At 42.0% G+C, this 144,179-nt stretch overlaps 2 protein-coding genes across 2 annotated transcripts; both read left to right on the forward strand.

The window, feature by feature from the left end:
- Positions 1-10,020: 10,020 nt before the first annotated feature.
- Positions 10,021-13,871, forward strand: LOC116496593 (probable phospholipid-transporting ATPase VA). Its single transcript, XM_032199836.1, has 2 exons — positions 10,021-10,469; positions 13,652-13,871. Exons 1-2 carry the CDS (start codon positions 10,021-10,023, stop codon positions 13,869-13,871), a joined length of 669 nt encoding a protein of 222 aa, XP_032055727.1.
- A 38,065-nt stretch (positions 13,872-51,936) lies between these two features.
- On the forward strand, positions 51,937-120,835 carry ATP10A (ATPase phospholipid transporting 10A (putative)). The gene is made up of 21 exons (XM_032199953.1): positions 51,937-51,953; positions 52,481-52,685; positions 72,597-72,682; positions 78,300-78,406; positions 78,507-78,638; positions 80,878-81,011; positions 82,221-82,473; positions 91,754-91,971; positions 93,371-93,565; positions 95,048-95,609; positions 101,631-101,734; positions 101,892-102,018; positions 104,213-104,397; positions 105,750-106,071; positions 107,764-107,840; positions 111,606-111,731; positions 116,538-116,738; positions 118,924-119,004; positions 119,095-119,199; positions 119,522-119,709; positions 119,979-120,835. Exons 1-21 carry the CDS (start codon positions 51,937-51,939, stop codon positions 120,676-120,678), a joined length of 4,125 nt encoding a protein of 1,374 aa, XP_032055844.1. The 3' UTR covers positions 120,679-120,835.
- The last annotated feature ends 23,344 nt before the right edge of the window (positions 120,836-144,179 follow it).

The raw sequence follows: 144,179 nt of genomic DNA on the forward strand, positions 1-144,179 counted from the left end.
TTAGGCAGAGAACAAAGAAGTGTGGCAGGATTTGAACTAGTTTGTTCAGCAAAAGGCAGATGATAAAAAATATAATAATCCTTAAACCCCCAGATACTCAGATTGTGTTATTATTTCAGAATCTTGGTTCTCATATAAAAACTACACAAGGAATTTAGTCCTCATTGCCTGAAAATGTGAGTCCCAACACTTCAAATACCAGATGGTAAATAAAAAAGACCCAAATGTACTATTTTTCTTCTGCACATTAGAGGGGCCTAGGGAACAACAAAAAAAAAAATCATTATTTTTATATGCCTTGCATTAGAAGTCTGATACAAAAATGTTCATATCTAGGTAATAGGGAGATAATTTTCTGAGGACAGGCAGGAGGCAGCAGAAAGTGTGTAGAGAATGTTACAGTAAAGATCAGTCTACAGAGAATAAATGGTGTTGAGGTGAAATACACAATCTTGGGTATGTTTGAGAGGAGTGATACAGGGCAAAGTCGGATGACGAGCGAAGAAGGAAGCAGAAAGAGAGGCAAGGCCATAGCATGGGTGTAGGAGATGTTCACATTGACCTCTGGAGTGGAGAAAGCCAAATTTATATTAGGAGTGCTGTATGTGGTGAGTTGATGTCGATAGATGTGCTCTGGTAAAGTGTTCATACTCTGGTTACAGGTTAGACTGGGAAAACTCCACTTCTGCTAAAATAGCTTGTTGCAGCCTTCTTGAGAAACAACAACAACAACAAAAGTCATCCTGCTAAAAGAGCACTTTTGCTGATGCATCTTAATCTACACTAGGGGTTTCTGCTGGCACAGCTATGCTGGTTGCAGATCACACTTCATCACTCTCCTGATGGATGTACATACCTTGCACCAGTTTGTCATGATGATCCGGCCAAGGTCTGTGCTGTGAGAGCCAGAGGACCAGGCAAGGAGGGTCAGAGAGCAGAAGAGTGGGGAGGTTTTCATGTTGTAGCCAGGCAGAGAGTGAGTAATAGCGGAAAGAAAATCAACGTATTAGGAATAAACAGTGTTCACCACAGTTTACTGGCCGCACTTTTAATTCCAGCCATATAAACTTGGAGATTTGTCTGTTTAAAAAAAGAGGTTTCTGCTTTTCCTGTCTTTTCTTGTTGTTGTTGTTGAGAGAGGATTAAAAGATACATCCTTTTTTAATATGAAGATACATTAGTTTGTAAAATTGAAAGATGGTCTGTGTTTGTCAGATTCATGGATCTTTAAACATCATGGGCTGGTGCTTCACTTTATGTAAAAATTGCTTTATTTTGATCATAACATTGTGTTGCCATCGCAGTTCTCCTCCACCCTTTAAATTTATTATGCTGGCTGCTCTTCAGATTTCTTCTAACTGCTATCATTACTATACACTGTACTGTATCTCTATGCGCTATGCAGAGATAAATACAGTGTGTGTGTGTGTTTGTGTATGCACTGACCATATGGATGCATACAATGTGTGCATGTACATGTATGTGTGCCTATAAAGCATACAAATGGTAGATGCTGTACAGTATACAACCTATTTATGGTCACTCTCCTTCATGCATGGAAAATTTGTGTTACCCGACAATATAAAAACACGGACAACAAAAACACGGACAATAAAATAAGAAACATAGACTTGTTTAAATTAAGGTCAGCAGGGCATGTGAGGGGAGATTGGAGTAAGGAAAGAAACATGGACCAGTAGCACTGCTGACAGAGCACAAGTAGTGGTTTCCTGAGCCCATGGATGTACCCTTAATGAGGAGATAGCTGGAAATTTCATCTTCTGGACAACAGAAGGAAAAAAAAAACACACAGTTTTTCCACCACTGGCAGTTACTTATATATCAGAAGAACAGCAGCTTTCACTTTCAAGTTTTTTAAACCCAGGAGAAGCTCAAAAAAAAGAACCTTCCTCTCTCATTTTATTTTACATTCTTTGATGTATGAGCTTCTATTTATTGCATTAGTTAATGCTGAATTAGAAATCAGCTTACAGGGCACGGCATTCAGCTGCTTCTGTGACAAACATTCCTCACTGGAACCTGGTTGTATCTGATGCTTACATACAGTCCAGTGCCATATAGCTTTGACTGGCTACCATTTGCTACACAATAGAGAGGCCTAGAGCACAGTAAGATAAATCACTATATGTAGGTAATACCAATTTCACTGTTGCACCAGGAAAGAAAAAAAAAAAAAAAAAAAAAAAAAAAAAAAGTACCCCTGAGTCCTTAAAAACTGTTTAAAAGTGTCATTGAGAAATTCTAGGTAGTTCATGAGATCTCTTTAACTTCAGCAAAAGCCAATCCCGGTCTACTTAACATTGCAGAAACAGTTGGTTAGATACTGTAATTAAAAGCAGGATTCCAATGGAGCTCATTAGCTTTAGGAGGCCAAAAGTAGGACTAATTTCTTATGGTCAGTTGCACATAATAAAAACACAGGCAATAAATATGACATATGGTGTTTTAAATGTATTTGGTCTTTTAGCAGTGAGTGCTCTGAATTTTTAAGGGAATAGCAAACAGCTGTATGGTTGGACTTCGCATCCAGCACTGATTTTGGGCAGAGTATTAAAAGCAAAACTACACAGGGGTGCGTGTTGCCATTTCACAAGAAATTTCTACCTTGCTTTTTATTATTTTCTAGATACTCTGGATTGGTCCCAGACCATTTATTTTCCAGGAGTTTTTTGCAGGATGAACACTACAAAAATCCTGAATTTGAGAGTCTCTCTGCTAATAGGAGCAGACTCTGCAAGAAGCCTGATGAGCTGCCGAGCAGCTGGAAGGGCTGCAGCTACCAGGCAGCAGTGCCGAGGAGCTGGGGCTACCAACCCGAGGACACCGCTTGCCTCCAGGGCGAGTGGAAGAACAGAGTGCCCAGGGGAAATCTCCCCACAAGCAGCACCACGGGTTTTGCAACAAACCCAGCCCACACCACAAAGGCTGCTGCCTTACATTTGACAGAAGTCCTTCAAACCATTAGGTTTCAGACACAGCAGTCAGGCTCGATGAACCAGAATTTTTTCTGATCAATTCTACTTACAGATGAGTTCCCCAAAGGCAGGAAAGTCACCCTTTGCCTCTGCTGCTATTGAGTTTTATATTTTTTTTTTTCTTTTCTTTTCAAATCTTGTTTTTTACAGTCCATTTGCACCATTTTCTGCTAAGTCTGGCCCTTCTGAGTCAGCGCTGGGGCAGGAGACAATAAATCAGTGCTGTCCTGGACGTGCAGCAGCCGGAAAACTGCGCTAGCCTTCCCAGCAGGAAAAGGAACCTGCAGCCACCTCTCTGCTCTGTGTGCCCAGCGTATCTCAACTGAATGGGAGCCTTGTCTGCACCCTGCAGAGTCACAAAATCCAGAGGGGAATCTCTGTGTACAGTGAGTAGTCAGAAGACAAACTATGTGCTTGTGTTGGTTTGCACAACTTTCTCTTCAAGCAGTCCCGAGTAACAAACACACAGCAGAGGAGCCCCCAACTTCCCTTTGTTAACCCTCAGTGAAAGCATCACTTCCCTCAGAAAAAAACTGCCTCTCAAAAGCCATTCAGGCAGCTCTAATTGGCTTTAATTTTAGGAGAAGTTTTTAAGAAAACTCGGTATAGCATAAAGGAACTGGGATGGGTTGTTAAGTATCTCTTGATTTGAAAAGACACCCGATTTGGTATTCAGGAACAATATCCTGCCTTTTCTTTTTAGAGAGCTGTGAAACTGAGGTTTTGACTCCATGCATACAGGAAATCCTATGGCAGCTTCTGTAAGAGCAGGATCATTGCCAAGCCCCTGCTTGGTGTTAAAAAGTACCAGGATCAAACAAACAAACAAACAAACAAACAAAACAAAACAAAACAAAACAAAAACTCATAGAATTGCTCTCAAATCAGAGCATTTTCAAACACATAAGCTTAATTTATATCTTTTTACATTCTCCTATTTATTTCCTGCTTTGGGGAGTCACACTGTCAAGCTTTTTCCAGTCACAGTTTCTTTCCTCGCTGAGCTAAGATCCTTGTAAGATCCCATTATACAAGGATATGCACTTTTAAGAGCAGCTACAAATATTGAGAGACTTGCCATAAAATAGCAAGAGTTGGCATTGCTGTAGTCAGGATATTAACTTTTGTGTCCTCCCAAACTGCACTTTCTATAAATAGCATGCCTGCTTTTACTCCTCCTGCAGTTAATTACAAAGATTTTCCTGCATTTCTGCCTCTGCTGCGTCCCTGGGAATTGGTGGTATGTTAGCTGGTGGACTGAAGCAATGGATGTGGCCACCTTTGACATAAAACTACTGTAAAAAAAAAAAAAAGTTTTTCTGTAAGTGGGAAGGTTAAGATGGCAAGTGGTAGCTTCTGCTTTCCCACTGCAGAAGGGGACAGCTTGTGTCCCCAGTGAGAATTCACTACTATTCACTACCAACTCACCACTGAGAATTACATTTTGTTGGCAGGTGTGCCAGGCCACAGGATCATGACATGGCTGCAGTTTCTCATTCACACTTCTCTGTTGCATGTGCCCCATCTGGTTCAGTCTCATCCTTTGTGGTGTTCTGTGCTCCGGACTTGCTTAGGCAAGGCTTTAAGGGGGAGATTCACCTCGTCCAGCTTTGATTACCTACCAGGGAGATACCTTCCTCTTAATGACTTCTACAGTCAGTGGAAGATGATAAGTGCTTTTGAGCATGGGCTTCACCTGACCTGCTTACCTACTGACCCACTTTAGGATGTTCTTGGTGCCCTAGAAGTGCCAGCCTCTCCCCACTAACCATGATGAGACCTCAGCTCAGGTCCACGTAGCATTGCACTTCCTAAGGGCAGTAATGTTGTACCATTACACAAGTGCATTCCAGCAGGCACAAGGTCCTACGCTGCAACACTGAACATCTCTTGTTCCTTCACACATGGAGCCTGCGCACCGTGGGACCTAAATCTGCCCCCTCCAGGAGCGCAAAAACAAGGTACCGGATTTGGATACTGCCTGTGGTCCATACGTACGGATGCCTTTGGATACTGCCTGTGGTCCATATGTACAGACGCCTCCGTGTGTGCACGCACGTCTGTGTGTATCTATCCACATATGATGATGCCAGTATCTACGAAAGATGCCAGTTCGGCTGTTGCCTCTCCCCTTCCAATTTTGGCATTTTTAGCAGGCTGTTCACACTAAAAACCTCTTGCCTTCTTTCGTGCAAGCCTGTCCCCTTTATGGAGAGCCAGATGGGATATGTCTCACCTGCAAAGGGTATAACAGATTTTGTCTGATGCGTGGTACCATGTCTTTACAGCTATTTTTATAGCTCTGCAAGTCCCAGATTCTTACTGAGGCCTCTGGGTGCTTCCATAATATTAAGCATATTAATATTAAAATGAGTCCTTTGGAACAAAGGTGATACTTTATGAGAACCAGGGGTAATTTGATAGATGTTTCTGGCAATATCCAACATGAGAAATCTTTATTTTAGGATTATATAAATATTACAAAAGTGGCATAGTAAATTAGAAAATGTGTTAAAATTAGATTTGCTTCACCTCCTGACAATAAGAAGCAGTTAATTTTTAAAACAGAATAATGATAACTCCAAGCATTCCAAAATCATGACAAGTCAAATCATGAGCTTTTATATCAGTAATATAGCCAGGATCCTTTCTCCTTGCCTACAAAAGCTTCATCTTTAGAGATCAGGTGTATGCCATTTTCATATTCTTCTGTGTAACCACCAGGCCAAAGGCATTTTTTGGTCAATGATCTTCACATACCCACGTAACTCCAAAACCATAGAAAACACTTTAAATATCATCAGAGTTGATGACCCTGAGAAGATGAGAAAGATAGATATCCTACCTCTACAAAACCAGCCTGCTCACGTAATGAGCATTCAATAATAATTTTAAGCTAGAGGGTGTGTGGCATCTAAAAGGCCAAGGTAACACCTGAAGACTCAGCTCTTAATGGCCTAGGCTATCAAAGATGAGCTCATTACGCATATTATCAGCATAATTGATGCTTCTAACCTCTCTCTTTTCAGCTTGAGTCCTTGATGAGAAAAAAACTGTACAGTTGAAGAAGAAAGTCAGCAACAGGAAAAGCTCTGGGGAGAGCATGAAATTCAAAGATACTGGGCATTGGAGGCTGGACTGTGGTTAACAGCAGAAGAAATCAGAGAGCAGACACCCAGCAAAACACAGAGAGGTTTGGCCAGTGGGATGGAGGATGGCCAGAAGGAGGCATGAAGAGCACTGCACAGAAGGGAGACATCTACGAATGGCAGGATTGGTGGTATCAGAGCACAGAGTAATCCTCTGACACTTCCCAGCTTTAGTGTTTTCATTCAGTTAACCCCCAAAAGAGCAAAGGGTCTATATTTTGGTTCAGGTTATCCAGCAGATCTAGTCCTTGGCACTTGGCTCCTCCAGCTTTTCCAGTCACATTGTGTTTCTAGATGGTAAAACCTTGTAAGGACCATGCACAATCCGAACTGAGTTAAAGCCAACCTTCTTCTGCCTCCTTTCCTCCACAAGACCCCATAAGAAGGAAATGCACACGTATCCTAACTACCAACAACATACTTGCCATTTTGCAACTCAAAAGCTAAGGCCAGACTTCTGTACGTGCGTTTTGCATAGCTCGAAAGTTAAGTTTGCAGCCTGCCTCATATATGCAACCTCATCTACCTGGACTGGTGTGGGCAGGGAGCACTAGGATATGAGTTCCAACACAAATATTTATGATTCTCAAACCTTACAAACAAAGTTTTACTTAGAAAGGGAAAGGAGAGGCTGAAATCTTGGGAGTGTCTATATTGCCATTGTCTTTGGCTAGCAAACACTGCATAATATAGGCATCTTAAGCCTAGCCCTTTTTTTATTAATCATGGATTACAGGTCCTTAGGTTTTAATATAAATTTACAGGACTTTGGATTCATTGTGTGACTGAGGGGTTGTTATATTCAATGGTAAGAAATTCACTGCCTAGTGGTATTCTAGCTTGCCTATATTAATAATTAAAACAAACAAACAGTCCTGCCACCGACCCCACCACCACCACCACCAAAAAGTTTACCAGCAACAAAGAGTCCTAGATAATGAGAACAGCAGTTTTTCAGCTCTTGACCAGTGGGGTATTGCATACCTTCTACACTTTTTTTTTTTTTTTTCTTTTCATGGTGAAGTTTTTCAAGGGTGGCCCTTGACTCTGACATGTTCAAATAAAATCTCTTTAAACTGTTTTGAAATTAAGGTCCTCAGAGGTTCCCACCCAATCATTCCATTACCATATCTATTTGTGAAACTCAGCTATGAGACTTGGTGATTGCATAAAAACTTTTAGCTTCTGCTTAATATATTAACACTAAGTTTGTTTTTTCTTGCTCCTTTACTTGCAGGAGAAAGCTTGTTAATGTGAACTCTGAATGCTCAAAACACAGCACAAGCAAAACAGTTTTGGAAATACAGACCACCAACTTACAGACTTTCTCTCAGTTGTGGGGTTCTGCCTGACAAATGTGGAATATCTGGTGTTGAAGGATCAGCCAGTATCACTTAGCCTAAGTACAATTCATCCCTGGGTTAGGCTTTCCAAGCTTGCCATCACACAGGCATTTTCCCTAAACAAACAGCTTAAGGGTCATACAAACACGAATCATTTCTTGGAGCTGAGCATTGCGATTGAAAGTTTAATATTACCACATACACAATCCTTAATTCACTTTCAGTTACTGTTTGCTGAATATGCAGTACAAAACCTCATCTACGCACCTTTTTTATATGGGATCAGAGCATGAACTTACCTATTTCTCAGTGGCTCAGCTCAGCAAGCAAGTGCTTTTCAGTATTTGAAATGTCTGCTTGTTTTAGCATCTCTGCTAGCATTTATAATAATTTTTATTTTTTTTTTTTTTTTTTTTTTTTTTTTTTTTTTTTTCTAATAGAGAGATTGGACCACATTTTTAGGAAAGCTCTATTACAGATTTTCGACTACTCAGAAGCCACACATAGAGTAAGGCCTCTAGAAAGGGCCAGCCTGCATGTAGGACCCCAGGTGAACACCTGGGAGATGATCCAGACATTTTTGAAGTTGATGGAGATAGGAATTAATTCCTAGGGTGGTTTTTGTCTTCTCATTGTAGTTCAGATTCCTAAAGGCACTGTTTCCCAGCAGGCTGAGCCCTTTCAGAAAATGCTGCAACTCTCCAGTAGCTCAGGGTTGATCATGGTGGATGTCACTAGCAGCACCTACAGGGAGCCAACGCTGAGACCATCCCTGCTAGGTCCCATGTGTCTCCAGACAAACATCTGCAGGCACAAATGCTGGGTATCAGGGCTATGGTGGGAGACAGCATGGCCACTCCAGCATTTCTGAGATATGGTAAAAAGACTTTTGTTAATTCCTGATCACCCATGGAGTTAACCCCATGTATATGCAAGTTGGGAACTGGTTAACCAAGGAAAAAAAATTACACATATTTATTTATTTATTTATTTATTATTATTATTTCTCTCCTTTTTCCGTGCAGGATAATATTTTTGTACATTCCCTTTACCAACAAAGCAACAGACTTCAGAAACCCAGGCCAATCCTCCCTTTTCCCCTTGCACAAACCAAACCTGTTGGCATTTCCATGTTCCAAGGGCTGGGAAACCCAGGAAACCCCTGCTGGGTCTGCAGTAGCCCCAGAGCAGATAGCAGGATTGGTTAAGTACTCTGCTTTAGCATTGGGTGTGTGGGTTCACCCAGTACTAATATCAGGCTGTGTACTGTGGTGTGATATTAAATCCCACCCTGAGGGGATGCTGCAATGCCTCACATCATGTCCAGTGGAGATAATCATAGAATCATAAAGGTTGGAAAAGCCTTCCAAGATCATCTGGTCCAACCACTCCCCTGCCACCACTGTCACCCACTAACCCATGTCCCCAAGCACCACGTCCAACCTCTCCTTGAACACCCCCAGGGACGGTGACTCCACCACCTCCCTGGGCAACCCGTCCCAGTGCCTGACTGCTCCTTCTGAGCAGAAATGTCTCCTCATTGCCAGCCTGAACCTCCCCTGGCACAACTTGAGGCCATTCCCTCTAGCTCTATGACTAGTTATCCCCAGCTCCACACATCTTCCTTTCAGGTAGCTGTAGAGAGCAATGAGGTCTCCCCTGAGCCTCCAGACTAAACAACCCCAGTTCATTTTTCCCACAGTATTTTGGGGCCCTGCCACGTGTCTTCAGGGCGATACCGTGGCGCTGGAGCAGGGAGCTGTGGGCTCACTCACTGATGGCGCCTGCCCGCGGTGCTCGCGGCCTGGGACGAGCACTTGAGTGGAAATATTTTTTCTTTCTCTCAACCCACACCTCCCCGCCGTGTCACGGAAAGTCGAAGGCGGCAGATAACGTGGCATCCGCCGCCTTGCACCCAGGGCTGTGTGTGTGTGTGTGTGTGAGTGCTGGGGGGGGCTCCGCTTCCCCGGGCAAGCGGCAGCCCCGGGGCGAGGCGTGGCGGCTCCCCCGGGGCCGTGTGGCCGCGGAAGCGCCGCTCTCGCTCCGAGCTCCCCCGTGGCGTGGGCGCCGGGGTCCTCCCCACCGCCACCACCAGCAGCACCCCCGGGTCCTTCCCCGGCTCCCTCCCCGTCCTCTAGCTGCTTGGGGGCGTACAGAAGCGGCCCCACCATGCCGAAGGGTGTCCCCCGCCCCCCCACCTCTCCCCGCCCCAGTGCCCCGGGCCGGCTCCGGCGTTGTGCCGGGGCGAGGCCCGCGGGAGGAGGGCTCGGCTCGCCGCCTGCCCACGTCCCCTCCCCGGCCGAGGAGGGGAGGAGGAGGAGGAGAAAGCGAGCGAGGGCCAAGCGGAGCAGTTGGGAGAGGGTTTGCAAGAGCCCTCCTCCCTCCCCCCCGGAGGGGAAGAGGAAAGCGAGAGCCGTGGCGAGCGGCTGAGGATGATAACTTAGGGCGGCGGGGCGGGCGGCTGTGCCTCGGGGAGGGGAGCTGCCCGCGCTGCCCCCGGCGTTTTTTTTTGGAGCCCGGAGGGAGGCAGAGATGTCCCAGGGCGCTGCAGGAGGCGAGGGAGCGCCCCAGGTGCGGCCGGAGGGGAAGGAGAGGCAGAGGAAGAGGAGGCGGCGGCGGAGGAGGAAGGAGAGCCAGACGCGGCTGGTGCGCTCCAACTTGCTGCTGCTGCCCGAGGCCGAGGCGGAGAAGCCCAAGAGGACCTCGCTGGCCAGCAACCGCCTCAAGACCACCAAGTACACGGCCCTCTCCTTCCTGCCCAAGAACCTCTTCGAGCAGTTCCACCGCCTGGCCAACGTCTACTTCGTCTTCATCGCGCTGCTCAACTTCGCGCCGGCCGTCAACGCCTTCCAGCCGGAGCTGGCCCTGGCCCCCGTGCTCTTCATCCTGGCGGTCACGGCCATCAAGGACCTGTGGGAGGACTACAGCCGCTACCTCTCCGACAAGGAGATCAACCACATGGAGTGCCTGGTGTACAGCAGGTCAGGCTGGGCGCCGGGGATGGGGAGCGCTGCAGGCGGGCTGCTGGGTGCATGGGACGTGGGCTAGGGGATGTGTGGGCACATGGCAGCGAGGACATCTGCCCCCGAGGGGTTTCGTGTCCACACCGAGCGCAAAGAAGCTCTCGGTTGTCCTTGGAGTTGGCATCTCCCGTCTCTTTCCTCAGAGCTGCAGGTGTGCCTAAAGCCCGGTACCTTTGGATGAGAGCGGATTCACTCTGATCAGTGGGACCTCCACAGCACGTTATAGATCTATGAGTAAGCGACAGTTAAGTGTAGGTCCACGTAACTGGACCTACAGTAGTTACTAAGTAGTGTTTTAAGTTTTAGAGGAGGGACCGTGCATCACAGAGGGACAGCAGCGTCGCAAGTGTTGCTCGATCCACAAGCCCTTGTGCGAATACTTCCCAGTGTGAGCGGCCAGTTACACTGGTGTGTAGTTTCAGGCGTTCATTTGGTTTAAGTACTGTGAGACACCCTTGAAGTAATCTACTAATAAATCTTTGCTGTGCTGGGGGTAGAGGCCGGAGGCTTCTGCGTTTGAGCTAGGAGTGTGAGGTTTCGTGTCATGAATTGGTGAGCCTGACCTGTGTCCGCATTTCTGGAGAATGCGAGGCTGTCCCTTCACTGAACGTGTACTTCTGAGTGAATCGTCCCAAGTGTCATCATTCCCCGAGACCTTGCCATCTCCCAAAGGTTGTGGTTGGAGCGCTAGATCATTTATATCCTTCAGACTTTTCTCGTTGTTTTTAATGATCTGAGTGCCAGGTTTAGACCACGTCCTTGTTATCCACAAGTCAGACTGAAATGTCTTTTACATTAACATTCATGTGTAAAAAAATCCATCTTTAGAAAACTTTAGTTTTGTTTTCCTCTCCGTGCTAGGTAGGCACCTCATAGCAGCTCAGGCCAAGATTTTTTGGGGGATTGCGAGAAGAACATAGTTTCCAAGAGTGTAGGTTTCGTTTCTCATTCTGATGTGTAGATCTAACAGAATAGAAACACGTGCCAAGAAGCTTTAGCTCCTATTCCACAAGCTGTCTGGGAGGGGTCCTCTGGGCTGACGTAAGCATGAAGGCAGGGAACAGCTCTCCTATTTCAAGAAAGGCGTGTGAAAAAAAATAAAATGCTAAAAAGAACTCGGAATAGCCTGCAGTTTCAACATGCAGTGGGCTCAGTTTGTTATTTTACAAACTCATATCACACAAGAAATCTCACCCTGGGATATTCCCCTGCCACTAGACATGCATGCCTGGGAACACAAATAAAACAGGCTTCTTTCTATAAACTAAAATGAATATAACCCAGCCACATCACGTACGTGGGCATTGCTAGCCCAGGGCTCTGCCCAGTGCCTTGCTTGCTTGTAGCCATCCTTAACTCTGCGAATGCTTCTGGAGTTGAAGGAAATGAGTGGCAGGAGGGCCAGTAAGGGACTATGCTTGCACAAAAATAAAATAGTACTAACGTGGATGGCCCCCACCAAATAAAACCAGGTTAGAAATAAGCTGCTGTGTCTCCGAGGTTGAAAAGCAAGAAGTACCTGTTGCAGAAACTGTTCAAGATACTAATGAATACCAGTACTGGAATGTTAATTCCGGAAAGTTTATCCCCCTGCAATTTTCCATACCCCTCTCTGCTGCTGAAAAGGTGGATGCGATGATGAGAAAAGGTGTCCCTTTGGTCTTGGTATCACTTGTACCATTTTGGGTGTCCCAGCTAAGTGCGTTGCCCTTTGTAGTGCTTATATTGTGCCAGAGTAAAATTGAGAATTGTTTCTTTTGCTGCAGAAGTCGGATTACTTTTGAGTGGCGCTTGTATGGATTAATTTGGGAATAGTTTGAGTAGTCTCTGCACTTGCAAGAAAGGTGCATTTGGGCCTGAGCCCTGCAGGGCAGTGAGTGTGGAAGCTGAGGAACTCTGACAGCTGTTCAAATAGAGCTTTCTGGCTAGGAGCGGGGATGGGAGATGCTTCCTTACAGCTGTCTGCAGAAGCCTAGTTCCTGATAGCAGCTTGACTATTTCTACCCTTAGGCAGTCCTTAGGAAAAGCTTCACTCCTGCAATTGAAAAGGAAAAACAAAACAGGTAGTTACAATGATTTGTTTATATGCCTTTATTTACACACTTTTTCTTCTTTTTCTGTCCTTAATTTCAACATCACAAAATCACTTTTTAAAATGTCCTCCAGCCCCAGTGGGTGAGATGGGACGAGAAACTTGCTGGTTTTGCAGATACAAACAAAGATTCTTGGTAACGTGCGTGACGTCTGGAGCTGAAGTGGGAAACAGGAACCAAGGTTGAGCGGTATCAAGGTATCAAGGTCGTGGAAGTTGCTGGGCGTGGGTTCAGAAAAGCTGCTTTCTCCAAAAGGTGTCGTGCTAGGAGAAGCACAAGGAATTGGACGTGACTGTTACTTTGTTTCCTCAGACTCTTTGTTTCTGGAAAAATGCTGAGGTATAGGTGCCACGTGAAGAAGCAATATGTGACAGCTTTTCTCTCCACATCCGTTTCATGCTGATCACTTTATCAGTTCTGCTACCTTTTGACCGAGCCAGACTGATTGTCTCTTCCTTGTGGTGACAGTGGAACTGACCTCGATGCAGATGCTGCCCTCAGTACGGGTGCTTCTGTAAGTAGGGCAGGTTGATGGACACAGCTGCAGTCCCCTGCGGCTACCAGGGAGCAGAGACCCTTCTCTTGCTGCCCATAGATCTGTAAGACGGGATGTGTGTGAGTGCCAGGTTGGTCCTCCACGCTGTCCTGGCCCCCCCGTTCCAGCCACCCACCCACCCCACTGAGAGAACCACTTCAAACACCACCAGCAGCGCTCAAACACGGCCAACAGCAAGTGACAAGCTGCAATCAGCAGCTTGAAACAGGGCCTTTTGCAGAGAAAAGCCCTCAGTCTTGGGTAATGTTTAGCAGCTACGTGAAGTTTCGTGTCAGATCACGTATGTTCTGCCGTGTGTCCTCTATGCCAGCTCGCTAGGAAGAGGCTCCAGCAGCACGAGGGCAGCACCCACGGCCAGGTTCCCTGGAACAGCCCACACGGTCTGGTGGTGTCAGTAATCTGAACTCGGGGGTTGAAATGCTGCTCTCCTGCTGCGCTGGCTGCTTAACAGCTGGTGTGCAGGCGAGGCCTCCTTCCTCCCGCCGTCCCAGCGGCGTGGACTCAGATGACCCGTTCGCGTACAACCACTGCCGAATCAATGAGTCAGTGGCTCAGAGTTGGCAAAACTTATCAGACGATAGAACAGCAAAGGATGATGCAACCTCAAGTAAAAAGCCGGAGATGCAGCTTGCTTTTGCAGGAGGAGGAGACAGCTTTCATGTAGAAATTCTGGATGTTTCGGAGAGTCCCTCAAAAGCTGCTGCTTTCTAGAGTCGGCTGGCGGACAGGGAAAAGACCCAGTTCTTCAAATAAATTGAAAGAAGCTGTTGATTTTGAACTGGTAGCATATGTCATGGAATGAAACACTGGAGAACTGCACGCTTGAGCTGCTGCGTGATGGATTTTGCAGGTGCGCCTGTTAGAGCATGCAGGTTTGATAGGCAAAGAGGGAAGGTTTCTTAGCCAAGAGGAGGCAATAGGGCCTCTCCCTGGAAGCCTTTCAAGGCACCTGTCCTGTTGAGACGACAGAGGACACTCTTTAGGAGGACAGTTGCACAGGTCACCTAGAATTTAGATTCAGTGCAGGTGCTCAGGCTAAAAAGGCTGGATCCCAGAAGAGTGCAGAAACTCTTGCGTAGTTGGTTTAAATGGAGGGAAGTTACAAAGGCATTAGAGCACAGAGCAGAATATTGTTTTGCGTGCATGACCGTTGCAACTCGGTGATCACCTTAGTTATCATCTCTTTGTTCCTCTTCCTCATTTCCATGACCCAGGGATGGAGGTCGATGACTGGAGATGACAAATTTGCAACCTTGCAGTGAAATCTTTGGTTTGTTACATTTCTAGGTTATTATCTTGATCTTGGAGGACAAAAGGGTGTTTTTTTCTTTGCAGTTGCATGTAAATGCTCACTCCAGATAATTCCAGGATGCGCACATTACTGCTGCTCTTAACTATTTGGTAGAACTAAATTTGTCACTGGAGCCAAAGTGTTAAAACTCTTCTAAGCAGGGGCTTTGCTTTGGGTGTGCTGTTACAAAGTATGGTATATATTTGCATGGTATGTAAATAGGAGATGAACAGTGATAACTACAATCACAACAAATAATGGCGCTCATCCAGCAGGGAATTACATTTTGTTACTGACTAAGTGCTGTGTTGGTGAAATAATCTCTTCTAACGTTTTTGTGGGAGCCTTATGTTCAAAACCGAAGGGCTTTGCTTTTTAAATCTACTCTCTAATTCTTGCTGTGTCCATTGAAGAGTATTGTGAAAGACTGTAATGGTGTCTGCATACTGATCAGAGAGTGATAACTGCTTCTTCTGTCAACCTGTGACTTAGAAAATCCATGACAAATTGGAATTTATGACCTGGCATTTGTCTCCCCCGAGGTGTGGAAAATGTTTAATGGGGCACTGAGGCAGCTATCAAAGCAAGCTGGTTTACATTAAATGTTAATTTCCTTCTGCAGAACTCAAGAGGAGGAGAAAAGAGAGCCTGATGTGGGCAACTTGTTTCACACAATTTCCAAAATATGCTTCCTTCTTCCTCCCCTCTGTCAGCCCGCCAGTGAAAGCAATTCCAGCCCAAGGGAAAAAAGATAGAGCTGTGTCACCGAAGCCTCACAAGGGCACTGCTGGTGCCACTCGTGGCCTCTGAAGCAACCACACGAGGACTCGATGTGCAGCCGCTCCAGTTCTTGGGTCTCACACATTTTCCTGGCAACGCCAGCCTCTGGGGGGGTGGGTTGTGATCATCTCCCACACTACCCGAATAGACCAGAGTAGCTTCGTGTCCCGGGTACTGCAGGCAGGGTCTGACATTTCTCTCCAGAAGAAATACACTTGTCTCATCCCCTCCAGAAAGCAAATGTCACTAGATGTGATTCAGAAGGAAACTACCTGGGATTACTCAGTTTCCTCTGTGAGTGAGCTTCATGCACAGAAAGCTGAAAGCAGAAAGTAGTGGTCTGAATCTGTGTCAGAGAAGCCAGTGTTCCCTCCTCCACTTTTGGAGAGGTGCTGCGCTGTTCGTCTCACTGTGCCTTTGTCCTCAGCTTCGCTTTGGGCCAGGCTGGCAGTGAGTAAACTCCCTGAGAGACGTAGCAGAGGCTTTTCTGTTAGACGAATGAAGTACTTTGATTGTGCAGTGGAGTTTCTTCTGTTAGCAAGGGCAGCCTGTGCCAGTTTGCCGAGACGCAGCCAGCTGTGGTGCACAGGAGAACCCCCGTGCCCATCTCACTCTGTGTATGCGGTTTATTTGCCGTTCAGCGTAGGGCACATTTTCCAGATGCCTGAGTTTCACTACTTGAAAAGGCGAATGCTTGCTTCTTATTAATAAGCTCTTCAGTTTGCAGAGGATGTCCTGAGAGCAGTTGCAGGCTGTTTCACACGCTTCTGGCTAACTGCCAGAGAAGACAATGGTAATCTTGACTGAAAGACCCAGCGATGCCCCCAGATTAATTTGTGCAGAACCATGCCATGCTCTGTAGACACACCATAGCTCACGTGAAGCAGGCTGCAGCCCACACGTACAGGTGGCCACCTTGTGTGCAGATCTGCTTGCTGTCATGTATCGTGTCAGCTTGAGGTGGTGCCTACTGCTAGAGGTGGCTGGAAGAAGATTTTGTCGAAGTGTCTTTCCAAAGAGACTGTATGAGGCAAAAACTGAGGCCCCTTGGTTTGCTCAGCCCCGAGCAGAGCAGGCTGAGGGGAGGCTTCATGGCGGCCTGCAGCTCCCTCACGAGGGGAGCAAAGGGGCAGGCGCTGAGCTCTGCTCTCTGGGGACAGCGACAGGACCCGAGGGGACGGCATGGAGCTGGGACAGGGGAGGGTCAGGCTGGGGGTTAGGGAAAGGTGCTGCACCCAGAGGGGGGTCGGGCACTGGGACAGGCTGCCCAGGGCAGTGGGCACGGCACCAAGCCTGACAGAGTTCAAGTGTTTGGACACTGCTCTCAGACACAGGGTCTGATTTTTGGGTGGTCCTTTGTGGAGCCAAGAGTTGGGCTGAACGATCCTTGTGGGCCCCTTCCAGCTCGGGATATTCTGTGATTTTACTATGGGAGTGTCAGGGGACTGACTGACGTTGGCTGATAAGGAAGATGAAAAGAGAGGAAGGACGAGGCCCCGTGCCGCTGGGCAGCCCCATCCAGGCTTATGCAGCCCTGCCAGGTGGGCGGGCAGGCTGTCGGCCTTGACACAGCAGCAGGTGCCGTCTGGGTGCCATGCCTCATAGCCCAGCACTCTGCGCACTTGCGGTGTCATTGCTGTGCCCGAGAGCAGCCCTTTTGCTGGAGCTGTCGTGTATACGCAGAGTGAGGGCACTGCAGCTGGCCGGCCAAATGCACGGCCTCAGGCTTGTGCCCGGTTTTCAGGCTTTACGCTGTGCAGGTGCGGTTTTAGCAACCACATGTATTGAGAGCAATAAAGCCCACGAAAAGCAGAACGCTTTGTTTCACTTCGCACAGCTGCAGAGGCGAACCCGTTTCCACAGCTCGCCCTCGGCCTCGGCGATTGTGCTCGGGAGCTGGCACCGGCACAACTATGCTGGCGGCCGGTCGTGCCTGTACCTAGAAGAGATCCGCAGCAGAAACACGACGTGAGCCCTGCTGCAGTACGCCCTGCCTGACCCTGGCCCTCAGGGACACGGGGAGGGGAAGGATGGCAGCCAGAGTCCATGCACAGGGCAAGGGAGAGAGAATTTCAGTGAGTGGCACGATGACAAAGCGAGGAGCCAACGTGGAGCTCACACACTGCCCTCTTCCTGGTACCTCACGTAGATCCAGGCAGCCGCTTCCTCTGGTGTATGTCAAGCACAGACACTGACCCACACCCAAAAGGCAGCCGCAACGCAGAGGTGTGAAAGACACAGCTCGTAGCTCTTCCTGAGGTACCGCTTGTGGTGTCGTGGAGGAGAGGGGAGGCAGAAAGAGCGTGAGAGTGACATCCTGTACCGGGAGCTTGAGTAGGCTTAATACGAAGCTCAGCCCAGGCTGCATACAGACACAAGATACGTCTTTGAACTGGAAGATTTGATAAAGCCAGACTCAGATTTAGTTAGAGGAAGAGGACCCGCACATTTCTGAATGAGCTGGTTTAATCTTTGCTGCATGTCCAGGAAGTGGGAATGAGGGGGTTTCAAACTAAGAGTTTTCAGTGCGTGCAGGATGTCAGCTGAGAGGAACAGCTTGCTTTCTTTTCACCGTTTCTAGGATACAGCTACACAGCAAACGGCGAGCTACCCGGCGAGTGCTGTGCTCTGCCCTGGGGACTGCGGAGGCTTGCGAGCTGGCACACTGTCTAGTCCTGTGCTCCAACAGGGGCAATGTTTCATTCTCTCCAGAGTATTACGGGTGAAAATCTCAGCTGTGGTCAGCCTACATCCTTAAGGCCATGGTGTATGGTGCGAGGACAGTCTTGCACAGGCAAGGCATGCATTTTCTTCACTCAGAGGGTGGTGATACCCTGGCACAGGCTGCCCAGAGAAGCTGTGGATGCCCCATCCCTGGAGGTGCTCAAGGCCAGGCTGGATGGGGCCCTGGCAAACCTGATCTAGTGAGTGGCATCCCTGCCTATGGCAGGGGGATTGGAACTAGATGATCTTTAAGGTCCCTTCCAACCCAAGCCATTCTATGATTCTATGATTTTAGGGGGTGGGAAACATCTGCCATCTCTATTTAATTACAATTTTATTCATTTCTGACCACAATTTCTCTGGAGTGGTGTGCCAAGTAGGCCAGTCTCTCCCATGCAGGAACCAACATTTGCATCATCCTCAGTTATTTTATAAGCCCAGACTCTGCTGGAGATTTATTATAATAGGCATAGAGGTCACTTGTTTTATGTTCTGGTTGTCTGGAAATACTGACCTACTTCAAGAAAGAATTTAAATGTTTGACTGACAGCTGCACTCCAGTTTGGATATGTCTCTGCTGCCATTATAGTAACCAGAAAGTGTAAAGGCTATTGCAGAATATTTGGTATTTCTGTAGTTTTGGCTGGCTTTAGTTGTGTTCTTTAGAAGAGACAGTCCATCACAAAGTAACAGCATTTGTAATCACAGCTCTTTATCTTTGTATTCTGCCTTGTGCTTGCTAGACTTCTCCTGGACCATGCAGCCATACACCTACATGCTTGCCCTCTGTGCATTCGCCTTCTCGCCTCCCCTTGGCAGGTTCCCATGAATAACAACCTGGACGTGCCTATTTTGGCTATGTTAGCTGATTTTGTTTGTTCACCAACAAGTGCTTGGACAAGTTGTGAAATCTCCCGAAATACTGAGGCCAACATGCAGAGTGCTGAAGAGTAGTCACCTAAATGCAGCAGTGAGCATGCTTGGGATCTCACAAAGTGCAGGCACGGAGTAAGGTACCTCAGAGGGGATGCCAGTGGACAAATTTTAGCAGGCTTATTTAGCAGCCAAACCTTTACAAATGCAGGAGATTCAATAAATGCATTAGAAAGAGATACCTGTTTGGGGCAAAAGTAAATTATAAGAAATCCAATATAATCCCCCTAAGTCTGATGTTGCAAGTGTGGTGCATTCTTTTTGTGGATGCTCCCACTTACATTTGGGGTTTAGATGTTTTCTGCAGTTTCTTTTTTGTCCCTTTTCAAATTCCTGTGTTCCCACTGTCAGCTTCCCCTTGCTGTACACCTGCAGAGCTGTGAAGGAGAAGTGTGGTCTTACACAGCTTACTGAACAAATAGATTTATTATTTTTATTGAGTGCATTTGGATCTTCCTTCTTTGGCTGTCCCATGTTCAGATTTTATCAGAAGTGCTTGGAATCCCTGTCCTCCTGATAGACGGGTTGATTCCTGTTTTACCTCTTCTGCATATGCCAGTAATTGGCTTCCACTGATGGTAGCTGTCAGGAAACCTTCTCACGTGCTAGTTAGGTGCTCTCTGACCTGGCAGGGGCATTTCCTGAAGCAGTCTGTCAGGTTCTTGCCAGGACAAGAGGAGAGGTTTATTTCAGCTTAGAGTTAGGTGTCCGATCTGACCAAGTCATCTAAACTTCTGCCACAACCAGAGGAGAGCATTAAGCACTTCAGGGCAGGGTGAGGAAATCCTTCCAGCTTGTTGGAGACACTTTCCGTAGCAGAGTTTGAATCAGGAGGTCCGTACCTCTCTAGTGATGACACAGGTGAAGCCTGACTAGATGGCCTGCTGAATTTGGGCAAGGTGAATCCCATTTGTAAACTCAGAGAGGATAGATTAGAATTCCTGTCAATGCTCCATACGGTTTGGGGGCTGTAGAAGAAATGCCTGCCCTACTGCTTGTATTTCATAATTTATTTAAGACTTCCGTACTGAGAGTTGTAGACACAAGTATGTTCACCTGTCAGGTGAAGGCAATAACTCAGTACCTACCCTTTATCTCCTGACACATTTTGCCTTCAGCATTAGCCATTAACATGTTGTTCATACTTGAGAGTTATGTTTATATAGTTTATATAGTTTATCTCAACGCTGAGAAACAATGTAAGAGATGAGTTGCGACCAATAAATAATTTTCCCATTTGACTAACTGAAGACATTTGCATTTCTGAGGCGTTTTTCAGGCAGCCCACGTAATGTGAGGAATCTTGGTATTTTGGGATGCGATTTGCTCTTTAACCTCAGATGCAGCTTTTGGGGGGGAGTGTTGAAACAGAAGGTAGGAGGTTCCTACTTAGGCTTTCTGCTGTTTGTCTGGATGCACCTAAATGCAAAGTCAACTAAAATGTCTTTTCAAGCTGATGCAGAGGGCGTGTGTTTGACATACATGTGGCTGTTACAAGAGGCATCACTGTCAGGTATCTCGCAAATACCACATATGGCTGTTATTTGGCTTATGCTTGATGTCTGGCAGGATGAGATGTTAAAATCTGCTAGGGATAATGCTGAGTGGTGAGGGACAGTATCAGAGGGATCAGTGGTGAAAGTTCCCTGCTAATTCTGAGTATCACCAACCTACCCTTGGTTGTCAGTTTCTGTGGTGCAGTTGCAGTGCCTGTCCCTAAGCACATGCAGACACACCGTATAGCCATACAAAAGGTGCAGCACCAGAAGAAGTCAAGCCACTGTTTGCTGTACTGAAAGTCCTAAGTTCTGTTCACTTGATTGCAGTATTTGACGTCTGCTCTTCCCGTTCATTCAGGTTTAAATGTCTGTCTCCTATCAGGTTTTTCTTACATATGTCTCTCATTCATTTCCAGTGCAGTTCCTTCCCCCCTCTGCTTTTGGTGAGAGCATCAGGGTTATGTGTGGGAGCTCCTATTTCTGTCAGACCCTGTGGGAGCTTTCCAAAATGCATGTTCAACAGAAATCTGCGCCAGGGCTGAGCTGACTATCAGTCTAGTGGTGCTGCTGTCTAATCTGCAGCACCATTTTCCAGGAGCCCAATTTGAAGTCTGTCACAGCCCTTGCCACGGACTGAGCAATCCATGATACCCCCTCAATTTGGGGACTGCCAGAGTAGACTCCATTTTTTAAGTCCTACTGCACTGTGTAATAAGCTTGATGTATTAACAGCAAAATAGCTGCTGGAAAAATACGTGTGTACCTGTAAGGCCAGCTGCCACAGAGCCTTGTGGTGTAGGATCTTCAGCCTGACGGGGTAGCACTATGCATAGGGCTCACAAACCTAGCGCTGAAATGTAGTCATGATGAAAAGTCAACAACCAGCGGGCTTTGTGTATTTGTCAAGTGTTCAGTAGTTGAATCGGTTTTTATTTTTCTCTAGTTAATAAGCCAAGTAGAAGCTACCAGTTATTTTCAATCTATCAGTTATTTTACAAAACTGGCTAAGAATCTGTCTGATCACTACCAATCCCACTGAAAATAAAACTCATGAAAAAAAATAAGTCCAAAAAGGTGATTCCTTTTCATACATAAGTACTGAATATAAGAGTGAAGAATCTACCATGATAAAGACAGCAATAGTGTCTCCTAAGCTCATACAGCGTCTCTACCTTTTAAAGCTTATGTTCAGCATTTCAGTGTAAGATTTCTCTCAAATTCCCCATGGTTATTCTAAATTCAATCCTCCTTGGAATGCAGGGAGCAAAAGAGAAGGAGGAGAGTTTCTGAGTTTATTTTCAGTGGCATTTGGTTTGGCTTGGAGGATTTTTATAATGCTTATTTTGTCATGGCATATTAATTCATGTCCTTCCTCTGCTGCTCCTAAGTTGGAAGCTTTCCATTTTACATCTGGCAGGCTTGTCCCCAGTTGTTTAACCTTTATGCTTTATCACTGGCAGTAGCTGTTCTGTGCAGCCAATCCAGCCTTTTAGTCATAATAACATTCCCTTAAGCTCTCCTATCTAGCAGCTTCTGGGAAATATTTTTGTTTTGTTTTGTTTGTTTTTATTTATTTATTTATTTTAACCACCACTTTTACAGAAAGTATGCCTGCGTTGGTAGTGCTGCACCCTGCCAAAAAGTCTTAAGAAAAAATGCGGTCTGTATTCTTTACTTTTCACCCCTGAAAGAAGGTTTAGATCTACAGCGACATCCACACAAGTGGCTAAGGCCAACGGTGCATTGCCCAGATAGCCAAGCAGCATTCAGATTAAACTCAGACCCTACGGCTGATCATTTGAGAGCAGTGTTCTTCCTTTTCAGTTACTAGGTATACAACCAGACGTCCAGCACTTCCGTGAGACATCTCCTCCTACGCGTCTTGCACTTTTCTGACCTGTTTTTGTTAACTGACCAGTTCTAACTTGACACGGCAGCTTGTTTCCTTGAGGTCGCACACGGTATGGAGATGCTGCCAGCACGAGGCAGGGTCCCCAGTCAGCGTTTTCCCTCTAACTTTTTTTCAGGTGCCACACACCAGTACATATTTACGTTGGGAGCTTTAAGGTATGCAGTTCACAGTGGGAAAATATGAGCCGTGTATTTAGAAAACTTAGTCTGTTCATCTTTTTGGCCATGTACAAATCAAATAATATGCAAAGCTTGGAAAAAAGAGGATTTGCTTTGTTTTCAGGTTGATTTCCTAGGCAACTGCTTACCTGAGTGCCAGTCCTTCAAACTCACAGCTGTAAAAAGTGTGTAAAAGTGTGTGAAAAAGTGTCTTTATACTGCACACATTCAATATGAAGCAGGTCTGTCCCAGCAGGTATGTCCAAATACCTCCAGATCACCATGCAGAGGTAGGTGCTCGCTGCTCTGGAAGCAAGGTGGGCCCTTGCTGCTGTGCTACCTCTTAGCAGCGCTTACTTGCTCGAACACAGCAAGTTCACGACAAAGTTTTCTGTTTGGGGATGGGGCGCAGCTGGTAGGCTATGGGGCCCTGCACCCTGCTCCATTTTGTACACTGCAAGTGTAAAAAATACTTAGACTGAAACAAGCCCATGCACATTTTCAATAGACAGAGATACAAATTGCATAGCTTTATTTTCAGGGGTCATTTCAGTGTAAGTGTGACCAAGTGGCAGGTAAACCCTAATTCTTGTTACTGGCAGTTAACACAGCACTGTTTCCTGTGTGATTTTGGCTGAGGAAATAATTTATTAATTTGTAAAAAAAAATAGAATCCTGGTAAAAGGTTGTTGTTGCTGGTTTTTTTGAAAAACCTGTGTATAATGGCATAGGTGTGATTTACCGTGTCAGCACAGATCAGATTAGCAGAAGATTCATAATCCGCAGTTGAAAAGCAACCTAAACAAGACGGATATAAGCTTGACGGATATAAGCTTGGATATAAGCTTAAGAGATTCAGCAGATGTTAACAAGGATGACTGCATATTGTTATCCTTCTACCTTATTTCTGTCACCTGAATCCATTTTTACAGAGAACTTCAGTGAACTCAAAGAGCTGCTTTTGAATGCTTAAGAAGAAATCACAACAAGGTTTGCAAAGCTTCAAGAAAAGAGCGTGTGCTGCAGCAGCTTAGGCAGCTCATGTTCCAGAGTAATGTTTACCCTGCTTGAAGTCAGCAGGAGAACTCTCTTTGAGCCATGATTTTTCCCCTGGCTTTCTAAAATAAGATCATTATGGCAAGTCAGACACAGCAGAATCAGAATTTTGCAAGAACATTTAAATCCAATTTTATAAAAAAAAAAGGCTAAGTGGTAATAGAAAGCAAGTGTAAATAAAAACTGCTAATGACCGTAAGCGGTTATTAAAATATTTGTAAATAGTCATAAATAATTTTTGTAGAATTATGTAGTATAATATTATAAATACTAAATAACACTAAATTGTTTTTTAAAGACTTTTCAGACCCAAACTTCTGGTTTTAATGTTCCTAGCAAGAGCTGGGCTGTAAGCATCTAGCAGTAGTGTTGGGAGGGATCGTCTGGGAGGGAACAGGAAGAAAGTTAACTAGCAAAGGGACAGGCCGTGTGCTTGCTTTAAAGGCCTAAAAAGTGAAAATTAAAATACCTCCAAAAAGCTCCACTGTCTTCTCACATGGCACATATCTCCTCACAGTGAAGCGGCCTGCCTACTTCTGGACAAAACTCCCTGGGCCTCAGAAACCCAGCTGGCTGGGGACCTTCCCTTACTCAACCTGATGTCCACAGGGTGAGGTACTGGGACTCCCTACTTAATCTTCTGACTTTCATACTCGATGTGTGCCCACGTCTGTCCCTGTAGCAAGCTTTATCCATGTCAGTTTGTGTGGAGAGCTCAGAAGGACATTTATGCCGCCATTTATGGGTCTCATTTATGAGGCGTGTGTTGGCACTGAAGCAGGCCGCTGTGTGTCCATGGGCAGAGCACAGCGTTATCCAGATCCTCTCAGAGCCACTCAGCAGGGTTTGTTAGTCTGTGTGAGGCACATGGTGCTCCCAGACGAGAATATAGGACTTTCGTCCTGATGTCTGTACAGGACTTGGCTCAGATATCTCCGATTTCAGGCTTATTTTGCACCTTAGAGGTCTCTGTGAATCTGGTTTTCATACGTATCCTGGTCATGAAAAAATGGTGAGGTTAAATTGTCCACAGTTGTAGGTAGCACCATAAAACATTGAGTCTTTGAACTGGGAAAGTATTAAAAAGACGACTGGCAGTTTAATAGGTCTTAAAACCTCTGTGAGTGGACTCAGTCTTGTTTCTCTGTAAGTATGCAGAGGGCATTTTGTAAACAGTCGATTTGCTTTACAACGGGTTAGAAATACAAGGAGAAAGAAAACTGGAGACGAAAAAGGATTAAGGCATCCGTCTAAGGTCACTCAGGAAACTGCTAGAAAATACAAGGAAATAATCCAAACCTAATTATTTTCCTTTCTCAGAGCCAAGATGACAGTTCTGCTCTCTTGTCAAGAGAAGGTGTGAGTTCACACCTACCAAGTTAGCAGCTTGTATGCTGGGACCGTTGTCTGTTTCGTGTAGCTGTGCAGATATCAAGAAACCTCCAAAAACTTGACCACCTAGTGGGTAACCATTACAAAAGCAGGGGTAGGTCTTTGTCCACAGGCCTCTGAAGACTCCAGAAGCTGATGGCCAAAATAATCACAGTATTTCCATGGCACTGAAAGCGGGCAACACGCGGTAGCCGAGAAAGTTGAAATCCAGTCTTTTTACCTGGAATGACCTGGAGTTATGCTCCGGCCAGCTCCAACATTTGGTGCTACTTTTTACATTCCCAAGAGAAGTGCTTTACTTCTGAAGTTGTGCTGTGAGCTCTGCAGGCACGGAGATGGCTGGTGGCTGACAAAGCCCAGCCTGCTAGGAGAGGTAAGAACAGAGCCAGGCTTCATGGATCAGTAGCACTGGCTTTGTCTCCTTCTGTTTGAAGATATTAAAATAACACTTCAGTGGTTTTTTGGGTTTTTTAAAAGACATTTGCCTTAACTGTTCTCTGATGCCCATAATAATTTTAGATGCTGGGAAGTAAATATTTTTGTTCTACCAATGTGTTTTTTTTCCCACTTGGCACATATTGGTGTTTGGAGGTTTTATGTTTTGTTTTGGTTATTTTTCTACAGTGTTTAGGTTGAAGTAGAAATTAGTTTTGCTACCAACACCTTGCAGATATACATGCATAAAATACTTGAACTTGCCAAAACAAGTTATTTTTGCACCGGCATTCTTGAGGCTTTTTTTTTTTTTTCTGCTCACATGTTTTCAAAAAAGAGTGCTTCTTACCAGCTGCTGTGAACAAAACATTGTTTCTGCAAGATCTACAAAATGATGGCATTTTAGTTAGTGCTAGTCAGTTATGGGGGAGACATTTAGAGAAAAATGGAGAAAATTTGATTATTTGAAGGACTTCTTGGATAACACCAATGTTAAGATAAATTAAAAAGTAGGACAAAAGGCAAATGTGGTTCTGACCTCTAATGCCAGAAAAATGAACTGTTAGTGCTTAGAGCCTGGGCCTTGAAATTACCCCCAGGAGGAGACCGGGGCTCTGTGATGGTTTTGATTTACATCCAGCCATCAGTTTCTCTTTATGACGGACAGTTTTCTATATTGTGACAGGCTATAATTTTGCTTCACTAGCACATGAGCTCTTCCTGCAGCAAGATCACCTCTGAGGGAAAGCCACCTGTCCCAAGGCAAGCCATTTTCTTCACAACCCAGGGCTATAGGGGTATCAGGGACTGAAGATGGCTTCAGTATCCATCCTGTTCATCCAGAGCACTGCTAAATACCCTTATGCTTGAGCTGTGCCCACCTCCTCCCCACCTTACTTATTTATTTATTTGTTTGTTTGTTTTCCTGTTTGGTCTTGCTTCTTTTTTTTTTTTTTTTTTGAATTACTGAAAGGCCTTCAGGCATTTTGGGAAAGAGGATAGCACTGAATTTTAACCACAGTTACTGGGACTCGGGAGATCTCCACTGGGGTCTTGGATGAGGTCGTGAGCAAGTTACGTTATCCTTTTGTGCTACAAAGTGCCTATCAAATAGGAATGGCGTGATTTATTTCACAGGGGTTTTGAGGTTTGAACTGGGACATTTCAAAGAGGTCTTTGTTATGATTTAATTTCCCCTGAAACAATTGGAGTACAGCATCTTGATTTTCTTATGTCAGGGATTTTCAAAGGAGCTAGTTTATGTGGAAAAGCTTGGTGGTTTTTGGTTTTGTTTTTTGGGGTTTTTGTGTTAAACTGATTTCAAAATCGGTTTAAATGGAGTGAAAGACAAGTTAGGAAAAAAACCTGCAGTCCCAGCGATAAGAAATCTGTATTTACTATCCATAAGGACTCGATCAGTCCCAACACTACAGTGGTAAATGGCTTAGAATTACTTGTCCCATCATTCTCAGGGAAACTCTGAACTTGAAAAAAGATTTTAAACAAGCAGTGTGAAGTGCCCCCAGAAGAGACGGGCGTGTTTGGAGGTGCCATGTGCAGAAATAACCACTTTCAGAAATGCCTCTTCTGAAAAAATGTTCCTGCACGATGACCATTGCCAGTTGGTAGACGTGGAAGAATCGGGAAGGAAAGAAACAACGCAGGACAAAAATGTACAAATTGCAGGTAGAAAGAGAGAATATTCCAACTTCTCCATTGTGTTCCTTAGCTACAAATAATCAAATAATCCTGTGAAATATTTGTTCCAAAGGTCGAATTAAAAAAGGCTTCAAAGCAGAAAAAAAGAAAAAAAAAAAGGTAGTAATGAAACTGTCTCTAGCAGGTTTATTCTGAAAATATTTCAGAATGTGAGAAACCTCACTCAGACAGCAGTCTCGTGGGGTTTTACTATAGGTAATGAGCTCTGCAAACGTCGAGATGTTAGGATCTCATCTGCCATCACAGTAAAACAGAGGTGTGTGTCCTTGGAAAACTTGTTTGGAGGAGAAACTGCGGAGTGAGGGGAGCATTAGGCCCAGGTCTGCGCTCCCCGACCTTCTGTAGGACCGGCCTGTGCAGCAGGGTAAGGGACTTCAACATGAGCACCCCATCAGAGGGAAAACTGGGATCCCAGAAGGGGCAAGAGCAAGGCAATAATTATATTCAGTATCTACCAGCCAAACTTTATTTAAGCTGCTGAAGTTGCCTGGTTTTCTCTGAAGCCATCTAGAGCAGCATGAGTTTTGTCCTGCTTCACTTCAGCATTTTGGATGTCGGGCATGCGGTTCCACCTCTCTCTGCAGAGCCTGGGCAGGACTGCCATCTCCAGCGAGCTGTTTGTCCCAGACATCCTCTGTGAAGGATGTTCTCTCTGAAGAACCACCCAGCGCAAGTCCCTTCTCTCCTTTCCCATTTGCAGAAGGCAAGGAGCCCAGGCGAGGTCCCTCACTTCTGGGCAGCTGACATCAGGTGAAATGAAAACAGCTTATCAGGAGGGTATGGGTGGGTGTGTTGGCAGACTCTGTTAAGACTTTTAGCTTAAATGTTACAGAGTTTTAGAGGACATCAGAGCTTTTGAGCCAGTTTTAGTTACTGCTCTTCAGTTGCTTCTCACAAGCCAAGGACAGGCGGCCTCCAAAGCAGCTCTCACAGCACCAAATCCCGTGCTCCGCTGTAGGCCTATTTTATCAAAACTCCCATGATTTTGTCAGTGCATGCACTGGTTTTTCTAAAAATTGTCATGCTTCATTTGTCAGCAGAGGGATTTTTTTTCTGACAAGTGTGACTGAAGTTAGGAAACCTCGCAGCAAGCCAGAAGCCAAGAACTAGGCTTTCCCAGCCCCTGCGAGCTCAATGCCACAGCAGCCCTCTAATGTCACCGTAGTTTCCAGCCCATGGTGCCCTCCTGCCTCCGTCGCCTGCCTCCTTTCCAACCAACATGACACACGGCTGGGGGCATACCAAGTCCTCTTGGATCCACTGCCAGAACAAAGACATCATCCTTCAGAAAAAGGGCTTGGGAGATCTTCTTCCGTGTTCCCTGCATGGTACTTGGTTATTCTTAAATAAAGTGGGGCACCAAAATGCTACTTTTGGACATCCATAATTAAGAAATTGAAATGTATAAAGAGCTCTGACATCTTTCTGGGAAAGACTTTGATGCTGCTGCAGGAAGCATTCCCCTATCAAATATTCAGGCATTTTAAACACTCTTTCATTTTCAGCCCCATTGAGATCTCTACAAAATGGAATCCTCCATGAAATGGGGGAATATCTGAAAATGTTAGGTATTTTTAAGTGTCAGCCCATTGTTTATCCCGTCTTCTGTACCTCTACAATCATTTTGTAAACACTAGGCTGTTCTGAGAAATACAGATGTTCTGCTTTTCCCTTCGATATATGGAGGGGATTTCCCCTATATAAGGAGGGGAAAGAGACATTGCTAAGGGTTAGAGCTGATAGGAGTATGTTGTTTTGTGAAGAAATACAGAAATGGAAATTTTACATCCAGTATGAATTTTTCTAGATCCTGTTGGTGGTAGTGACACACCTTCTTGAACCTATCCAAGCTTGCATTTTTTTTTTCCATTTGTTTTGTTCTTCACTAGCTGAAAGAAAAAAAAAAAAAAAAAAAAACAAGAAAAAAAAAAAAAAACAGAAAAATGAGACAGAGGAACAAGATTTTAACTTTGTCAAATTCTGCTGAAATTTAAAAAATAAATAAATAAATAAAGGTGAGGAAATGGAGGAGATCTTTCCTGCCAGGCATGTAGAATAGCTTTGGGCTATAGCAGTCCAGGTATGGGGGCAAATGCTAGGACACGGGAGTGTTGGAGTGTTACCTTCCCTGACTCTGACAGTCTGCCTGTGTGGACATTTTCTCCTGAAATGCACCCAGCGGTAGTTTTCCACCTGCATTTACAAATCCGAGGAGATGCGGGTGGGTGTACCTGTAGGTTCTGTGAAAGGTAAAAACAAGCTTATTGTGAGTAGGCTTAAAAGTGCTGCATCTGTACCTCACTAGAAAGTGCTTGCGTGTAAAAAATAAGCTGAACCTCAAAGATCTCTGCTGTCAATTATGCGAAGTGAAATGGTAAATTTAGTGAAGTGTTTGGGACTGAAGCCTCACACTCTGAAGGCTCTGAGACATCTCCTTATTTGAACCTATCCAGTTGAGCTCTTCTGATCCATCTCAGCTAAGTTGCTGCCTCAGCACCGTTTTGTGCTATTTTGGAAGGTTACAAACATACCAAGTGGACAAAATGTAATTTAGTGCACTTTCCTTTAAAAACGTGCTCAATCATTCTGTTATCACACTTTCTGCTGTCTCCCCCTTGTTTACTTCTAGGCCACGCAATGATGAACAAAAGCAATTTGGGGTATTTCTTCAGGGAGAGAAGACATAAATTTATTCTATAAATACAAACCGAGTAGATTTGTAGGAAGAGCTGAGTTGCATGTGTTCTTTAAGGAGGGCTGTACAGTAGGTAGATAATGCCTCAAATAAAGGGATCCTTGCTCATCTTTTCTGAATGGAACAGAGAGCCTCTTTCCTCCAAAGAATATTTAGCTTCTTTCTCTTGGGAAAACAAACAACAACAAAAAAAAGGTGCCAAACAAACAGAAAATGGAAGTGTTCCAGCTATCTGTAAAAGTTTTGTTTTCACACTGTGCTTCAATCTCATTATAGCTTTTGAGGAATAACAGTGATAGGCAGACATTCCTCAGATGGGAAGTGATTAGGGTGTGAATCGCTGTAGAGAAAGCACTATTTCCAGTAATAACACGGCAGGTGTTTTGAAAGAAGGCTTCTCTAACCTTTCAGACTACAGAGGCATCCCAGTAATTTTAAGAATCACAACCTACAAATGCCTAATTTCACTTCTGCATTCCTAATTAAGAGGGCAAATAAAGGTGCAAGGAAGCAGATTTTTAAAAGATGTTCTGCAAATTAACAGCCTCCCCTTTCTAATTTGTCACTAGGAAGAGGAAGGGCATTCACATGGAGTTTCAGGACATCTGTGCTTGGGCACAGTGCTGCTAGGCTAGCATTGATGGACACTCCAGGTACAATAACTTGTGGTTTGGTCAAAGACAAATAACTTTAAAGGTGTTGAACCATGGAAAATAGATTAGAGTTAATGGCATGAAAATGATTGTTGTCTGATAATTGTGTTGTCTTTATGGCACAGGAAGCAAACACTTTAAGCAATTTCTTTGTGCATTAAGTTGGTGTTTGGTGCGGAAAGTCTTGTCTGATAGATTGAATTGAATCTGAATGGAAACCACCGCATCCCTCATATCCCTTTTGACATCTTCCCTGTGCTACGGTGGAGAATTTGCATGTTATTTTCCATCTGATCTTTGTTTAGATCCAGTTCTGAGCCAGTGAAACTTGTCTTCCTCACCTTATCACCTTTCTCAGAAAGCTGTGCCCTGAGTGGCTGTGAACAAGTTTTGATCAAATAACTTCCCAACCCTTCTCTTTGCTAATTTATTTAATTGACCCATGGTACAAAACCCCAGTATTATCCTTCTTTTTCAGGATACATCACAAACTCAAGATTCGGTTAGATTTTCCTCCTACGCAGTTTTACATTATCTATTCAGCTTGCCAAGCAAAGACCTTTAGTTAAATGTTAATCCTTGATAACCCAAATGATGAATAGCACTGAAAGGATCTGGGGTCTTCTCCCACTTTGAATCAACAGCACAAGTCCCATTACTTGTAATGGATGCAAAATTAGTCTCTTTGCATGGTAAAAATGGAAGAATCAGAGGGAATGTGGACTGTTGAAGAAAATAAAACTAACCAATGTCATATTTTCAGGGCACAGATCACACGTTGCTTTATTACTTTAGCCCGGTATTCTGTTTTTCACTGCTCGCTGAGGACTACATTTCGCCTTCAGTTTTCCTGCAAGTCAGCTACTGATATGGGGAGAAATCCACAGTGTCAGACATCGTGTGAGATATTATGCACACTGAGACTCAAACCCGCTCCCATCGATCCCAGCAGAGGAGCCTAGGGGTTACTTCAGAGCCTTTTGCTGGCAGAAATCTGATTGTATCAGAGCCCTGTTCCAGAGCACACGGAAATAACTGCAAAAAAGCTCAGCGACTTCAGTGAGTTTGGGAGAAAGCACTGGGACTTTCCTGAAAGGAAAAAAATGGCAAATATTTCTCATTGTAAGTCTCTTTAAAGCAGACTGCTTTGTTCTCAAAAATCTCTTTTAAGGAGCTGTTAGAGACGAAAAAACACGTGTAAGTTGATTAGTTTGATGTCTAGGATATTTTTTTCCTGCTTATTCTTTTTAGATGATGAGGAAAAAAAAAAGATATTTTCTTACAAGCTTACCCCAGATTGATCACAGATAAATTAAAGAGCTTTGATGTGGCCAGCAAAGCATACTTACTGATCTAATAACAAATGCAAGTGTTCTTGGAAAAAAACTTCTCGGGCGTATACTTGAAATTTGGTGTTTGTTTTTCTCCCCTTTTTTTGAATAATAAAAAAAAATTAAACCCATTTATTTTCTTTCGGGAATGTTTCCTCAAGCTGATTGTTCTGCTTCGGTTTAAGCATACACAGTGTGGCAGAAAGGATAAACAAGTGGAGCTTTGTACTTGGTCCAGACCAAGAGACCCTATGTTTGAAATCCTTGTCACAAACAGCTGAGAGCTTAACCTGACGTAGGTTTCTGGTGTTTGGCTTTTGCTGCTTGTGAGATTTGGGCTCCTAGGCCTGTTCACTCTTCTGTCTGCCAACGTTAGGAAGGAATATACAGAGATTAGGATATTCTCTTCTTTGTCATAAAGTTAAAGGGCGAGATATCAACTCCCCATTCCTCTGGTGGTCGATAGATCCTTCTTTAGATGGGGAGCTGTGAATTACGATGATGCCCAGGGCTCAGTTCCTGTGGCCTCTCTTATCTGACCGTATGGCAGCATGCTTTCGGATGGCCAGATGCTTCTCCGACATCAAACTGAGGGCACTTGCTTAGGAACGACAAAGGTGCCAGGGCTCACTGTGTCAGTGCACAGGTCTGCACAGAGTTCACTGGGGTCTCAGTGTCTTTGTTTTCACCAACTCTTTCCCTTACTGAGGAGCTGAGATGGGTCTGGTTTGGTTGCCCTGCCCCAGCTCACCTCATGGCCTGGCCTGAAGGTAGCTGCGCTGTTGCTCCAGCCGCTGCTACAAGGAGGATGCCCAAGTTGAGCTTTCTGTGATCCTTAGAAGCCACATTCTTTCCAGCCTTAGTTTTTCATGGCCAGTTTTATACCTACCTGATCTTATCCAAGGGTTTCCCTCCTGATTTTATTACCATTCTCTCCCCATCATGTTTGCTCGCATGGAAGCATTGGAGCCACTCTCTGGGCTTTCTTTCAGAGGCCAAGAAAACCAAGCAGAGCTAGACGGAAAGGAATTTTTCTTTGATTTACCTTGAGATCATTTTAAAAGCTGGAAGTGGAAACAAAAGCTTTTTAATGAACACAAAATGTTCTTTTATTGCCAAAATTTGATCTCTGAAAAGCTTGAAGGTATTCTTCATTCTGGACGAAAACACTTTTTTAAGTTCTAAAGTCATTAGGGAATAGCAGTTTGAAACAAAGTTGTTTTAAAACAGCAAAACAGCAAGCTTCTGAAAATGCTTTCGCTGCCCTTGACACACCGGCTGTTCGGAGCCCTGGGCTTTAGAAGGAAAAGCCCTCTCTAATTTTCAATTTCTTATAAATTATCTGTTTGTTGTTTTTTTTTTTGAAGATGCCAACCCCTTGTTTCCAGTGGTAGGTTCTGTATGGATACACTTGCTCTTGTTTATAGTTTGTTCCAGTGGTTATTTTTGTTGGGGAAATTTCTTTGAGTAAGTGTGTGCTGTGCCTAGCTGTTAAGTTAACAACGGGCGGTTCTGTTGAAAACTGGAAGCCGAAGGGTAGGGTTTTTTTTGTTCTTTTGGTGTTTTTTTTTTTTTTTTAATCCCCTGAAGCTATCTGGTAGATTTCTGTCATGGCTGACTCCAGAGCTTCTAATGAAAAACAGAGCAGAACAAAGTTGTTGGGAGACACATAAACCTAATATTAGTTTGGAAGGAGTAAATATTTATCCAGGGAGAAGGAGATGACTTATTTAAAGACTGACCTAATTTATTATTTAGGAAAACCACCTTTCTGTATCCACCCTGCAGCCAAGAATTGTCCTTCTTTTTTCCTGGGGATTATTATAGTTTAAGAAATGAACCGCACAACCCAGAATATACTGGCAGGGGCTGCCTCCCAGAATGGAACTACTCATTAAACTCATTTATCCTCCTAACAGATCATTGTGAAGGTATTGCAGCGCATTAGGAGCAAAGCTGGATGGCTGAAAGGTCACAGCTCTCAGAGACGGCAGCTCTAGTGGGAGGCACCCCGGTCAGGTTTGGGTTTATACCAGCAATTTCACAGGAGGCTTGTCCATGACAGACACCTTCACTCAGCAGTTCCGTTCAATGCCTTGTTTTTAAGCTACTTGCCAAGCATGCCCCCAGAAAAACAAGTCTTGGAAAGTGTGAAGGGGTCAGGGAGGTTGTTTTTGTTTTCCCCATTTCATCCTTGATTAAGGGAAAATACTGGAGGAGGCAGGAGATTAGAAACATAGCAGAGTTTCTTAGTCGAGGGTGATCTTTTCGTGTGCGTCCTGTCCAGTCTAGTAATGGTAAGGACATTTCGTGTTTGCTGATAGTGTCTAATAGTTACGGTCCTAGCTTAGTGGGCAGTGGACAGGCCACCACAATTATTGTCAGCTGCGGTGCTTACTCAGCTGAGAGGACTTGAAGATGCTTAGAGAAAGAGCAGAAGCATCCTCTCTGAAACAGAGCCGGGGACAGCAAGCAGTGTGGTTACACATCCTGTGCTAGCAGCAGCTGAGCACTGCAGATGCGGTTACCCCCAGGACCCTCTTCCACCTCCTCAGTTGCTCAGCTTAACTGCTGCCTCACTTCCTAGCTCACTTCAGTCAAAATGATCCAGATTAGCCTCAACATTTGTAAGATGGGGATTCAAGGCTGTGTTGTTGTGGGTTATTTTTGGTGGTAGTGGGTTTTGTTCTGTTTTGTTTTGTTTTAACTGACCTGACCTAAAAAGCAGCCACACCAGCAGTTGTGCCAGCAATCGGAGCCATCAGTCAACTATTACAGGAAAGCACTGGTGAGTAGTCTGTGGTGAGCTAGAGACAGTAACCATTCCCCTTGGCCCAGCAGTACTGAGAACAGGAGAAGCTGTTGCAATACCTTCCTAGAACACGGCCAGGAAATCACAAAGTACCACCGCCTGTGCTGGGTCACTGCTTGGGGTGAGCCAGGAGGTTATCAAGCCTTTCCCACACTGGAGTGGGAATAAAATACGGGTACAACGTTCTGATAACATGGGTGGGTGTAGTGCTGCTTGGGTTTCCAGGAGTCCCATAGTCTGTGTTGGTGTAAATGCTGCCCCGATGTAAAACACTTGGTGGGCTTTCCTTCCTCTGCTTCTGTCTGTGCCCCTTTGTGCCACACTAAATATGCTTTCCCTCTTTCACATAACAGCTTGCAGTATTTGTAAGTTCATCGCGTCTCTGCAGATCTGAATGCACTGTACAACCTAGTTATTTTTATATTTCCTCATAAAGCCCTTTCCATGTTTTTGTTCTCTGAACTCTGCCCAGATTCTCATCCCTTTCGTTCCACTGCTGAGGTCCCTGGCAGTGTTTCAAGCTGCAGAGCGGTAAGAGGAGTAGAAGTCCCTGACAGATGATGGGATCATCTCTGTGTTTGTCTACAAGTTGTGCTGACCCTCAACTGTTGCCTTTCAAGATAGCATTGCCATCCAAACCCACTACTAGCATGAGCAGGACATGTGCTTCGGTGTGTTCTCAGGTCCTAATCTCTGTGTCATCTAGACCTGTGTCTTGACCAGAGGATATCACAGCCTTCTTCCACCCACACTCTACAACCCCGTGCTTATGTGTTGTGTTCAGTAGCTTGCTTCATTTCTTTTTGTTACACATAATTTCCATTGGGTGTTCAGAAGGGGAGCTCCGCAGTGCTGCTGACAGTGATCAGAAGTTTTGTATTTAACCTAAGTACCTCGTGTCTCTTCCACAAGCACCCAAGTAAGAACCTCTCTCTGAAATAAAGAGCTGTCTTACAAACTGACTTGAGTACAGGCTCCTGCTAATAAAAAAACATCTTTTTTTTTTTTTTCTAATATAGCTGTGCCTTTGTAATAAAGCAGGTATGAAATAACTTACCTCGGTAGGTCCTGTTCTGTATGTACGTGGTGTGCCTGGTTTGCCGTCGTGCATCCAACTGCCTACAGATCATTAGCTTTGATGGTGACTGAAACTGGAGTTAATCAAGCGCTCCTCTGGGACTACCTCTCACTGCTCCTTACGCTGTCATTTTATTATTAACTTATGTCAACAGCCCTTCAAGTAATTTATAAGCCGTATTGCACCGCTTTTTGCACCTGATACCATTAAAAGTAACACTTCCAAAAACCTTTCATGGTCAGACTCTTGCATACTCTCTTTTTTCTCATACTTACAAGGTTTTGGAAAGGTAATTGCATTTAGATTTACGTCCCTAAAGGTGTTTTTCTGTAACTGTTTATAGTCAGACAGGCCAGCCAAAAATCCACAGTTGTGATCGGTGGGAATTTTGGCACGTAGCTCTTTGAGAGGCATGTGATTTGTTGTCGTTGTTGTTCATTCTGGAGCTTAATATGAAAATGCAGATTTTGAAACTAATATTACCCAACTCTTTTTCAAACTTATGGAAAAAAAATAAAAATGTGAGAGTTTGAAGTATAGCTGTGTAGTCCCCTGTTACAGTGGGGACAAAACCCAGGCTCACATCTCGTCATTGTCACTTCAGTTAAGAAACCACTGTAATAGCCCGCATCTTTCCATAAACTGCAGAGTTTCTCATAAACTATTTTTTGAAATATTTTTAATACAAAATTGGCTAAATACTGTCCAATAATAACGCAATATGATCAGTACTTTTATTTACAGAGCTATTCCTCCCTGCAAAGACATATACAGTGGCCTTCATACATGGTTTACTTTAGGCACAGAGTTGAATGAGGCACATTAGCAGTTAAAATAGTGCTGGTCCCCAGAGAGCTATGTCTTTGCTCATTTTTCCACTAAGCTATTTTAGAAAAGTATAAAAGCGTATGATTCGACTTGAAGAAAGGAGTGCATGTCTTTATATAAAAGGGAACCATAGGTTATAACTAAGGGAACAGAAAATTCACCTCCATAGGTTGTAGGCATAATTACTGGACCTTAGATCTGACTGGTTTCTTAGGTTTGCTTAGTCATTGATTAATGCCGGAGAAACACGTTTCTCTAATTTCTATATTATGCTTCCCACAGCTAGACCTAGAATAATTTAGTGATACAGATGGTATTGTGACTTCTGCTGAAGTACTGGCATGCTGTCCGTCCAGAGCCCTCAAGAGAAGTTTCCACTGAAAGCTGGGTGACAGCTGAACCAGGGAAACTTGGGGAGAATATGAAAAACCACTACCTATTTCTGCATAGTTCTTAAAAGTACAATTGTAATTTCAAAATGCTTTATTTCAGTGTTTTATGACCTGGCAATTTTTATTGTTTTCTTAATACATCATACTTTTTTTTTTTTTCCCTGTTAGAAAATAAAGAGTCCTCTTTGTTCTTTTTCTCTGGGTTTCAAAGGAAGGTGCCACTGAACCTGTGCCAAACACAACTTACTTTGGCTTAGACTGACTGGTTGGCTCTAACCAGTAGCTCATCACTACCTTGACACTTCGCATCTGTGTCAAGCTGTAGCTGGAGGACTGTTGGACTTTGGCTAAGCCTATTGAAGTTTCAGTGCCAGGATTGCCTGACAACCACACCCGTATCTAAAACCTGTATTTCATTCTGAAGCTGTACTGTGTGTGCTAGCTCGAATAAATAATGCCTCGGTACAGATGGGTTTTGAAGTCTAATCTCAATTTCCACACCTTGAAATGTCATGCAGTGTTCTGTTGGGGAAATGCTGAGTCCAGCCTGAGTCCTGAGCATCTGAATCCAGTTTGATACTGGAGAGCTTTAGTGGTAGCCATCAGCAGATGGGGCTCCACTGGCCTCAGTGTTAAAGTTTAAGGTTGTTAAAGAGCATGTAGAGTGCTCAGTTTGATGCAAGATCAAATCGTTTGAGGGCAGAAATAAGAAATGTTTTGTTCTGAGGGCAGAGAACAACTTTCCATTTGATAACTTACTTCCAGTACCAGTTATTTTACTTAAATCTGTTCCTCTCATTCATTGGTATGTTTGGTTGTTAGAAGTTACTGAATTTGACTGTAGTAGCCACTTTGTTTTCCTTAAAAAGTCATGTACCTTCCAAGTACCTTATTTCCCTCACATATCAGTTTTCCTTCATATTTAATACTTTATTCTTTTTTTTTTTTTTTTTTTTTTTTTCTGAAATCCTGTTAGTTAGCATCATCTTGGTTTTGAGGAGACAGAAAAATTCATAGAATCAGAGAACAGATTAAAAAAAATAAAGTGTTGCAGTTTGCCTTATGCAAGTTTATTCCTACTTATGTGAAGTTTCTGAGTTTTGTGGTCATGAGTGGAGGAGGATATGTAAGGTTTATTGCTGATTTTAATATCAGTCAGTATAGGATCGGCTCTGTGCATTGTTCATGCAGGTGCTCCCATGTTTCAGGTTACCATAAAGGTAGATAAGGTAAGATCCAACAGTGATTTCTTTGATATGACTCTGCCTTCACTTCATGTATTGGCATTTCTATTAGATGTCCTGCCATAAAACTATTTGGATTAATAGTGAAATTCAGATCTTATGAAATACTGGGAAAATGGCTTTGTATAATGCCGATATATTATTCCTAGGATTTGCAAAGGCATTTTCTGAAGCAGCAAGGCCTCCAAAAGCTTAGTAACTAAAGAGAGGCCTGCAAAAGGATGGAGCCTGACTCCCATCAGAATGGGAACAAGCATCTCTCCGCCTGTAGTTGTTTCCTTTATAGGTGTGTTTAGTGGAGGGGAGTCCTGGGTTCTGTTTCCTAACCCTGTTTTCAACTCTTGAGGCCTGTTTTTCTCTCTTCATAGGTTTGTGAATCACTAATGCTGAAAACAACAAGCTCAGCACTTTTTCTGCATTTTGTTGTGTTTGGCAGCTGTCCTGGACCTTCATTTGGTTTCTCCCAGTGCAAGAAATAGTGTTCTAGGCCATCTAAAAGAAAACCAGAGGAACTGAAAACAGTCAGGACAAGGAGTTGTCATCTTCTGTTCTTTCAGTAACTGAGTCAGAAAAGTTTGATAGTTCTGTGCATGTTAAACTGTAATCCAGCCCTTGGTGTATATTAAACACATTAATTTATTTCCGAACCCTGGTCTTCAAAGACCATTGTGGCCTGCAAACTGGTGGGGTCCCAAAACTAGTGTGGCAGAGCCAGAAGGCAGAGCTGCACAGTGCTGCTCTGTTTTGCAACCCTAGCAGTAAAGTTTGGGAGTGCACAGCAAAGGTACAGTCATAGAGAGAGTAGCCTTTTATTACTAGCCAGCCTTTGTTTCTCCCCATTTTCAAATTGCTGACTGAGTCTCTCCAAAAAACAGAACTTTTGCTCTCTTGCATAAGTTAAATAAAGTTTTCCCTGACAACCTTTGTTCTATGTTTTGAAATTGCCATGAGCTCCTTTTCTCTGTCTGCTTTTTGGCTTCTTTACAGGCTTTTTTCCATGTATTCCGCACACATTCCTCTTTGTATGCATGCCTCTTGTGTATGTCTTCTCATCAGTCTGTCCCCATCCAGCACACTCTCCTGCTGTCCGTCTTCATCAGTGTCTAAAACATACTTGCAAAATCAGGATTCTTCTAGAAGAATGTAAGTCCAGCCTGAAGGAAATCTTACTGGTATCAAGACAGTAAGAAAGAAGATAGTTGTTCCTTGTTACTTGTCAAAAACGAACATACTGACTGGTAAATGCTTAAGGTTAGAAGCCATTTTTTAGTCTGAATTCAAAATTAATTGCATTATAACTAAGCTGTGGTTTGATTCCGTGAGTGCCTTTCCTTAAAGTAGTCCCACTGCATGGCACCAAGCAGTGTGTACTGCAGGAGTCTCGTCTGGTGCTGCCTTAGGCTATGGCAAATAAATCATGTTACAAACCAGGTCATGGTCTTCTCCAGCAGGTTGCCAGCTGTGACGGAGTAGTGCATAGACAATAGCATTGGTTTCAGAAACCTGTTCACTAGAGGCTTCTCTGAGAATGCCACTCTTTCCCCAATTCATTTGACAGTCTTCAGAGATTAAATATCACTAATAGTCCATAGTGAACTGTATGCTAGAAATGGATGTGTATGTGACAGACACTTTATCCGTTGCGGAACACAGCAAAGTTTCCATTTATTTTGAGAATTTATCAGTTTGAATTTCTTGAAGGCATGCTCTGTAGTCAGAGGAAGAACTTGCGACTGCGAAGATCAGGTTACTGTTTCTGCTTTGTCCTGGTTTTTAAAAAGATGAAGGAAAATGATGCTTTGTACATAAAGTTTTCAAACAAAGTTTGGGGCCAGTAGCAATATTTTTTTTCCAACTTAAACAAAAAATGATTGAAGATGCTTTCGTGTGCTCCATAAAACATTCTGCTTATTTTTGTGCAGAATAAATGGATATGAATTTAAAAATGTTAAGGAAACATATTTGTTTGGATTACATTCAAAAACATTTTTAAAAATCTTTTGTTTAACCCTGAAGAATTTACACATCCTTCTGACACCACTCTCTTGCAGTAATACCACGTTGCAAATAGCAGAGTAGGTCAGGGCTATCTAGAGGTTGCAGTGGTATGGCTTTTGTCTCTGTAGACAGATGAAGCTGAAAGCCACCATCACACTGAGTGACCTGCTGCGTGTTGGAAGGCCTCTGGACTGAATTTGTCACCTGATGACACGAGCAACTCTTGACATTTTTACAGAAGAAATGGACTGTTATGAAGAATCAGAAAAGCATTTTCAGAATTGGTAGTATACCTTTACAAAGCAGCTTGGTCAAAATTCATGCCTGCAGATGAAACAGGGTTTTCTGTAGATGAATCAGACAAGCCTCTTTTGAAGGGAAATAGCAACCATAAGTTTCAGTTTTACAAATTCTACAAGCTCAGGTGTCTTTCTGATGGAGAATTCCCTTTAGTTAACTTCATAGGTATGGAAGTAAACGCAATCCACTCAGTGGCTGGAAAAATGTTTTATCTGTACGAGTCATAAAAGAAGACGTAAAATAACTCATGAGGTGCCAAGAAGAAAGATCACCATTTACAGGGGTGTTGCAAAACCTAGAGAAGGAGGAAGAAGTTGCTTTGGAGTCAACTTAGCTTTCAACTGGTTGGAGCAAAGAGGAGCCGCTGGGTTCAAAGGCACTACTTACTGAGGTTAGAGGAGGAAAGCGGTGGTAGCAGTACTGGTGTGGACAGGGCAGGGGCAAGATGGAAATGAGCATTTGGTAAGAGCTTGGCATTAGAAAGAGGAAGAAAGGCACACGCTTCAGATGTGGTGCGGAGAGAGTGTGAAAAATAACCCTCAATTACGAGTTTGAGTACTGGAGATGAAAATGATGACATGCAAAGGACATGCAAACATTCAGCTAGTGTTTGAAGACATTTGAAGACCTACGTACTCTATAAAAAACTGATTCACATTTTTTAAACCTTTTTAAATTTCTTACAAACTTGTGGAGAAAGGGCTTGGGGTAAAAAATACTCTTCTTAGGTCTGCAAGCTTTACCTGCAGGAGTATATGGGTTTAGTTTGGAACAGTACATTGAGAGATCAGAATGAAATTTGAGTTTAAAACTGATTTCCATGATTTTTCTAATTTAGCTTCTGCCTAGAGGTAGTGACACACGCTTTTTGGTCTTAGTACACTCTAGGCTGCAGAGTGCTGCTTTTTTCTGCAGACAACCAGGGTGGTCTGCCACCTGCTAAGGTGTTTCAGATCTCACAGGTTCTTTAGGCAATTTGTTCTCCCTCTGTGATTCAAACTCTTCCAATAAATAGTCCCTTTGTAATTGGCTCTTCTAAGCTCAGTTCCTGGGATTGTCAAAAGTGGAGCTGCTTGCAGCCAGTCGCTTTCTTCTTTTGGCTGCAAAGACCTTGAAATTTATTTTTTCCTATGGTATTGAATTTCAGTGTTTTATCTTTCAATGTTTTCAATTTTCAATGTTTTATTTTTCCCCTCAAAGGGAGTTATGAATGCAAACTACAGAAAAATTTGCTTTCTGGATTTTGGCCAGAAAGAATGCTTTTCCAACTGAATTTAGACATACATATAGGTACCTTGCTAAATTGGGGCCAAGATTTGTAGCCTCTTTTGTGGAGTTCAGTGAATAATAAGTGGAAATCATGCACGCAGATTTTTTTTCTAATTCTGAGAATAATATTTTCAAGCAAATTTTTAGTAATTAACAAGAAAGATTGCACTTGAAGAAGCATCCCTTTTGTGTAAAAAGAATCAAAACACACTATTCATTCCCCTCACTACAAGAAGGACATCGAGGTGCTCGAAAGAGTCCAGAGAAGGGCAACGAAGCTGGTGAGGGGTCTGGAGAACAAGTCTTACAAGGAACGGCTGAGGGAGCTGGGATTGTTCAGCCTGGAGAAGAGGAGGCTCAGGGGCAACCTTATCACTCTTTATAAGTACCTTAAAGGAGGCTGTAGTGAGGTGGGGGTTTTCTATTCTCCCCCGTGCCTGGTGACAGGACAAGGGGGAATGGGCTAAAGTTGCGCCAGGGGAGTTTTAGGTTGGATGTTAGGAAGAACTTCTTTACTGAGAGGGTTGTGAGGCATTGGAATGGGCTGCCCAGGGAAGTGGTGGAGTCACCATCCCTGGAAGTCTTCAAAAGACGTTTAGATGTAGAGCTTAGGGAAATGGTTTAGTGGGGACTGTTAGCGTTAGGTCAGAGGTTGGACTCGATGATCTTGAGGTCTCTTCCAACCTAGACAATTCTGTGATTCCTACGAGGTGGCCTGCTTACGTTTGAAAGAAGTAAAATACAAGGCTTCAAAATGAATTCAAAAGGAATTTCCATGAACCAGTGTTCATGAATGATCCTATTTCTTCATAATAGTGCAATACTGAAGAAAGGTTTATTTTATATTTGTAAGTCCATGTTTTTGTTCGAATGTGTACAAATACATACCAAAATTCTCTTGAAAACGTTCAGTCGACTGAAAACTGCCCCAATGATTTTTAGAAAGTGTGGATGATTATAATGGAAATATATACTTTGTTGTGAAAACACATTGTCTACTAAACTGTTGGAAACAGGCTATCAAAATTTATATTGATAGCAAGTCATTCTATATAAATTGCCCTTTCTACTGATGATAGTTCAGTAGTTGTGGAGAAGCAGCAAAGATGACTTGCTTCCCTGCAGAGCTGTGTAATTACAAGGTCTCTGAATATCCGTGTTAACAGGTTGAGATGTACTGTGTGTGTTACGGGGCTCTACCTCGTGATTCCATTGTACTGTCTATAATTTATAGTAAATCAATGGGACAGAAGGAGAATTCATTTATCTCCGTGAAAATAAAAGCATTACTCTAGCTTAGAATTTCATATTCAAATGTATTCAGTGACTGGCTCCGGTAAGTTTTGAATATTAATAGATGGTGACCGATATCTTTAACTTAGGGAAGCAACAGATTGTGTGAAAACATGGGCTCTCAGTATAGCCAAACTGACGATGAAAACACTAAATGAATTCTCATCCTAATTTTTTTGTGTGTGGGTACCAACAATAGTCAAGTTGTATCTGAACTAGTTGAATGTTATTAATGGCATCTTACATTTCCTCAGTAAGTAGACTTTTGCATTTTGTGGTTTTCACTTCTTCAGTGTGGATCTCTATTACTTATTTTCACCGAGAATTTTGAATTTAAAATTTGCATCCATAGACATACTTGTTTTGACTCAAACCTTCAAAGATTTGTATCTCCACATAAGATTTGCATAGAGTTAGGTCTTCTAGTTCTTCTCTGATGGGAGTTAGGAACATTTTTATACTCTGTGAATGTCTGTAGAAGCAAAACAGTACTGTAAAAAGATTGATAGGCCTGAATTCAAACTGCATCAGAACCTAAAGCATCACAATTTGAGGCTTTTGCACTCCCTGCTTTCAGGCTGAGGCAGGATTAAACCCAGCGTATGTAACTCAGTCATGTAACATTGAGAAGTCCTCCGATGTCCCAGTTTGGATGTAGCCTTATTGATCTTCATTTAGAAAGCATTCTTGGGAAACACCTTGTGACTATGTTATAGCAGAATTTTAGAGATTTTCAGACTTCTATTTGTTATGAGAGCAATAAGGTAATTCAGGCACCTCAGTAGTGCAGTACAGCTTGAGGCTGTTTGCTTTTCCTTGTGTTAGTATTCTTGTCCTGTTGGGGCAAGTGGTCATCCCGAAAGGCAGAGACCACATAACCTGTGAGAGCAGCTAAATATAGAGAAACTGGTACATGTAATGTAGGATAAGTCATTAAGTTTAAAACTTTAGCTGTGCTTCTCAGATCAGCCTGAAGTGCTAGTTTTAGTTAAGGCCTATCGTCCTGCCAGCAACACAGAAGAATGAGGATTCCTCTGAGTTGTAATTCTTTCTACTGCTCCTTCACTCCCGGGGATATGGTAATGCTGGAAATAGATCTTCATGCTTCAGATCTGGGGCTCCCCAGGGATTTACACTGATATTGCCTCTCACAAAGCAACATTGTAGGTGTAAATTTAAGTTATCAGGCGTTTCTTCCACTTTGGCTACACACTGATGAAAGCAAGGCAACAACCTCCAGCTTTTCAGCATCTGGTTTAGTGACGTCTCTTCTGAGAAGGCTCCTTGCTCTCGTGTTTAAGAAACTACATGGAGAAATATCAACAAAGAAGAGTTAATAATAGTAAGTACTAAAATCGGCTTTGAATAAAAAGATCTTTATGTTCATATTTCAGGTCCTTAGCTGACCCTTCTGTTCCTCCAGATCAGGAAAAATCTTCCAAGAACACATTTATTCCAAAATTGTTGCCCTCATTTCAGCATACTTCCTTGAGTACACCTCCTCTGACAGAGAGGAAGGTAATTCCTTAGTAACTCTATATAAAGTTCATAAGAATTGAGGAGTACAATGAAACATACTTCAAATGTCCTTGCAAACCCACATATTACATAGTTTCACATCTCAGTTTCAGAGTAGAAAGAACTGTTAACATGTTACACAAAGATATAGCAGCCAACTTTGTTTTCTTCTTCAAGATTCTTCCAATAATACTACAGACAACATGTATTTTCCACTTTTTATAATTATGAGTTCTTTGAAGAGTTAACTTTTGTGTGGCACTTCAAGTAGAATAGTCTTGTGTGTGGACTAAATCTAGTTTGTGGAACTGCAGCCAGAAGAAATTTAGAGGCAGCAACATGAAGAGCATCACCTCAGTTTTTCTGAAATAAATATTTTTAATATTATAGATAAATATTTTTCAGAGAGTAAATAGGATATATTTTTCAGATAGTAAATATTTTACTGATAATTAAATATTTTTCCTATCCTCAACCTGAAATTTCGATTGTCCAAATGAGAAGAGATGAGAACATCCAGATGTGATGAATGTCATGGATAGACATCAGCCAGACAAGAAGAGAAATGGAAGGAAAATGTAAAATGTCCTAATTTTTTGAGGAGGAACTGGAGAAGAACAAAGACTTGCACTTCAGTCTGAGATATTAATTTTGCTGTGAAATACAAAAGTGTTGAATATCAACATTGTTTTCAACAATTCTCTTGCTAACTTAAAATAGTATCTGAATTATGTTAACTTGTGGGGTGCTTTTGTGCAGTGATTAGATAACGTGAGCTTTAAAGGAGGTGTGTTTGTATGTCATAGTTATGTGGAGAAAAATAGTCTTCCAAACTGAATATCAACAACTCCATCAGGTCTGTGCACGTAATTAACAGGAAATGCCTTTCCCAATAAAAATTCTTTCAGCTCTTACATGAGCAGTTTAGCTGAAAGAACTGGAATGATTTTTCACATGAAAACTCTTGCGGTTAAGAAGCACCTTTCTTTAGCAGTTCTTTACAGATGACTTTGTGTGTATATGTAGTGAACATAGTAATGCATTTTTGTGAGCTGGGTCATGTAGCCCTGAGATAGAGTCAGGCAGGTGTGTAGAACCAGGGGAATGAGAAGGGGAAAAAAAATCGATTGAAGTGTCTGAATCTGTTAAAGAATCGATTTCCCTCATTAACTGCAGAGCCATACTAAATTTGCCTTTTAAGGTGTATCATTAAGGCATGAAGCTGTCCCTTGGACTGGCCAACCAATTACCCTGGCCTAAATTCAGTGGGAGAACACCCAAACATAGGATTCAGTCCAACAAATTTATGTACATAGCATGCACCTGAATTTTAGACACTCAGACGGTTCTCCTAAGTGTCCTTATGTTATTAATTATCAGTGTAGAGGACAAAAATTGCAAAATCGCAAAAAGTTGGCACCTAAGATCTCCCTTGGAAGGGTTCCCATTTCAATTGTTTAGGAAGCAAGCACAGATGGAGGTAGGCATCATGAGGTATCTCTAATTTGAATGGCTCCCCTTCAGGCAGGGAATCGTTTCTCCTTCCATGTTTGCACAGCACTGAGCTCAGTTGAATCTTTTTGCTGTTACTTGGAGCACTACTGTAGAGTAAATATTCGATCTTAATATCTGTGATAAGCAGTTAGCAGTCTTCTCTCCCAGTATATCTGCTTATTGGAACAATGATACAAGTTTGTTAGCATTTTTGGCAGGAAACATAGAAGTGTTGGAAGTTATGCCACTTATTAAAAATAGGATACTAGACGTTTCTCCAAAATAGTCTTGAGAATTTTAAAACCAAGTTCTGGAAGACAGCTTCTTCTTTCTCCAGTTTTGTTGCATGGTCTGCCTTTATGTTTCATGTTGTTATCGAAACAACAAGTTTCTTGGCTGAAAGATTAGTTATTCCGGTTAGCAAATGTTTCATTATAGTTAACAATAGTGAGGTTTATTTCAACAAGAGGTATAATGGAGATAACACTGCCAAGAGAAGTTCAGTGATTACTTCCACATTATAAACCTGAAACACTGAAGTTTCATGGGTACATTTTTTTTAATAACAAATTTGACTTGTAACAGAAAAATGAACAGAAAAATCAGTTTTCAGAAAGTGTGAATTTACTAAAAGGCACCTTTATGCCTTGTTATTGCTCTGCAAGCATATTTGCTTCTAGCAGCTCTAAGATGCATTTGAACTTGATAATCCAAAAAAAATGGGTATTTGAAGTCCATGAAAACAAGGAAACTTTTTGGTGCTCTTAAAACAATGCGAGTATTAAGGGATCTATACCGAAACAACAGTCGTGGATAATTTTTTTTTCCTCCAACATTTCTCAAGAACACTCTCTCTTAATGTCTTGTCTGATTAATATCAGATTCGGAGCCTCTTCATGATTTATTTTCATAGAAACAGATGTTATCGTTTGTGGTGGAATGAAGACATATTCTGGGCATTATGTAACCTGCTTTGGCATTAACTTATGCTACATGTTTTTCCTTCATTCTGCCACAACATTGTAATTGTACCCAAATGGTGCTCTACGTGTTTCCATAGATACTTAGCATGTTCAGGCTTTGTGTAATGTATGCCTCGGTCTTGTAGGTAGCCCTTGTTTTTTAAACCCCGGGCTCTGCAATACCTGTAGTTTTCAAATTGTAGTTGGTGCTGGTTGTAACAGCAGGGTTTTTCTGTGTATTTCAGTGTTGTCCACCAACTCTGCTTTTGAAGACTGGGATGCTGCAGTGCTTGGCTCCTGCCAGTTGTCCTCAAGTTTTTTAGCTAGTTTGTTCCTAGCCAGGAGACCTGTCACGGCACTTGTAGCCAACTGACTTGAATAGGTTTGAAGTCGCTGAGGACAGAGATGTACCAGATGCTTTCTTTAGTTCTCCCCCACTCTCTTTTCTGCCTCCAAAGATGGAAGGGGAGGACTTGGCTGGCATCACGAACAGCTCCAAAGTATGCCTTGTACACGGCTCTTTGACCTGCCTTTTGTGGAGAGATCTCCCACACAATTAATTTATTGCTGTGTTTCTTTTAAAGCCTACTGGTTCAATGGCCAGCTTCAGCTGGCAGGGAAGGCAAAGGAGCCAGATTTCTTTTGAAGTGCAGACAATAGTTACTTCAAAAGCAGGTCAGCGGATGGGCTTGGGCCAGGAAACAACATTTCATTTGGATGCTTTGAAAGGCTTAAAAACTTGTAAGCTGCAGTCTCAACCTGTGTAGGGAGAAGCAGTACACTGGGTGTACACAGACGGAACACCCCAAAGGATAAAGAAGCAAATCCTCTGTCTTCTCCTAAATGTCTTTGACAAGCTCTGCTGAAGTTCATAGAGGAGCTTATGTTGGGACTAAGATGGGGCAGAGCTACAGATTCCCAAACCACTCACTTGAAGCAAACCTACATCGGCCATTCCCACTCATTAACTGTAATTTTTGTCAGTGGGGAAGGGTAGGAAGCAAGAAACAATTCCCTTTTAGTTCCATCTTCTTGATTTAAGGTGTAAAATTTCTAGTGTAGAGGAGGCCTTGTACCAAAAGAACGGATTGTGGCTGCATGGCTTTCACATTTCATAACAAGTCTTGCTTGTGATATTTTCATCAGACTTTGTTTGAAAAGGGATTGAGAGAGAGAAAGAGACCAGGGAAGATTCCTGCTAAATTTTATGCATGCGGAGCTTTGTTATCTACATTTAAGTATGCTCAATTTGAATAATGTCTTATCACACTGAAACAGTTAAAACTTGTTCAGAAAAGGGAAACAGTTATTTCGTAATCTTCAAGCAGAGACAATTTACAGTCTTCAGCCTTTTGTAGGTATAAACTGATATTTATGTGGCCAGAACCATAAAATTAGTGGCATGATCTTTATCAGCATGTACTAAGAACAAGAAAAGAAGAGGGAAGGGTATTGGTTAACAGGAAAACAAAACTAATTTCTGAGTTTCTGTTTTTATTTATTTATTTGAATATAAATTTTAGAGACAAAAAAATAGTATTTTTGGTTTGGTTTTGGTTTTGCTACTGACCAATGCCATTCTCAGATTTTACACAAATTCTGCTTCAAAGCATAGTGTGGGCCGAGTATATGCAGTAGGTAGACTAATGCAAGTTTTTAGATAGCAGCTAGAATTACTTTCACTATCTTTACACACGTAAAAGGAAGTTGCAAACTTCCCTGTGTGTTTGAAAGTGAGTGTGCTGGAGTAATTGCACGCTGTTGCAAAGAGCATTAACCTCTGGAGGAGTTTGCCTCCTGCCAGCACCAGGTTTGCTGTTGGCAAACAGTTGATGTCCACACGGCTGAGCCAGCTGATCTGTTAGCCATCCATCTTCAGTTTTCAGTCCATGCCTACCTGCAAAGACGTGCTTAGAAAAGTGAAAGCCCTGGCAAGTTCTGTTTTAGGTTGTGGCAGAGAGGAGAAGGAAGGTTTATGTTACTAAGAGCGTACAACCACAACTTACAGGTCTGTTCTTTGCCTGCAGACGTGTTGATCAAGATTAGGTGGTTTTAAAGAGGCCGGACATCTCTGGTATGTGAGCCCCACACAGCACCTGACCTAGCTGTCTGAAATTGGGCAGAGCTGTCTGAAATTAATAGTTCATCATCAGCTTGTTACAGGCACTATAACATACCTGCAGGCTTGTTACACGTGGGGGCAGGTGGTGGCACTTGAGCTGTGGCTACTGGCTTCTGGCCTGGACACGCACAGCAGGCCTTCCTGTGGGGTACGAGGGGCTGGCCTCACGAATTCGGGTGCTGTCTTCCAGCCCTCTTCTGCTAGAACCCCTTGAGCACTTCCACATCACATACCAGGAGACGACATTCACAAAGCCAAAAGCTTTTGTGGAAGAGTTCCTTGCAGGCAGTGCCTGAAGTGCTGGGACTCTGGAGGACGGGCACTGACCACACCATAGCTAAAGACTCAGGACTAAGCCAGAGGAAATGGCAGGGTCCTGAAGAAATAGGCCCAGGTGTCTGTGCTTTAAACACTAATTTATCAGCTGTCTAACTATAAATGGAAAGACAGCAAAGTTTGCTGGTTTAGGACATTAAAGACCAGAGAGACAGGAGGGCCTTTCAGAAGCAGCTACCAGGTAAATGGACAGACAGGACTTTGCCAGGAAAAATCGTGCTCACTGCTGGATGAGTAACAAGTACCCACATTACTGCGTTTCACTGATGTCCTGCTGTAAGAGTGCGTAGTGTCTGTTCTGATTTCTCTTCTGGGCTTGGTCTCCATGACATAAGTGCCTGCAGGCACAAGGAGCGGGTCTTGGTGATCTCCATTACAGCCCTGTGCTATAAACTGCTGATGTCCTCTAAGCCTGGCCATGGCTGTGAAGAGCTCAGCTAAAGCATCTGCCTAGCTGTTATATTTGCTTTGAAGGAGAGAACTATAGCAAACCATTTGAAAACAATACTGAACACGTAAAAATGCACATATGCCTCCACATGGAGAGTGTGTTTAGTTCAGGTTTTTTATCACAACAGGCTGATGCTAAGTAAATCATTAGAGACACGGAAAGGGTCCCTTCGGAATAATGTCTGGAGGATACACTGAGGCAAAACTGCTCAAATCTCTGAACTTCAAATAAAATTTAAATCAAGCATTCCTGTGTGCCACACCTTACAAACACAAAGAAGGGCGTAAATTTTAAAGGCAGGCTTTCTCTTAAAAGACGCGTGGCATTTCTAACTCTATATCATATAACTTCTGGAACTTACCAGTACAATATAACAGCAAGAATAAACATTTAGCAGGTAGTGTAAGGCTTGAATGATAAAGTCCTGTCTCTGCTAGAGTCAATGGGAAAATGGTAACTGTATTAACAGGGTCACTTGGTGTGTTTGTACTGCTTAGAGGTATGAAAGCTGTTCTTAAGCGTGCTGGAGCATCTGCTCAGAAGAACAGGACAAGCACACTAAAGGAGTGCTCCAAAAGGCCTGAAGTCTGTCTCGTGCACCTAGTATCAAACCTCCAGGTCTGAAGGCTGTACTAAATACTTGCAGTGACAATTCATGTGTTGCAGTGGGACAATTACGGTTAGGGACTGGGTTAAAGCAGCCATGGCTGAGGAGGATTAGAAAGTCATTTTCTTTGTGGGCTGGCAGTTCATCCACTGCAGGCCCCTGTTAGCTGAGAGCTGCATCAAGTCCAGTAATGGGACAAATTATTCTAATGCTGCTGGTGAAGGGGGCTCTACCCCACAGTTCCAGTGCATGTGCAGGAGGTCTTATATTCATTTATTGATGCCACACAGGTGGGAGATGAAGAAATGCCAAAATAGCCATGCTTTTCAAGCAAGTTAAATAAAAAAATGCAGTCCTTATAGCATAGTATGGGACTCCTTGCTATTTGTAGCCTGATCATACGTCTGCACTGCAACTCTGTACGTGCATCTGAACATCACCCAGTCACACAGTTAAATTGAAAAGGATCAAGGCCGTGAGTGAAGTGATTTGGAGTTTCAGGGTGCAGAGCTGACAAGCTCTTCAGATCTGTGACGTGATGACTTGCACTGTGTTACAGCATGCTGGGTTTCAAAGCAATTCGTACTCCTTAGCAGGAAAAATTAAATGTTGCCTTCACCCTGAGTGTGAAGGGAGTGGGTGATATCTGCAGCTTACCTGCCCTTGTGAGACTATCATGTTTTACACTTTGCTCTTATTAATCATTTTCAGGCTTTATCAAAATAGAAAGCAGAGCCGTTGTTTACATTCCTCTCTGTAAAGTGGATGTTAGGAAAAGGCAGTGAAATTCTGGGAGATAAAGCTTAATATGACTCATACTTCATTGTGCTATCTTTCATGTTATCATTCAGGGTTTAGGCTAAAGAAGTGAATAAAAGCAAACTAAGTTTCTAATTCCTGTAACCCCGATGAAAGCGTGACAAGGATGGCAAGGATGACTAGGTTGGGCATGGCATCACTAACAGTAACTCCAAAGTGACATCATTAGCAGGAGTTCCATATTTCCTCCTGTTCACAAGTCAATTCACATTACTACTGCAAGTAATGTATTTTTAAATGATATATTTTAAAGAACGTAAAACAACAGCCCCCATCATAATCCCCTGGCTCCAGTGTCAGCGGGAGAGGGCCAGCACTGACAGCAGTGCCACTGCCTGCACCGTGCAAGGCGGTGTGCTCTGACAGCTTGGGAAAGTGTCAGAACAGCAGCTTCCTGTTTTCAGGAGGTATTGTACTATGTTAACATCAGGGCTGTTTTGAGATGCATTTCTTTCAAAAACGCAGCAGAAGAAAGCAATTTACACAAATGCCAAGAAAGCATGCGAGCCTGGCTGTTACAGAACTAAAAACCTGAGTTTTAACTCGAATTAACCAAGCAATCAGCTGTGTCCTTTTCCTCTTGCTCTCAAGAAAAAGTTAAAAAATGAAAAAAAGCAAACTAATACGACCTATAAAAGTAGACAGGTTTAGTGACTGTGTCTAAATGCACATCGCATGGATCAGTGTTTCAGGTGGGTAAGTTTTTGAAAGAACAAAGAAATTACAACCCAAATAAAAGTTTCAGAGAAGCTAAGCAGAAATTGGCTATGTAACAGATGGCACTATGGCTAATATGCACAAATATTTAAAAGGAAGAGTCCTTTAAAAGGACAGTGTCCTTTCCCTGTACAGCAGGTAGGACTGTGTTTTTTTCCATGATGTGTCCTTGTAATTCTAGATGTAGTGACAAATATTGGAATTTTCTTTCATTAACAGACTTTAGTCTCTTTGATCCAAATATCACATGGTACTTGGGGCTTTAAAGAGCATCTGGTTTTCTTAGAGGACTTGGGAATCCTGACCTGGGGCTGAATTGGTGACAAGACACCTCCTGGCAGCCTTCACAAACTTTTGCTGGCATAACTTGAGAGTACCTGAGGACCTTCCAAAGGCACCGTATTCCTGTTACAAATGAAACTGGATTGTATGTGAGGCATTCTAGTCTACACATATTTTTTTAATGTATGTTCTATAAATGTCTTTTTTTTTTTTTTTCCAGGAATGAGAAGAAATATATAAGCAGATACTGGAAAGAAGTGCAAGTTGGAGACTTTGTTCAGCTTCGCTGTAATGAAATTATACCTGCTGATATCTTGCTGCTCTCTTCAAGTGATCCTGATGGGCTGTGCCATATAGAAACTGCTAACCTGGATGGTGAAACTAACTTAAAACAAAGACAGGTGGTGAGGAGGTTCTTAGAGCTGGTAAGTCACCCTTCTTGGCTCTCACTTAAGATAAGAATTTGTTTCAGGTAAGTTAATTGTTCACCAATCTACTTCACACCAGCTAAATCTGCTTGTTGGAGGAGTGCTAATGAGTTGCTGTTATGGTTGTCATTAGAGGACCAGCACTTGCCAGCAGCTGACCTCATAATAGTATCAGAAGTTTTACCATATTTTTTTTCCCTGAATTTGAATAGGAATTATTTGGGGCAATTGTGTGCGGTTGGAAAATGTTGGGGGGTTTTGCTGGCTTCTATTGTGGCTTGATTTTCGAAAACATTTTAACCACCCAATGAGAAGATACTCAAATATAAACAAACTACTTTTCCTGCCTGCAGACCAGATCAGTTTCAGTTAAGAATTTTGCCTAAAACTCTGTGCTGCAGAATCTCTCTCCAGCTCTGAAAGCGTGTAAGATTTAAAGGGGCAGGATGCATGCCTTCTGGAGGTGTGTGTGCTGAAAATCTGTTTTATTGCTCTCTCACGGTACTTATCTCTGCCCAGCAGCACTGTTTTAAAACAAAACAAAATGCAGGAGTTCAGTTGCTGTCAGCAGAATTAGCGGAAATTACCTGAAGGAAATTACTTGATTTAACAATCTTACTGAAATAGTATTTATTTGTATGCTCTCCATTCCCACCTCCTGCAAAACTAACCCCAGTTTCCTGTATTTCGCTGTGAAAAATATAATTATCTTATAGAACTCAGCTACATCTTTTTCCATCGTAATTCTCATGCGAGAGATTTTGCAAACAATGGGAGCTTCTGCCCTTACCACTGTCATCAAAAGTTAACTACAGAAGCCTATGGCTGTACTGATGTGTATCAGCATTAATGAAATTGTAGCCCAATCAATAGGATAAAAATCAGTGTGCCTTCCAAATAACAGTTTATGATAGACAGAGCCTTTCTGTGAATAGCTTGGAAAAATGTGAGATAAAGACTTGTTTAACTGTAAGTGAATTCCACGTAGAATTTCAACATCACATGTAAGCTACCACCATGACGAGAAGCTTAATAAGCTACAGGCCAAATGTTTCAAAAACTCTGATTGTTCCAAAGAAGCTAATTAAATTGCTTCTTAAAAGTCCTATCCTGTTCCCACTGAGAGGAAATGTCTCCCAGTGGGTGGAGCTCCAGGGAGGTACTCAGATGATGTGTCCCAGTTCTCTGCTAACGGAGACGTCCTAAATGACCTCAGGCACATTATGTAGGACAAAAGCTATAGATGGCATGTAGGCTACTGAATACAGGGATGCTTTCATTATCATGCGTACAGTTGGAAGATAAGGGCATGGCCCAGCTCTCTCTCAAAAGAAAACCAAGGAAGGTACCAGCTGCCCCATTCATCTGCAGCAGATGGCTGGATTTTCATGATCCAAGACCTTCTGACACACAGCAGAAGGTGTTGGTAAATACAGTGAAAGAAAATGATGTATACAAGTACAGAGCATCACAAGAGGATGCCCGGAAGAATCCCTTTTACTTCATTAAGATCCACGGCCTCCCTGACAGCAGCCAGGGTTCAGCACCTGGAGTGTGATTCCTGGGGGGTACCTGTCAACCTTACAAACCCCTGCTCTGGAAGCTGTGACCCCTTAATGTGTGCCTGAGCCATGAGCTGTGAAGTCAATCTGTCACTACCTAGCAAACATAACGTGCATTAGTACATCTTCATTAATGGTCTGAATGAAGGAATCAAGTGCACCCTCAGTAAATCTGCAGATAACACAAAACTGGGGGCAGTGGCAAATTCACTGGAGTGTCATGCCACCATCCAAAGAGATCTCAGCAGCCTGGAGAAACGGGCTGACAGGAACCTCATGAAGGTCAGCAAAGGGAAGTGCAAAGTCTGACAGCCAGGAGGAACAATCCCAGCACCAGTACAGGCTGGAGGCCACCCAGCTGGAAGCCAGCTCTGCAGAGCAGGCCCCAGGGGTCCCTGGGGGTCCTGGTGCCCAAGCTAAACATGCACAGTGATGCTCCCTCACAGCAAAGGTGGCCTGCAGCCTCCTGGGCTTCACGAGGAAGAGTTAGCACCCACAGGTGGAAGGAGATGATCCTTCCCCTGTACTCTGCTGTGATGGGCCAGCTCTGGGTTCTGTACAACAGATGAAGACATCATGGATCAATTCCAGGTGATTAAGATAGAGTGGAGCATCTCTCATAAAGGGAAAGGCTTAGTAAAACTGGGACTGTTCAGCCTGGAGAAGAGGAGTCTCGGGGGGAACTCATCTGTAAATACCTGAAGCAAAGGTATGAAGTGAGCCAGACTCATTTCAGTTGTGCTGAGTGCCAGGACCAGAGGCCCTGGGAACAAACTGGCCCCCAGGAGGCTCCCTCTGAGCACCAGGCAGCACTTCTGTGTTGCGCAGGTGAGGAGCCCTGGCACAGGCTGCCCAGAGAGGCTGTGGGGTCTCCTCCTTGGGGATCTGCTCTGGGTGGCCCTGCTTGAGCAGAGGGTTGGACCAGATGGCAACCAGAGTTCCCTTCCAACCTCAGCTACTCTGTGATTTGGTGATTCTGTAGTACAGCTTTAGTAGGAAAACTGGGAAGGGACTATCCCTGCAATCTCATGTTTGTCATACTTGCTGAGGTTTAAGTTGCTGATCTAAACCAGGCAGCTGAAATCTGGATTTTGTACAGTTCGGTGAGACTTCTAACCTTTAGACTGTATGTGTGAGTGGCAGCGTGATTTCCTCCTCAAACAGGTTAAAGTTTATCAGAGATGGAATTGAGCCTCCTTGGGGAAGAAGGCTGGGAGTACCCACCAGCCACACAGCTAGGTTTATCTGCCAAGCAGCAGAGTCAAGGTATACGTGGCATGGCTTACTCAGCCATCCTTTATTCAATGGCACCTGAGCAGGCATTCTGAGGAAATCAGTTAACTTGTAGGTAGGTGTAGTCAGCTTTGTAGACACCTAACACTGTTTCCAGCCCATCCTCCTGTAGTTCCATGTATCATAAGATGATTATGGAACTTTTCCATCCCAGAAGTATGTTCCCAAATACATGGATAAGTTATTTCTTAAAATAAATTTTAGATCACAGAATGCCTACCTAGGGTAGCAGTAGTGTCCATAGTAATTTGTCAGGGGTTAAACTAGCATCAGTGACAGAAAGCTCATTCATTTCAGTGAAAGAAGGACTGGAAAAAGTATCCAAGTATCTCAAGTATTGAAAGAGAGCTTGTAAGAAAACCACACGTGACTAACACCCCTCTCCTAAAATAGCTGAGCAAGCAGGAAATATCCAAGCCCAGGTTCCTGTGTCAATTAACTTGCAGGCAAAGTGCGCACCTGCAAGTTCTGAGTCCTCAGTGGCTGCAGCATCACAGAGCCTCTCTGTAACAGTGCCGTGTAAGTCATCCAGAAGAATACTTGCCATCCTCATTAAAGTCGTGGCTAAAACCTGTCTGAGCACACTGTTAATTCATGCACCAGTGTTACATTCCTCGCCTGATACTAGTAGTGGTGGGCTCTTACTGGTTCTTGAAGGTGTTGCCCTACTGAGAGTCATGCAGTGAGATACAGGATGCTGCTTGGGAAATGTTGGATGAATATGAGGCCCACAGCCACGTGGCATGGAATAGCAACATGATAGCAATGATTTGGAGTGAAGCTCAGTTCCCATCTGGGTATGTCTGAGTCACCACAACTGGAGAGGGCTTATTGTTAGATCTCATAAAGGACTTTGGAAGACCAACTTTTTCTTGTACCAAATGCTGACCATCCTTTTACCAAACCTCAGCAAAGCTCCTTCCTAAATCTTTACTATGACCTGCATCCCAAGCTACTCACGTGTTGGATGAGAATGCTTCTTTATATTTTTTTATTAACATTTGACACAACAGAATAACTTGGTTATGCTTGTAGCTCTTTGGTTCTGTCTCATTCTACAGCCTTGTTGTTCAAGCAGGAAAACAAACAAATAGATTATGTAGTCCTGACCCTCTCTTTCCCACACTGCTAAAGTCGTCCCCCACCCTCCTTACAGAATGACATGCCTGGTCATGTGGCTTATCATGGGACAAGAAACAAAGATTTTTTGGAAGCTTCTTCCTAAAATATCAGCTGCCCATAGCAGTCTTTGAATAATGCCTCTGTACCAGTATCTCAAACCTTTAAAAGAAGCTGTGTTACAAAGCTTGGCATTGCTGCGTTTCTTATATGAACTAACTGATGGCTTCTGAGCACGTGCCTGTGAAGTAGGTCAGTAAAGGATAGCTATTTCTATACCCACAGCTCTACTGGGCATGGGAAAGGAGTGGGGGCAGAGGCAGGAATAGTTGTTTTAAGCCACTTTTATGGCTTCCTACTTCTGTCGCTGCCCTGTGCCCACCCATGCAATTTACAGTCCCACAGGTCTACTGCAGGCTGTTTTCCAGCCAGCTCCATTATCCGTATGGGCTCGCTGAAGTGTGGTGTGCTCTGAGCAGTCCTCCTGCAGCCACAGCAGGCTCTCCAGTCCCCCGTTTGAGAAGACAGAAAGCCCAGAGCTGTCACGTTGGGCAGCAATGTCCTCTAGAGCAGCCACTGTTCAGCCAGGATGGTCTGAAGTGTTGCTTTGTGTCCCATTTCAGCATCAACAGCATATAAGGTCTGTAGTCACAGTGTAACAGGTCTTACTGTTTCCCTCTTCCAAACCTTTATTCAAAAAAAGCACCATTCTGATCTCTTTTTGGCCTGACCCTTGATGCAGCAATAAGCACTTACAGAAGCAGTTGTGTATCCTTGCCTCCAGTGTTTTGCAGACATTATTACGCTCTAAACATATGCTCAGAAGATCCAAGATCAGCATTTGTGGGCTTGGATCAGACCTCTCCACTTGTGAATTCCAAGAAACTGTTTTCTTTTACAGTGCAAGTGACCAGAAATACCACTTATTTTAGTGCTGCTTTGATTCGTCTGAGTAATTTATAGTACACCGGGAACATATTGCTTGTTAGCTTTGTGTTTGTTAACGAATGTGATCTGTCTGACACAAAACTGTGCTTTCTGTACACGATTCTGCATCCTATCAATAGGCAAGCTGTGAAAAGCTGTCGATATATTCATTCCTCAGTGGCTTCTATGTCTGACAATTCCAGTTAGAGGGTGTACGTCGTTGGACACTCAAGACAGTCAGTCTTGCAAGTAACGAAATTATGCAGTGAGTAGGTTAGAAATGGGAGATTTTTCATTTTTTCATCCAAGATTTTATATACTTCGGTCTTGTTACCCAGATACTATAGTGACAGGGTGCGTTAGAAATGTTTAAAATAGTCAGAAATGGATTTCTGTACGCTCTGCCTTTCAAGTCAAAAGGATAGGAGACTGTCATCACACCCAAGCACAGATCACTTCTGTGTGTGCAGCGTGACACTGGAGAAAGTACTTCACTGAATCCCCCTGTGGCTGATCTAATGGTGTCAGCCACGGCCAGTAAGCATCTCTTGGAAAAAAACAAGTGTTTCTTGGTATTGCACCAGTTTCCATCTAATTTCTAACCCACCCTTGCTGCTGTCTAGTCACAGCAGCCATTTCTGGCGCACTGGATCTAATAGGAGACACATTATGAAAGAAGAATCAATGTGTTTTCTGTATGACTCTCCGGGTTGCTTTGCCACCACACCCTGCATAATTGCGTGTGGAATGTTTTACATGCATGTGAAACATTTTGTCAGCCGCTCTTCACGGAGTGGATAAGCAGATACAGCTTTGGCTGCAAAAGCTCAAAACTCCCTTTCAGGTCTCATAAACTTGATTTAGGATATTTTGATAGTATGAATCTAGACTCATGAAAAACATTTACATTTTCTCGCTGCCTTGTAGTACGAAACAAACAAAATACTCCACTGTTTTCACTCAGTATGCCTTTCAACAAAGTCCACAAAGACTCACTGTGGATCCTGGAGCAGCTTATGGTTTATTAACCACTGGCCATGTCCTGGATGTTTATGTGGAAAGCTTCAGGTCAGCTGAAAGCTAGGTTAAATCTAGCAGCTGCCATCCCATTTGAGAAGGCACATGTATCCCCCAAAGAGCTGCTGGGAGTAGGTGATAGATTTGTTTTCTCTCTTTTTCTCGTAAGAGTAGACCTTTGTTCAAAACAGACTTGTACTAGCATGATTAAACAGGTTTAGATAGGCCTTGCAAATGACTTTGTGGCTGCTTATTTATTTTGTCTAAAAAGCACATTTGATTATGGTGTCTGCCTGTTTGGAGGGTTAATTTGCATGCAGACTAGCACCAAAATAACTCATCAGGCTGATTTACTTGCAAGTCAGTATGTGAACCCTTCTGGAATATGTATAAACTCAGAGCCTATGCTTACTGCAAGCACATTTGCTCTTTTATCCTGGCCTGGAAGCTGGGCTGCATTTACAGCTCTAGCTTTCATCCAGCCCTACCTGCTGCTGCACAGTGGAGGAAGCATCCTGGATACAGCTGGACGTAGAGAAGCAGTCCCACAGCTCCCTGTTCCAAGCATTAGGTCATTTATATGCCTCTTTCTTTCCCTGTAAGCTGGAGGCAGAAACTGGTCCAGAAGAGAAGATGAGACTGCTTTCTAGAAGGGCTGCACTCTAAGCTTGGCAGTATAGGCATTTGTAGGCTGCACTATCAATGAGATACTTTGAGAAGGGCAACTCATGCTTCTTGCACAAAAACAGCTTGCAGGGCAGCCCGGTGTCTCAGTGTGGATGTTCCTTGTGCATTCAAGCTCTCTTTCTTTCAAACTTTACCCTAGAAAATAAAAGAAAAAAATGAAAGAGGGGAAGGGAAGGGAAGGGAAGGGAAGGGAAGGGAAGGGAAGGGAAGGGAAGGGAAGGGAAGGGAAGGGAAGGGAAGGGAAGGGAAGGGAAGGGAAGGGAAGGGAAGGGAAGGGAAGGGAAGGGAAGGGAAGGGAAGGGAAGGGAAGGGAAGGGAAGGGAAGGGAAGGGAAGGGAAGGGAAGGGAAGGGAAGGGAAGGGAAGGGAAGGGAAGGGAAGGGAAGGGAAGGGAAGGGAAGGGAAGGGAAGGGAAGGGAAGGGAGCAATTTCTGAGTTTTGATTTAGACTAAAAGAAGTTAAGATTTCTCACGTAGCCATCTGTGTTAGTTAAGCTAAGCCAGTCTGCAAGAACAGGTGAAGTTAACACAGCAGCCTTCCCAGACAAACTAGTTTTCAACTTGCTGATACAAGCTCATTGCCTCAAAGATTCTGATTGAATCTTCTAAATCAACACAAGAATGGGCATAGTTATATCCTCCTTGTCACAACTTGTCCCAGTAATAAACTCGCACTGTCATCACAGAATCATAGAATCACAGAATGGTTTGGGTTGGAAGGGACCTTAAAGATCATCTAATTTCAACACCCTGCCGTGAGCAGAGACACCTCCCACCAGACCAGGTTGCCCAAAGCCCCATCCAGCCTGGCCTTGAACACTTCCAGGGATGGGGCAGCCACAGCTTCTCTGGGCAATCTGTTCCAGCACCTTACCACCCTGTGAATAAAGAATTTCTTCCCAGTGTCTGATCTAAACCTACATTTTTTAAGTTTAAAGCCATTACCTCTTGTCCTATCACTATACTCTCTGTCAAAGAGTCCCTCCCCAGCTTTCTTATAGGCTCACTTTAGGTACTGGAAGGCCTCTAAAAGGTCTCCCTGGGGCCTTCTCTTCTCCAAGCTGAACTACCCCAGCTCCCTCAGCCTGTCTTCATAGGAGAGGTGCTCAAGCCCTTTGACCATCCTTGTGGCCCTCCTCTGGACTCACTCTTAACAGCTCCATGTCCATGTTTTGCTGGGGCTCCAGAGCTGAATGCAGTGCTCCAAGTGGGGTGTCACAAGAAAAAAGTAGAGAAGGGCAATCCCATCCTTCACCCTGCTAACCACGCTTCTTTTGATGCATCCCAGGATACGGTTGGCTTTCTAAGCTGCAAGCACAAATTGCTGGCTCATATTCAGCCTTTTCTCCACCAGAACTTGCAAGTCCTTCTCTGTAGTCTCCATCCAGTTGTCGTCCAGCCTGTATTTGTGCTTGGTATTGCCTTGGGCCAGGTGCAGGACCTTGCACTTGGCCTTGTTGAACCTCATGACATTCGCACAGGCCCACCTCTCAAGCCTGTCCAGGTCCCTCTGGATGGCAGCCCTTCCCTCCAGTTTGTTGACCACACCACACAGCTTGGTGTCATCAGCAAACGTGCTGAGGGTGCACTCAATCCTACTGTGCATTGTCACTGATAAAGACATTAAATAATACCAGTCCCAGTACAGACCCTTGAAGGACACAACTCATCGCCGGTCTCCACCAGGACATTGAGCCATTGACCACAACTCTGCAAATGTCACCATCCAGCCAATTCCTTATCCACTGAGTGGTCCCACTTAGGTAAGTGGGAACAGTACTCTGTTATAATCACTTAAATGAGGACTAATCAGCATACTCAGTCACATTTAGACTGCAAGTACTTTTAAAGGGTAGAATCAGGCCACAAGAACAGTGAATGTATTTCTAGCATCTTTTGGGGATTATCCCTTGTGCCTTGCTTTATTTGTGGTATTTTGGAAAGGTTTACAAGTTCAGGAAAAGTGACTTGAAAATTCCAGATATACACATGTTAAAACAGAAGATTAGTGCTCTGTCCCACACACATTGCCAAAATTAGATTTCCCTCGGGGAAAAAAAAAAGAGTTTTTGAAAAAATAACTAAGCAAACAAAATAAAATAATGTGGTTGTTTTTTTGTTGTTTTTTTTTTTTTTTTCCTATGCACTACCCATATATTAAATTAAAAGCTATTTGCTTACATTTTAGCTGAGGGTTCTAGTGAAACTAACCTTGTAAGAAGACCTGTGTTTGTCAGTGCAAAACACTTGCATGTCAAACCCCGTGAAGACCTTTTTTAGAGGTCACACTCTGAACGTTCAGTACATTTCTTTGATGGAGGTTGAATCACTCTGAAAAACACTACATCTATACTGTTGTATCTTTTTTTGGATAGCACCACGTTCAGAGATGACTTGTGTAGAAACCATGAACATCACTAGTTAAAGAGGAAGCGACTACCATCTCTCCAACAAAGAAAACAGGCATATAACAGCTGCTTGCAGAATGTCCTGTTGCAGAGCAGGATCCGAGTCAGTGCTTTGGCAAACTCTTGTGCTCTCCAAGAGTCCTAGAGGACTGCTGAGCACAGTTTTTCACTCTACTACTGGCCGTGACATTTAGTCAGCAGCCTCACACTGGGAGGTGAGGGCAAAGGATGCAAATAAAAAACTAAAGAATGATGGTTCACTTCCTGCTCAGCCAGTTTCGATCAAGGTTGCCATCTCTTTCTGGTTTCCATCGTGCAGGTGTCCAGGCCACAAGTTCGATTGTCAAGAAAGATTAATCAGAGGGACAAAGAATTTGAGTAAATGTGAGACAAAATTTTCGATATCTCGATCTAAGCATTGGGGGTGAAAGGTAGGGTAAAGATCCTGATTCGGAAAGGTGCTGAGTAGTTGATTTTTACCACTGATGTTAGCTGTTCATGCTTTTGTGTTCACATATGGGTTAAAGGGGCTGGAGTGGTGAATCTAAGTTTGAATGCCCTGGCTGCGAGGGACCTCCCATCCCCAGGGTAAGACTTCCTGCACCGGTGGAACAGTGGTGAAGCTGCATAAGGAACTGTGTTATGTCAGTGCTTGTGCTGCAACTGATCTCTAGAGAGGCGGAAGATTTAATTCTCTGTATGGCTAGTCCAGCATCTCCTCATTCTGCTGTTTCTCTGAAAAAAAAATATTAAAAAAGAAAGGAATATTTCAGGTCTGTAGAGAACAAAATGCTGCTTCCTTTGTAGAGAGAAGTAAGCATTTATATGTAAAGCAATTTAAGAAGAGGTTTTCCCATTAAAGTCATCTTTTTGTATTGGTTTGTCATGACCTTTGTGATCTCCTGGCATAATTCAGTTTTACTAATCAAAAATTCAAACTGTTTATTCCTTCACCATACATTGGCCTCTCAGCTGGGAATGGGACATACCTGGAAACTGTTCTCAGAAATTAGATTTTGTAATATAATGCTGAGAAGTTCTGATTTTAGGGCCAGGATCTTTGAACTGAAAGCACATCTTAATACGCTTGTCTCTCACTATCCCAGCTGCGGTATCAAAAGCAGGAGGGTTGATGGTATTATGCCATGAGTACCTGCAGCAAGGATGGTACGGTGTCACGTTCCTTTGGAAGCACTGAGGTGGGGAAAGGGTCTGCTTTTCTGCCACAAAAGGCAGAGGAACATAATGAGGAAGTCCTGCCCTTATCTCAGCATCTGGGAAGTAAGCCTAATCCCACTTCTCTTTTCTCCACCTGCTACCCTCCAAGTCTACCTTCAGTTTTAGTACTGATAAGGCCACAGAGAGCTGTAGAAATTTGCATTAAAATGTTATTTACATGGGAAGTGGCTGGCTGTATGTCTCAGAACTGTTATTTCAAGAAATTCATGACAATTTCCATTCATTGGTTATACTCAGGCTCATATTTTCAGGGTCTGTTATGATTCTGTGGTGGTCATTCACTTTTTATATGTGTATATGCCTGTGAGAAAGCTACAAATGTCTTATGGTTTCATGACTTAAGATGATACTGTTCTCTGTAAAGAACTATAGTGCTTATACTTCCATTTGGTTTTGAATTAAAAGCCTCAGGAGTGCATGGAGATTTATGGACAGCAGCCTAATTCAGTGTTGTTAATGACACAGTAACAGACTGGTTTATATCAAAGCAGGGAGCACTTACCCTTTTGGCGTCTAGGAGGAAGAGATTTTGGTGTTTACCCTACAGTGTGGTTAGAAAGCAAATATAAGTTTTCATGAGCTTTACCAGCCTTTACTTAACTTTAACAAACTTCTTTGCTTCTTATATTTTTGCCCTGACTTGATTAAGCAGCAGATTCAAAACTTTGTCTCAGGTGGCTAAGCATACTCATATAACAGTGTGACCTGTATGGCCAAGATCACAGGGATATGACTTACAGAGTGTTGAAGTGCAACAGGAAGGGATAAAAATGGCTTTGTCCTTCTATTAACTATGTAGAGGTGGGTCGTGTCAGCTATTAAGCAACAAAAAGGCATATGGAGTTAGTGGAGTTAATTTGTGCATGCCAGAGCATGAGGACTTGAACTGTAATACCCATCTGATAAATGTTTGTCCCCCTCAGATTGTTTCCCAGCTCTTCTGTCCTGTTTTGTAGCTGTCAAGGCCATCATGAGTTTCTTTTCATAAAGCCTGTGCAATCAGGTGGTATGTAAAAAAAAAATCACACCTTGAATTCTTTGAGTTTGACCTTCACTTCTGGAGTCTTTAGTGTATTGATTGAAAAGGAATTTGATCAATGGCATGGATAATAGATGAGAACAGATGGACCAGGCAGCAAAGCTCTTGCCCAAAGTGCTCTCAATGCCATGCTTGCTTTGGGAGCATTATGAGGGCAAGCAAGGGATGATGGCTGTGGTTACAAGACACAATTCCAAGCGCAGACTGTATGCCAGTGTCCAGCCTGGGGACATGCTACTTGGGTATATAACCTCACGCTAGAGACACTCAGAGAAAGGCTGACAAAACTGTAGCAGTGCTGATATGAATGCTGCTCTGTAATACTTGGAATTAAACGTCTGTTTTCATTAGGATTGCTTTTTTCCCTCCATGCTCTCATCTGACTGGTAAGGACTGGAATCTCTCTGGTACATGGGAGGTTGCTGTATGCTACAGATTTCCCCTCAAATCTTTTTTAAACGTAATGTGTATAGCTCCTTTTGTCATGGTTTTCTGTCTTAAGGGTGAGACAGACACATCAGGCCTTGGTGCATGGGACAGGATTCAGACACTGCAGCCTTTCCTGTTGGGTTTTTCTGCTCATAAGGAAAAGCTTTCATTACCAGCCACGCTCAGTCTCCTATGACTATGACTCCTATGGACTCTGGTGATCTTTTTTTATTTGTGAAGTGATGTAAGAGAGATGCTTGGCACTTCCCTCTTCTTGTTTAAGGGTCTTAGTCCTTCCTACTCCCGTTTCTGCTGGCAGAACTTCATCCCACAAGAAGCTGGACTGGCCAACTGCCCAGCGTGAGAGCACGAGTAGGCCAAGGTATAATTGGAAGCTGACCTGAGCTGTGTGGTGTTCCTAAAGGAAAATGACCGTTCAATGCTTCTGCCACTAATCAAGTGAAATTTCTTCCAGCACTTATGAAACGCAGCAGAAAGATTGCTGGAAATATCTCCAGAAAGGGGAAAGTCCCGGTGAGTGGGGAGTGTGCCACAGTCTGTGGAAACGGAGAGAAGAAGCCTCCGGAGGAGCAATGCAGGTTGTGTGCAGAGTTTTGTAAGCCCTTAAGAGGCTTGGTCTGTGGTTGAGTTTAAGGGCTGAGCTAATGCTGAGGTTGGTTCATCCAAACTACGAACCCATTCATTTACTTCAGTGGCTGGTTTTTGAGACAGCCAGATACCGCTTTCTTAACTGTCCAGGTCTGGATCCATCCTTCAACCATGACATACTCTGTTTCCTTACTTCTCCCCAGCACTGCTGTGTTCACTGAACTGATTCATTCACATCACTGTAATTTTCAGTGCACTGCTTGCCGTCATCCTCAGAGATACTGGAACTTGCATGTTTGTATTTTCAGCATTAACATTTCTTTTGGTACTGTTGTCTCATGACTGCCTAAAAGCAGCTTCTTCAGCTGTCTGTCGTAGAATTACTGAGGTCCTCATAGGCTTTACCGACAACACATTTCTCTTCCCACAGGTTGACTGTTGTGCTGTTCCCTCATACTGTTTTCTACAAAAGGGAAAACTTTTACTTAGTTCAGTGGGAGGAAGATCAGCCCCCTAACGTGTAGTTGGCTTGCTCAGCTGTTCCGATGTTTCTAAATACTGGACATCTCTGTTCCATTTAAACAAACAGTACTGAAAAAAATCCAATTATAGTAGTAGTTGTCAGTGTGGAAAACAAAGCTATTAAATTCTGATGTACAGCTGGATCTGTTTAGTTCCTAAATAGCATAGATCAGACTGTTTCTTCCTTTTCTTGTGAATTAGTGGCACAAATAAATTCTGCCAGAGACTAATGCAGTTTAGACATGAAAACGTTTCACTGTTTCAGTGTATAAACAGTCTGCATGCTTTGGATACATAAAATCAATATGTAATTCCGGTTGCACATTAATAAAAGGTCAGATTAATTTTATGGGGTAAATGCGGGGTACTGCTATATAAAGCAATAATAGGATGGACCAATGCATTAGGGGGATACGTTCTTATTGCACTTCAGAGCTTTTAAACTGGAAATCTGTTTTTTGGCTGAGGCAGATTTCTGTCTATTAAATATTTCCTCTGAGTTGCGCCCATGACTCCATTTCTCCCCTTTTGTTTCCTCCAGACATACGCGCCAAAACAAATCCCAGAGCCCTTATCCAGCAATTGTACTGCAAGGAGAAGTCTGGATAAGATCCCCACCATAGCCAATAAACAGAATATGATAAATCGGGTAAATGTCGCTGTCATCCAAGGGCATCCTGGTGTGCTCATGCTGTCCTACTGGAAGGAAGAACTGCGCATCAAACTCCGGTTTCTGCAGCAGCAAAGTAGGGCAGAGGAATAAAGGAAAACATTTAATAACTATGCATTATTAATACCACTAGCAGGCCATTAAATCACCCATACAACACACATTTAATGAAGGGGAATATGTTGTTTGAACACTGTGTAATTGTCGAACTAACTCATTTGGCAGAGCAGTGTGTTTTGCGTCCTGAACTGACAGTTTCGTGAGGTGCCAGCAGAGCAAGGTTGGCATTTCACTGTAGAGATTGAGAATGATCTCAGAGCCCTGAAGTCATGTTGGAGAGAGCTAAATTCGGTTGCCTTTTTTGTGACAGATCCCTATAGTTACTTGATTTGCCTACCTATTGGTTTCCCACTCTGTAGAAGAGGTCTTGTAACATCATCTTCCCCTCAACATTTTGCCTTGGTAGAATAAAAGCTTTCCATAGGGTGGTATATCAGCAGTCACCAGATATGTAAGGGACAGTGGTTTGTTTTAAGGAAAATTTTAAAGAAAACACCTTTCCTTTAGCTCTTTCCATTATGTTTTCCACTCCTTTGTACCTTTGTGTTTCCCCAAGAGACACAGCCCTATTATTGTGGACCTATGTTATTGTTTTAAATGGAACTCCTTATCAGGTTTAATAGGTTTCAGCAGAGCATTGTTAAAGCCTACACAAAACCCTTTACATCTGCAATTTAAATGAACTTTAATTTGAAATTCAGCTTTGAAGGAACCATTATTTAGCAGATTTTTGCAATCTGACTAAGTTTGCTTGCATATGGAAAACAGGCCTTCCCATTGCTATATTTAGAGTAGGAATGAATTTCCCATATTTTTAAGAAATTGGAAGGACTAAGATGTATAGGTAGGGTACTCAACATTTTCCTAGCAAGAAGACTTGTGAAGAAATGAAATACATTCTGTGGAATCCCTGAGTACATAAAATACCTAATATAAGTATCACTGAGTGTCCTTTTGACAAGTTTCAACCTTTCAGAAATACTTATGAGTTCCTAAAATGTCAGCACTTTTTTAGAGGAAGGCAGTGAACTAAGGCTACTTTGGCAAAGTCAAAATGTGAAGTCAGGTATTTGAGGAAAGTCAGTTTCTTCTTATTGAATTAAATTCCCTTTTTTTCTCTTTCTTTTTTTTTTTTTTCTCTATTTTTTTCCACAATTTTTTTTTTTTTTTTTTCCATTTTGATATGCCATAATACAGCAGAAGAGCTAAGCAAGAAGTGGTCTTCACTCAAGTGATGTATCTTGTCCATCATTTCATTCTGCAGAAACCTTCAGGTTTTCTGTTTTTAAAATGATATTGCCAAGAAAGAATTCTTACTTCTGCTGCGAAGTGGATAATATTTAGTCACCAAAAGCTTCTGAATACAGGATATATGCAACCACAATATGGGGATATGCACGAATGTTTCTGTGCATTTGTGGCTGACAAAATAATGTATTTCTTCTTGATTTCTGTATTTCTGAAACTCTGAAACCATATGGGAATAAAAGATTGAAGTTATTGTAATTTACCTGCATAAAAAGAATTGTGTTGTATCATGATAGTCACAGCAACAGTTTACTGGGTCCAAGACCATGGATGAGGCATGCCACCAGTTTCATCTCCTCATTCTCTGTGTCCAGACCTGTATTCATTTAGTTTTTCAGACAGCATTTAACAGCCATCCATCTGTTCCCTACGTTCTCTAGAGTAAAGGCATACAGACACATTTTTCTGTTTTCTTTTTCAAGTAACTTGCATACTCTTGGTACGCAGGTAGTATTAAAGCTTGGACCCCTGCTGGAGAGTGACAATGTTGTCATACCATGACGGTGATGTGAAATTTGAACCCAGCAGGAGGAACAGCATCAGTCTTTTCAGAAAACAAAACCAGCAGAAAACTAAATTGGAGCCCATACAAATGATGCTTACATCTGTGTTTGCTGTATCAAAGAAGCAGGAGGAGTACCTAACATTTGGAAAAGAATGAAGTTACTCATTTTTTCAGTCTGCAAATGCTCAGATAGTGTGAATAGGATGGGTAGAGAGTTAGTTATACACTGGTCCCATTTCTTGAAAAGAAAGGGAAGCAAGGGTTCAGGTCCCTTTTTAGCTTCATGGAAGACAAATCTGCATTTCTTGGCTCCTAAATACCATCCGTCTCTCATACTGTAGCTCTTTCACAGTTTCTAAGAGAATTTAAGGTTGATTGGACAGGAGGGAATATGATTGCGTGCAACCCTTGAGCATTAATGCAGGAGTAAAAACTTTTGAGTTCTGGTTGTTGTTTCTTTTTTCTTTAGAGTATTTGCATGTGCTTGACTTTGCTCAGGCTTTGATGTACATGGTGCTCATACAGGCTTTTTTCAAGGTTGGCACTCACGGAGATTAGTATAAACATTTCTGGCCCTTCTTTCAGACTTCTTGGTTCTCCAGTGACCTTCATGTATCCTTTCAAGCACAATTTTCTATGATGTCTTAACAACAACCAGATTGTGCACTGAATTAAAGCCTACTTAGTAGTAAGAACTGTGCCTTAAGGGTAAGCAAGCTATTTTGCCTTACTCATGGTTTACAGGGACTCATCCTTAGAATTAGTGATGGCAATTAGAATTTATATTCTAGCAAAAGGAGAACAAGTTGTTTAAGAGAATAGTCTGACTGACATGAACATAATTTAGCCCTGGCCTTAGTTTTGTGAAATACTCTGGGAAACTTAATTGCAGTCAGCCTGTATCTCCCAGGTTTGTATGAATCAGAAAATCAGTTGTTCAAACCCACAGTGCACAACACACAAACTTGGAAGACATGCAGAGGAACCATAGGACAGATGTACATACTATGCAATATGTTTGCTACAAAAGGAAAAAAACCACCTTCAGCTGCTTTTTGTGAGTGACCCAGTCTTGCTGACGACTACTGGGAGACCCTGAGAACACCAAATACATCATTTTTTTCAGGAAACTAGGCGCTGAAAAAACTCAATTGAGATTGCAGTCTGGCTGAGCACGGAGCTTTGCATCCTCTCAAGGCTGGTGCAGCTTTAATACCCAGTTGCAGTTTGCAGTTCTCTAAGTGGGAAGTAAAACACTTGAAAACCTGTTACATGAGATAACTGCTGCACAAAGATCTGCAGAAGGGCTATTTTCAACCATATATTGACCTTATATTCTTTATCTTAACAGTGACACAGTAATTCACTGTAAGAGAAAAAATAACGGTAATGGGGGAGAAGTTAATATTTTTTTTTTCACCTAGAAAACAGCACAAATCATGATTCATGCACTTCAAAAGCAATACTTTTGCATTAACTTACTTCTAGCTGTAGCTTCCCTAGCTGTTAATACAGTAGAACATCATCACAGTTCATGTTTTATTTGTTGCTGAAGTGTGGGTATCAGCATAAAAAGGAACAGAACTTTGATCATGGTGAAATCTTATGTTAACATTGTGCTTCCTTATAGCCAGTGAAAGCAGTTGCACACAGGCAGCGTTTAACATATTTGTTCATTCATTTACCAGAAACATTTTCATTTCAAAACACTGTCATTAGCTATAAGATACAATGTATCTACACTTCCATTTCATAGGAAAGAGATGGAGATGCAGCTATTTGATTTATTAATAAGCCAAAGAAGCTTTTGCAATAAATCAGAATTTAGCAGCTTTGTTCCCTTATGTAAAATACTATTCTAATTAGATTTTCTCCCCTCCCAGATATTATCTGGTTAAAGACCATAATCACATATTTCAAGATAATTGTAAGAGTATTCAAGTACACAGACGGTTAGATTTAATGATACAAGACTTTTAGTTCCAAAACTGAATCAGAAATGCAAAGAATCCAACAAACAGGAGAAAGAGCATGTTCAGTCGTAGTGGTGAGGAAGTCAGGTAGGTTTGGTAATCTCTGATCTTGATACATTTTTGTGTTTGGTTTGGTTTAGTTTGGCTTGTTTTTGTTTTTGTTTTTTAGAGTTGTTGGCTTTGCTGGCAGGAATTCACAGCAGCAAGGAAGTTTGGTTGCTGTACCAATTAATGCATCCATATGGCACTGAAACCATGCTCTCTTTGCTGAGTTCTGCAACCAAAGAAAACCATTTAGTTATGCTGGTTTTGTTAGGTGTCTCCAGGATTCTCTCAGAGGCGTTCATCAAAGACACTAAGATTTCTTTCTTTTCTTTTACGAGGACCACTAAATGAAAATTTGCACTGAACTGAATAACACTCTTCACAATGTGTATATTGTAACCAAAAGACAAAAACGTTTCTCTTTCCAGCCAATATTTTCCCTCCAATTTGCAAATGCAATTTAATCTACTGTGGTGACTCTTCTTTACCACAATACTTAGGCAGCCAGAGAGTTTATTATTGAAACACCTCGAGCACTATTTATAGGTTATTTTTCCCGTACCTTTTTTTTTTTTTTTTTCTGCAAAGGAGTATACCAAGACATAAAAGAAAAGAAGGTGGTGTTCTGGGGCAGCAGAGCAGGCATTACAAAGACAGCACAGGCATTCCCAGCACAACGTGCTTCTGCATGAACTTCACCCTCTGCAAGAAGCTGACCTGAAGCCTGCTGCTGGCTGCTGCTGGCTGGTGGCATGGTGTTGATAAGGAAGAGGAATAAGGGTCAAGGGGGGTGAATGTGCAGCTTTACAGCATCTGCCCCGTTCTGCAGCCTAATCAAGGCTTAGCTGCCTCCACAGGACTGGGTACTTCTGAGCATTCCCAGCATCAAGCTTCAGTTACCTAGAGAAAATTAAGGCTAACCAGGAGAAATATCTAATGAGCTTAAATACTGACAGTATTTGGTGTGAAGATCATCTGGACTTCTTGCAAAGGCTCAGGTGTTTGACTGCTGACTTTGATGTAATTTAGGGAGTCTGATTCTCAGCATAGGAGTCTTATTCTTTGCTCAAAGCTGGCCTTTGGTTTTGCTGCTTATTTTTTTCCTGTTTACAATCTGAATTCTGCATATAAAAGTGATTCTTCCCTGCAGTGGGCTGTAACTGTCTCAAAGTGACAGCCCATCTTCACAATTCTTACATCTCTTCTTTCTCAAATGTACAGTAAAGGTTTCCAAAAGTGTCAGGTGTAGGAGGTTTGAATTGTCTCCTATGTACTATAAGACTGTCTTTCTTCCAAGCGTAATTGGCAGAAATTCCACACCACCTCCCTTTAAGGAGGACCATTGATGGTAATCCTGACATATCTTCTAGTCACTTTTACCTCTTATTTTAAATGTAGTTTCTTGCACATCTTCTGAGTGGATCCAATTTAAAAATGTATATTAATAATAATAAATTGAGACTCCTGTGTGTTTCAGAGAAGCTGGCAATAAGACTGTCCTTTGGTTACTGATTTTCAGGCAGCTATTCCCATGAAGTAGTCTAAAAGGTGGTGGTTGGGGTCTACAGATGCTCAGCAAAAAAAAAAAAAATAAAATTATAAAACATAACATTTTCAATATGATCACTGTTGAAAGTTCAATAATATGATGATTCATAACTGGTTCTTTCATTCAAAGAGTGTGCAAAGCAGTTTCTAATGGTTGTCCTTACTGATGGAGACAAACAGCTGTCTCAGCAGCACCAGAACTGGGCATCTGTCATTTCACTGCGTAGTTTGTTTAGTCTGGAAAAGAAGGAAGAATCTTGATTTTTATTTAACAAAATCAAGTAATTATGCTGTGATAAGATGTTTTTCCTCAGGCACAACAAGGTGGTGCCTGCAGGTAAACATATCTGCAGTCAGCAAAATTACTGGCTTCAGACTAATGTGGTAGAGAACCAAGAAGAGTTTTTAAGTGTTAATTAGGAAAAAGTTATTCTGCTATATGTTTCTAATTTACTGTAATAGTTTAATTTATCTTTGTTCTTATAAAGCATTTGAGAAATCTAGCTAATATTTCAAAACCTCACGTTAGCTTTTTCAGAATGGACAATGTATGGACTTACATTGTCCTAGATTTTCGGTAGCTTCATTGAACGTGGTGTATAGTGATACTTTTGAGTATTCTCAGCCTTCCCAGGTAAATTTGCTTTTTCCAGTCCAGATCAAATTCATTTGACTTCTGGGTTTGGCTTCTTGTATCTAACGGCTTTAAAAACTCATATTCTTTCACTTGCAGAACAAAAAAGTCATCTTTGTAAGGGAGATTTTACAAGGTACCTACAGAAATCTGGCGCCTGGGTCTCTTTGATTTTCAGTGCCAGTGGTCAGTGTCATTCAACTGATTGCCTTTGAAAAAATGGACTTTAGTATATTATGAAAGCTATTTAAGAAAGTGATTCTGACTGTAATTTGCAAATCTTTGCACTAAGTACTTAGTATTTTTATTTTTCCAGGACTCAGAATTTGACCCGTTGAAGTTCACCAGTGTCATTGAATGCGAGAATCCAAACAACGACTTAAGTAGGTTTCGAGGTTACATGTGAGTATTTCATATAATATCCTTCAGTATACACTCCCTTCCTCTGACATGGAATTAAGCACATGCTGTTTCTGTTTGGGCTGTGTTATATAAGCTGTGCCATCATCATGCTAAATATCTAGGGATGCATATGCAGCTCTTGTAGAGGATCCTGTCCTATAATGGAGGTGAGAGCCTTACATTTCCATTCCTTAGGATGAATGTGTTTTCTAGCTTTGATCAGTTTAAACTCCAGTACTGAATGCACAAAGCAGTGCAGTTATGGACACTCTTCGTCCTTTCCCTCACTCCGAGGATCAGAAAAGCCCATCTGGAAATGGGAGGAAATAGAAAACCAGTCCAAGAGAGCCAACAAACAAGCACAATCTGTTATACTCTGTTTTTATGAAGATGTGTCTGTTTGATGTTTCTTTTAATGTAAGTGTCATTGAAGAAAATCAGAAGGCAAAACTGATATTTCTCCAGCTATGGCAGTATTCCTTTACTCTCATTCAGACAAAATAAAACAATTATCTCATACAATGGGCGTGCTTGTTCATTACCATGCAGAATCACGTACGACCGCTTGACTTAATTCTAAACAAACAGAACTGCATTAAGTGGGTGCTCATCTCTGGCCAATTAGGCCTACTCAGAAACAAATGTGAAATGTTTAAGTATGTACAGAACACTTTGCTTCTAATGTAGCCAGGATTGTAGTGTGTGGGCATGCCGACAGTAGTGGTGACTTAGGAGGTGCACTCTTGCGTGACTTATTTTTCTGCAGTCTGTAACCTCATGCAGCATGAGAGACCAGGATACTTAATTTCTTTGTCTAAATTTTAATGAAAAGAGCTAAACAGATGCTAATTCTGTTTAGAATACCATAATTTATTATCCGTATGGATTAGGAGTTATGAGCAGTATTGAATTGCGTAAATAGCACAAAGATTGAAAATTACTGGGGCTTGGGGAGTTTTTTATAGTGATGCTATTTACCAGCTCGGTTACTACTCTCAGATGTCACAGATTGTGTAGGATGTACTGTCAACTGGTGTAAATCAGGATGGCTTTTTCGAAACTACATCAAGTTGTAGTGTGGGAAAATGTGTTCCTTTATTTAACACCACAAAGCCCTACAGTTCATTTAAAGATAAAAGTTTTGTATTAGACATTACTGTGTGAGGGTGTGCAACTGTCTACATTAATAGAGAGCCTGCTGTACTGCAGAAATGACATTTCCAGATATAGAAATGGAAAGTTTGGCAACTTTTCTAGCATACTTCATGTGTGTGAATCTTAGTCCGCAAAATATTCAGCATAGAATCACAGAACGGTTGTGGCTGGAAGGCAGCTTTAAAGATCATCTGGTACAACTCCCCTGCCATGGGAAGGGACATTTTAAACTAGATCAGAGTTGAATGCTGTAGAAGATACGTATACATGTGTCTTTCATTATGTATTTATTTATGTACTCCATGTGAAAAATGTCCGTAGCACGTAAGTTACAAAACCAAATTATGTAGCAGATAATACTGTAGTATGTTCTGGAAAGCTATTTCACAAATGATGTGGATGTATTTTGACTCAGCAAAAATCAAGACATCAGTTGTGAACCTGGCAGGAAGCATCAGGTCTCATTTTCTAGTTCTCTTCAGCTATGCCGCAAGAGATTTACGACTAAAGGGCCATAGGGCATTTGAAGAGTGGGGGCGGCCATTGACAAATAATATCTCGGTCTCCCAATTCATCAAGGGAGAGAGCCTTTTTTCCACCTCTTTTCAGATTTTCTTCATTAGTATCATGAAATCGAGAGTATATTTCACATCACATGTTAGCAAGATGAATAGTAATTAGCACATCTCAATTGAAACATGTCATTACTGTGTCAAAATCTTAACTCTTGTTCAAAATCTTACCAGTAGTCAGTGCTTGAAAGACAGATTCAGATAACTCCAAGCAGATAATATCTTAACTGCAAAGAAATGCTACTTAGGTATTTATATAGGGATGCTATGAACTTAGTAAGTTTTCATTTTTGAAGAAGTCTATGTTTTTCTATTTAAAATATGAACACCTTTGGTTCCAAGGTCTATGCTGACAGATCTTTAGGGGAATAGAAATATTTGAGTGTGTGCATGTTATATACATGTAAAATGTCCCCACCGTTAACCTAACTGTGATCACTGTAGGTAACCAACATAGCACAGACAGCTCAGGATGAAATGAGATAAGATAAACCAACAATAGTATAAACCTGCATTGAACATGCTCTTTATGTGCGAGATAGACAGGGAGGTTGCCTGTCTGAAGTGCTTGCTGTAATACTGTTCTGCTGTTTCTTCACCCTCAGAAACATATTTCTTCTTTCTTGTTTCTTCTATAAGTCTTGTGGGTAAAAAGAATAGAGAAAAACCTTACATGCCCTCTGACTGTGTGCATCTAGCCAGAGTATGTACAGTATGCATGGCAGGGATTCAAAAATCCTGTTTCAGGTTACAAAAAATAACAAAATTGGCTTTAAAATCTTGTTTCTAGCTTTTTGTATGTATGTGTGCAAGGGAGAAAGAGAAGTAGTCTTCCGTCTTCTCGGCTTTTCTCTGAAAGGTAAAAGTTTTATCATTAGAAGAGTGATATCAGAAAAGTTGATTGGGAAGTTCCAAAATGGGTGTAGGAAGGAACAACAACAACAACAGTAATAATAATAATATATGAATGCATGTGTGCATTTCTATTTCAAAGGTTCTCCTGAGTTTACAAAAACAAAATAATATAAAATCACATAATCACATTGCAATTTTTTAAGGAAAAAAGGTTTGGCATCATTGTCTCTCTGATATACTGTAGTGACTCAGAATTTCCCAAATGAAACTGGAGTACGTTTCATCAGTGTTGAATCGGGAAGGTTCTGATCGAGTATGGCGACATTTAAGTATTTTCTTTGGGATTCTCAAGTGCTGGGAAGCAATGACAGCTCCACCATTTGCTTTTTAAGAAATTTGAGTGAAAGAAAATACTGCCTTTTGGATTTGGCATTGATACGTCGCCTTGCTGCTTAACACTGGCAAACAAGGAAAAGCATGACAGAAGGCTGAAATGAGCGCTTGTCGTACTTGTGTTGGAGTTACTGTATTAAGGCATATATGCAGGCAACCCGGTGGTCTTGACACCTACATGTTATCTTCAGATACTGCACCGTTGCTGTGGAGCAGGATCAGATGTGGTATAAGCTAAATGACAACAAAATCTAATAGCGTAGAAAAAGTACACAAGTAATTGTTGCCATGAACAATATGCCTATTGCAGTCCACTATTACTGCCAAGTGTAAAGAACTGATGAAAGCTGTAGGATCATAAGCCATTACTTTCTAACTAGGTTTATCTTTTAAAAGTCCATTTTTTAACAGGAATCGTAACTGTGGTTTGGAGACTTCATAGAAAATCCAAGCTAACATTCATTTATGAGGAAGGAAGGCTAATGTACAATTCAGTCTGAAAAAGCTGGCAGAACAGCAGAACCCTGGAAATAGCATAATTTCTACAGTATGGATTCATTAAAAAACTATTTCCCATAGTGTAAGCCCAATTAAATGTGGGTAATTCTCCAGCGGCAATCAGTGTTTACACTAATTGACACCTGCTGTTGGGCAGCTCCCAGTTTTGGAAGCACCACTGGCAAAAGGAGAGGCAGTGAGTGACAGAGGGTTGCTGAACAAAACCTCTTCTCTTATACATGAGGCTCACAGGGTGGACTGAGCAGGGGAAGTTTTCTCCTCATGAAAAATAAATACATAAATAGATAGATAGATAGATAGATAGATAGATAGATAGATAGATAGATAAAGCCTGCTGCAGCTACCTCAGCTCTCAGATCCACCTCTTTTTCACCATTTCCCTAGCAGTGAACAGCTAAGCATACCTGTTGAAACACCCATGCTTTTAAATTAATTTCTTGTGCTCTTAGAAGCAGGGAGTGGGTATAATATGTTATACTGAAATAAAAAGGACTATGCATGTGTCTCTATATATATATATATACATATGTATTTATATTATTTATGGATGTGTTCCATTCATTCAGAGCACTGACTAGAGGCTACTTAGCATAACCAGTTCCTTAATCTGCAAGCAGTCCTACTAGTCTGGGAAAGGCTACAAAGGATTCAACATTGTGAGCCTTTTTTTTTTCTTGTAGATCTCAGGGGATTTGATATAGGTCTTCAGGCCTGAGATCCTAGAAGCATTTCCTGAAGTTAGAGTTTTCATTTTCATTTAGAAAAATAAAAAATTCTAATGAGAAAAGCATGAAGATACAACCCAGGTATGAAGGCTTAGAAAATAGAAAGCAAATAAAAAGAACTCCTTTTTTTGTGTGTGTGTGTGTGTGAAAGTCACAATTTTAAGCCAATTTTTAGATTTCAGGGGACACAGGATTTTAAATGCTTAAATCTAGGTATCCATCATTTCACGTTATAACAGCACAGTGTAAATTTTAGCATTGCGCATTGCAATTTACCAAGATTCCTATTGCACTCCCAGCTTTTACTAATTTCTCATTGCAATTGTTTTTTTAGAACTTGTAAGTATGATGGTTTTGATGCTTTGCAAGTGAAGGCAGAACATGGACACATTTCAGATTGCTTTAATGTGCTCTGAGGCATTAGGATACTGCAGTCTGTTAAATTAAATTTTACTCATGCAGACAAGGTCTGAAAGGATTATTTGATTTTTCTTTTTTTTTTTAACCTAATAAAACATTGTGATGCTATGTTTTAATTGTTGTTACTATTGTTGTAATTTCACTTGTGACAGTTAATTCTCATAAGGCTGTTTTCTGTAGTTCTCTGACAACTGAAATTTAAGTTACTCCATCCATACATAGCAGAAGTTGCAGTGGAAATGTAACTTTCTGATTTTCACATGTGCACATCAACAGGAATCATCAGGGCGCATGCCCTCTTCTTTCTTAGACAGTGAGACACTTCTGAAAAGAATCTGTCTTGTTCTCACTGATGAGCACATGGATATGTTTTCCTTTCTTTATCACTGAACTGACATGTATTATTCCTGGCACATCTTCCTTAGTGTCACTGCTTCTGAAGCACTGCCTTTTCCCAATTTCCCAATATTTCGTTTTGGGATTTCTTTGATAAAAACATGTGAATACCATATAAATGTTACTGACTACACAACTACTCTTAGATGGATTGGTTTTACTATTACTGAACATTCACAACTGTGCACGGGCAATCTGTACAAGCACAGAAGGTTCAATGTATTTTCAAAACATTAGATTGCCTACACACGTGGTGTAGATTTGGCCTTCGTATTGCTAGTGAACGTATGTCCGGTACATTTCTATATCCCATTTGTATATCCCACAGCCTAGCCAGAGCAACTAGTACTACTCCAGCTGGGCTGCTGCATGTCTGGGATTCCTGGGTAGGTATTCTCAGTTTTCAAAGTCTGTCAGAGGATCTTCCCAGGAGGAAGATATAAGGAAATATTTCACAGTCAGGGTGACAAAACTTCTTAAAATTTGAAGATGCTTCCTGGGCTTATATTACAAAGTAGTGTGATTTAACAAGCCTAATGTTTTGATATGTTCTGCTTTGTTCTCTTTTTAAATTTTCTGCAGAATACATAAAAATGGAAAAAAAGATGGACTGTTCAAAGAAAATCTTTTGTTACGTGGATGCACTATTAGAAATACAGAAGAAGTTGCAGGAATTGTAATCTACGCAGGTAAAAGTTGTTTCTCGGTCTGACTATGCATACTGTCTCTCCATAGTTTCCTTGAAACACTAACAGAAATCCCTATTACATAATGCAATTGCTTTTGCAGGGCATGAGACCAAAGCTTTATTAAATAATAATGGACCCCGTTACAAGCGCAGTAAGCTTGAAAGACAGATGAATGCTGATGTCCTTTGGTGTATCCTCATACTTTTAATCATGTGTCTGTTTTCTGCCATTGGTAAGTACTCTTTAAAAATAGAAACTTAAGTGTCAGACTCACTTGGGATTCATGTACTTAGCTGTACCAAAAACGTGTATATGCCAGAGCATGAAATCTGTATAGCTGCCTCCATACTATCCAATTTTGGTTGTGTTTCCTTGAAATCAAGATGTATTGATACACAGTCCCATTAGTTTCCTAGTATCGATCAAATATATGCTCTTAGTACCAGAGATCTGAATGCGTAGATTCTACCACCTCCAAAAATGTCAAGTCAAAAAGAAGCCACTTTATAAGCAGTGCCCTCAGAATTACAGGTGGTAGAGCATAACATGCCATTAATCAGTCAACAAAGTAATTTATGAGCAGAGAATAAACATAATTAGCACAGTTCTATTCCCCAGTACTGTTTATTAAATCAAGGGCACAGCGTACAACATTTATGCACTGTCCCTAAGGCAGCAGCTTTAAACCCAAAGAAATACATAAAAGTCTAAATCTGCATAAATCCAATTAGAAAACCCTCTAGACTTCCTGGAGTGTTTAAGGAAATGCTGAGGTTCAGGTTAATACTCTGCAGGCTGTTTTTCTGTTCACTTGTGAGAAAGAATTGAGTTTTACATTTGGCACTCAAAATGATTGTTAATATATTGCATATGAATTCCATATCCTTCATGTTTGTGTGTTCTCTAATGTTTGTGTGTGAGTCATGCTGCAGAAACACCAGAATGTTTCCTAACAACCACCGTGGAGTTTAATAACAATCCTTTGCCTTTTTAATAAGTCTCAGTGTGCCTTTTTCCAGGTATTGTTAAATACTGCTTAAAGATGAGTTTTTCCAGCTGTGAATCAGTCAGGGTATTTGTTTCCATTGAGTTCAAGACACTCGTGTGTAGCATCTCAGCATGGGGGAGAAGTGCTGCAGTGGGCTTAATTGCAGGGAGTCCCTGCCTGCAGCTGTCCCCTCTGCCACTGCAGCAGAGGCGATGTCCCCAGAGCAGTGGCAGCAGGCTGTGTGCCACCGTGGCTTCACTACAGCTGTGACTCCTGGGCTGCATGAATGCAAATGGGAGGAGGTGGCACACGGTAGGTGACACGCGTGGCATCATCTGCTCTGGCACATCTGCTCCGAGGACAGAAACCACCAGCAGAGGGCCAAAGCAAACCGCTGGAGGTGGTAGTAGCCACATAAAGCTGGGAAGAGGTTTGCTCAAGTGCTTCAAAACCAGAGGTGCCTGGTGCTTCAGGCGCGCAAAGCTGCGTTCTGTAAGAGTCAGGCAACTTCTGTGCCTCCTGTCAAGACAGTGTAAGTGGAGGAAATCTGAATCAGGATATTTATAAAACAAGTCTTGATGTAGGTCATTCTAAGTGTGGGAGTTCAATTTTTGCTCTGAAGAATAAAAATATAGACATCAGTCCGATGATATGCTCGTATTGGTAGCACAAGGACAAAACAGTTTTCTTACTTGGCTTAAGTATTGTTTTTATTTTTCAAGAGTTCAATGCTGTTTTATTGTATCAAGATGTAAAGGAAAGTGTAAAACCTAGTAAAATGTGCCTTTCAAAAGATTACTTTTAAAGTAGGCCCTTGTCCTCTTCTGCTGATTTTTGACATGCTGTGAAGACAATTTGAAGGCATATTATGGTGGGGGAATTATACTTTGGTTTTAACCCTAAAACATCAGGCAAACCACTTTAGATCTCTTGGGGGTCTTCCAGAAGATACTGGCTGCAAATCCTAGCACTCTACTTAAAAGGCAACTTTCTATCTTTAACAAGAATGTGCTTTTCCCAAAATAATCATATCCTTATCTTTATGTAGTTACCAGCATGATAGATAAAAAAAGGCTTTTGGCAAGACTCTAAATTTCTTCTGTTCTTAGTTCCTCAGCTTCACTGCTGTTGGCTCTGCTGCTAGTCAAAGCTTAAACTAATAATTTAGACTAGCCAGATTGCTTTTTTTGGATAAAGTTACAGTAAGTGACTCTTAAATGCCATCCTTAATGCCAAACAAATACCTTTCCAAAATCTGAAACCCCTGTAAAAAATAATAATAATAAAATAATAATAACAATAACAATAACAATAATAATAATAATAATAATATCTTTGGGACCACTTTCAAGACAGAGAGAGTAGCTGAAAACAAGTATCAATTTCCTATGTAACTCATCTCACTCATCTCTAAGGACAAATTTGTATCATAAACCTTTTTTCTTTGAGTTATGGATCTTTCTCTCTTTCAACTCTTCTACAGGTCATGGCCTATGGGTATGGCAATATGGTGAGAAGAAGAAACCAGTTTTTGATGTTCCAGGGCCTGATGGCAAATACTTGTCTCCTGTTTTAGCTTCCGTGTATTTATTTCTGACAGCGATCATAGTTTTTCAGGTATCTGAGTTGTATATAACGTCACCTGTGTTCATTCTGTAATAAAGGTATAAATGTGCAGTGTGTGTAGTACCCTTTCTACAACTAAGGCATGTGAGAAGCTAATCAAGTACTAAAATTAATACTAAACATGTAGTCACTTTAAATTTTATCCACAGGGAATGTGATAATATATAACCAGAAATCTAAACCAAAGAAAGATACGGTCTACTCCGTGGTAAAAAGATGAGAACTTTTCTTAAAAATAAACAAACCAAACACTGTCAAACACTGTCATACAAACTGATAAGCTGTCAGAACTGCACACTGGTCTTCAAGAAGGAAACCATCTGAAATCCAACCTTCCGCAAAAGACTCAGGTCTATTTGATTCTATTTTATTAAAAAAAGTAGGAAGAGAGAGGATGCAATGGATCCTCCTGGGATAAAACAAGCTTTATGCTTCACATCCACCCACTGTGGAACAACACATCAGAGGTTCAGGATGCCACTTTGGGTACACTGTCCTGGTATGAACATAGGTTGCATACTTCTTTAGCCACTTTCAAAAACCGTGCTTCTTAACAACTTCATATCAGCTGAATAAATATCTGGAGGGAAAACTCAAGTACAAGATAGGTATTTCATGGATCTTTGACAATCTTTAGTAAACAGCTGATAATCTTCTCTAGAGACGCTTCTCACATCTCTTTCTTCAGCAGCTAAAGAATGTGTTCTTCATTCAGATGACCTGCAGTGCAAAAGCCATGGCCAAAGTGATTGTTCCTGTGGAAAGCTTTACAATTCTCATTTTGATTCTCTTACTGCTGCAAAGTGAATTTGTAAACAGTCTATTATTTATGCAGAATAAAATTATTCTGTTTTTTAAATATAAAATATCACATTTACAGGACTCTGACCATGCTGTTTTATTTTATTTTGTTTTGTTTTCCTGGTTAGTTTCAGGCTCAACTTAAAAGTCCCAAAAATATTTGCTATAATAATAATAATAATGTATTTACATAATAATGTATTTCAGATCTGCAATTCATTGTAGGTTTTCTTAATCTAGCTCTATAAATATACTTTTTTCAAACGTGTTAATAAATTTACAGTAGATGTTTAAAGTACATAGTCTCTTCGTGTTCTGTCCACTGCCAAATTAGATTTTATTAATTTAGAGTATCCTTGCTTGTCTCCTCCTAATTCACTTTCTTTTTGTGTATTCCAGGTTATGATTCCAATTTCTTTATATGTGTCCATTGAAATAGTTAAAATCTGCCAAGTATACTTTATTCATCAAGATAAAGATTTATACGATGAGGAAACAGACACTCAGCTGCAGTGCCGAGCTTTAAATATCACAGAAGACTTAGGTCAGGTGCAGTTTATCTTTTCAGACAAGACTGGGACGCTTACAGAAAACAAGATGGTTTTCCGAAGATGCACTGTTTCTGGAATAGAGTATTCCCATGATGATAATGGTGAGCTCACGATCTTGTTTTCTATCTAACTGCCGTACTTTGGTGCAATCTGAAGTAGATTAAAAAGTTGCTGTAATCTTAAATCAAAGAGAAAAATAAAAGAAATTGCATGCATCTTCTCGGCAGACTCCATAATAGCTGTTTTCAAGTTATTATAATTTGATGGCTGTGTTCAGCTAGCAATGACAATCTTATCAAAACGTTCTGTAACATCCACAGTACGGCATCGAGGCAGTTAGGGCTTCCAGCTTTAGCTCCTGATTTAGTAAAGCACTTGAGCGCATGGCTAATTTAAGCAAATTGAATAGTGCTGACGATACACAACAGTTTGCTTGAATATACTATGTAAAATACCAGCTTTAAGCACACAGCCAGATTAATGTCTGATTGAATACCTGGAATGAGGTTATCCTTGTGTGCTGAGAACAGAACATAAACAAAGCTTCTGCTTTTCATATTCACAGGAAACATAATCTCATCTAATAGCATATTTTATGTTACCTTTATCAGATTCTTTTCAGTGCTCCTTCATGACAGGTGTCTGTGTTAAAATACCTCCAGTGCTATGGGAACATTGCACTTGAGAGAATGTGCACAAGTATCAGACCTTTGAAACGTTAAAAATCTGTTCTTTGTCACAAGGGAAGGTGAGGGTGGTCATCCCTGTGTCTTCTCATCACCCTCTTAAAATAACAAAGTGAATTCCTGTTGTTGTTTTGTTTTGTTTTGTTTTGTTTTTAAGCTGTTTTCCTCTAACGTTTATTGTTTGTTATGTAACAAATCTTAACTCTTCCAATCAAACTCCATCTGTGTACCAAGCAATATCAATACCTACAGTTTTGCATTTCTAATTGCAAAAATTAAGTTTCTTAATATGCAGAACATTTTAAAATCACTGATCAGAAAGTTTTCTTGAAGGCCATTAGGGAAGTTAAGCGTACAAAAAGTACCTAGAATAAGAGAAATAATCAAATAGACTGGAAAATCTAAAACATGCTTTAAAAAGTTCAGAATATTCCAAGGTAGTAAAAGATGTTTTGAAGCTTTGGATTATACAAGGATTGTTCTTTTTTTTTCTCTAGTACTGACACCTTATATTTAAGGCATTCAAAAAAAAAGGGGGGGGGGGGGTAGTATTATTACCCCAGTGTCACAGAAATAAGAACTGAAATAGGGAGAGGCTATCATTTCTTATCTCTGTACTGTAGGTAAGAAAGAAAGAAAGAAGAGTTAGAATTAAGAGTATGTTTCTGGACTCCGAGATGTGACACTCAATATTCATTCTTTTTTTCTTCTTTGCCATTGCTTGTTTGCTTGTTTATACTAATTTCAGAATGTACTGTGTTCCTTGGAGGAACGATGATGGTACTGCCAACTAAAACAGTGCAGAAAGGGTATTTTTATGAGTTTAAGAGCATCAGCCATTGTGGAGGCTGAACTCAGGCTCTTGAATTTGAATCTTGACTTTCAGATCCTTTTTTCTTCAAATGTAATGCATTTAACAGAAATCTAAGTTTGTGCATGCTTTCATCTATTAATTTCAGGTTATAATATAAATATTAACAAAAGCAGTGTGAAATTCACTACAAACAAAATTATCAGTTAAATACCTAGAATAAACTAATTGATTCTTTTTTTCTGTCAATCCTTTCACTTACCTCTATGTTTGGTCTACTTGTAACTCCATTTGGTATAAAATTACAGACATAATTTTAAAATTGGTACTTTATTTATTTTTTCTCTTCTACAAAAAATAGAACTCTCTCTGCCATTTTATGCTTAAATTGAGATCATTTCTACTGCTTTTGTTCCCTATAACTAAGGAATAAAAATTATTCTTCATTCAAGTCTTTTGTGAGCTGCTCTTCAGTCTGATTTTCTAACCATCTCTTATCTTCTCTGTTGTTGAAATCTTTTTGTTTAGATATATAGTAAGATGTCTATCACAGCTGATTCCTTTTTAGTAAGAGAATCAATAACATTTCATTGCTCTGTGCTTAATTGCAAATGATTTGTCGGCAGCTTTTCTGTGTCTTACACTAGAGTATCTGAATTCCCCTCTGAGGTTTTGGGACATATGTTTTAACTGCTGGATGCCATCCAGCTCCCCTCCTGAGGCTTTACTGAAGATTTCATGAATTAGAAAATTCTAAACTCTCTCACTTGGCAAGTGATTTGGGGACACAATATATGCAAGAAAACCAAATAAAATGCATCTACCTTTTCTCATCCATTTCAAAGATGATCTGTGCCTTTCTTCACTTGTCTGAGTAATTATTCAGGCATAGTGATTTGTTACTAGGGATCAAACTCTGAGTAGTCTTTCAGATGTAGAACTGAATTTAAAATTGCTGTACACAGGTCAAGATCCAAAAGCTGAAGATAACAAGTCATTTTCTACTATAAAAGCAGATTATTCAGGATGGAAATATACTTGTTCTGAGCTCTTCGGCCTAAGTTTGTTATTCTGCTGTGGCTGGGTAGCAGTGCCTGTTATTACAGTTGCTTGACCCTTCCCATGCTAAGATCCGGTTTTCAGCTATGGATAGTTTTACAAACCTTTTAACTGTTTGGTTAAAGTTTTCCACGCTAACTGTCTGCCTCAGGCATGAGTTCTGGGGGAGAAATTTCAGTCAGAACAGTTCCATTCAGCCATATCCAAGAATAAAGCTAAGATGTAGCGTTCTGGCAATTTTTACTCTAAAGTCATCTCAAGCCCCTGTATTCTGAGGTTCAGCCATGCATACACAGTCAGGGGGAAACTCATGCCCATGGTGGCAGATTGAGGTCTGAAATTTCCTCACATTGGAACTTGAATTTTCTGCTGAAGTATTTTTTCAGCATAATCTAGGACTGCTATATATCTGTTAATTGCTCAATCAACAGATTGTACATAGCCTTCAGAAATTTTATGCGTGCTACATTGTAAGTTTTTCTCCATAAAATTTATTTTGCTGTGAACAGTTATCCCATTCTTTTCTGTTCTACAGTCATTGGCATCCCTCAGTTATCATCACCATATCTGAGTTCCTATCACTAGTATATTAAGCAATGTGTGACATTCGTTATGCATACATAGCTTGTTCATTCCCCTTCTTCTTCTCCCTTTGTGCAGTGTGCAATTTGTGTTGATTCAAGGGCTGCTTAAAAGGCATAAACTGTGCTGTGTTAGGTTTGGCATTTTGAGGTGGCATGTCTTTTTTTTGAGTGGTGGGAGTGTCCTTATTTTCTTTGGAAATTTGTTCCAAGGAGTCATGTAATTCACCATGTAAAAGGTGAGCTTTATGATTACGGGGAAGAGTTCTGTTTTCCATCAAAAGTGGGCATATTAATCATGGTTTTCATCACAGAGGCTTATGTGGACCTCATGCAGGGTTGAAGCAATTCAAATGTTTCTAAAAGAAAAAAAAATGAAAAAGACCTGATACTTTTTTAGGCAGTGTAGGAAGCAAGGGACAGTTTTCATGAATTTGCTGGAGGAGACATTTTCCTGCAGAATTTTGCACTGGCTCTATGTTTCTTCTGGGGCTGATGGCACTATGCCCAAGGATACTGTATTGTTTTAGTCTAGACAAGAGGTGACAAAACCATGAATAACAGAGGCCAGTAAATTCCACCAGCGTGGGACAGAATCTCCTAGCCAACTGGAGACAGTACAGAGTATTACTCATGTGTACTGCTATGTGAGAGCTTAGCACCAAAGAGGATCCAGGAACACATGTGAAAGCTGAGAGGGAAGGTGTGAGCGTGCTTGGCAGCTGTTCCACAATGTAAACTCTAGCAAATATTCATCATTGTTGAACTCACCTATAATGTTTTGGTGATGGAATATGCACTGATCAGGATCAAGCTGATCAGTGGGCCTTGTGGAGACTGTGTTGAAAGGGATGGGATCCTTGTTACCTAATTTTAGATATTTATGTGGAAGATAGACATCTAGTAACTTTATAGTTAATGGAGAAAATTGATCATTTGTAGGATGTAGCTCATCATACTTGTTCTAGACATTTAGATTTATTGTATATGACATGGCATTTTCTGTGTGCTTTAGGATTCTAAATACAGGTGAATAGAATTCCCATCTCATATCTGTGTTATGTGTTTTCTCAAATCTTGTTTCCTTCAATGGCTCTCCTTGATTTGGAATTTGTTAATTCAGGAGCAGGATATGTCATGGACCTTTCTGAGTGGAATAATGATTGTCCAATTCATCAATGTCCTCAGCATTTATGGAATACCCATTGGCACTATACTCTGGTTTAATCCCAGAAGTGGGTGGAGTGGTATCTGTCTCTTATTTCTTAAAGCTAACACCTTGCTGTGTGACACTTCCACAATAAGGTGATACTGCAAAGGAGTGCCACAACACCAAAAAAAAAAAATTACTCTTCTAATCAAGTACTTCCTCCTGCCCCAAAAGAATGTTAGCACCAAAAAACAAGGAGTTGTTGCCCTATACGTAAAACTACGTTGCCATACCACAGCTCTTTATTTCGGGCTAGTCTCCAGCTTCTAACAATTCCAGAAACTGGACATGGCCCAAGTCTATCTGCTGATCCCAGGGCGAGTAGGTGCCCAAAAGCTGACTGTGCTTGTGAAAGTCATTATATGATTTAGCTACAACCAGATGCTCTTGGCCTGACATTTGTCCTAGATGTTTTCCAAATGCTAAATGAATTGCCTCTTGTCTATGGGGTGTGATCTCTGTTTTTCTAGTTTTGGCCACCCATTGTATGGAACTTTTGACAAAACACAAGTTGAAGCTCCATGAATGCAACCACACAATTCTGAAAAAAATATTTTTTTCAATCTTTGCATTCTTCTCACTTCCTTCCAATGACTGAGAAAATTCTAGAGAATGTAAGAAAAAGATAAGTGTATACGTTTTTGAAGGCAAATGGTGAAAACCCCGGTGATTTTCCTTTGGCTAGCAAAGTTTCTTAGTCACTGAATTTAAGAAGGAAGAAGTTTCTGTCTGTACTTTATTTTTTCATGCTGAAGATTGTTCAACAACTACTTTTCATAGGAAAGAGCATTATGTGGAAAAATCTTTTTCTTAGTTTGTGGGACTGTTTTGTGGTGGAACTTTCTTATTAATCAAAAGACATAGACTGCACATTCTAGCCACACTGGAGTTTACTAAATAAATTGAATTTACTAAAAAGTTGAATTTACTAAGTACATAAATAAATAAAAATCAATAAAGCCTTTTCCCTAAATGTGGCTGTTGCTTCCAAAGGGACTGCTCCTCTGCCTTTCTTTTCAATTTGATAGCCTTCAGAAATCAGGATAGTCCATTTAGGTTTTCTCCAGAAAGATCAAAACTATTAAGAGGACCGGGTGCTTCAGGCACTCTTTGTAGCTTGCCTGTAGTTTCTCTTTACATTTGTTATTGCTTTCTGAAAAAATGTAATTGGAGACTGTGGAGAGAACCAGGGCCAGCAGATGTAGAACCAAATAAATTGGGAGTGCTGTATTTTAAACTCCTATGGAACACAGAATAATTCATGATGGACAGATTTAGAGAAAGGTAATACTTTCTCCTAAGCGTATATCTACACTAACAATTTCTCTGGAAAATCTCTAGAGGAATAAGGATAATCTCCATTTCTAAGTGGAGTAAAGAGTCCTTAATAAAAGACTTAAGGTTATTCTTTTCAAGCCCCTGGGGTTGCCAAGAGGAGAGAAGATGGAAAATGTTGGTGTTTTCTAATCTCAAGACTTTCTTTACGAGGAAGATCTTGCAAAGTAAACTAAGTTAAGCTTATGCTAGCACACTCATACAAATTTATTGCATGCTAGCTGCTTGAGCGACTCTTTGTGTAGACACTAGAGAGCACTTAAAAGCAAAATAAGCTTGCACTCATAAATTAATTAGGAAATAAGGTGGTGCGAATACATACTGTACATCTAGACTTACTTCATGGTAACTCAGTAACAGCCTTATCCAAATGGTTTGGGGCGAAATTTCCCCATTTCCGTGGGGAAATTAGGGCTCACACACTGACAGCTGAATTAGTCTGGTCTAGGGGGGGTCTGGAATTTCATTCTGCATGGAACAAATTATTTTATAGTTTCATGATCACTCTTTTCTACTTAGTGAGACATCTGCTTGTATGGCAGTGGTGCCTCCATCAGCTTCTAAAATGGATGCCTCGTGGTAGAATAGAGGTAGCATGGAAAGTGTATTTATTTGACAGCTGAATAAGATAATCAAAAACAAAAAAATATAAGATAAAAGAGTTTTTTAAATACAAAAATAAATACTATTTTCAAATACATATCAACTACGAGAGGAGTTTTATTGATAGCGTACTGCTGTCTCCTGAAAGATGGAAGAGAGTTCATGGAATAAGTATTAATTATCCTTTCTTCTTTGTGCTGTAAATATAAAGTGAACTAGAGGACAGTGAAATTTGACTTTCATGAATTGCATTACTGTGCTTCTCAGAGCTGTTTGTGTCTCTGCCCTTAATAAAAAACTCTCTATCAGACAAAAGATCAAGGCCATGAATTTTCAGTGCTGAAACCAAAAAGCATCCCACAACAATGTCTTTCAGGTTGTAATGTTCATGCGAAAAGGTTCTGAATTTGAGAGGGCTGAGTGGGTGGAGAGAACAGAATGTTCCCAAAGAAGCACGCTTCGCGCTGTTGAAGCATTATGAACCTTAGCCATAACATAACAATCGCACTGTGCTTCATTATGTCTTCAAACTTCTTAATTCTTGCTGCATAATATGTAAGACTGCACTTGAGAAGATGTTGAAAGGTGCTAAGGCCTTTTTTTTTCTTTTTTTATACAAGCTTACCTTGGTATGAAATGGAAATAAAAGCCTCAGTATCAAAAGAGTTACATTTTACTTGGTTAAATGAGATTCCAGTCTTATATCTACTTTCTGCATGGCTCTTTCCTTCTCTGCATGCCTGGGTTTCCTGTGGAAGGAAACTGGGATGCTGGGAGAACCACTGAGCAGCCTGGCTCACATCTTGATCGAGGGCCTGGATCGGTGCTTACGGCACGCTGCAGGCTCCTTTTGATACAGGCAAACCTATGAGCTGTTGGATTAAATTCACAAGTAGGGATCTGCAGTTCCACTGGGAAAATGCATAGAGGCTTACAGAGCAGAAGAAGGTGAGAATTAGTGAGCGTGAGTGATGGAGCAGGTCCATTTTGTGCTGCCATTTTGTTGCACACGCAACAAGTCCCAGGGAGCAGCCTGTGCGGGTGAAGTGAATTTTATTTCCATGCAGCCCATTACCATACAACAGAAGGGCCAAGAAGACCATAAACCCTCATTTTTTGAGCTGTCTTCTAGGTTTCGTCATTCGCATCAAAGTACAAGGTGGGCAGTGAAAGGAGAAGCCAGTGGTGCTGTGCTCTTCTGTGTGCAACTGTGTGGCTCACGGAGCAGCTGCCCTCACAGCGCTGGAGGTGCTGTTGCTCAACCTCTTTCCCATCACATAACACAGAGGAGCATGAATCACTCCAAATAATGCTAATGAAGGAACCTCCTCAATCATCCAGTTGGTCTACGTAAATCTCAAGGTCCAGCCTCTAGGGCTGTATATGAGCTATGGGGCAAAACTTATCTGCAGTGTGCCCTGAACTCTGCTCTCCATGTCTCCAGAAGCACTGTGGCCCTTCCTACCTCCATGGTCTGAATTTTCTTCCAGCAAAATCTAAGGGTGTTGCATACTCCAGACTGCTCTAGGCACACAGTCAGAGCAAGGCCTGGGTGTGTATTTACAGCCAGGAACTGGGAACCTCTCCGAGCTCCCGCGTTTCAGACAGAGCCTGAACACGTTCCAAATAGATGTGAAAAACACTCTGATGTACAATACTGTACTGGTAGAGCTATCACTAGATACTGTGTGTGGTCCGACTTCAATGCCTCTGACCACCTTCTGACAGCTAAAACATGTTTGAAAATTACAGTGGATGGCAAGGATGGGTTTTTCTTTGATCATAAAGCTAGCCACATTAAAATGATCCCATGCCAAATGCACTGTATGTGATACAAGCTTTTTTTTCCCAGGAAATATTTCGAAAGAAAAATCTTCATGTGCAATTTTTTTTTTTTTTTTTTTTTGTTAAAAGCCTGAATAATTAACTTACATGCTAGTGATTTATCATTTGACTTTAGGAAATCTAATTTGTTACACTAGGGAACCGAAACAGAGCAGAGCCACAAGTATGTAACTTGTACTGTACATCTGCATAGTGTGGATTATTTTGAGAGTATAATGAGAGGCTTTTCAATGAATACCTAATGAAGGAATAAATAGGTACCTGTTAAAACGGCATGTGCCTGTCTAATGAATAACCTAGGCTATTAAGCGCCCGTGATCTTTAGGAATGGAAAAATATGTTATACATCAGTTACAACTAAATGGAAGCTGTTATTAGATGGGCTGGATTGCACAGCTCTTTCACACCTTTTCCTTCTGCTTCATTTTTATCTTCTACACATCGAAATGCCTAGATTGGTTTCTAACTGTAATTGTTGTAGCTGGAGTCTCGACTAGCAAAGTACTCCTCTGAAATGCCTCATTTGGAAAAATGGGCTCATTCTGTGCATGTACAGCAGTTGAAAGTACAGTAAGTGTGGTACCGCGTGTGGCATTGCTCCCTCTGTCACGCCAGTCACAGGGGAGGGGACAGACCCCAGTGTGCTTTTTGTAGTAGAATGGGAATCAGGCATCTGGGTTCACATCTCCCCTCTGCAGCAGATGGACCTGACTTTGAGCAAGGCTTTCACACAGTCTGAGCAAGTTGTGCTCTGTAGGCATGCTTGGAGGGTAGATGCTGGACACTCTGGTTGTCAGCTAACTGCAGTTGGATAGATGTGACATTTTTGCTGGAAAATACTCGGCGAAATTTCCATATGCTGTTGGGAAGGACAAGAAAGTTTTCTGGATTGTTTAGTTCCGTCTCAGACTGCAGTGAAATCCCTATTATTTGGCTGATTTCATCAAGCTGAGTTGTGGAATAGTCTTCGGGAGCGCAGAGAGTTACCACAGAGTCTTAACTGCCTCGCGGAGAGTGTGATGATGAGGGAGGCTGTGCATTGCATCACATTTCTCATTATGTTATCTGAATCCTCCCTTAGATACTACCAGGCAATTAGGACGTTGTTATCCCCTGATAATGGAATCATTCATTCTCACTGGGAAAGCACAGTATAAGAGTAAAACCAGATCGCTTCGACAAAGTCAGCATGTCCCTTTTCCCTCCTTCTCAGCCACGTTTAACATATGCAATGTGTATTTTTCCTGATAGCCAAACGGTTAGCGATGTACCAAGAACCTGATTCCGAGGAAGAAGAAGCAGCCCCCAAAGGAGGAAATTTATCCCAGCGTGACAGTATCTGCAGCCATCAGAGCATCAAAGTAGTCCACAGAAGCCAGAGTACCAAAACCCACCGCCGCACTGGTAGCAGAGCTGAAGCGAAAAGAGCAAGCATACTCTCGAAGCATACTGCATTCAGTAGCCCAATGGTAAGTCGTAAGAACTAAATGTGCAGCGTCCTGTATTTTTTAGCAGAACAATGTCCTGAAAAGGGAAAGATAAAGAAAGCTGTGGTGCATTGCGTACCTCTCATAGATTTCATCTTGGCATTTTTTCTTCTGGACTTAGAGTTTATACAAAAACAACCAAATGCAGCCATAGATCTTATCTAAATACCTTCTCTGTAGGAACAATCTAAAGGCAAAGAGAATCTGAAACCTTTGTTTTTGATTTTGAAAAGAAAATGTATGCCTCCCCTTTATTTACAGAGGCTGAGAGTAGCATAGGGTTGGAGATAACGGATTCTAATTGCTCTGCTTATGCCTCTCCTTTTATTTTTTGACAGAGGGTTTTAAAACTAACAAGTGCTGGACTGCAATGCTCCATTCTTAGACACTGCTGACATACACAACAGCATAATTTTTATTGTGATTCAAGAATATCAGTGGATTGCACATGTATTAAAAAAAAAAAAAAAAAGAAAAAAAACTTTATGTTTCAAATGCTGGTGAATTTGTGTCCTTACAACTTTGCTTTGGTTAATTTATTTTATGCTATTGTAATTCCATGGAAATTTTGCCTGAGCTGAATCATAATAGGAGAGCAGAGAAGCCAAGTCTTCTCTATCTAGGGATTTGTATTGTTGTACTGTTGACACAAATCCACCCTCAAAACAAACTATGAATATGGGCAAAGAAAGATGCTGTTTGCAGTGGTGGAACTTCACGATTTCAGTCAAGAGTAAGTTCTTTCAGTACAATTTGAAGCTGTACTTTTTGCACACGTGGTTCAGTGGTTGCTCATATTCATCAGCTGCTGAGCATCAGCAGATAAAATAAAATTCTACTGAAGAAAAAGCCTCAGTTCGGTTTATCTATTAGCCTTTTGTATCCTAGTATCCTGGTATCTTAAGAAATACCAGAGTTTGCTCTGATAAGAAATAGATGAAAGAAGTGGAAAGTGCTGATGAAATAAGAGTAGAAAGTGCTCTGTGTTTCTGTATAAAAAAAGCACAAAGTGCTCGCAAATGTGTGGATAGAATCTGATCTCTAACAAACAATCCACCAGGCAGAGGAATATTACTGTGTAACTCTTCCCCTGTCCACTACTCCTAAAGTAGATGAATATTGCCAGTATAATTATCCAGTATAATTAGTAGGGAAAAAAGCTGACAACACAGTTACTCACATTTCCATTTCTATCAGTAGCCGTATTATTAACTGTTTATTGTCTAGAATGGGTGTACTACAGTCCTCTCCACCTCCACTCTGTGGCATGAGGCCACCATAAAACTCTTGGTGTTGACACTGTTTTGGACTCTTTGATTGCTTGATGCTGCTTTGGAAACTTGCAGAGTCAATGATACTAATCACTGCTATTTATTATTAGGAGAAGGATATCACACCAGATCCTCGCTTGTTAGAAAAGGTGAATGAATGTGCGAAGCATCTGGAGATCATGAGGAGCCATGAACAGCCATTATCCCATCTGAGTCCAGAGCTATGTGACATTTTTGACTTCTTCATCGCTTTGACTATATGCAATACGGTTGTGGTTACTGCACCAAATCAGCCCCGCCAGAAGGTAGGTTAAAGAAACTGCAAAACAGAGTTTAAGGGTCACTTCTACTGATACTAATTTATCTCTTAAGAGGGAGATGTGAAAATTGCTTGTTCTAGTGAGAAACAACTAGAACTAGTTGCGAGATGATTCCTAGAAGTGCAGTGTGAATGAGCAGGTTCAGTCAAGCATTGGTTACATGAAGCAAGTTGACTATTTCATTTACCTTCAGGGTAAGAAATGCTTATATATATATATATAAGCATTTATAATTTGAAGATACTTCTGAAAATTTCCTGAGTTCATGTACTGTAACTTAATTGATAAATATATATATACACGTATATGTATATATGTAAGTATTTAAGTCTGTGTGGAAACAAATTTGTAAATATGCAAGGCTTCCCAGAAAAGAATATAAGCTGTCAGTGCATGTTTTGTAAATATGGATTAAATTAAGAAAAGGGTCAGATGTTTGTGTTTTTTTTAAAAAAAAAAAAAAGTTTTGAAAGAGAATATGCTTGAGAAACATTGCTTAAATCTTTCAAACTGTGTAAAAGATGCATCTTTAGCTCATTGTGAGAAATAATGATCACTAATGCTTGAATTGGCTTAAACCAGTATCGCTGATGAATAAGGACTTCAACAATGCAATCCCAAGATGATCTGTAAGACAAAGCTATAGTGGAATGTAGTGTTAAAGCTAGCCCACAGCTGGAATTTCCATTCTGGAGAAAATTCTGAGATCTGTTTCTGTTCCAAATTGGAATAAAATTTGAACTAGTCTGCAAGATCACATGGTTTTGTGCCAGGGAAGCATTTGGAGAATGCTAAATTCTGCTGCTTTAGGAATGCTACACTGTTATGCAATAATTGAAAATATATTACTATGAATGTGCTATTACAGTTAATAGCATTGTATAAAGGATTTAAATAAACTAAGGTAAGTGATAAAGTGAAGTGAACTGAAGGTAAAAGAGAAGACAGTAGAAGTTATTTATAATATATTGCTACTGAAGACATCACTGACATTGGAATATTCTCATAAAACTTTTCTGGTACCACACTTCTCAAAAGAAAGCTCTGGCATTAGCGTATTTTTTACTACCTTCACCAAATATGCACAAAGAATGCCAATGCTTCCTGCTAACAATAGCCTTTCAGTATGTACTACTGGTGGTGGTCCAACACTGATCGTCTATCCATTAGTCATATCTGAGGAGGTGAAAGGAGAACTAATATTTTAAATGCAAGCATACATACTTTCACAAAGAGACACAATTCTGAAGTTTTAGGTTTATGGTTTTGGTTTTGTTGTTGTTTTTTTTGCTAATAAGTCAGTTTTGTCCATTTACTTTCCCTTCTCAAATGACAAATGCCATTACTTTCTGCCCTCAAAGAGATTCCCTTCTTAAGTTGGAGCTCCTTAGACTGAATGTCACTGTCTAAATTCTTGTACAACTTTTCTTTAGGTTTTGTTCATTGGTTTGTTTCTTGCTTCTCAAGGTTAGAGATCGATTTGAACTAAAATCTCCAGTAAAAACCATAGAAGACTTCATCCGAAGATTCACTCCCAGTCGCTTGACCTCTGGATCTAACAGCAGCAGTTCATCTAGCCTAGCTACAAATAAATCAATGCACAGATGTGGTTTAAGTGTTCTTTCATCTACATCTACTGAGAGCACTTTATTAAAACTGGAAGAGAAGCTGGCATACTCTGCACAGATGAATAACAATGGCTACAGCTCCCAGCAAGGCAGGATACCTGTAGGGAGTGGACCTGAGGAAGGAGAACTCCGTTATGAAGCAGAGAGTCCAGATGAAGCTGCTCTCGTCTATGCAGCAAGGGCATATAACTGTTCTCTGGTTGGAAGGCTGTCTGACCAGGTATCAGTGGAGCTACCTCACCTGGGAACATTAAACTTTGAAGTATTACATACGTTGGGCTTTGATTCCATCAGGAAGAGGATGTCAGTAGTGGTCAGACATCCTCTCACAGATGAGATAAATGTTTACACTAAAGGAGCAGATTCAGTTATTATGGATCTTCTTCTACCCTGTTCTTCAGGTATGTCTCTCCTTTGGGGCCTGGGGGAGGTGGTTCTGCTTTAGTGCTGAAAACTCACGTCTTACTGCCTGCTCTAGCATGTAGACCTGCCTGCTTTTGTTGTGAATACAGGGAATGGTAGAATGGCAGCCATCTCTCTTCTTTTATAATACTTTGTTATTACAGCAAATTTTCTGTAACAAATTACTGGTTCTTTACCTTACAAGAATTAGTTAAAATAATTACTGTACAAGAACTTCGACTAGCAAACTTTATTTTGAAACTATTATATCTTGAAACTCTGCCAAAGCAAATTTCTTCAGAAAAACTTGCCTGGCGGTGCTTGGCTATTTCAGCATTTTATATGAAACTCAAGTGGTTCCTACTCCAGCTCCTCTATGTGTTTAATCTGTGAATCTTTACCTCCTTTTGTTATAATATGTTTGCATAAATCAAAGTTTTTGTATTGCGTTTGACAATGATGCTAACAATCAGACATCATAACAGAAAGATAGTGGCAAAATAAGGAGAGATGCTGTTCAGATGAGAAATTTTTGCGTCAAATAGAACAGACGTGTAGCTGGGAACAGGTGACCATGGACTACTTCCCTGAAGTGTGAAGCACCCAGATGTCACCTGAAACAGGGACAACTCTAAACAGCTGCTAATTGTAGTGTGTTAGATTCAAGAAGAACCCTGTAAGATTTCAGAAGTTAGTGGAAACACAGGGGCGTCAGTTCGCATGAATCAGTTTGCATCTAATTTACTGCATGTTCAACACTGAATTTAATCGAGTGTTTAAGGGTTACCCCAGTATGAATGGACAGAACCCGAAAGTGCTAGAGGTGCTTCCTGTGTGTCACTAGTGCATTGACTTTGTGGTTACATTGACATTAGCTGGAGTAAACAATTGTGAAAGGCTTATACTGTGTAATTTTAGTTTAATGAAATACAGAAAAATGTTGGCATTACTTTTCTGTTTACAGCGACATAAATCAAAGCACAGCCAAAAAATTAAGAACAACTTGTCCTTAACTAACAACAAAGTATTCATGAATAATTTTCTGGTAAAGATCTGATATCACAGAAGGTACATACAGCATCTTTGGAAACTTGGTTCCCTCTAAAGAACTGAGAGAATTTGGAGTACTGAGAAGAAGTACTAATAACATACCTGGAAAACAGTGTTTGGGAATGAGTTCTCAGAATGAGAACTGAGCATTAAAATGAAATGATTATTTTATGCCAAGTCTCAAATATTTTTTCACCTCCGTAAAATAAAAATATTATAGACTATGTTTGAAACTACTGTGTACATTCATGGTAGATACAATGGGTGGAAGAATTTTCGAGCAAATTTCAGGTGGGTCTAGGATCTAGATGGGCAACAAGACCAGCTAGAAACCAACCAACGGCAACATTACAAAAGTTGGTGTGGGTCAGAAATGCAGGAGCAGGGTTCCTGTATGTTGTTAGCAGCGAGGAAATTCCATAGCTGGGCAAATACAGTGATTCCAGCATCTTCACAGACAAGCGAATTGAACAATGCTTTGAGTTTGTGCTTTTCTTTTTCTTCGTCTCTTTTTTTTTTTTTTTTAGCCCAAAATGAACTGCATTTTAGTGTATTTTGCTTTAGCAAGCAATGTAAAGTGCAGTCACTATAACTTCATAAGCAGTTTCCCTTATTTTCTAGCCATCTGATCCACTGCTGGCTTCAGTAATTCTGTGAGTTTCAGCGGATCTGTCTGAAAAATGTTTGACATTTCTCTTGAACAGCTTCACTCATGGAATTGAACTCAGAGTCTCTGCTTGCTGTATCCTAACATTAGTGGACAGTTTGTAAATTCCTGAGGGAGATGCCTCTTTTTCATGCTACGGGGAGGTATTCCCCAGGTAGAGGGGTCCTCCAAGGACTTATGTTATGAATATTATATATATATATCGCTGGATCCATCTGTGTTTTAATTCTGTTCTCTGTTGATAATGGTATGTGTGAGGGGAAATGTAAATATTACAAGAATTCAGGCATTTATCCTTTTAAGTAATGGACCAGTAAGTGAATCAATGTGACAGCTAATCCCAGTGCTCTTGTTTTGCTATCTTAATGCCTCAGGGATGTGTAAATTGTACACAAGTCAAGTGTGCATTTTGAGACTTTGTGATACTTGTGCTCTCAGTCTGAAAGATCAAGGCAGTGCTGTGTCCATAATCTCCTTGCACAACTGTGTCCTACAAAACACAAAGGTTCTGTTTCTGAGGAAGAGACTTTTAAAATGCCACAAGGAGCAGCCCAAAATTAGATGCAAAAGCACTGTGCTGTAGCTTCAGTTGTATCTCATCAAAAAAAAAAAAAAACAAAAAACACTGTGAGCTTTGAAACTTGCAAGTTTCTGAATTCCCTCCATTCGTTCTGCTTGTGCATCTAGCTGAGACCCTGAAAGCTGACATTTTCTGATAGCACACAGATATTTTCAAAAGCCTTGAAATGATTCCCAAAAGCATATTGTTTTTACTTTATCTCAACAGTCTCTATGTTCATAAATAAGAAAGTTACTGTTTGAGTCAATAACCAACTCGCACAGGAACTGTGAACATAAGTCACTGAGAAAACAATGACTGGGCTGGCTTTTTACAGCTTGTGATTATGGAAGGAAATGAAGCAAGCAAAATGCCACTAGCTCTCTATCATTCTTCTGTAGAAGACATATTTACTGGTTTTCACTTCCATAGTGCATGCGGTCGTGCTGCTAAGCATAGGAACTGCATCATCCCAACTAAAAAGAATCTCCACTACTGTATTTTGTCTGCAAGAGATTTCTTCCCCCCTTTTAACTTCTGAACCCAAGGTGAATCTCCAGATAAGACCGATAAGGCATATGGAGAGCTAGCAGGAGTTTTAGCTCTCATTGGTGTGCTGGTGGAGGACAGAAGTGCAGTCATTCCTGCTGGAACTGAGAATTCACATGGAAAGTGGTGCGCACATCTCTGTTTGTAGAAAATTACTGTCTTTGTTCATTGAAACATTATGATCTTGCATTAGTGCCCATGGTATTCAGACAGATCTGAAGTGATTAACGCCACTTAACCTAAGAGTAGGTAGAAATGGCTTTTGCTGTGTTTAAGCACCTTTTCAAATTTGCACTGTTTGAAATCAGTGAGTGACTGAAATAACCAGTAGCATAAGACTGTGTGGGACATGCAAGAAATACAGCGTTTGTCTCTGGAACAGTGATGTATCACAATAAATTAGGAACAGTGCTTGCCTACTTTATTCTTTTAAAGTGAAAAAAGGCTGATTCAGTCATACAAGCAGCCTCCAAGAAGATGTGCTGCAGTACTTCTCCCAGAAAAAAAAAAAATAATAATTTATTATACAGCCAACTCGCACATGCCAAAAAGACTATTATGCACAGATAGAAACAAAGCTAAATGAGTAATACATCTGCACTATCCATCTGAGAAAATCTGTATATAGGTAGCATTAATAGATAGATAGATAGGCCTACCAGGATATTCCTACCAGTATTTGCCACATGACTTTAATTAGAGATGAGGAATGCAAGGAATACTCCAGTCTTTCCGGAGTCCTTTAGGAACATCTGGGTGTGTGCACTTCCAGCTTTGCAGACCTGGAGAAGATGAAATAGTCTTTAAAGGTGGCAAAATAGCTATACAGAAAGTAAAATATGCTGACATATGGTCAAGGTAACAGGATCGAAAAACAGAATATCGGGATTCCAAACACCCAACTGCTTCCTTCCTCCAGTATCAGAATCACAAAATCACAGGATGGTTGAGGTGGGAAGAGACCTCTGGATATCATCTAGTTCAACCCCCCTGCCGAGCAAGATTACCTGCATATTGCACAGGATGGCATCCAGGCAGGTTTTGAATATCTCCAGAGAAGGAGACTCCACAACCTCTCTGGGCAACCTGTCCTAGTGCTCTGTCACCCTCCCAGTAAAGAAGTGCCCCCTCATATTCAGCCAGAACCTCCCGTGCTTCCGTTTGTGCCCATTGCCTCTCGTCCTGTCACTGGGCACAACAGAAAAGAGACCAGCTCCGTCCTCTTGACAGCCTCCCTTCAGACATTTATACACATTGGTGAGGTCTCCCCTCAGTCTTCTCTTTTCCAGGCTAAACAGGCCCAGTTCTCTCAACCTGTCCTCGTACAACAGGTGCTTCAGGCCTCTAATCATTTAGTAGCTCTCCTTCGGACTCACCCCAGTAGCTCCATATCCCTGTTGTACTGGGGAGCCCAGAACTGGACACAATGTTCCAGGTGTGGCCTCACCAGGGCTGAGTAGAGGGGCAGGATCACCTCCCTCGACCTGCTGGCAACACTCCTAATGCACCCCAGGACACCATTGCCCTTCTTGGCCACCAGGGCCCATTGCTGGCTCATGGTTCACCTGCTGTCCACCAGGACCAGCAGGACAGCCCCCAGCCTGTACTGGTGCTTGGGGTTATTCCTCCTGAGGTGCAGGACCCTGTGCTTCCCTTTCTTGAACTTGATGAGGTTCCTCTCCATCCAGCTGTCTGGCCTGTCAAGGTCCCTCTGAACGCAGTACTGCTAAATGTACTGAAGCCTCCAAATGCCCAATTAGAGATGGTGCTGCTGTATAAATAAAAAAGTGTTGATGTGTTTAGTAGACATGTATATGTACACATGGTCACATACAGCAAGATCAAGTTGAGTATGGCTGCATGCTGAGAACATGGGCACTGAAAAGTATAAACAAGAGGAGATTCCTGTCATCTAATTTAGATAGCTACATTTTTGGTCAGTTGAGAGAGATATGCACATGCAGTGGTCAGCTCAGAGCATCTATATTAGGTCTCTGCAAGCGCTCAGACTTCTGGTGTTGAGTAATGCTCACCTGACTCAGTGGTTACAGTACAAATACCAGATACAAATGACACAAATAGCGCATTAAGAAACAGCTCCAATTACAAAATTATAATCCTGAGATGATTCTACAAAGCCAAAAAACATGCAGACTTTTTTTTTTTTTTTTAAATGAATGACATCAGAGAATAGGAAACTTGCCTCAAGGCACCAGTCATCCCCATCAGTGGTTTCAATCTAAAAACAGTTTCCTTTAGCAGTAACACTGCAATTCGTATTATTGAAGGTTGCTATGACAGTACATTGTACATGAACCTGTCTTGATCCCAGATGATAAAAAAGATACATATCACCTGTTTTTAACTTTTGAAGACCTCATTTCAGGTAATGAGATGGAACAAAATGTGTTACCATCATATTCATTAATCTTTTTGGAGCACAGTGTGAGTACATTGAAACAATCCCTGCTAAAGGGAGAAAAGGAACAGAGGTTCAGTCCCGATTCTGAACTCTGACACATGGCTTTAAGGGGGGAAAAAACTGAGTAGAAGTTGGGCTGATGCACTCAAGGTAGAACTAGTTGTGAGGTCTGCATAAATGTAGATTGTGTTTTGAATGCAATCAAAGTCACACCTAGAACTTCTTGCATTGACTCAGACCAATAGGTAGTGTAGTATCCGTACAGTACTGACAGTAGTACTAGTATCTTCATATCCTTAGATATACAAAACAGAGCACCGCTTCTCCTTCTTTTGAGATATTAACCTATGAGGAAAACTAAGTGCTATTTTTAAAAGTATCATTTTTCTGTACGTAATGATATGTACAGAAGCCTTTGCTAATACTCTATTTGAAATCATACTTCTCTTTCTGACATTATTGTTTGCTGTGAAGATTATCAAGATTTCTCAAAGTATTCAAGACAAACAAATACTTAAGGAGTTAGAAAAAGACAGTCTTTCTAACATAAATTCACAATGACATTTAAAGAGAGAGGAAAGAAAAGATAGAACAAAAAGATACAATTTTTTTCTAAATTGAATGTTTTACTTGAAAGTTTTCCAAGAGATATTAACAGTTCTTTAAAAGTTTCAGTTTTAATGTGGTGGTACAGTTAGTACCGTAGACACATTCGTATTCTCTGAGGCCATTCAACTGCTGTTATTTTTCAATCACCTTTTATTCTGCTCTAGGTGACCCTCGGGGCAAACATCAAAAAAAAATCCAAACCAAAACCCAGAATTACCTTAATCTGTATGCTGTAGATGGGCTGCGGACCCTGTGCATTGCAAAAAGAGTAAGTAATAAGAATAAGTAAAAAGTTTGACAAAGATTACTGAAGACATTTATTAATTTATTGTTCTTGATTTATAACTTTCTTTTTCATTTTATTCAGTAAAGCATGAATACCTCTGCATCACTTTGACTGTGCCCTCACATACTCTTTTAAACAGGTTCTCAGCAAAGAGGAGTATGCCTGTTGGTTAAAAAGTCATTTGGAAGCAGAATCTTCTACAGAAAATCGTGAAGAACTCCTGTTTCAGTCAGCACTGCAGATAGAGAAGAATCTGCATCTGCTAGGTAATGAAATGAGAGCTGGACATGAAGTTAAAGTGTGTTAAAAATTCTGAAAGCTTGGCTATGAAATCCATTCTTTCCTTTAAATGCTTTGTGACAGTACAGAAACTTGCTTCTTTTGGACTTTGTTGTAGCTGTCATGTGCAGCACCACAAAGGAATGGGATTATAATTAATGTAAAAGACATATCCTGTTTTTCTTGCTCCTGCAATCATTTTATCACTAGTGAAATGAGTGGAGTAAAACAAGAGATGCATTTGACGCAATATCATAAATGGGAACTGCTGCTCTAAGTAGGAGGAGGACTTGTCCGAAACCTGTCTACAGAATTTCTTTGGCTTAGTGCCACTTTACCATGTCAGAGAGTTCCATGACTCCAGGGGCACCAGAGATGCTCGTAAAGCAAAGCTCATAAACTGCAGTTGTGAAAGGCATCAACTCTCATATACATCAGGTTTAGCACGTGTTCTCGGGGCCTCTGTGGAAGGGGACTGCAGTACTTTGTAATGGTGTAGATAAGATCAGTGTATGTAAAATGTATTCCGAGGACAAAGTCATCCTGTTTCCCTGCTCAGCTGAGATGTAGAAAGCACTGAGATTCTAAAATGTTATATACCCTCTATTACTCCAAACATCCAACTGCTTTTTCTGGCAGGAGAACTGGGACAGTCATCACACTGAGGGAACTAACAACCTTCAGTATTTGCCAACAGGCCTGTCTCTGGGAGGCGAGATCCACCTCACCCAACTTCTGATGTGTCTACTCTAAATCTCTCAGGCTCCCTATATAACCAGAGGAGAGAGAAAAACAAACAAACAAACAAACAAAACAAAACAAAACAAAAGTGCAGTTCATTTGATCTGACTTAGATACCTGCTTTAGGATTAGAAGCATGGCTTCTCTCTGACTTAAAGGGGTCCATGAGGTCACTAGTTCTGACCACATTAATTGGGAAAATCCCACCATGTTTGTCCCTGTTGGCTCAGTAAAAAAATAGTGAAATTGAACTGTGGGATTAGTAAATGAGCTCTAGGCAGAAGTAAACTACCTGTTCAGCCAGGGATCATTACCCAGGAACCTCATAATGTGGTTTGTGTCTTGCAGTGGTCAGTTAAGCTTAGGTTTTGGGAATAAAACAGTGAGTCTGGTAAGGGAATGTCTTTTCCTTTGTGCACTGTTAAGATAATAAAAGCTTTCATCACATTGCACTAGGAATGTGTTTTCACCTACATGACTGGTGCTCAGATTTTGGGAGGATTTCTAATGCTAAAATGTTTTTGTTCAAAGAACAGCCATAGCAATAATAAATAGCTGACAGAAGTTCACTTTCTTTTTCCTGTTGTTCCAGGTAATTTGCATGTTTGTTATTTCCAGGTTCTCTGGTAGTGAGGGCTTACATGTCCTTGCATTGAAACTACTCTGAAACTCAGTGGAACACTGACATGTCAGTGATGACATTGAATTTGGTTCTCAGCTGCTTTTGCTAGAGTATTTGAAAATGGATTTATGAAAGCATAGGAAAGATACTCAGTTTACTATAAGTAAGTAGGAAGATATGCTGAAAGCATGAAAAAGCCACATTTTACTTCCACATCATGACCAACAGATACATAATTTATTCTCTACTACATCTTGTTTGGCAACCAGTGTCTTTCTGAAAGAACAAAAAGCAGCAACAAGACAGGAAGAGGTATAAGTCTAACGCCCAATGTGCAGTTGCCAAGCTGCAGTTCTGCTGTCATTCCCCTTTGAAAGGGAGAAATCTCTAGTGATCAGGCCTCTTTTAGTTGAGGAAAAGCAGTCAGGACCCTTTAGAAAAAAGCTACCTCCTAGAATCAGTATCTTTTCTAGCACCATTCAGAAGAAATGGCAAAGATACAGAGCAGAGTCACAATAAGCAAAGGCACATCAGCCTTGTGAACCACTGATAGGACAAGTGGCATCAGGTTGCTTTTGAAGTTTTGAATTCTGGATTTGTTGTTGTCTGTTGATGCAGGTGTTTACCCTAGCTGCTTTATACTCTCTCCTGATTCCTCTAAAAAGCTGCCTGTGCAGTCTTGTAGCTATTGTTAGTTTAGTGTAGCTGTTTCCCAATGTAAGTGACTTGTTTTTTTTGAAAAATTCAAACTTAGAATTTGAGGTGAACTCTTAAGTGCTTATTTAACACGGAATAATTTGCTTTTTCTGTCTGCTTAGGTGCAACTGGCATTGAAGACCATTTACAGGACGGTGTTCCAGAAACCATTGCAAACTTGCGCAAAGCTGGGTTGCAGATTTGGGTTCTTACTGGAGACAAGCAAGAAACAGCTGTTAATATTGCGTATGCCTGCAAGCTACTAGATCATGATGAGGAAATCATCACTCTGAATGCTGAGTCACCAGTAAGCAGATCCAGTACTATACTGAAGTCTATTTGTGAACTAGCTTTGCTTTATTTTCAACTTGTACAATTAAAAGTTTGATGGCTTTTTTTCCTTTCCCTCTTTTTTTTTCTTCTTTTCCTGCTTCAACCGTAATTTTCAGGTAGGACAAGTCTTTGAATACTTTTCAGTGAATTCTATTTCTAAGTTGTAATGTCATGTCATATACTTACTGCAGACATTTAACTGTGTGTTGGGATCCACCACGAATGAAAACATGCCATTAACAGCATAAATGCCTGCCTTTGGTATGCATTCTGAAAGCATCCCTAGTTTTGCTTATTGACACCAAAAGCAATCTATTATTAAATGCTTGTTGAGGGAAAAAAAAAAAAAAAAAAAAAAAAAAAAGCTGAATTGAAAATTTCTGCTTTATTTTACACCACTGAAATGTAGTATTTTGATAACTTCATTCATGTTTTCTCGGGTGTTTTATTCTCTGGAGTTAGAAGCAGTGCTTAAATTTCAGTGCTAGCACTCAGAGTCAGAAAACCACATCTACATTAATGACTTGCTTCCTAACAGACCTTTTCTAATTCTTCTGAATTACTGATCTTTCCTGTGCTCAACTTGTCGCAACCAGACAGTCACAGTTTACTGATATGGTCTAACATACAAGGAACCAGACCGATAGTGCTATAGTCCTTTAATGAGGTGATAAAATTGGACTTCAGATCAGCAGAGGAGAGGTAGGCCAGCAGTATCCAGCTCCAATTCCTTTCGAAAAGGAAGAAAAGATAACAGCATTTTCCGTTCTTGAGTGTATCAACTGAACTGGTAAACTGACTTTCCGTGATCTTTCGTTTTTTGTCATACTTTGCTGTACAACCAGTAGCATTTCATTTTAAATGTTCATATATTCTCAATAACATCTTTTAGTTGAGTATGTCTAGGACAGAGAATTCAGTTTAAATAACCTTTAATTGGCCTTTAACAATGCTTAACTACTTGATATGAGTTGTAGGCGTATACATGGTGCTCATCACCATGTTTAACTTGGTACTGATACTGATTATATCATTCCCCGACACTGTTATTCTGAGAAGGAGCTAAAAGAAATTAGTTTAGCATACAATAATGCATGTTAAAGAGGAGTGATTTTTTAAGCTTTTCTTGTCTTCATTGCTGTCATATCTTAGGCCAAAATTGTGTTAAGAGCTAATAGCAAAAAAGAATATTAGAGATTAAAACTTTCACAGTGCAGCAAATATAACACATTCTCCATATTCCTTATGCTTAAATATACAGCAAACACAGATGTTTGAATACATGTTCTTTTCTCTCAAGCATATTTATTCTGAATTTTTTTTCAGGAGACATGTGCTGTCTTGCTGGAGCAGTGTCTGCAATGCGTAGAGTCTAAATTTTCAAACAACACAATAGACGAAGCTACTGGAAACATGACTATTGGGTTCACCCCTCTCTATCCACCCTCTTCCTCTGTGCTTTCCAGCTTGGGCCTAGTGATTGATGGAAGGACTCTAGCTTATGCCCTGGAACCTACTCTAGAAGATAAATTTCTTGCACTAGCCAAGCGATGCCGTTCAGTACTGTGTTGTCGCTCTACCCCACTCCAAAAGAGCATGGTAGTGAAACTAGTCAGAGACAAACTCAAAGCAATGACCTTGGCAATAGGTAAATATCTCATTTTAAATATGCCCACATTGATGTTTATTGTGCCTTGATAATCTTGGGTTTTGACTTGCAACATGATCTTTCCAGCTGCTGTACAACTCACATACCTCCTAGTTTTGTCTGAAAATGTGTCAGACCACTCTAACAAGTTTATTCAAAAACAATATAAAACTCTGGAGTAGTATTTGGGATTTCCTCCTAGAGAAGTTAGGTACAGGCGATCTAGGGATGCTATGAGGTTTTAGCATGTCCAAACACTGCTGTGAAGAATTGTGTTAGCTGATACTGCGCAGAACACCATTTTGCAATACTGTGTTACACAGACCAAAAGTGTGCTCATTGTTTTTTCATCTGGTCATGATTCAGTTCAAGGTTCTGCATTTTTCATCACAAGTACGTCATACAGCATAGGCATGAATTGGCCATCTCTGTATAAGGAATGAATTTATGACAGGCATCGTGCCAGCTCTTACACTACATCCCTGCTAATTGTTCCATTGGCAGAGGTCAGATTTTGTCAGACACCCTGGTTTAAATCTTTGAGCATTTTTCATGTTTCCATGATTTTTACGTATGATTTATGTATGACATATCAACCAGCTTTTCTTTCCCTATCTCAAGTTTAGGGTCACGTTACGCTAGAAGATACAATTGTAACATACATTGTCACAAAGCACCCTAACTTTCACCTAGATATCTTGGTTAATCATAACAGCAGCACACGTGGGTTGGACCTACCCATCAGAAATCCTAAGTATATATAATAATAGCCAGACTCCTGTGACATCCACAGCACCAAATGTGTGCTGATTATAATAATTCTCATGCCTACTGAATTATATCAACTCAACTATGCCTTCCTTGCACTTAATTTATGTCTTTGGCTGTCTGACCATGGAAATAATCATTTGAATACATGGTCAAAATGTCTAACTGGTTAACTTGAATTATCCAGAAAACTTAAAAACAATAGTGGAGACTGGGCAGCTTTGTTTTCATTCTGAGCAACATAAACATGTGGGTTAAATTCAAGCTCCTGCTCTGGCTTGAAAACTGAGTAGTTCCACTTCACTTTTAACCAACATGAGCTAACTTTGGTTGTTTCACACAGTCACAAAGACATCAGTTTTATCTCCTATCGCTTGCAGTATCATGACTAGAAACAGAGCAAGAAATGGTGACCGTGCAACCACTGTAGATAAATCTACATGTGGTGAAGTATTAAAGATCTCAGACTGGTCAACCCAAGTCAAGAATTCGTGTTTGCTTTTTAACTTTATTGCACTTTTCAGTATGTAGGCATCCTCATTGGCTTTTGGCATCCTTGCACGTTTCATTCTTAATCATACCTGACTGCAGGCAGACACTTGTCAGGAAGCAAGTGTTAGGAAGCTCATGCTTGGGAGTGTTTTAGTATTTGTACAGTTCAGGCCTGACATTTAGGTCTTACTAAAAAGAGAGGTGTTTAGTTTATTTTTGCTTGCCATGATAAAAACAGTCTACAAAGATCAGAATGTATCGGCAGCTTTGCCAAGCTTTGAAACTTATGTTCCAAAGATGGATCTTTTCCTACATCATCTCCCTTACTATACCCAGCCAAAACTCAATAATAACTAGTTTTCCTTTCCTTTGCTGTTTCCAACCTTTCCTGGTCTACTAATGACAAACAAAACCGTATTTTGCCATTTTTAGGTGATGGTGCTAATGATGTCAGTATGATCCAAGTTGCGGATGTTGGCGTGGGGATCTCTGGTCAAGAAGGCATGCAGGTAACGTTGCTCGGTCACTGAAAAGCACTCCCATGAAAGGCTGAAATAGGCACTTCCCATGCGCTAGCTTGATGAAGCTGTCTGTGGATAGCCAGCACAAATAAAGGAGCAGCTGCAAGTTACACTGAGGAGTGCCAGTTGTGCTCCATAAGAATGCTTTCAGCTTGAGTTTAAGCTTTCATTTGTTCTCAGAGCTGTGCTGAGCTTACACATGTAACCATCTCAGAAAATTCAACTTACCGGATCATTCTAAGCAATATATTTAGAGAAATCATTTATTAAATACTGGTTTCAAGGAGGAAAAAAGCTTTTCCATGTATTATTTAGACAGGAAAAAAGGTTCACTTTATTCTGGCTTTATCTTCCTCTCTTGCATTGCTTGGGTAAACTGACATTGAATAGCTGCACAAGCCCATTCAGCTGAAGCAGCTTATTTGCATGGTGTGGTGGTATCTCTTAGCCCAAACACCCACACATCTCATTCACTTAGCCCTATTCAGACAGCAGATCAGTGAAGAAAGAGAAAATTGCAGCTCTTTGCAGAACCACTGCTCCCAACAGCACCATTCCAAGTTTTGGTTTTCGCCCCATTTCCTGCCACAGGGAACATGAAGATAAAGGGACTTCCCGTGCAGGTTTTTGGATGTGTTCAGCCTGTTATTATTGTATTTGCCACTGTATAAGAGGCACATCTCTCATCCCCAAAAGAGAGTATGTATATTTATAGGATATATTTACCTACTGTACTACCTAGTGCCTCTGCCTCATAATGCTAATGCAGCTCAGTTGCAGTGCTAGCACCAGAAGTGGCAATAAGATGCAGAGAATGAGGAAGATACATCATTTCCACAACCTACCTTCTATTTAGTCTGGGTGCAGACAAATTACATGAGAAAAGAGTAGCTCAGTATATGACAAAGAGTTCGTCAGGCAAGATGGGAAGTGTTTCCATCCAGAGAACGTGAGCAGATGAGCATACTCCTTAACTTAGTTACCAGTGGGTGGTTCTCTGCCCCACATTGTGGTTTTTTTCAACGCTGGCTGGATGTTTAGTTCAAAAGGGAGGAAAGGCCTCCTTCACACTGTGTACGAGCTGGTGACAGATTTTTATTCCATGGAGATTCATGAATACTGTGACTTAACTGGGTTAAAAACACAGACTCATGAAATAACAATCTCATGGAACCAATGAACTTGGATGGCAACTCTGTGCATTTTTGACATGCAAATCACCAGAAGCTAGGACAGTACTCTGGAGAAAAGCCAAATGTTTTTCCTATTTGTTTGCTCTTCCAAAGGCATCATCTCTTGGCCCTTGTTGGAAGCTGAATACTAGGGAAGATATGCTTCAGTCTGACCCAGTTGAGCTATTACATTTTTTCTACTTCCTGTTTTAATTGTTGAGTGGGTTTGGTCAAGGTCATCTCCAGTGCAAGTGGAATTCTATCAGTTCTATTCATACAGAAAAATTTCAGGCTTAACATCCATTACAAATGCTTCTTCAGAGATGGTAGCATCTTTAACTTAAACTGGAAGAAGCTACCACAAAATATTCAGACATTCATTGTGCATATGGCATCCCAGCCCTATGGTTCTGACTTTGGTGGATGGAGGGGGCAGGAGGAAAGAAAGTCTTGGATTAAGCTAATGCCAAGTACATTCACTGCTATGTAACAAAGCCCCGAGAGCTTTGCATAGCTTCTGCTGTATCACTCTGCAGGCATGGCTAGGATCCACAGAACCCAGAGGAGACTGTGGGGTCTCCTCCAAGCCATCAATTTTAAAAAGGTCTGCCCCTAGCTCCTTGGGTCTTAGCATCTCTTATCAATTTATCAGTGCTTATCACCTATGTATTAATTCAGATCACTGCCTAACGCAGACATAGGTAATGCTCGTGGTATTTTTTTTAACTCCTCTCCCCATTATGCTACTTTGAACAGAGCTCAGGCACTTAAAATAACTAGTCCTCAAATGCCCCAGGTTTTTGCATGTATTTAAATCTGAAAGCTGTTTGCTCATTAACCCATTAAACTATCTTTTTTTGTTTTTTGTAAATGAAAGTTCAATAGGGTGGAAAATATTTGCAGATCCCATCCTTTGTTCCAAGGTCCTAAGAACTTTGCAGGCCTTCTTACTATAAACAACTGTCAGAATCGTACACATGCAGATACTCAAAAGGCGTTGAGGATTTGGATGTCTAAAACAGCAATACTGTCTGATTTATTTTCTTTCCACATTCTATGGAAGTGTGTGGAGTATGAATCATGTTTTCCTGTGAAAAAGCTGGAAGAAAAAATGTGAAAACGAAGAGGATATTTTGAGGTGAAATAAACATGCAAATGTAATTGGATAATACTGTCTTTCCATATTCCTCACACTAATCAAAATGGAATTTAAAAAAAAAACAACCTGACACTTCTCACAATGCGTTGTGAAGTAATATGCTAGAAACATAACAGGAAAGAAGCTTTAATATTGGAATAGACCGAGATAGGGTGGAGGACAAGCAAGCAGGTGTGGCACAGCTCTGCTCTCAAACTGTGGAGAGCAACTTTTCTGCAAGACAAATAAGGCTGTTGTGTACAGTGACGTTATAACAACTGCATCTCGGTACCTGAGAAATCCCAGTGTGGGTCAAAATATTAAAAAATGTCCCAGTGCTCATATAAATCTACTGCTTAAATTACACTGTATGTATACTTGCTCCTGCGTGCTGTTTCTCCTGCATACTGTAGAGTTTAATAGCTTCTAAAAGCACTTACTGGTCTAAACTGAGCCCTTTTGATGATTTAACAAGAAAGGGGATTAGGAAGAATTAAATGGAAAGAAGCCTTTTGTTCAAAACCACTGCCAAAATAAACCCGACTGAGTATAAGGAAGACTTGGGTCCTCTTGAGATTTTCACCTTTCGTCATGCTTCTGCTGAACTTTGAGAAAAATGTTGATATAAAAATTAAAATTGAAATGTAAAGTAGTATTACATGAAATCTTAATGTGATCCTAGGGATATGGAAAGCCATGAAACAGCTGTGATAACCATTATTTACAAGACCGTCTCATCTAGATGTACAGTGCCTTGAATTTTAGTCAGTCAGAAGTAGAAAGTGGGTGACTCATTTTGTCAATGTGTTTGGCAGGCTGCACTGCCCCAGAGGAGTCTCATCTAGGATGATTTTTCATAGATGGTTTTAGCATGCAATTTAAAAAATCCCTCAAAATACTGATACCTCAGTACATTTGAGTCAATATTGTAAGCCAGGTTTGCAAATTTTATTTTAAAAATAGTATTTTTATTGTTTTGTATTTTAAAGTCCAGTGATTATGATGCAAGCTCTTAACTGCTTATTTCTTATTTTATCTTCTGGAATTTCATTTTGCCCTGTAAGTAACCCTTTGGTTTTAGAGAAAAAGACATTACAGACACCAAGATGTTCACACATGTTAGTACCCTGAGTCTTCATGTTCATGCAACTAATTGCTAGCCGTTCTCCCACCTCTCACTTTCATGCTGCCTGTCACCACCTGGAGTGTGCACCGTAACCTCCTCTGTGCAAGGCCCAGGTCTCCTGGCATGTTCTGCAAAGCCATGGGGTTTGCTTATGGGTATTCCAAGGCCATCGCTGCATTTCACATGCACTGTAGTGGATTTGATGCCTCATCACCACAATTCCCATTGTTTGTATGAGTAGACAAGATGACTAGATACACTGGCGGGGCTGAAAGTGGTGCTTTACAATAACGGTTCCAACTTTTCTCTCATTAAAGGCGGTGATGGCAAGCGACTTTGCAATCCCAAGGTTCCGGCATTTGGAGAAGCTCTTGCTTGTTCATGGCCACTGGTGTTATTCCCGGCTTGCCAACATGGTGCTGTATTTCTTCTACAAAAATGCAGTAAGTGTTTAACTTGGCAGTTTTGTGGCACCACATGTTTCCAGCGTTTATTCTGTGCTAAGTGAGCATTAGGTCAGCCTTCAAACAGTTTATAAATAAGCTGCAAAGAAACTTGCAGAGTTGAAAGACAGCTGGCTGCCATTTGCAAAAATACAAGATCCACTCCATAACAGCTACAGTGTGCTGCTGAATGTGCAAATTAGGTAACAGAAATAACAAGCACTGCTTAAGAAAAGTTTCTTTATAGAGTAGTTTTGCAAAATTTAGCTAGACACGGGAGTCTTTAATGCCAAGGCCATCCAGAACTGGTCCAAAGTAGCAGTTGGGTGTGTTTTCTCTTCCTGACCCTATCTTGTAATTGCTTATGAATCACTGTACATTTTCCCTAGTGACTTGTGATAATTTGAGTCATCTGTGTGTCTCAGATGCCAAGATTTGGAAGATGTTTTTTATTGATTTATCTTATTCCCAACTAACCCAAAGAATTCATTAGAAAGGAAGCACACAGAGGTAAAGAACAGACTATGGGTCTGCGTTTCCTCTCTGGTGCATTCAACAGGAGTTAGTCCAGTACTGGGCACTGAGCCAGTAGCAGCTCAACTCCTTGGCTCTAACAAAGTCCCTTTGCATTGATCTTGGAGTATAAACGTGATTGATTGAAAACTGCTTAACAAGACAACCAAGAATTCCATCAGCTGCGTGGGAGTCACTACCTGGCACACTGATCTGCTCACTTTCAACACCTACAAATCACCCTGGGAGCAAGGGATATGAAGAAGCAGGAAAAAGAAAAGAGCCAGAGCTCTCAGACCTCTGCTTGCTCCAGAGGTCTGTCTGTGTAATGTGTGAACCATGAGTGGAAGAGTGGATTTCATCCTCAGTATCCAAATCTTACTGAGAACAAATGTAGTTCTCAGTTTTGTAAAAGCTGCATTCCAAATTCTATCTAGACCTCAATTTTTTAATCAATGGTAACCTTATTATATAAATTCCTCTTGGCCTGACTAATCTTTTTGATCTCAATCTGAAGGTAGGTTTCTTATCAGAAAAAGACCATTATTTGCTATGAATTTTGAATGTCATAGGAAATGCTAGAGGAATAAAGCATTAATAAACTAGCTTTGTGTTAACAGAAGTATGATAGAATACATTCTGTGGTCTGATCAGAAACTGCATGCAAGCACCCTTCCAGACACAAAAAACAGGGACTGTGAAAGTCTGAATTTCTGCCTGAGTACGGAATAGCAAGCAGATTTAAATAATGTTGCAGTGCATGGAGATCCACCTGTTGAAACACAGCAGTGAAATACATGCTGGTGTTCAAATGCCTGAGTATTAAGGCTTGATACTGAACATCTGTACTCCCACCCCCAGTGCTCTACATTTCAAGATACCCTTTGGTGTGACAATATTGAATCTCATCAACTTCTAAGAAGTGTTTTCAGAGCCATCTTATATTAAAATAAATAAAATAATAATAATGAAGTAATACACGTAAGACATTCCAGCAATCAGCAGCCAGAGCTGTTGTTTATATACCTACATTTTTGTTCAGCCCTTGTAAAATCTTCCATTTCCTTTGGTACAACTTCCCTTGACTACAAGTATTATTTCTCATGCCATTTTTAGTACAATGTTTTCAGAAGGTGCTACCTCAAGGCTAGAATATAACGGCAGAATATGTCTTTGTGTTGGCTCTGCCTTGACAGCTCTCAGAGATTTCTGAGCAATACTTGTTTCTACTGACTCTGAAACTGTAGTGGGATATCCAGCATATAAACGTGAGTATGTCTGACACAGTGCCTGCCCTTAAGGAAGGAATATTCCAAAATGAAAGGTGGGAGCACCTGATCCTTCTGCAAAGAGAAAGTTCTGGATGATTCTCCACAGAGATCAGGACAGCTACACTGCAAATGTTCTGCAAGTTTTCTACTTACTCGTGGTGTTTTTCCCATTTGCTAGCATTATGAAATTTTCCATTCTCCAGTAGAATCTAACTCAAAGTTTAAACTCCAAATTGCTGCAAAAGCCATTTGGAAACTCAGATGGCTTATCCAAGTTGTTTGGCTTGGTAGAGATAATAAAAATACAAATAAAATATAAACCGAAACATAGCTTGACAGGAAATATCTAAGTTGATACAAAGGGATTTCATGAAAACAAACTTCTACTACATAAGCATGTATTACTTGTTCTCCTTTATACATTATGTCTGCAAGAGAGCACTGGACATCTTTTGATATATATTTTTTTCATGGAGGTATTCCAATTTGGGCCAAATCCCTAACAGAATCTCATCTTGGAGAATAAAATAAAATAAAATAAAATAAAATAAAATAAAATAAAATAAAATAAAATAAAATAAAATAAAATAAAATAAAATAAAATAAAATAAAATAAAATAAAATAGAATAAAATAAAATAAAATAAAAAAGAAACCTTTTTTACCTAACATCTAATATAATCTTTATATCAAAAATTTCATTAAGTTTAATTTGTTTTGACTGTTTCTCAGTGGGGGTAATGCACACAAATGAGGACATGCTATGTTTGAGATCAAATTAAACTCTTGTTTAATCCAAAATAAAATTTCACAGGCAAAAAAAAAAATAAATTTGATTCAAGCCTGGTTATTTAAATGTTATTTGTACAGCTTTCTTTGACAGCACTGCTAAAACCCATATTAGAGATGGTATGAAAATTTTCAGCAGACTGTATTTCCATCAAACTACCCGTTTTTGTCAAAGCCAAACTGCTTCCAAGACAGGTTAATTTTAGCAAGGCTCTAGAGAGGAAAATATCTTTGGTCCATGAATAGCAGGATTTTGTTTATTTAAAATGAGCAAGAGAAAGGTATCTAAATCCATGTATTTATTGCAATTCCATTTTGTGAAGACTCGGGAAGTTTTATTGTCCTTTGGGTGTGGAAAGGAAATGAATTTCAAAGTCTGTTCAGTTGTGAAATGAAATTGCTATCTTCCAGCCAACTGTTCAGAAAACAGCAAGCTCTGGTAACTCAGTCTTGTTTTGGGCAAAGGAAGGTATTTTTCCTGAAATATACGCAGCACTTTTAGAAGTGATCCTTAAGAAAATGCAACCGTTTAACTTGTAATAGTCTAGTCTATAATATGGGCTCACAGACTGTGAGGTATGTTGCTACCGATATACAAGCTACTTCAATGTAGTATGAAAATATCACCTGAACATACACATACTGTACATCTCTCTCTCTATATATATATATGCATTTATGTATAGCACGACTAAGCCTTTTATTCTGTGGCAATTTCCCTGTACAAGATACTCTCTTTACAACAGTTTTCACCGGCTAAGCAGTCCATAGCTGCTTTTGTCCCATGCTTGAGTTTCACCCAAATTTTATGGTTCAGATAGCACAGATATACATTTTCCTCTGTAGACTTGAAGATGAAGAAAGGGTTAATATATTCCAGATGGTTGAACATTTTTGAGAACAAAATACTAAAAGAAGAGGAAGTTAAAGGAGAGGTCATGTCATTTCCCTTCTTCTTCGTGGTTAAAATGAGGAAAACCCCTGTGGGACAGTTGCCAAGGTTTTTCTGGTTGCCTTCTATGTAGTGTTAATCACTTTACAAAGACTAATTAAAATTGAAGTTTCAGGAGGACCAAACCTGAGAGTTTATTTCCTTCCCAAGTAAGCTGCCCATCTTTTTCCAGGCCTCAAGTCTCCCCCTCACAGGTGAGATCAGCACCTCTCTGGAGCCCTGAAAACCTCTCACGAGGCAGAGATTGTAGAAGAAATGAGTTCATTGGGTTCATGTGGGCTCACTTCTCAAGCTTATCCAGATCCTTTTAGGTGGCTTCCCTTTCTTCGGTTGTATCAGATGCACCACTCAGCTTAGAGTTGTCTGCAAACTTGCTGAGGATGCACTCCATTAGTGACATTGCACTGTCTGTGTCATTGATAAAGATATTAAACAGCACCAGTCCCAAAGAGACTCCTGAGGGACACCACCCATCACTGGCCTCCACCTGGACATAAAACCACTGACTGGAAACCTCTTTCTGCAGCCATCAGTCAAGTCCTTACCAACTGAATAGTCTGCCCTTCAATTCCATCTCTCTCCAATTTAGAGATGAGGATGTCACGTGGGACCATGTCAGAGGCCTTAAAGAAGTCCAGATAGATGACAAGGGTCAGTCTTCCCTTGTTGACTGATGCAGTTACTCCATCATACCTCAGAGAGCTGCTCATTTTCTGAATTTCAAAGCACAAAGATCAGAATAGTTAAGACAACTGTATTAGACCCTATTGTTTCACATTCCTTGCTTCTGGATGGTCTTGCTCCATGTTGGTCTTGGAAAAATGCTGCATTTACCTTTTGAAGACTAGCTGATCCTCCCAAAACATCTCAAACCAGCAGGAGGTATTATTATGGAAATGTTTATTATTACAACAGTAATGTAAGTGCTAGGGGATCAGTACTCACTTACCTAGAGGTCAACAATGGTTGGGAGATCTTTCTATGTTTAAATTCTCTCAGAGTTTCACTTGAACAGAAAGTTAATTTTGTGTGAAGCCAGCACTAACTCATATGGTCTGAGGTTCCCGAAGCAGTCACTTCAAGGTTTGCCGAACTGTGGCTTAGCTAAGTGGTATGTGCATGAGGAACAGCAAATTCAAGACTATCTTTCATTGCAAAATTCATTCATTTAGAGTTCACAGATGAATCCTTGCAGCACTGGAAGCAGAATGGTATCAGCACACAATGAGATGATGATCCTGTTTCTCCTATCATATTTACAGCACTGCTGGTTCTCTTTCAGATGTTCGTGGCCCTTCTCTTCTGGTACCAGTTCTACTGTGGTTTCTCTGGCTCATCGATGGTTGACCAGTGGTATCTCATCTTCTTTAATTTATTTTTCTCTTCCCTTCCACAACTGATTACTGGTGTGCTGGATAAGGATGTGCCAGCTGAAATGTTAATAGCTGTACCTCAGCTTTATAAAAGCGGCCAGAATATGGAGGTAAAAACTTCTGCTTTCTGTTTTGTTTTTTTTTCCTAGATCCTTTCAATTTCATCTGGAAACCAACCTGGCTCCTAAAGGGCAGGTGACCAGTAAAAAGGTCCAAGAAGCCACTATTGCTATGTCTCGATATTGCTCATCTTAGTTAAAGTATCTGTGTGACAAAAGTACACTTGAAATAACAACAAAAAAGACCAGCTATATTTTGAAATATGTAGCAGGCAGGAAGCTGGACACTTTAGGTCAGCCTGAGCTGAACACCTACCTCCTGGTCTAGACTCACAAATAGCTACTAAAGTAGATGGTACCTTGTAGACTAATGCAGATTTTCACAGAATTACCTCACCATACCTACTCAAAACTTAAGGCCCCAGTCATTTACAACTAGGCAGAAGACAAAGATGGCTTCAGGAGTAAGCACACAGGCTGATAGACTCTGAGGGAGGTAGTCATCAGCAGATGACAGATTCTGAAAGCTTTTGTTGAAAACACCTTGTCCCATCTGCTTAAATTGTGCAAAGAAGACAGAAGGAATTGCAGAAGGGATTGAAGCAAAACCACTTCTGGTAACAGCTACAATGTGCTTCAGGAAAATCTTTCTGCATGGTAAAACTATCCATACCCAGGCACTGCTTCCAAGGCAAAAAGCCCTTCTTAAAAATGCCTGGCGTTGTGCTGTCTGAGGGGAGACGGTGACTGTTTTGCCTCTCACTGTACACCTGCCCTTGGTACACTACACATCTAATGACATTGCTAGGCATTGTCATGGAAGGATGAAAGGAGAATTTTAAGTGCAAGTTATCTTTAGTACTATAATGCAAGAGCTCTCTTTTTCACCCAGCTTTGGTTTTCCATTTTTTGTATTTCTTCTATTCTACTGCATTGCACTTTAAAGATCTGTAACGTTGCTACCTACCTTTCTTGCCCATTTTTAAGGTGATAAAAACCTTGTCACAGCTTAAGCTTGTTGAGAATTTGTGTCTGCCTGTCTTCAGCTGGCAAACTGAAGAGAGAAATCTCCCATGTTCATAGTGCAATTATTTCTCATAGGCAAACCGAGGACCATTCTAAGTTTTTTTGAAATCTGGTCAGTGCTTTCTCTGAATAGTTTCTAAGAAGGCATTTAAAAACTTGACAAAAGTCCTGCTTGAGGTAGGATGTCTTTCAAAAAGAAATCACCAATTCAATGCCTGTAGAATTACAGAATAATTTTGGTTGGAAGGGACTCCTGAAGGCCATCTTGTCCAGCCCCCTGCTCAACCCTGCTAGGTGAGCTTACTCAGGGCTTTACTTAGTCCAGTTATGAATATCTCCAAGAATGGAATTTGACACTCTGAGCAACCTGTTCCAGTGCTTAACCACACGTTATTTCAGTGGACCCAAGAACACCATAATTCTTTCTAAGCATCTTTCAATTCTCATTTTTAGGCTTCAATGAGAGTATTCAAAGAGGAAAAGATCCGTGAGGAGCTCAGTGGTTAGAGATGAGGCCTATATCCCAAAACAAATATATACATATTTTGCCATTTACAAACTATTTTTCCTTACACCTGGGTCTTTTTTATGATCATCCACACCACTACAATTGTATAGTGCTTTAACTCAAAATGTTAATTTTGTTTTTAGCAAGCAATTTTATGCACACAGATACATGTATCTAATTCGTTTTTACATATGTATGTATAACATAGCATAAATTCCTGCATGAATTATCACAAAAATCATTGTAGATCTTCCTTTCTAAGTAATGGTGCATATTCTGTTTTCTCTCTTGCAAATATATACTCTGTGCTCATGTGCATATGATATAAAACCCATTTAGTCATGTGCTCACACCTCAGAGAACTCCTGAAATCAGTGGTCTAACTATTGTGCATAAATTTGGGCATCTTCATAAACATAAAAGTTTGATGATCTGAGTGTGTGTTATGAGTGTCATAGTCAGATTACACCTTCTAATAGGGAACAAAAAAAAGAAGTTTCTCTCCCTCAGTAGAGTGACTTGCAGATATACTCCTCATACTTCATCCCTAAAGGTATTTAACTAATTGGCAAAGTGTTGAGGATATTTGCACAAGCCCTTAAAAGTGTCCATTGGAATGTTTCCCTGAAAATACCTAACCCAGCAAACAGCATTTTAACTTAGGCTCTGATTTTCTTTTTCATATTTCTTTTGGTGCCACAGGAGTATCAACCACACATGTTTTGGATGAACATGATTGATGCTATGTATCAAAGCCTGGTTTGCTTCTTCATTCCTTATTTTGTAAGTGTTTGGTTTAAGATATTCTATTTTAAACATTTTGAGGAGAACTGGAAACATAGCTTGGGCTAAATTCTGTCTCCTTCTTTGCAGACTTACTATGATTCTGAGGTGGATATTTTCTCCTGGGGAACTCCCATCACCACAATAGCTCTTTTCACCATTATACTACATTTGGCTATTGAAACCAAAACTTGGGTAAGGTACCCACAGTCCACACAGAAACTTACTAGCATATTGTAATTCTTTTCTTAATGCCATTCTTCAAAAACACAAGATGTTCATTTTGTTCCCTCAGCAGACTCCTTTTTTTATCAAGTGCTGTAAATAAACATGAGAAAGATTTTAAACAGTGACTTATGCATTGCTTTGTAGTGTTGTATATATAATTTTGAAAATATAAAGCTCTAAATTCTTTACTGTGCATGGATTTGGCTTCAGAAATTATTAGCTATTAATCCAGAATCATGTTCCCAGAAAATAAATAATCATTGTTCTTGTTTTGTTGTTGTTGTTCTAGACTTTTCTCCACTGGTCATCTTGCATCTTCAGCATCCTTTTATTTTTCTTTGTGGCTCTGGTTTACAATGCTTCCTGCCCAGTATGCCATCCTCCATCCAATCCCTACTGGACTATGGAAAGGCTGATGGGAGACCCCATGTTCTATTTCACTTGCATTATATCACCAGTCGTTGCATTGCTGCCCAGGTATTGTGTCTTCTCTCATATGTGAAAGTACTTCATACATATGATGGGGAGGACAAGAAAGATTTCTTTTTCCTCTTCCTTTCTTTCTTTTCGTCTTACCAGCCAATTCAATTTTTTTAAACGGGTCGTTACATGAAGTCAGGTTGTCTAGCATTTTCTGTGCTCCTTACCACAGGAATGGACCTATGATATTTGATATTTTCTCTTAATAATACCTCAGGTACTTCCCGTATTTCAGTTCTTTTCATGTTCACATTCTCCTCTTGCAGATTTCTGTACAGAACGCTTCAGGGAACACTATTCCCAACGCAGCTGCAGCTTGGACGCCAGTTGAGTAAACTTCCCCCAGAGATTCGCACCCAGCTCCTGACCAAGTTGAATGTCAAAAAGGAATCAATACATCAGACGCAACCCTTTGCAAACAGTTTCTCACCAAACCTTGTCGCAAATGCCAGTGATTGTTGTAAGGCTTATAACCAAAACGCACCTTTGCCAACATCTCCGAAAGATGAGTCGCTTTTCCAAGAGCACACAAAGGCAGAATATACAACAGATCGGATTGTGGCAGCCTCTCCCCAGGGTGCTCTGCAGTTCTCTTACAGTGAGAACAAACTCCCCTCAGAAACAAGTAGTCAGGATACGTCCATGGGGTTTCATGGCACTTCAGAGATGGATTCACTGTCCATGGGAGCAACTTTCCCATGGAGCCCAGCAGTCGATCAAACAGACTTCAGTTTGTTGAAGTGGATCACATCAACTCCGCTGTTCAGTCGCTTTGGAACTGTTTTACAGGTGTCATCAAGTAGTTTACAAAATGAAACACAGGACACTATGTGTGTGCTTGGCTCTTCTTTGCATGAGGACTTCAAAGGCTTAAAAGAACAGAGCTCAAATAACTTCCAGGACAAAATGAAAGGGACCCCATATGACAGTTGTAAAAGTGACAATTCTGAGACCACCTTTTTATGACATGGGCCTCAAATATATTTATATATTTTCTATTTGCACACATTTATAGTGAGATTACTCTATTTGTTTCCAAAGGTGAAACAGAAAATCAAAGGTACAGAGTGATTATTTAAGAATGTTTAAATACAGTATATTGAAATAAGAGCTTTAAATATAAAAAGAAAACACTTGAATGTTCCATTTATATTGTTTTATTTTTTCATCTCATTTTGTAAGGAAATGCCGTCTCTTTATTTTCAGATGCTTCTCTTTTTTTCTTCTGACACATACTGTAAAAGCAAAGGACCTGTCTACCATATCCAAAAGGATTAGATGCAGCACCGATTACTGGTATCGTTATAGGCCATTCAGTAATCAAGGATGAAAAACCATTAAAATAAATAAGCCTCTGCATTCCATCCATTGTCTGCTTGCCAGAGTGCTTTGTTGCAAGAGCAAACCATTAGGCAAGACAATGGAATTATTATACACCTCTCTGTAAATGCTAACAGTATCTTACCACCGCATTAATAATACTGGTATTTTATAAGAGACACCATATTTTGATATTGCAGCCATAGCATTTTATGTGTCATGATAAAACAATAAATAAATGACCATCCATATTGCAAAGTGACTTCCCAGTCTGGCATTAATAGTATCTCAGCCCTTCACCTGAAGTAGCTAGCATGATACAGGTCGTGACCTTGTATATAGCTGCTTCTCATTTGTGTGCAACTGTGGCAAACAGCTGGTGTCCACTGTGGAGTTGGACTTGGAGAGATCTGTAATTTTTTTGTGCTGGATTCCTACAACAAAGGGGCTGGTTTGGCTGAAGAAGTGAGACCTGCTTGCTAACTGGTAAGCAGGGATGAAAGTTCTCTTACACATCTTTACTGTCATTTCAGCCAGGTTAAAGAAAGCCTTGGAGAGCAAGAAGGGGTATGGCAAGGTCCTAGAGCCTGGTCTGAGACAGGCTAGCCCCAGTACCAAAATCAGGGAGCTTTACTGCTTTTGAGATTGTGCCAGAACCAACCTTACATGGTTGTGGATAGTGCTTCTCAACAAGCTGCCACTGGTGCAGTGATGTATAGCTGCATTGTGTCAACCTGATGGACCCCAAGGGGTTTCACCTCGGAAGGATGCTGGTGTTTTCATACCTAGTCACCACGATTGTGTATAAACCGCCACACTTCCTAGTTTCTTCAGCACAGGTTTTCAGATTGCATCTGCCTTGTTTACCATTGATTGTGTAAGGCCATAGCTTGTTCATGTCATGTACCATTTCTTGGCAGCACAGTGCCAGGCAGTTTGGCTCCCACAGGACTGCCTCAACCTGTTAAGCCATGGTGTCTACCATATGTCACTTTCTAATGCGCTTGGGATCTTTTTTTAAAAAAATTATATACATTGGCCTCTTCCCCAAAGACAAAATTGGTAGTAAGGAAGTGGAAAATGCCAATGAAACAAAGAGATGAAAGCAATCTAAATAAGACCTATCAGTCTGTAAACATTACCCTGATTAGACGTGACACATCAACATGTATCTAAACTATGTTTTGGAATTAGAATTAATTAGGGATGGAACATTTTAGAATTAGGGACAGAGCAAAGATGCTAAAAGATTCGTGGGATTGCCAGTCTCTTGTGTGAACAGTTTTAAACATGTGATTGACACTTGAAGTTCAGGTTCAGCAAAGGCAGCCAGGCATTGGCACCATCGATGCCAATGAACAAGCTTGCTACTCTAGGCCTTGAAAGCAGGGGAGAGGTGTTGTCCTGCCCTCAAAACACTTTTTTGTCTGCTCTCTGGAAAGGGAGCCTGTATGACTCAGCTCAGGTGGAGAAATCTCCTTCTCCACTTTCTCTAGTTGGGACACCTATTTCAGACACCTCTACTTGTCTCTCTATCAAACCCAGCCCCCTAGGTCTTGATAGTCACTCTGTTGGGATGATATTGCAGGTATTTTTTTGGCAAAGTTAGTTAGCTGTACGTAACACAAACTGTGCAGCAGTTGCCATTCTAAATAATTCATCGATGTGGTGCTGCAGTATCTTGATGTCAGAGGGGAAACTGTAAATACTGCCATCTGGTTAGGAACGTTGCCTCACTTGTAAGACAGGGTCTCACAGAAGGACACGGTGTGAGATAACAGGTAGGTATCCACAGGCTTGCAAGATGTTAAATGCCCTCTTCAGTGATGAATGTCCTGGGGTTGTAGCAGGAGTGTGTGATGGACGTCAGGTGTGTGTGCCCTTCCCCACTTACTGCAGCAGCCTAGGCAGGTGGGCGAGGGCCTCTCAGGCTCTTTGACTCATCCTCAGCTTTCCACAGCCCATTTGGTGTCCCACAGTGTTCAAAGCAATGTTTTGTGGCTCACACCAGCTGACCACTGGTCTGTAGCACTGCTATGAAAAGAATTTAAAATACACACACATTTTCTGCTTGTGCAATCCAAATTTAGGCTCTGGTTGCGAGTGAAAGCTGTCATGGCACCTCAGTGCTAGATACCTTTCTTCGAAAGGCTGGGGAGGCCAGTACCGACCAAGGCCGGATCCCTGTGAGACGTGGCAGTGTGCAGGTATGCTGGGATGAACACTGCCTTGTAGCGTTTGCAGGCTAAATAAGACAAAGCCGCTTAAGATCCAGCACAGCTAGCAGGTAACAGAGATGGAAATTGAGTCCTGGTTTTATTATTTGACCAGGCTGTGCTCTCTGCAGCCTCCCCCAGACAGTTGTAAGTTCCCCTCCTACAAGCGGTGCTTTGAGGGCTCGGCTACTGCTCCTGGCCCCGGGCCTGCTCGAAATCTCTCCAAAAACATTGCAACACCTCAGGAACCTAAGAAAAGTTTTACTGATTACAAAAATGCAGCCACTCTAAGGCAAAACATGGAGGCATGAACTGTTTTATCCATTCATACAGAAATAATGCTCTCCACTGCAGAGCCTTCATGGGACAGGCCTGGTGCTGGCAGCAGAAAGGGCTGGAGTACCCCAGGGCTTTGGTCCAGCACCCTATATGAAGATACCTGCATCAAAACGAATGTCCTTCCATGCTAGCAGTGCCTTGTGATGCAAGATCTGGTTTTGTTGCTGGGTTTTCAGAATTTGAAAGTCATTTGTGGAGGTGAGGGATAAAAGTGTTGCTTTGGGGCCGAGAGCTGCTTGTGCACTGCCAGACAGTTGTGTTAGTTGCCACTACGAATGAACGTGTGAGCATTACACCGGTGTCATGAATGTAGGGAAACTCAATGTTCCTGTAGATCATTGCAGCAGCTTCTGTTTCTGCAGTTTTTTGGTGGTTTTGTTTGTTTGTTTGTTTGTTTTCCCCAGCTGGGAATCAGGCCTTGATAACTGCTGCGTTTTGTTTGAAAAAAGAAGATACTTAGAGATATGTTTTGAAATACATTAAGTGTAAATGCTCCCTTTGCACTAAAAGATAAAAAATCTTATTATGGTGGCAATCCTGCAAACATCTATGAGTTTAATCTGACATAAACCAAATAATCCCACTGACCTTAATGGCACACAGTGACTTCAGCGGGATTGCTTGCACACTTGCAGATCGGAAGATCCATAACACTGAGGCCTCCATGTGCCAGAAGTACTCAGCAAGATACCTAGGGCACAGAACCAGGTCAAAGTAAGCAAGATGTCTCCATTTTTTAGGGGGAGATAAATTCTAAAACGGTACAAATAAAATGTAATTTTAACCACAGAGAGGAGGGGGAAAAAATCACATTTGGAAAGAAAATACCAAGCAAACTAATTCTTTTCATTTCAAATCAAGTTCTCTCTTCAGCTGCCAGAAGACAAACATCAAAGCATATTACTTGCTGGGCCTTAGGGCCTGACAACAATTTGAAGCTGCTATTAATATTTGAAACAGTTTAAGAAACTAAATACCAATAGCTTTCTGAAGCTGTATACATTGATTTTAATAAAATAGAAATAAATTTATAAAGTTATTCCTGTCTGTGCAATTGAACAGTTGTCATATTTTATGAAACTTTAGATTCATGAGGCCAATCCTCAAGAAGCACACAGCTGCTTTTATGAAACAATTCCACGAGACCGTTAAAACAATACTCAATTTCAGTCTATGGCCAACACTGCCTCGAGTATTTGCACTGAACCCTGCAAGCGCTTTTACATCTGCAAGGCTTTGCCAGATGAAGCAGTCCAAGCTGAAATTAATGACTGAGAAGAGCGCTGTGAATTAAAGCATCACTGTGGTCCATTTTTCTTGCTCTCATTTGTTGGAACCAACTTCTTTGTGATTTATCCATGTACAAAATTCTCTTGGATGCATAGAGGTCTTTGAGAAATATCCAGAACCCTTCTATCAGGTTAGCACTCTAACCTCAGAAATAGGATCTCACACACACGCCAGAGCAGAGGAACTAAGCGTATAAATGTCAAAACAAACAAAACAACACTCAGGTATTTTTTTACAAGATGCTCCAGCTGTAGATCGCTGCTCTGTGGGCCAACAGTCACACACCTGTTTGCCATACTTTGGCATCAGATCTAAAACCATGATCACATCCCCTGATGGTCCTTAAATGATCTTTTATGCTTTTCATAGACTGGAAAACTGATGATAGTGCTGACTCCTCACTGTGGTCAGTTTGTCTTGATTTAATTGCTTTCTTCATGAGGAGATCTCATCCTTTGACCAGCTAAATTTCCTTAGATCCTTTCAAAATATTCAACCAGAGACTGCTCTTTCTTCCGTGATAAAACTTTTCCATCTACCTTGCACTGAACCTTGGCTTGTAATTTACTGGTACTCAGTTCTGCCTGGGTCTGCAGTCTGTTCTTGCTCCCCGTACTTCTGCAGGCTCTACCGACCCAATTAATCAGTGCTGTTTCGTCATGTCGTGGCCTTGCTTTCTAGTGTCACACTCAAATTTGGCTCCATCCAAGGCTTACACAACCCGTATGTTGTAGGCTGGTCACCCAATCCACATGCAGCAGATATGGAGGATTTGAGGAGTTTTATCCATTAAAGGTGCTACACAAAAGGGGTTTGTACTAATACCAGTTGCAGTATATGGGTGCATTAAGCTTAAATTAAATTATACCCAAATTGCACATGGTTGAATCATCTCAGAGTCACACTTCCTGTCCTAATCCTAATCCTAAAATCCGCATCAAAACCTGAACAAAAGACAGGAATAACTTCACATTTTTGAGTTGTTGATTTGAACTGCTCAGCACCTCAGGCTTTATTCAGTCTCACATTAAATTTAGATGTGTGCTTCTGTAATGAATGTGTGTGGATGTTCAGGAAGCCAGCACTGATACAACAGCCCATGCCCTGCAATCCATACCAAAGACACTGCAGAAGCCACTAGAGACAGGTTTATGGAGATGCAGTGTAGCAGGGAAGGAGAATTGTTGATGGATGCTGTTCAGCAGTCCCAAGGCAGACAGAATGATGAGGGAAACCTCAGAGCTTTCCAGCTGTGTTGTTTTCACACAGTGTTTCTTCACAACTTCCTGCTGGCAGGCTCCCCTGCACAAACCTTAGACCTCACTAGATCTACACCACGGGTGAATTTGTCTCCTTGTCTCTGGCTGAACACGGCTAAGGGGGTTGGATGCCTGGCCAACATTGAGCAACGCAACTGTACTGACTTACTTGGAGGCTGGAGGTGTTTGCATTCATTCCCTATTAGCTAGTACTTGGTACGTTTACTTCCTTCCAGCCCATAAAGCCAATAAACTTCCCAACAAAGTGCAGAAGCTCATGAAGGGGTGGTTTCCTGCACTTGTCCCCTCAGGGGCCATCACAGTGTCCTGTAACAGAGGCAGCCCTGTTGTAGATGTCTGTACAGAAGGGTCAGCACAGTAGTGCAAACCTGCCTTGTCCAGCTCCCCTGTTTTATTCCTATCCACAGGGTCATTTCTGGACTCAGCTCCTTCACCATTGCATAAATATTTCATTTTTTTTCTCCCACACCTCTCAGTATTAATTCTGGCCATTGTAACGCCCCTGGGATGGCTGTGCAAAAGGATGCATGTGCAGTCAAAGATGCTATGGGATGCTCTATGTCTCCACAAGGAGTGGCGGCTGGAGACAGCCCCAGTGTGTCTTCAGTTTAAAGGGAAAAAAAAAGAAAAAAAAAATTCCTTTTGCCCTGACTTTAGAGGTTCATCATAGGGAAAGACATGCAAATGTCTCTAATTTGGGACATCCTGAAGTAGACAGGTATTTTCCTGTGCTGTGAAATGCTGGAGTGTATTGCACATTTCAGATGGATCTCTGGTGATTTGTGTACTTCAAAATGGGTTTCCTGGGGCTCTTGTGGTCCCACAACCCCAAGATCCAGCATCAGAAACCACTATTCAAATCGGTGATGATGCCACAAAGGCTGCATTTTATTTACATGGGAAAAGAACAGTTAAAGATTTTTCTATACAGCTGTGTGAGGAATTATCTCTATTTTAAGCAGCAGCTCCCACATGCTTTTAGGTATGGCTGTTTGCTCTGTGCAGTAATGTCTCCCTTGATATATAAAGTGCAGCACTACATAAATCCTTCCAGAAGGAGGGCTCGGCACCAGCAGCCAGCTCCTGCAGCCAGTTCTGCGGCTCTGAGGACTTGAGCTAGCTCAGCTCTTCAAGTCCTGCTTCATCAGCTTGTCCTAACGCCCAGCGGCGATTTAGCCTGCTAAGGGCTCTGACTAAACACGAACCTTGTTAAAAGCAGATTAAAGTCTTCGACATTCAGCTCAGTGTTCCCAGTGTTACTGCAACGCGTACAGCGCAGGCATGGATATAGTTTGCCAGTGAATACGCAGCATTGGAGGAGACTGGAAAAAGTGTCAATGAAGAGCTGGCACTAGGTGAAAACAAGTTACCAAGTGCTTAATTCATTTTGCAGAAGTGTGGCCCTGTGCTTTAAAGCCTGATCAGTATCCAGGGCATTGCTCCAAGATGCATGGGGCAGGGAACAGCCTCCAGCATCAGCACCAGCTGGGGCGATTTGTGCCTCACACCCTGGCTCCAGGCCCTCATGGGCCCTGGAAACCAATGCTGTGCTGCTGACATTGAGGCCAGTAGTGCTCAGCTTGAAAGGTCTCAGCAGTAAGATATCGCCAGTGACAGAGCCCAGAGAGGCTGTGGGGTCTCCTCCTTGGGGATCTCCAAAAGTCGCCTGGAGATGGGCCTGGGCAGCCTGCGCTGGGTGGCCCTGCTGGGGCAGGGCTGGGGCCTGGTGGTCTCCAGAGAGCCCTGACAGCCTCAGCCCCTCTGTGACTTTGTGAGTGTAAGCAACAGAGGAGAGCAGTCTCCAGGGCCCTTTGGTTCATGAAAGCAGTGGAGAAGCCTCTCAACCAATTCTACATTTGGTCTCCATACCCACCACAGCTGCCCACTGAAGGAGATTCAGCAGCAGCCGAGACTGCTCTCATGCTCACCTTTCCCTGCAAACTCTTAGAAACTTGGCAGAAAAACTGGCGATATTCAGCTTTTCCCTCTACATACCTGAAAATGTAAAGCACTTTTCTTTCATCAAATTGCTGGTGAAAACGTGAGGGTTAATTCCAAGTGAAAACAACCTTTTTAAAGCTACATGTCTGCCAGTATTTATATTTATTTAAAGCCCAAATTTCTGACAACCCCCTTCATACAGCCCTGTGTACTACTGTAGCTGCACAAACCAAATTTATGCTGAGTGGGCTGGGTGTTTGCAGTTTGTAAGATCCCTGTCATTTTGCAGACACAATTAAATTTGTAGCTAGTTTGTTTTGCTAACCCCCCAGGAACTCAATACCAGTGTTATAGCTGGAGGAGGTTCAGCATTCAGCTCCAAATAAGCTGACAGAAATAGAAAGTTTGGGTTGGCGTATGCTGGAAACAGGGCAAATGATCACACCGTGGGAGAAATTACGGGCAAGGGGTCCTCTCCCCTGTGTGCGCGTGGAAACGATCGAGATGAAGGAAGGTATCAGGAGCTGCAGTTGACCTGAAGATCTCTCAGATTTTGCAGTGAATTTTGAGGTTTGAGTAAATCAACTTATTTATATTGGTTTGTACTGGTGGGGTGTGTAACCTCATGAATAAGGATGGGGTGCCACAAACCAGCAGCCGTGTAGGCCTCAATGACAGCACTCATCAGAGGGTGTGCATTGGCAGTGATGGGTGAGACCTTTGGCCACCTCCCTCTCTTTCCAAGCCAAACCTCGCAAGGAGGTCATGAATCAGTCAGCAGGAACAGCAGCATCATCCTCCAGTTTTGCCTTTCCACGTAGGACTTTGCAGTGTCATCTCACGTGCTGCAGCCTGGGTTCACTCTGTGCCCCAGAGGTCTATTACAAGAACAAAACCTACAATATCACATTTTTGCAAAAGGTTGGGCAGAGAACAAGGACCAGGTCCAGGACACGAGTACCCCCTGGGGCTGTGAGCACCTGGGGATGCTCCACCAGATGAACAACTTCACAGGCGCAGGTGCACTGACAGTACTTTCTGTCCATGGCACCCTGGGGTGGAGGAGAAAGCTTTCATTTTTCAAACCCAGCAGAGAGAAGCACGCAGACTTCTTCAGGTTTAAGTAATAGGCTCTTGAACAGTTCTTAAAGATAATTTATCAGAGGCATTGTCTGAAGAGAGGAGCAATTTGCATTTTCACTTGTTCCTACTTTGTTGGGAGCAGGAAAAAGTCAAGGGGAAATTTAAGTGGCCGTATTACCACAGTGTAGGCTTTTCTTTCTTAGTCAGCTGCTTGAAGTTCAAAAGCCCTTTTGTCCCTCCATCATGCCAACAAAAAGAAGCCTTCCCCCCGTTAGGAAATCTGGCCCCATCCCTCTCTCCTGTGGTTAACAATTTTCCATGCAGGGCTTTCCATTCCCAGAGCTCTACAAATGGGTGCAGGGGTGTGCTGCTGGGCTTTGGGCACAATAAAGAAACAACAAGGAAGCCAGAAGAGAAAGGAGAATAGTGGGGGGAGTAAGTTTGTTTCTGGCATCAATGCAGAGGTGCAAGCCACGGCAGGAAAAGCAAAACGGCTGAAGAGGTTTTGCAAAAGCAGAATGAGAAGAGGCAGCCCCTGCTTCCCCAGGGGTACTGCCGGAGGAGGTGGTGCCTACCAGCCTGAGTCCTGCAGGACTTCACCCCAAAAACCTCCTGTTACTGCCCACATTACTGCACCGGCGATGGGAGCTGCAGCTTGCTCTGCCTGCCATGCTGCTGCTTGGTTTTTGGAAGGTGTTTTCTTTCTTTTCCTCTCCTTGGTGGCACGTGTGGTTCTGTAAAACCTGACATTCAGCAACCTCACCCCACTCTGGTCCTCTGCAACCACAGTGGAGTCTTGTTTATAGGGGAGTGAGCCACCTTCCCAGCCTAAATTACCTCTGTGATGTGATTCATTCAACAGGCATCAATTGAGTAAACCACAGCACTTACACTTGGGTGCCATCTTTATATGAGCCAGGGAGGGCAGGTTGGGACAGCAGCATCTTTCCCCTGAATCAACACCACTGGAAAGAGTACTCAAGCTCTCCATCATGGACAGGGCAGTGGGATGTAGCAGGACATGAAGGGATGCTGTGGGATTCAGGAGGGGGGGAACTGGGTCAGTGCAGGGCTCTCCTGGCTGCTGCTGAAATGATGATGCTGAAACAAGGAAAGCTCAGCCTTTGGCTTTCCTCTCACTCCACAGGCTGCGTTCACTGGGGTCACCCTGCAATTTTCTTCCACAAATCACTGAAAAATTGTATGACGTTTTTTTATTAAACTGCCGGCACTTTAATTTGCTTGCCTTTGAGGGCATTGATTAAGTCAGGAACACAGCCTGTCCATCTAGGAATGAGTTAGCCGCCTTTTTATTTATTTGCATTCTCAGTAGAAAAAAACAACATTTTTTTAAAGTGTTGGTTTCCTTAAAAAATATCAAACAAGCAATTAAGGCAAAATCAAGTACATTCTCACTCACATAAGTTGATTCCTGTCAGCTGAATTGATTTAGAAAGGCATTAGCAGATTTCTGTGCTTTTTTGTTGCTGTTGTTATTTTCTAGATGAGGTATTTCTAGAGCACATAACACATATAGGATGTACAGCAAGAATCCAGCAAAGTATTGTGTGTGATTGCGAGGCAGCTGACCCTAAATCTTGCTTTTAGCTTCGCCACTCACTTCTTTTTCCTTTTTTGATTTATATTTTTAGCAGAAGCTGCACCCCCTGAGCCTTGCTCCAGAGGGAAATGCCCATCCCCATGCAGCACTCTGCATCTCCGGGGAAATATTTAGCAAAATTTGGGATCCTGCCATTACCCTGTCAGGCAGTTCACACCCACCTTGGCACTGCCACTATTTGGGGGTGCCCTCGCCGTGTGGCAGAGGCTGATGCTGCCTGATGCCCAGGCAGGAAGGCTTTCCACCTCCTGCACGGGGCACAGTCACTTGTGGCAGGTCGACCCGCTGACTCACAGCTGATAACAGATTTGGGAGGCGCGAGCCGGAGTGGTACAGCTCCTGATGCCTGGGTTTGTCCCATTTCCTCTAGCCACGGCTAAAAGAGGATCCCTTGCGCCAAGAAAAATCCTTTAATTAGTTCCCACATTTACAGGAAGCCCTGGAAACCTGGCCTCGGGTATTTTGATCACAAATACATCAGGCGACTGGGGAAATCTGTGGGAAACACTGATCTTTTCTTTTCTATTATTTTCTTTTTTTTTTTTTTTTTTTTTCTTTATTTTTTTCAGCAGTTGATGCAGTGCAGCCCACATGGTGTGGGAGGCGGGATGCCTGCAGGGAGCAGGATGCGGCCAGGGGCAAAGCAGCCGTGCAGATGGGTTCATTTGTCCTGACCGCGGCGCTGTGCAGCGCCCGCCACGTATAGCATCCAGATTTAATTCATCTTCGTCTGGCTGTACAGATTACCAGCGGGATTAATATACCAGTGGGATCAATATACGTACCTTGTCCCCTGCCCTCACGTCTCAGCCATTCTCAGTAAGCTGAGAGGACAGTGGAAAACCTCCGCATTGCCTTTTTTTTGCCTTGTTTTTTTTTTTTTTTTTTCCTTTGGCATTAGGTTGTACACAAACATGAAAACAGATTAAATAACATGCCTTTCAGGGCATACATTTCATAATACCATAGAGAGCATAAGCTTTTAAAGCAATTCTCTCCCCTAAAATTAAAACAAACTGCTCCAAATAGCATTTTTAAGGCTCAGCGGAGGCCGGGGGATGCTGATTTCCATGCTACTCCTGTGTGCCCTGTTAGCAGACATTGAGAAACATATGCAGTTTCCTTAAAAAAATGCAGTTAGGAAGTCATCGCCCATTCCTCAAATGATTTCACAACGTGTGCACTTGCACCACAAGGACAAAATCCTGAGTAAAGCCTCCAAGTGCACACAGGTGTGTGGAAAAGCCATCGATGGGGGTCCTTGAGGGAATCATCCTGCTCCCAGGAGCTGGCTCTTGGCCCTGGGGTGCAGGAGGGGAGGGCTGGCACGGGAGCTGTTGGGCAGTGGGGATGGACTTCATCCCAGTAGGAGCAACTGAATAAAAGGGCTGAGATCAGACAAGAGAGCGCAGAGGACCCGGAGCCTTAGGGAGGCAGATGGGACATCAGCAGTTGGAAATGGCATGGTTGGGTTTTGTGTTTTTTTTTTTTTTTTACAATACCTGCATGTCCCTACAGGATTTTTGCAAACCCCACACATCTATCACAATAACCCTTTGCAGGAAATATATATATATATAATATATATATATATATATATATATATATATATATATATAATGTATATATATAAAATAACTTAAGAGTTTCACAGTCTTAAAGCAGTGTTAACATTTCCTTCCATTTTCTTCTTTCTGTAAAATTGGTATCATGGTACCAGAAATTCAAATGTAACTATACCAAGGAGAGAAGAAGATCATAATTAATCAATGTTGTTTTCAAAAACACCTGCTTTTAGGGCTCAATAACATCTTGACTTTATAACCCAGTGCCTTGAGGCTTAGCAGGACTTGAAGGAAATGCTGTGCCCAGCTCCCATTGCCTCCTACCCCTGGGCCAACAAACACCGAGGAGAGGCTGCGGGGCTCCCAGAGGAGCCCAGGACCCTGCACATCCACATTTCCCTGCTCGCTCTCAGTGAGCAAACAAAGCCCAACGTGAAATCTCAGGCAGAGCAATTTTCATTACAGCTCTCTTCCAGCAGAGCCCCCGTGTGATTTCAAAGAGCAATATTGATCTAGGGTATATTTTGATAACAAAGGTATGCATTATGTTTGCACAACTGAAGCGCTTTTCAAAAACAGGCACTTGTCGAAAACAGAAAAATTGTGTTTTGACTGCACGGAGAGACCCGCATATTCCACATTTAACTACTGTATTTTTGCCCAGGAGTCATTTCGTTCCATAGCAATCTTTTAACACAGTTAGCAGCATTTAACTCGGCATGGAGCATAATCGTAGCAGTCACCTATTTGTCTGATGGAGCTGGTAAACTGGAAGCCGCACGTGCACAAAAGAAAGGAGAAGAAAGGGGCTGAGCCCGGAGAAGCACGCGGGCAACCAGCTGCGGTCTGAAACTGCGGGCTTCTGCTGGTAAAAGGTAAGAAACAGGACAGAGGATTTCAGTAACAAGCTCTTGCAGGGACAAAAAGGTGACTGGGAGGGTTTTTGGAGCTTTGAGGCTACAAGTCCTGCAAGGCAGGAGAGATGATTGCCTTCAGCAGTAAGCAGAAGAAAGCATGTATTTAAAAGCCCAGCAGGAATTACTTCTGCTACCCATTCACTTTCTACAAGTAATTCAGAGGCTTTTTACATAGTTAAGCTAAAGACACTCCCTCTTGCTGATTGAAAAATGATTAAGACTGGGCCTAAATGCCACGTGATGCTCTGGGGACCATCCAGGCCACCCCAGCTTGGTTTGCAGGTCACACTCTGTTAGATTTCAGTTCACGGCTGCTTTTCTTCTGCCATTGTCTTCAAGGTGGACAAGGAAAGACATGAGGACACAGCCTGATGTTGTGGCAGGGGAATGGGTAGAGAGCATGGTGCTCCTCAGCCTTGAAAGCACCCGTCTACACCAGGTCTCCATGACCCAAGACTTTCCTGAGGAAGGTTTCCATGCCAGGGAGATGAGGTGGTCAGAGGCTTTGCTCTGAGGCTGAAGGACATCCCGTGGGCTGGCCATGAGGTGCTCCAGCAGGCTGCAGAGTCCTCCAAGGGCTCGTGAGGAAAATGCTGCACCCCAAGGACACCTCTACAGCAGGGGCCGGCTCCTGCCCACCTGGGGGTTAGGGGATCACTGTACGTGGCTGTTTCCTCCTGAGGTGTCTTCGGTGGCAGTCAGGCATTGTGGAGAATGGTAGGGGTAAATGTTTCTCCCCTAGTTATACAGAAAATCTCCACCAGGCTTTTAGAAGGATAAGGGGAGGTTTAGAGAAAAATTCTGGATTTTGGAAGGATTTTTCCCTTCATTTGGAAAGTTGATAACGTTAAACCCAACAGCCACAAGCAATATGGGAATTGCCCAGGTGAGCATGCCTATCCTGGAGCATCTGAACACGTGTGCATCACACACTTGAGACAGGCTTGGAAAGGTCATTCAGAAGTGCCTGTTGCTTCTGAGGCAGCAAGATGACCACCATGCTGTCCTGTTTCATTGTGGTGACCACAAGGAGCAGCCCAGCTCCCTGGCTGGAAGCCGCAGCTTGGTCTCTGAGCCCACAGAGCTTTCAAAGCACCAGGGAGGGTTATTAGTGTATAATGCACTCAGCCTGATCACAGGAACATGGCACAGCTGAAGAGGGGCTGACAGAGCTTCCCTGGGGGAAAGTCACCTACTTGGACCTGGCTTTAGAGGCAGGCAGTGATATTTATTCACTCTATTACAAGCCAAGAATAAGCTGGCTGGCGCGGCTCCAGGCTGACCTGCTGTGCTACTACAGAAAATGCACCAGATCAAACCGATGCTCATGCCTCCACTCTCGACCATTAGAGGGAATTAGGATTTCTCATGCCACCTCCTCCTGGCCTTTTATCTCCTGTGCTGGCTGCCGGGCTGATCCCACTCAATGGGATCCCTGGTGCTTTCCCTAATGCCTACAAAACATGGGAAGGAGTTCATGTTGTTCTGCTGCACAACAGTGTCTATTCCTAACCCCCCCCCCAAAAAAAAAAAAAAAAAAATTGTTTTACAGTCATCCTTCCTTTATGAAGATCAAAATATTTTCTCTTCTCCAAAAGAAATTCAAGGCTAGTACACCCTAGCTGTATTTTAGTATTTTAGGCTGGAAATGCTGTTTCCCATAAGGACTGGTGATCTGCATGTAAGGCACACATCCCTCCTTCTTTCTGGGGTGTTTTCAGACGTATGCCCAACAAACATTTTGTATGCAGGTCGTCAGAAGGCTACACAGCATAATAAACCCTCGTGGGCATGTCTGTGGCTACAGGGACAGACAGGGCACGCAGTCTCCCTCTGAGCAGTTCTGAGTTGCAGAAGATTTGAGTCCACGTCCAAGCACCTTGGGTAGGATCCTACCCATGCATCGCGTGGCTGAAGCAGAGCCCTTAGTATATGTTATACTTCTAGAACCAGGATTGTCCCTTTTTGTCCCTTTCGGGCAAGTTGATTTCTATTCCTGAGTGTGTGGAAACATAATTATGTGTGTAATATATGTGTCTATCTATATAAACACAAGGCTTCCTTTTTTTATAATAAGACACACTCATCTACTTAGGGCGTGCATAAATGTACCCAGAGAAGCCTGACTATGCCATCCTCCAGAGAAATGCATGTATATATATTCTTACATAAACACATACACTCACACATGAAGGCTATGTATAACATTACAGGAAGCTCAGCATCAAGCTTCCTCTGGTTGTTTCCTAAGTGCCTTGCAAAATTGCGTAAACAAGCACAATACAAGGATATAGAAGGGTGGGAGAGTCTTTTTTTTTTTTTATACTGCACAGTAGTATGAGGAGCTGATAACAGCAAAAATAAGCGATTGCCTCAGAAACTGGAAATCTCGATAGCTGAATGGTGCATTTTCTCCCTTTTGACCTCAAGAGCATCCAGGAGTAAGAGGTTATTGTCCTACTTTGCTGTCTCATTCAAATCTGGTGCTGCAGCTGAGTTTCAGCACTGAACATGTGTTCAAGGATGTGTTTTTCTCCCATTTCTGCTCTTGTTGCAGACATTTACAGAGTAGAAGTTTAAAAAAAATAATAATTTAAAAAGGGTGCCAAAACTGAACTCCCAGAGGAAGGCAGTTTTCAAAGATTTCTGATCATTGACAATAATTTTGTCTAATAATATTCAGGAGAAAAAAAATCAGAACCTTTTCAGCAGGTACCTGATTGCCATGAATGCTCAAATTAAGGAAGCTCAGAACTGAAGGGTGCATTATCAATAGTAATCATGTTAATAGATATCATTGTTGATGGATGTGGCTGATAGATTTGCAAATATTGAGTACAATTTCCTCTTTTTTTTTTTTTTTTTTTAATGCACTGCTTGGCACAGCTATCACTCTCATTTCTCTGCAAACTCAGAGCAAAGAGATTCAGAGCAAAGCGGTCTCTGTGAAGATCCCAGTCCCTTGCCATGGTGTAATGAGGCCAATGTAGCTTCAGCAGGCCAGGCTGTCTCTCTGTGGAGCACCTACCACAGCGCATCTTGTTGTCTGGCCTCTAATACCCCTTCATAATGCCTGATCCACCACAGGATAGCTGCCCACTAGATAACACCTGTTTAAATTCCAGCCTATAAATGCTGCTTAGGTCTATCCTCTCACTTTGTACTTCAGATAATGAATGTGGAGGGGATGGGAAAGCTCCCCTTGGCCTGCATGAAGGGTCAAGGCCATCAGCTGCACTGAGATAACCAGGAACAAAGAGCTGGGTCAGCTTCACATTTTGGTGGACGTGCAACGAGCCTGTTTGTTAGCTTCCAAAGGGACTTGAGGTGACTGTGGAAGCTCTGAACTCGGGTGAGATGAATCCCACTCTTGAGAAGCCCAAAGCTTTCTCTGGATGGCCTTTACTTATCACACTGAGGTCTTGTGCTGCAAGCCAGGGTCAAACCTGGTTCGCCTCATTCTCCACCTGCAAGTGGTATATCCCCTCAAATCTGTCTCATCCAAATGCTTTGTTTTGTACCGTGCAGAGCTGCCATTTACAAATAACCTGTGAGTTCTGCTATTTGACAGGATCCTATTATAAAGAGCCGTTCCAAGATTCAGCTAAACATAGCTTTTCACTTTCCCAAAGAGCACGCACTTACGGAAATAGACTTTCCTCCCCAGCTCTGCAGTGCGATAGCACAAACTTTAACGACGCAAACTCATTTAATTAGGATTGCAAACCATACCCACCCTTTTTTTTTTTTTTTTCAGAGCTCTGAATGACTTCAGCACAGCGCAGAGTTGCTTTCCTCCCTCCTCCTCTGCTCCAGTCACCAAGTACGCAACAGCCTTGCAGCCAGATCAGAGGCAGCCAGACGGTTCAGAGATTTATGGTATTACTTAGTAAGGGCAAGTGAGAAAGTCAAATGGTAACTTCCCAAGAGAGACTGATTACTCTGAACTGCAGCTCGTACGGTTCGCTGACAGAGAGTTATGAAGACGTCAGTTCACAACAGGGCAGAGGACAGCTGCCACGCGGGTGCTGGTGCTCCTACCAAACACCTTCGGGAGGTACAGCTCAGAAGTGTCGCTGCTTCAGACACCCATAGATCCCAGTAAAGTCCCCCTCAAGCCTTTAGGAAGCTGTGTTTTCCACTGTATTCTTGTTCAATGGCATTGTATATTCAAAGCGGCAGAGCTCCTGCAGGGAGCACTGTTTGACATCACCTTGGCATTTTATCCCCTTGTGCAGTTTAGCTGCTCGTGCCTCCATCTGAAAGCCACGGATGTAACTCACTTGTTGCATTTCCTTGAAGCTGACACATCTCCACAACACTTCTCTTCATTGCAGGAGCCACCCTGAGCACATCTGCAGCCAGTAAATGGCCAGTTCGAGCCCTTTCTCAAGCTGCTGCTGCACCCAGGGGTGCCCTGGGGCAGGGCTCCTAAGAGAAGACGTGTGCCTCAGCCCTGCTATCTGCCAGCTGTCCTTGGGGCTCAGCATCCCAGCACCTGCTTTCAGGACCGCTTCTCCATTCTCAGTCAGTTCCACCATTGGGAGGATGATCCCACTGCTTGCACCAGGGCTCAGCTCAGCCCTTCTCTTTAGTTAGCAAAACAGGACACTCCTACCTTTTTCTGTTTCATTTTTATGATTTTTTTTTTTTAAGAGGGCAACTGGGGAGGGAAATTACAGGGAAGGGTTGAACTTTTGATTTCATTTAATGAGTTTTGCACTTGCCCTAAGAGCCTGCTCTGGAGAAAAATCCTTGCAAGATTTAATTTACAGAGCAGCAATGGAGGAAGTTATGGGGGGCGGGGGGAGGATGAATAATTCTTTTGGAGCCTTTCTTCCACTTACAAAAATGAAATGTATTGAGGCTGTGGGAATGGCTGCTGTCTTCTGGGAGCTTTAATTCTCTGCACTACCAATCAGTCCTGGGAAGACGAATAGCTGAAGGAGTCCTCCACAGATCACTTCATTACCCTCCAAAGACCATCAAGGGAATAACAGGCTCCGGAGGAATGTGAGCCACCATTTCTGGGGAGACTTGGGGAATTTCACCTCCACACCATGAAGCTTTTTTATTTTCTTATGAAAAAAAATAATAATAATAATGAAGAGCTGAATTTGCAAAGACATTCCTGCAGGTTTTTTCCACAAGAACTGTGGAACTGTGGAAAAGAACTGATGCTCCTCTCAGCAGAAACCCACTTCAGTCCATATACACGTGTACGTGTCTCCTCATTTATCCTGGACAAAGCCCATCAGCAGACAGCTGGGTGAAATGAGGGGTCCAGGACGGCTGGATACGCCTCAAGGAGGAACTCTCAAATGCACAGGAGCCGGCTGTTCCTGCGTGCCCTAAGATGAGCCGGTGGGGAAGAAGACTGGTGTGGCTGAAGAGAGAACTTTTGCTGAGTGTCCAAGAGAAAAAGAGAGTTTATGTCCACTGGAAGAAGGGGCAAGCAACTCATGACAGAACAAGGAAGTTGCCAGCATATGCAGAGAGAAAAATCAGGAAGGCTAAAGCCCAGCATGAGCTCAACCTGGCCGCTATGGTTAAGGATAATAAAAAATGTTTTTACAAATATATTAATGGTAAGAGGAGGGCCAAGGAGAATCTCCATTCTTTACTGGATGCAGGGGGGGACAAGAATACTGAGGATAAGGAAAAGGCTGAGGTTCTCAATGCCTTCTTTACATCTGTCTTTGCTTGTCAGACCACTTATCCTCAGGGTACTCAGCCTCCTGACCTGGAAGTCTGGGACAGGGAGCAGAAGAAACCCCCCATGATACAGGTGGAAACAGTTAGAAACTGCTGCTCCACCTGGACTGTCACAAGTCCATGGGGCCAGATAGGATCCGCCCCAGGTTGCTGAGGAATGTGGCAGATGTGATTGCCGAGATGTTTTCCATCATCTGTCAGCAGTCATGGTCATCCAGAGAGGTCCCGGATGACTGGAGACTTGCTAATGTGACTCCCGTCTCTGAGAAGGGTCATAAAGAGGAGCCAGAGAGCTACAGGTCTGTCAATCTGACCTCAGCGCCAGGAAAGGTGATGGAACAGGTCATCTTGAATGCAATCATACAGCAAATGCGGGACAACTAGGAGATCAGGCCCAGTCAGCATGGGTTCATGAAAGGCAAGTCCTGCCTGACCAATCTTATCTCCTCCTATGACTGGGTGACCCACCTGGTAGATGAGGGAAAGGCAGTTGATGTAGTCTACCTAGACTTCAGCAAGGCCTTTGGCATGGTCTCCCACAGTATTCACCAGGAGAAGCTGTCAGCCCATGGCTTGGACAGGTACACTCCTTGCTGGGTTAAAAACTGGCTGGATGTCCAGGCCCAGAGAGTGATGGTGAATGGAGTGAAATCCAGCTGGTGACCAGTCATCTGCGGTGTTCCCCAGGGGCCAGTGTTGGGTCCCATCTTCTTTAACATCTTTATTGATTATTTGGATGAGGGAATTGAGTGCACCCTCAGTAAGTTTGCAGACAACACCAAGTTGGGGGGGAAGTGTTGATCTGTCGGAGGGCAGGAAGGCCCTGCAGAGGGACCTGGACAGGATGGGTTGATGGGCAGAGGCCAGTGGGATGAGGTTCAACATGGTTAAGTGCCGGGTCCTGCACTTTGGCCACAACAGCCCCATGCAACACTACAGGCTTGGGGCAGGGTGGCTGGAAAGCTGTGCAGAGGAAAAGGATCTGGGGGTGCAGACTGATGCTCTCCTGAACATGAGCCAGCAGTGTGCCCAGGTGGCCAAGAGGGCCAACAGCATCCTGTCTGGTATCAGGAACAGTGCAGCCAGCAGGAGCAGGGAGGTGATCGTCCCCCTGTACTCTGCTCTTTTGGGGCCGCACAGAAGCACAGAATCACAGACCTCGAGTGCTGTGTTCAGTTTTGGGTCCCTCACTACAAGAAGGACATCGAGGCCCTGGAATGTGTTCAAAGCAGGGCTACGAAGCTGGTGAAGGGCCTGGAGCACAAGTCCTGTGAGAAGCAGCTGAGGGAGCTGGGGGTGTTTGGGCTGGAGAAAAGCAGGCTCAGGGGAGACCGCATTGCTCTCTACAGCTACCTGAAATGAATATGTGGGGAGCTGGGAATAACTAGGTGATAGGACTAGAGGGAATAGGCTCAAGCTGGCAATGAGGAGACATTTCTTCTCAGAAAGAGCAGTCAGGCATTGGGATGGGTTGCCTAGGGAGGTGGTGGAGTCACCATTCCACAGGGTGTTCAGGAAAAGGCTGGACATGGTGCTTAGGGCATTTAGGGTGTTTAATGGGTGGCATTGGTGGTAGGGGGATGGATGGACCAGATGATCTTGGAGGGCTTTTCCAACTTTAATGATTCTGTGATTTTATGATTCTGTGAAATCCTACCTGCTTCAACTTGGCTTTCTGAGAGATCGTTGTTCCAGCTGCCTGGCTGTGTTGTAGCCAGATCCCACTGAGAGAGACCCATCCTTTCCCATTTTCCTGCTTCTTCACCACACAAAGCCCTGTAGCCAGCTGAGTCCAATTAGGTGTCCCAGAAACACAGAGGAAACCCGAGGAGGAATCACAGCAGCTGTGGAAAGACCTCCTCAGCACAAGCCCTCTGGTCAAGAAGGCAGAGGTGGCTGCATCCAGCCATTCTGCCCCAAAGTTGCCTGCATTCCCTCCCAGCACCTTTACATATGCACACAGCAAAGACTTTTAAACCCAGCAAAAAGGCGAACACCAGAGATTTATCACCAAATATGTTTTCTCCATCCGGTCTGCCTGGATAACAGTGTCAAGTACATGCCTACCGATTCCCTATTGCTGCTATAAATTTTTTACCCTACTTTGCATTCTGCCCGAGAGAGTAAGTCACAAAGATGGCACCTCCCATCTCATCCCAAATTCCTCTGCAAATCATATCCCACTTCCTGAAGCAGAAGCAGATTTCCACCTCGCCAAACCAGACAGCTGTGTCCTGAGGTGATGGTTTACATCCATGCAGAGAACCAGTACAAGAATTCAGGGGCAATTAAAGCCTGCAGAAGGGTCATGAGGACTTGGACTGTTGGTTGAAACTGTCTGCTTGAGCACAGGCCTCTAGATAGGTGACATTTATTCCCCAAGATAAATCATATAGGCAGGCAGTGTGATCTGAAGCCAGGGGGAGTGTAGGATGAGCAGTGATGCTGTACAGTAAAACAAGCAGATGGACTCCTCCGGCAGACGGACTACCCAGGCATACACAGGATTTTACCAATTTCTGGGGCTGGAGATGAGCACTGGGACTCTTTCCCCACATCCAAGACATGGAGTGTGATTCTCCTCTCGTGAGTCCTTGTGCCAGAGGACAGAAAATAACCCTCAGGGTCCTGGTTAAGAAAACCCCTGCATTTCATCCTGACCATACAGAGCAGGGTTAGGCCATAAGCGAAAACTTCTTAATTAGCTAGTGTATTGGGTTTACATTACAAGGTTTTGGAAGTGAGGGGCTGCAGGGGTGGCATCTGTGTGAATAGTACAAAAGATGCACCATGTTAGATAAGGGCCAGTTTCTGCTGGCTCCAAAGATACCCTCCGCTGGCCAGAACTGAGCCAGGGAGCAATGCTGGTTGGGCCACTGGGAGAGCAGGTTTAGAAAAGGGGAAAAAAAAAAAAAAAAAAAAACACTGCTGCACAACAGCAGCCGGGAGAGAGGACATGAGAGAAGAACCAGCCCTGCAGACCGCAAGGTCAGTGCAGGAGGGCAGGAGGTGCTCCAGGCAGGCAGCAGCAGTTCCCCTGCAGCCTGTGCAGGGAGAGGTCCCTGTTGGAGCAGGCTGTCCCCCTGCAGCCCATGGGTCCCACATGGAGCAGATCTCCATGCTGCAGCCCCCCCATGGGTGGAGGAGCCCCTGGTGGAGCAGGTGGATGTGGCCTGGAGGAGGCTGCGGCCTATGGAGAGCCCCTGCAGGAGCAGGCCCCGGGCCGGAGCTGCAGCCCATGGAGAGGAGCCCACGCAGGAGCAGGGGTCTGGGGGGAGCTGCCGCCCACCCGTGGGGGACCCGTGCTCGGGCAGTTTGCTCCTGGGGGATGGACCCCGTGTTACGGAGCTGTGTGGGAGCAGCGCTTGAAGAGCTGCTGCCTGTGGGCAGCCCCCACGGGCTCAGTTTGGGAACAACGGCATCCAGTGGGAGGGACCCCATGTGGAGCAGGGGCAGGGAGTGACCATGAAGGAGCTGTGGAAACGAAGCGTCAGGGACTGACCACAGCCCCCATTCCCCATTCACCTGTGCCACTTGGGGATTGGGAGGGTAGAAGAGAGTGGATGGGGCAAAGGAGTTTTTAGTTTGTTTTTTGTTTGTTTGTTTCTCACTGCTCTAGTTTTTTAGTAATAAGTAATAAATTATATTAATCTCCTTATGCTGAGTCTGTTTTGCCTGTGACAATAACTGTTGAGTGATCTTCCTGTCCTTATCTCAACCCATGAGTCTTTTCCATTGTGTTTTCTTCCCCTTTCCCTCTGAGGAGGGGGAATGAGAGAGTAGCTGTGGTGGAGCTCAGCTGCTTGACTGGGTGAAACCACCACAGCCAGTCCCTAACAGAGTGGGTGATACTAATAAAGGGAGGACTAAAGGCCTTTTGTGCACTTTTCTGAGGTTTGATGAGTTGTTTCACAGATGGGGATAGAGATGCAGAGAGCCCCTTATCTTTGACATATACACTGAGAGATAGCAACATGTCACAGGGACACTAATTCAGCAAGGATAACCTTGCAGAAGGAAAGACAGCAAATAGAAGAATTACATGAATGTTCAAAGCACAAGCAAAAATTAAGGATTAGTTTATAGGCACAAGGTTGTACACTATTTTTTCTGTTAAACACTCAGCAATGACTTCTCAGTGTGACATCAGCTTTATATCAAGGCCAAACAAAGACAAACATTGCAAAACACAGGCAGGATTACTATTTTTTCAGAGCCTACTCTTTGTGACAGGTTAAGCCATAATTTTGCTGTAACTCATTCCATCCCTGAAGTTGCTGACATTTATTATGGTGCTTTGAAACATTGGTATACCCAAGGATTTTGAAACATTAGATTTGGCATGCCACGTTAGTTCATCAGCTCCTTCCACAGCAAATCCACAATGTGGTGGCTGAGGGCATGACAGCTACATGGTGCCAACACCTGACATGCCCTCCAAAGCCCCATATTTTGTTAGCAGGTACACTGAGCCCCTGTTAGCTGTGTCCGCCCATTAATGGAGCAGAAATGTTGCCTGTAGTTGATTGTCTAACTACAAGAAAACAGAGATGTGGCAGATGTGAGACACCAACATATTCCTACTGTGGGTGCAAGTCGCAAGAGGAGGTCTCAAAGGATTCCCATATGATGCTCTTTGTGAATGGTTCCTGGGAGAGGTGAGCACCCAAAGGAATAAAAATAAAAGCCCAAGGACTTAGGAGACAGCTGCTTCCTCGAGAAAAGAGTGATCAGAAGAGGCATGGCCTATCCATTGCAGGGTCTCAGGAGAAAGAAGCCAAGACCCTTATTTTGATACTTGTCTGTTAGGTTGTGGTCAGGGCAACCAACTTTCAGCAGCCTCTCTAGGCTCATAGGTTGAAAAATCTGGTTAGAGTCACCCCAGATGTGCTAGCATGAGACAATAAAGCATTTGGTGTTTAATTCAGGTGTAACAGCTAAGTGCTACCCTGCTAGCAGATTATGCCACTCAACGGCACGCAAGTGTTGAGTCCAGGTGACGGGGATTTATCCTTATGTGCCCCTGCTGAATGAAAAGGCCTTTATAAAAATAAACTAGAGGTGAAGCAAACTCTTTGTGTACTTTCACTGTGCCTTTAGTAAGATATTTGTAAACATCATGTCTGACGGTTTATTTTCCTCCAATTCAGTGTTGCATTTCTTAATCATCGGCTTGAATC

This window comes from Aythya fuligula, chromosome 1, assembly GCF_009819795.1.
Source record: "Aythya fuligula isolate bAytFul2 chromosome 1, bAytFul2.pri, whole genome shotgun sequence".
Lineage (NCBI taxonomy): Eukaryota > Metazoa > Chordata > Aves > Anseriformes > Anatidae > Aythya > Aythya fuligula.

What these genes read in the sequence shown, in the direction of transcription:
- LOC116496593 (XM_032199836.1), top strand. Translation starts at nt 10,021, where the DNA reads ATGTCCCAGGGCGCTGCAGGAGGCGAGGGAGCGCCCCAGGTGCGGCCG. An exon ending in GAGTGCCTGGTGTACAGCAG is followed by an intron (nt 10,470 to 13,651) that starts GTCAGGCTGGGC and finishes CCGCCGTCCCAG; the next exon opens with CGGCGTGGACTCAGATGACC.
- ATP10A (XM_032199953.1), top strand. An exon ending in CTCTGAATGCTGAGTCACCA is followed by an intron (nt 104,398 to 105,749) that starts GTAAGCAGATCC and finishes ATTTTTTTTCAG; the next exon opens with GAGACATGTGCTGTCTTGCT. An exon ending in AGCAATGACCTTGGCAATAG is followed by an intron (nt 106,072 to 107,763) that starts GTAAATATCTCA and finishes TGCCATTTTTAG; the next exon opens with GTGATGGTGCTAATGATGTC.